Consider the following 144179-nt stretch of genomic DNA (forward strand, 5'->3'; position numbering starts at 1 on the left):
CGTTTCTAGCAGTGACTGAAACTGATCCCTCTCCCTTGTAAAAGGTGCACACCAGACACATACAAGTGGAATCGCCTCAGTGAAATTGATCTCGGCGTGAACTGAATGAGTGAAGTGTATCATAGCCCTTTGCCACCCGGAAGTCCATGTGTGTGTATGCAGACCTGAATGCAAGTGTGTGTGTTTGTGTCTTAGCATGTGTGCACACGTGCATGTGTACATGTGTGAGTGGCGACTGACATCTAACCCGTGGGCTAAAAAAATATGATGGCAAAGAGGGGCGTGAGGCGATACCTTCTATAACTTCTACCCCTCAAATTAGTAACACTTTTAACAAGCCTGCCCACACATGGTTAACAAAGTGCTCACGACGGCAGGCCTAATAATTAACTGTGGAGCTCCCCAGATGAGCTCCAGGAGAGAAAGGAGCCCCATATATCATCAAACTATAGAGTAAGTCCTCCCCCCACCCCTCAGAATGGAAACAATATCATAAAAGGCCTGTAGTGACATAAAGCAAAACCATTAGCTTTGACGTCGAGGGAGGAGAAGTTAGGAGAAGTTAGCTCATTTGGGGTTTAAAAAAGGAAAGCGTCTGGACTGATCCTGTTCTTTATGGCCTGCCTGTCTGTGTAAGTCCCCAGATTTATCTCGGTGTCTGCACAGCAGGGCATAAATCATCTCTGGTCCCTCTGCCTCTCTTTCTGCCCTTCTTTTTCTCTCTCCCTCTTTCACTCTCTCTTTCACTCTCTCTCTCTCTCTCTCTCTCTTCCTTCTCTCTCTCTTTCCCTCTCTCTCTCGCTCCCTCTCTGATGTCAGAGCTTGGGATGTGGCCGTCAGCGTCTGCAGCAGGAAAGGGTCCTTTTTTTCTCTCCTCCGGAAGAGTTAGGCCATGAGACATTACCACATTGTATTTTGCGGTGCAGTTTGGGGGAACACTCCTGGCGCTGGCCAGGCCTGTGTGCCTCTGGGGCCTCTTTCCCTCTCTCTCCCTTTAATTAGATTATAACCGGGTCCCCATTTTGCCATTCTGCTGCCTGGGCTCCATCCTCCAATCCGCCAACCCGCTACAGTACCTTTGCCGGCCACGGCACCATAATATCTGGCCTTAAGGGTAGGAAATGACTTAAATGTCGGTTAGACAGGATTCTGTTACACCCAATGGTGTGCTGACAAAACAGCCAGGGTAATGGAGATGTTAAAAGTGCGAGAGCAATTGAGATTTACGGCCCAGGTTCTATGAAAAGTGCACACCCGACCAGAAGCACCACAGGCTGCACTGCTGTGGCCGGGAAGACATTTGGGCCGCAGCTGAGAGAACCATCACCACCCGGGTCAACTCCAAAACAGCCAATTAGAAGCGCGGGGACTGTTGCAGATCAATAAATGTCACCCGAGCATGACGCTGCTACTCAGAGGCCCAGACTTCATTTGTAAAGAATAAGGGAAAGAGGAGGAATGAGGCTGTCGGTCTGGATGCGAGTCTCTGAAGTACAGCCACTGGAACTCTCGTCTTGCGCCAAGTTATGGAATTATCTGAAGTTGTCTGCTCAGCAAGGAAAACAACATGGTGGCATTATGGAATGATACATTGTATATAACAGTGGCCAAGCTCCTAGAACAAGCATGAGAAGTCATGGCTCTACAATATATAAAAACAATTGCGCAAATACATTATCCAAAAGCTAAATAGAAAATATAATAAATATCAATGGCTCATCAACTGCTTGAAGTTGATTCATTGGTAACTATTGTGGGTTTAAACGATACAAAACATTCACGCAGTGAGACACATGCACCAACAAGGCATACATTCAATCCCACCCCAGAGCTGTCTATCTAAATGGGACGTGACAGTAGAAGGAAAGTCAGAGCGACGTCTGGAGACTTCCCTCGGAGGAAGTGAACAGTACGACTGATTCAGAGTCGTAAATCATTTCGGGGAGACGCTGGGAGCTGCCAAAGGGAGAGCGTTTTCCATGTAGACCACTGAGAGAGGAGCTCTCCAAAGACGTTCCACTGCACAGCGGGGTGGCTAGATGGATGGCTGAAACTGTGTGCTATTAGTCATTTCTTCCCAAAACATAATGCAAGTCACAATGCTATGATATGATAACAAAGTGTGTCGCTTTAGGCTTGGGGGTTTCATCTGGGAAATGGTTACAGAGGTTACAATTTCACAGCACTGCAATCGGAATATGCTCAGGCCCTGGAGGCACATTCTTCTCTAATGTTCTCAGTTCTGTACCAATGGGAATTAAACGTGTGACTGGGAGTTTGCATAGGTGTGTGTGTGTGTTAACTTGACTCTCACTGAAGGTGTCCTTGGTTGAGAGGCATCCAAGGAGTTGAGGAGGAAAGAAACAAAGATGACTGCTTCCTCCTGGCGGAGGAGGAGGGAAGATTCCCTGAAATATGTTGATATTCCATCCTCTATATTGCATACAGATTTGCAACATGGCCGTCAGAGCAATGGAGCTCCTGCCGTGAAAGAAAGCTCACAGGTAAAACCAGTGCCAGGTGCACAGCTGCTTCCAACTAACAGCTCTCCCTTTCTCCCTCTCTCCGTCCCCGCTCTCCCTTTCTCTCTCTCTCCATCCCTGCTCTCTCTTTCTGTCTCCCCCCCCACACACACACAAATCATTGCACAGATCACACCGCACATCAAAATGGGATTCAGTAAAAAAAAAAATGTTTCTAAGTGATGTACTTTACCAGACATTCAGTCCATTTAGACCCTCCTACTACCCCATATATACGAATAGCAGTTACAGCAAGACCATTTGTAACTGAGTGGTTTAGTCTGGAGTCCATGACACACAGCACACATGAGTGAGATAACTGTAGAGCTCCATCCTAATCCCAGTCTATCCCCTAGACCTCTTCCCTCTGTTTGGTTTCTCAGCTGTTTAGTTTACATAAGAGGGATATCCCCATTTGTAAAGTTCATCGCCACATCCCCCTCCACACACGACTCACACTCTCCACCTACGACAGAGCACTTCTACCCTTCCAAATACAAATAATCAGCCATGATGAGCGATAGGGCCGGCCTGCAGAGGTAATGGTAATGACGGATAATCACCGAGCCCAATTTAGACCACTCCGTTCTAGTTAACCAAGCCCACCCTAGGATCTCTGCATGGGGCTGCTATGGCGGCTGGATTTGGACCTCGTTACTGCTGATGGAGTCTTTTGGATGTGCTTGGATCAGGTTTGTTTCCAAAACCTCTCCTCGAGTACTGTACACCAAGCTGGTTCCACATGTTTGATGTAATCCAGCAATAGCACACCTGATTCAGCTAATTATGGGCTTGATGGTTAGTTCACCATTTAAATCAGGTGTGCTATTGCTGGAATAAATCAAATAAGTGGAACTGCCTATGGGTACTCAAGGAGAAGTCTGGGATACACTGGTTTAGGCTGTAACTGGGGCCCAGAATCTTTCCTTGTCAGTTCACACCTGGCTTTACACACATGGCCATGTGAATTGAACACAGTGGGAGATGGGACATGCAGGGCAGGCACAGGAGGTTGGTGGCACGTGGTAATGGCTGGAGCCGAGTAGGTGTAATGGTAACAAATACATCAAACAAATGGTTTCCATGTGTTTGATGCTATTCCATTCACTCCATTCCAGCCATTATTATGAGCTGTCCACCCTTCAGCAGCCTCCACTGAGGACAGGCTATAACTAGGGCCAAGAATCTTTCCTGGTCATGTCATGTGGTCAGGTGAAACTCCTGGACCTACCCAAGGCCATGTGTGTTGAGCACAGTGGGGAATGGGACAGGCCAGGAATGGGACAGGCCAGGAATGGGACAGGCCAGGAATGGGGCTGATGTCAGACAATACTTTAACACCGTCTGCCTGAGTCTCTGTTTCCTCTAGTTTCATAGGAACCCATCAGAGAGCTGATACCCTGCTGATTCTCATCTATAAAGCTCACTGCATGTGTGGACCAGTGACAGCTCTGCGAGAGAGAATGTGGAACAAATTTATGTGGTGAAAAGCAGAGACCATATAGGACATAAGGGAGAGTGGGGGATGGAGGGAGTGAGGGAAGGAGGGAGTGAGGGATTGGAGGGAGTGAGTGAGGGAGAGGGTGAGTGAGGGAGTGTGGGATGGGGGGAGTGAGGGATGGAGGGAGTGAGGGCTGGAAGGAGTGAGGGAAGGAAAGAAAGAAAAGACAATGCTTTAAAAGGGACAGAAAAATCCCTGGAGAAAAATATTATTCAACATTTATTTAGAGAGCAACAGAGAGAGGGGTGAGACAAAGGAGTGTTACCAACAGAATTTGGAGAAGTGAGAAGTGGAAAGGAGCGTTTTGAGGAGGTATTGGAGGAAGGTGCAATATTTGTAGAGGGCTGAGAGAGCATGGCGAGCACACAGAATGTGTGTGTAGCTGTAAAACACATGGCTGTTTGTGAGTGTCTCCCTCACTCACACTCACGGCGAGATTCTCTGTATCTCTTCTTACATCTATGTTCAATATATTCTCTCGAGGTGCAAATGAGCATAAGACAAAAGTGGAGCATTTTACCCACTGTAAGTTGTGTTACTCTGTCTGCTCTTTGTGTTAACCATTTACATCATCAGTACTCAGTTTGTAGTCCTTCCCCACACTCATTTCACTTTCATCTCACCTCAATCATTTTCTCCTTCATCTGGTTGATTTTGATGAATGTGTTGTATACTGGCAAATGTAACCCTCCACGTCAGTCTTGTATACCCCAATATAGTTGATCCCATAACTGTGGTCATTGTGTGTATAAAACCGACCCTGAGACAACCATGCACTGGTGCTGAATGAAGACAGATACTGTTTGGATTGGTTGGCCCAAGTGCTGGTGATTGCTCTAATTATAACCAGTTCGGATAAACTACCTCAATCTCCTCGATTATAATTCACACTTCACTCCACTAGATGGCAGTATTGATGTATGCAAAAATGCTGAACCTGCTGAATTCTTGGTGTATTCTTGACCGTGCTCCCGATGGTTAAATTGGTCCGCTAATACAGACCTAGTACATTTTCTTAATATATATTTTAAATTCAGCTATGCTTTGTGCCTCTCATAATAGCTTGAGTGAGGATCTAGAATTGTAATGACATCATAAGAGGCACTCGACAGAACTGACCTGGGTTCAGCTCACTAAATAGCTCACCTCCGGACTGTCAATAACACTGTTGTACTTAGCACTATATCTCCTACACACTCTGACCTGGGTTCAGCTTGCTAAATACCTCCCCTCCTGACTGTAAATAACACTGTTGTACTTGGCACCACATCTCCTCCACACCCTGACCTGTGCATCCCGTCTGTATACGGTATCCTCTTCGCTTTGTCTGCTCTTTTGACCCTTGATATATTTGTTTTTCAGTATCCAGGAAGAACGGTTTTCTAGTCTGTGGGTGTATTCTCTGCTGCTTTGTGTTCTAAGGGACCCTTTGGCCCAGAGTTCCTAAACTAAGTGATCCAAGTAGTGATCCAAGTTTAGAGGAAACACTAACACGCACACACTCTTTCTCACACGCACACACACACGCGCGAGCACACGCCTCGGGGCCTCCTGGGAAGCACCAAGGCCATAATCAAACCTGTCTGGTGAGGGTGATGACTGACTGTCTGGGCCTGGCAGATCTACAGACCCCCATTTAGTTGGAACTGTGTTTGTTCTCCTATTCAGCTCTGTAAAACAGTGAATAACAGTGAAAAATCAGCCTAGCTCTGCGATGTGGTGGCATGGTCTCCATATCTGTCTAGAGTTAAACGAGGTCTGCTCAGACATAACAAATGTCTATGACAGTGATTTCAGTCAGACGCACTCTGGTAGACCATGAGCAGGGTTGCGTAGTTTACTTTCTAAATGTAATCCGTTACAGCTCCAAGTTACTTGTCCAAAATTGTAATCAGTAACGTAACTTTTGGATGACCCAAACTCAGTAGCATAATCTGATTACATTCTGTTACTTTTACTTTCCCCTTAAGAGGCATTAGAAGAAGGCAAAAATGTATGTTACCAATTGAAAGACATCTATTGCAAGATAAATCAATGTTAAAGTTTACATAACTGGCCATAATGGATGTTACATTTTCCTCTATGGGTTGGTTATGTAGGCTTCTTCTAACCTAACCTAACCTTTCTACTACATATAATAATACCACTAAATTATATCTTTACATTAAAAACCAAAGTCTATCAGAATTCCAGTCATTCCAATAAATGTTATTACCCCTGATCTACAAGAATATGACTTTGAAATAAGTATAGATTAGCCTAATTGTTTTACCAGAGCATGACACCAAATGTAAGGACTTATTAGCCAGCCCTACTCTGTTGTTTATGATTTTGTTGTCATGGGGGACTGATTGGGCTCATTGATTCGAGTTGAAAAATAAATGCTGCATTCATTGAATGGCATGCTTTGCCAAGTGTGCAAAGCTTTCATTAAGGCAAAGGGTGGTTACCTTGAAGAATCTAAAATATAACACTGTTTAACACTTTTTTGGTTACTACATGATTCCTTGTGTGTTATTTCATAGTTTGTCTTCACTATTATTCTACAATGTAGAAAACAGTAAAAAATAAAAACACTTGAATGAGTAGCTGTGTCCAAACTTTTGACTAGTACTGTATATATAATTTATAAGTCCAAAAATAGATGTAGCAACTACATATTGCCCCTTTAAGTCTATCAAAAGTGTACAGGTATGAACATGTGTCCATTAGGCCTATGGATTTCATTAGGCCTAATCCGTTACTCCCCAACCTTTGCCATGAGGCTGGAACAATGAGGCTAAAGGAGGAGAGGGTAAGCCAAGGTGTCTAGATCAGAAACACTGGTTACCAAATAACCTTTTTTTGAACAAACAAAAAAGATAAAGATCAGTGATCTCACTTCTTTTATAAAATAAAAAGATGTTTATTGCCTGAACAACTGTTTTACGCTAAATGTATTGTGACTCTTCGTATTATGGTGTGCTACAGCAGTGTTTTCCAACCCTGGTCCTCCAGTACCCCCAACAGTACACTTCTTTTTATTTAATTTTGAATACCCTTTTTCTCCCCACTTTTCCGATTACAAACTTGTATCATCAATGCAACTCCCCAATGGGCTCGGAAGAGGCGAATGTCGAGTCATGCGTCCTCCGAAACATGACCCACCAAGACGCGCTTCTTAACACCCGCTCGCTTAACCCGGAAGCCAGCTGCACCAATGTGTCGGATGAAACACCGTTCAACTGACAACCTAAGTCAGGCTGCAGGCGCCCGTCCCACCACAAGGTGGCACTAGAGCACGGTGAGAGCAGTACACATTTTTATTGTAATCCTGGACAAGCACACCTGATTCAACTTGTCAACTAATCATCAAGCCTCAATGAGTTAAATGAGGTGCGTTTGTCCAGGGCTACAATGAAAATGTGTTCTGTTGGGGTTGGGAAACGCTGTGATACAGCAAATATCACCATGGAAGTGAGCTCAATGAGTCCCTTGTGGAGAATGAACAAACTACAACTCTAAAGAGCTCCTGCTGTACCATGATTATCCACCAGGTGTCCCTATATTGTCAGAGATGAACGATAATGTAAATCCGAGTACACTAAGTTTTCTGATCTGTGTCTAGTCCTCAGAAAATCAACTGATGAACTGAAAGATGTGCAAATCACATGCAGAAAATGTTTGAACACCAAGACATGTCATCTCATATTTTTATAAAACCTTCCCTCTGAAAACTGAAACAAGGTAAACAAATGTTTTAAGACGTTCCCTCATGTCTGGAAGCATGCAGTGGAGTGATCCTGACTCTCCCTGAGGCAGCTTCCTTCAACAGTGGGAATTCCACTACATTTTGCAGGATGTAAAATGTTGGATATCGGATCCGCCCTGGAAGTGTAAATGACATATACAAAGAAACAACAAAATCAATCGCTCTCCACCTCGGTACGGTCTGCTGTGGAATGTTAAGGGATCAAGAGAAAAAAGTCCATTGATGTTGAGACTTTCTTCCACTCCTGTGAGAAAAACACTAACCTGAGGGAATCCTTGTTCTCTCTCTGGGATTCTCTCTCTTTCACAAACACACATGTAATCACAAGCACACACCTAATGTTGCCTACACGTTTGCGCACTTGCACTCACACACACACACACACACACAGGTGTGAGTGATGGCTGACAGGAGGGATAAACAATGTTACACTACTAACCTGGGTTCTGTATACCTTTGTACTATGCCTCGCTTAGAGACTTACAGTAGGATGATAGACTATTGCCTTGGGCTCCCTCTTACTGTGTATGATTAGTCCATGCAGCTCCAGGGACTTACTGTGAGGAAGCTGGAGATTCAATTGGACTAAGCTGCTTCATTATGGGCTCAACTGATGTGTGGGGTCTCAGACAAAGCAATTACACTCGTCCCTTTCATGTTCTGTATATTTATCAGAAACACTGATGTAAGGTCTGTGCTACTGTGTCCATTTGAATGGAATATATAACCGTAGGGGCTGTGTCATTATAATGCCATAGGGAAGATTCTCTACAAAATGGTCAATGCAGTAATGAAACCAAAGAGAGAGTGAGATGTCCGAGGTAGTCTGCAAACCCTTAATGGTGTGGACATAGTATAATCAAAACAAAGACAATTTATGTGATGGCTAAAATGAAAAGAAAAGTCATTTTAATGAAATCAAACATTTTATACCTCCACTCAAACATGGCAGTACAAAATCACACATGTATACAGTAGATGTCAACTCCTCTCCTCCATTCAGCAGCAACTTTATGCAGTGATCTAGAGACCAACCCACATTTAAAAAACTATAGTATACTATGGTATATATACTATAGTATAAAGTGTAGTGTTTTTGCAGACGGTGTTTACTATAGTAATCTGTAGCATTTACAGTTAACTATAGTATAAAGACCGTTGTAAAATAAAAAGCGTAGTATATACTATAGTAATTAATGCAAGTGTTTTTGAAGATTGTAGTATTTACTGTAGTGTTTTTGCAGACATTACTGTAGTATTTACTATAATGTTCTTGTTTTATTATCTTTAACATAGAGGTGGAGGCTTTTTTCCTTTAGTAAATCTATTGGGGAAACACTAAAAGAGCTCACTGGGGTCTGAACGGATATTTCAGAGCTTCTGCTCTTTTCTATAACCTGTAGGGACACACAATTATAGGTGGCACAAATTGGGATATGGGGAGGGTAATGGGCATGGTATATGCCAATTAAATATTGTAGTATTTAATATAGTGTTTTTGCTGACATTACTGTAGTATTTACTATAGTATTCTACTGCATACTACAGCATTCTATAGTAAGGACTACACATGATCGAAGGATACTACAGTGTGTAGTATATTATAGGGTTTACTACACAATTATATAGTAGGTACTGTAGTATTCTATAGTAAACTGTAGTATTTATTCATGTGAATGAAACACAGTACTGTTTGAATTCTCAGACCATAGGACTATAGACAGTCTCACACACTTGCATAGCAAACTGTCTCCATACACACCCCTGTCTCATGTTAAACTCTTCCCTATCCATCACACTGTTCCTTTTTCTAGTGCAGTTCACGACATACAGAGTTTGAAGGCTTGGAGTGTTTCTCAAACACACACCTTGTGGCCAATCCGTAGGTGGGTAGTGATAAAGGTGGTCCGAGGCGAGGCTGTACAAAGTGATCTGCTCTTCCGGGTTGGCTCACGCCTGGAGCAGCTGTCCTGTAAGGGCAGGGCTTCTGTCCCGGATCAGAGCACATGACATCTGGGCCACCTTCTCCACTGACCGCCCCCAAAGTGTAGCTTCCTGCAGCATCCACATACATACAGAGAGACACTGTGAGGATCCTGAGTGCAAAGACACAAAGAGATGGTGTTTGGATCATCTGCATAATCTGATCCACAGACAGACATACTGTGCTGCTGCATATCCTGATCTATCAAACCAATCACAGTGGGGAGAATCTCCTTCACACACGTTTGACTGTTCAAATACAATACACAGCCGTTTGAGCTTATTTAGAACAGACAAAAACAGTACAATCCACCAAGTATACCCATCGATATTCACACACACACACACACACACACACACCCTGCTGGGATCACACCAGAAGCCTTGTGATTGACAGATACGTCGACTTACACAGGACGTCCCATGTCGAGTCCATTGTCTCTTAGGAGGATTCCTCCCTGAAAAAGCAGCCCTTCTCACATTCTCCGGTGTTGTAATGCCTACCGCATGTCCATAACATTGGCCAAACAAACATTTTAATTCTCCTAAATCAAATTTTGTTAAGAATTCCCATTTGCAGGGTGGGTGGGGAAATGATCGTTGCCCACATGTGATTCGATAGCGAGTTCAATCAACAGACGGAAGCAATTTGAAAAAGAGAGCACTTCAAAATTAAACCTCTGTATGATTTTTTTCCAAAAGTGCTTTTCTGAATTACAGGTCCCGTTGCACTCGTAAGCCCAGGCGAGGGCATTCTTTACAGTTTACAGTGCATGATATTGGATAGATCTGCAGCAAACCACACATTCAACTACAGACAGAATGTGTGTGTCTGATCTAACCGACTAGGGTCCCACTGCTTTTAAAAGGCAGACTCTAATGTTGTGGTCATTTGCTTTCGTGATTCCTCTGTGCCTTGTGTTTTTTTTCAGGCTGCCTGCGAATGCCTTTCGTAATCGTCTTTCACTCCCTTCTCCATTCCGGACATCAGTGAGTGACTGCCGGTTTGGGTTAGTAGTTGCTTGATGAGGCCTCAACGTTGGGATAAGTCTGGTTTATGTCTTTCAGACCCAGCAGTGGTTTAGAGAACTATGGTGCTGCCGTCCTGTTCCACCACTGATCTGAGATCTGAGGGGGATCACTTGGCATGTACTCTACTCTATTCAGCCTGGTCAATTTCACATTAGACCTCGTGGGTTTGAATATCATCCTAGTCACAAAGCATTGGAAACTGTGATGAAATGAGATTTCATTAAAGACTTACTTTCTTCACGTTTTAATTTATTTGAATGATTTTTAGAGTGACTACTCATTTGTGAACCTATAGTGCTTAATCTATTGCTACGGTGTCCATATTAGGACAGACTCAGAGTCACAAGGAGTTAGTTTCTGCACTCATCTCCTAGTGGAATGATGTGTAATTGGAATGTTGTTTGATTTCATAGTGTAAAATTGTAATAAGAATCATTTCTAATTCAGCCCTTCCTGGGTATTATTCAGATGAAACGTTATCAGTGACCAGACCTAAAGGACGTGTAGGGGTGCAGGGGAATGTACGTGTTGAGGTATGAGAGTGCTCAGAGCGGTGAGCGTGGAATCAGGCCTGACCGTGGTTAATGTGACTGAGCACTGGGATCCAGAACTCCTGGAGTAACTCCCTAATCAGAACCAGTGTTGGGGAGTCAGATGACAAGCATTTTCCACACCAAAAGGGGATCCGAGGCTACAACTGCTGCTAGACGGATCAGCAATGATCTATTGATTAAAACATAATGGAGTCAAAATATGGTAGCTTTGAGCAGGTTCAAGGAGTATTTCATTTCAGCTTTTCCTGTGTTCACCTAATATGTTTTTCTATTTACATTTGGCCATGGTTTTAAGAAATCAGAAAAGCGCAGGGAATGAAAAAAAATGAGGCCCTCCTGCTTTTCTTTAAGATGTACCAAAGTCATTGCTATTTTATTTAAAGGAATACTTCGGGATTTTGCCAATTAAGCACTTTATCTACTTCCCCAGAGTCAGATTTTTACCTTTATTTAACTAGGCAAGTCAGTCAAGAACAAATTCTTATTTACAATGACATCCTAGGAACAGTGGGTTAACTGCCTTGTTCAGGGGCAGAATGACACATTTTTGGTGGATGTACTCATGGACACCATTTTTATGTCTCTGCATTCAGTATGAAGGAAGTTGGAGACAATTCCGTGAGAGAATGCTAACTAGCGTTAGCGCAATGACTGGGGGTCTATGGTATCTATTAGCTTGCTAGCAGTTTGCATCAAACTGCACACAGATATAAAAAAAATGGTATCCATGAGTTCATCTGACTCTGGGGAAGTAGATAAAGGGCTTCATTGCCAAAATCCTGATGTATCCCTTTAATTACTTGTACTTGGCAATGCAGCCTGGTTTCAAAGACTAGACGTAACATAGTAAACGTAATTCCGTTTGACTCAATTAGTAAGATATGTTTGGTTTGGTATGGCTACATAAGACAGATGGTTACTTAAAGTCAAAACTAAAGTAGGGTGGTTGGTCTGGGAGGATGGGGGTGATATAACGCGAACGTCTAGCAACCCAAAGGTCACGAGTTCGAATCTCACGGACAATTTTAGCTACTTAGCAACTAATTATGTTAGCTAACCCTTCCCCTAATCATTTTAGCAAATTCTTCCCCTAACCTTAACTCTTCCCCTTAACCCTAACCTATCTAAAGTTAGCCAGCTAAATACAGTAGCCACCTAGTTAGAATTCGTAACATATCATACATTTTGCAAATTCGTAACCTATTGTACGTTTAGCAAACTCGTAATATATCATACGAATTGTAATTCATAACATACGAAATGGATGATGGACATCCACCAATTAATACATATGAAACATAACATTCTAACTGGAGTGTCGTAGATTTACATACAGAATAATAAGAAATGCTCTGAGACCAGGTTGGGCAATGAGGATGGGGGCCAATACATCTGTGAGCAGTCAACAGAGTATGGTAGCAAATGTACTTTTTTACCCCAACGTTGACTGGATATTCCACCATAAGAGAAATACACGTTAGTTTGTCAGTGATTGGGAGCCAAAGCTTTGCGAGAAATCAAAGCATTCTAGGAAACCTGATTGCAACTCTTCCCCTTTATTTGCACCATAAGTAAATCACTAATACATTATTTTCTCTCTCGGTCTTCAATCTATTTCAGAAAAATAGCTTATTGATAAAGGCCATGGCTATCAGTTCATCACACGGAATCGATCCCAGAATGTTTGAGGCATTAGTGGACTATGAGTATGATAAATGCTAATTAGTCCATTATTTACCACCCAAGTGCATTGTCTAAGGGAAAGTCCGGGAAAGCATTAAGAGTATAGTGTCATGTCATGGGCTCATTTGAGACAGCTACAATCCCAGCCCTAACCACCAAGCTAATGATCACTCCCCTTAACAAGGTCTGTTTGGTTATAGGCGCAGCATGACAAGTCTAACTGCTGGAGAAAAAAAAAGAAAGGAATAAAAAAAGAGAGGAATCAAGAGAAAGCAACTGGAGATCACCAAGGAGGATTAACATTTAAAGCCCTGTCTAAACCTTTGTGTTCAATTTTTCCACTTGGGAAATACATGCCTTTAAAATATGAATTATACTTCATAACGACGCATTATTAAATCAACTAGTCGCTATCTGGTACATGAGCAAGAATTGAGTCCCTTTGAAGTCACTACAGCTTTGAACAGACACAACTGTCGCTGGCTGTTGCCAACTTGAGCAATTGGGGGAGAAAGGCCTGGTCAGGGAGGTGACTAAGTACCCGATGGTCACTCTGACAGAGATCCTCTGTGGAGATGGGAGAACCTTCCAGAAGGACAATCATCTCTGCAGCACTCCACCAATCTGGCCTATGGTAGAGTGGCCAGACAAAAGCCACTCCTCAGTAAAAGGCACGACAGCCCGCTTGGAGTCCTAACGGACTCTCAGATCATGGGAAAAAAGATTCTCTGGTCTGATGAAACCAAGATTGAACTCTTTGGCCTGAATGCCAAGCGTCACGTCTGGAGGAAACCTGGCACCATCTCTACGGTGAAGCATGGTGGTGGTAGCATCATGCTGTGGGGATGTTTTTCAGCAGTAGGGACTGGAAGACTAGTCAGGAACGAGTGAAAGATGAACAGAGCAAAGTAGGCAGAGATCCTTGATGCAAACCTGCTCCAGAGGACTCAGGACCTCAGACTGGCGTGAAGGTTCACCTTCCAACATGACAACAACCCTAAGCACACAGCCAAGACAATGCGTGAGCGTCTTCGGGACAAGTTTCTGAATGTCCTTGAGCGGCCAAGCAAGAGCCTGGACTTGAACCCGATCAAACATCTCTGAAGAGACCGGAAAATAGCTGTGCAGCGACGCTCCCCATCTAACCTGACAGAGCTTGAGAGGATCTATGAAGAAGAATGGGAGAAACTCCCCAAATACAGGTGTGTCAAGCTTCTAGCGACCCAAGACTCAAGGTTGAAATCACTGCCAAAAGTGCTTCAACAAAGTACTGAGTAAAGGGTTTGAATATCTATTTAAATGTGATCAGTTTTTTATTTGTAATACAATTTTATTTTTAACTGTTTTTGCTTTGTCCTTGTGGGGTATTCTGTGTAGATTGATGAGAAAAATCACCCAATTTAATCAATTTTAGAATAAGGCTGTAACGTTACAAAATGTGGAAAAAGTGAAGTGGTCTAAATACTTTCTGAATGCACCGCATAACTGGTTTCAGATTGAAATGTAGGCCTATCCGATGACAGAAAGAGGAAACCGAGTCATAAATAATGGCAGCTCACTCAAATGACTCTGAATGGGCTTGACAGACATGGCAGGTACCTCTGCTGACCCTAGCTCACCCACTACACTTTCCTGTCATTGGCAGAGTGTCTGTCTGTTCAGTGCTCCCCTCTTCGCTTCTTTCCACTGCTGGCACTCCAGGATGCATAAACTCCTCTCACTAATGAGGCCCTATCTGGCCCATTGTTACGAACACATGCACTCAAGTCACACACGCACACTCAACAGGTCCCTGTATATAGCCATGTTATTTTCCACTCCCTCTATATAGCCATGTTATTTTCCACTCCCGCTATATAGCCATGTTGTTTTCCACTCCCTGTATATAGCCATGTTATTTTCCACTCCCTCTATATAGCCATGTTATTTTCCACTCCCGGTATATAGCCATGTTATTTTCCATATATAGCCATGTTATTTTCCACTCCCTGTATATAGCCATGTTATTTTCCACTCCCTGTATATATATAGCCATGTTATTTTCCACTCCCTGTATATATATAGCCATGTTATTTTCCACTCCCTGTATATATATAGCCATGTTATTTTCCACTCCCTGTATATAGCCATGTTATTTTCCACTCCCTGTATATAGCCATGTTATTTTCCACTCCCTGTATATAGCCATGTTATTTTCCACTCCCTGTATATAGCCATGTTATTTTCCACTCCCTGTATATAGCCATGTTATTTTCCACTCCCTGTATATAGCCATGTTTTTTTCCACTCCCTGTATATAGCCATGTTATTTTCCACTCCCTGTATATAGCCATGTTATTTTCCACTCCCTGTATATAGCCATGTTATTTTCCACTCCCTGTATATATATATCCATGTTATTCTCCACTCCCTGTATATATATATATCCATGTTATTCTCCACTCCCTGTATATATATATATAGCCATGTTATTTTCCACTCCCTGTATATATATAGCCATGTTATTTTCCACTCCCTGTATATAGCCATGTTATTTTCCACTCCCTGTATATAGCCATGTTATTCTCCACTCCCTGTATATAGCCATGTTATTTTCCACTCCCTGTATATAGCCATGTTATTTTCCACTCCCTGTATATAGCCATGTTATTTTCCACTCCCTGTATATAGCCATGTTATTTTTTCCATTTTCCACTCCCTGTATATAGCCATGTTATTTTCCACTCCCTGTATATAGCCATGTTATTTTCCACTCCCTGTATATAGCCATGTTATTTTCCACTCCCTGTATATAGCCATGTTATTTTCCACTCCCTGTATATAGCCATGTTATTTTCCACTCCCTGTATATAGCCATGTTATTCTCCACTCCCTGTATATATATAGCCATGTTATTTTCCACTCCCTGTATATAGCCATGTTATTTTCCACTCCATGTATATAGCCATGTTATTTTCCACTCCCTGTATATAGCCATGTTATTTTCCACTCCCTGTATATAGCCATGTTATTCTCCACTCCCTGTATATATATAGCCATGTTATTTTCCACTCCCTGTATATAGCCATGTTATTTTCCACTCCCTGTATATAGCCATGTTATTTTCCACTCCCTCTATATAGCCATGTTACCTTTACTCGTAATTGTTATACACTGTGTATTTATTCCTCGTGTCTCTATTTCTATTTGGAAGGGCCTGTAAGTAAGCATTTCACTGTTAGTCTATACCTGTTGTTAACAAAGCATGTGACGAATAACATTTGATTTGATTTACTTGCTGAGAGAGAGGGAATCTGAAACGGGGGGGGGTCATTTCTCCATGTCTCTAGCACCATCTAGTCAGACCCAATAAAATGTCCTCCAGGGCTGAGGTGGTTTTCCATTGGCTCTCAGTCTCAACATGTCTTCCAGAGGTTTAATATGGATGGGGAAAACAGTTGGTTGGGGTGCAACACCACACACAAATGGGCCTCCAGTATCTCTGAGGCATAGAGAAGTGCTGAGACATGTGGAGAAGAAGTAAGTATTATAAAACAGGTAGTTTGGATTCTGGATGCTGATTGGCTGAAACAGTATACATGTAATGATTGCACTGTAATCGATGCTTGTCAAATGCCTGATCCAAATATGTGCACCAATAAATACGTATACACACTAGGTATAGTGCCCACCTGTGTTGTGGGATACAATGAAAAGTCCCAACACATGTATCTGAGACCTAGTGCTCTCACAACAAGGGTAGGTCCATTTTTTGGGACATTTCATATTAACCTAGGGAATACGAAATTAACCCAAATGAGCTTGACATATGCAACATTAGACTAAAACCACAGAGCACTTTGATAATGGAATATAAATACAATATATTTCACATGGGGTAACCTCACTTTCCACTTTATCATGACAGTCTGCCATGGACTTTCACATAGAAAATCTCCCTGATAAAAGTCCATCATTTGTACACATTAGTGGGAAAAGTGTCACAAGTTATACAGTATATGCCATATGTAACCCAAGAGCAGAGCATACAGTTACACTCATATAAAAGTTACTCCTCTACAGCAAATCATCCACACCTCATATTTTTTAATACCTGTTCCTTCTACATGGACATCTTCACTTAAAAGGGCATCGACAAATGTACTTAGAATAGGTATCAAAAGTTAGTGACATATTGGATAAACACAAATGCTCTCTCGCGAGCACGGACACACACACACACACACACACACGCTAGCCTTGTTATTCCAAACTGAAACCACACGTTTACAGAATGGAACTACAAATCATTACGGAATCTATTTTTACATGCTGTTTAAGAGGAGGATTTTGACAGGAGGAAGACTATACCTCTTTGAAAGAGGAGAAAACATCAGCAGACCACACAATAAGCAATCCTTTGAGTACTAGCTAACTTCACTTTTAAAATGCCACAGATGGGATCAACCTTTCCATCATGGAAGCAGAGCTGTGTATAGCAGTCCACCGCCACACATGAAGGGGCTCTTTGAAGCTTTGGGGTTTAGCAATTAGGAGTTTTAACAGTGACAATTTGCACGCCTCTGTCATTTTGAGATCTCAAGCCCCGAGGACTAGCTACCGAGGGCTCCCACTTCAGTTCCCTTCATGGATTGCCAGTGGAGCTGGAGTCCTCAGTAAAAACAGCTCAAGGAAACGCTTCCAGTAGCGCCGGGCCAAGTGTCCTGGAAAGAGTTGTTAGAATCACACTACCCAGCGAAGAAATGGTCCAAAACGTCCTGTTGAGACATACTGCATGACAAAATGTTTGGGGCTCATTGTAATGTTCTTCTATGCTTGTCGTACCGTTAGCCACAAGGGCAGTATCAGTTTCTGTGGGCAGTTTCGAACTCTTCCATGAGCAGATCCGCCTTGCTAAAAACGCTGAACATTTGCTTCTTGTTTATTATCGTCTAAAATAGTAGGCTAAAATAAGAAAAAGTTGTATAAGAAGCTCTCCCCAAATGACCTATGAGGTGAGTCCCGTTGGTACAATATGACTGGGGACGCACGCACAGACACACACACACACACACACACACACACACACACATTCCCTTTGGTTTAAAAGGATTGTGTTTCATCCTTCTGACAGCATGTCCTTTTCTTGGTATTGAGGAGCCACCACCCCCTCCCCTCTAATTCTATGGGGGTCTGGTTAATGTCTGGTTCAGAGACTTGATATGAACCCAAACCTAACACCCAAGATTTGGAGTAATTTCATCCAAAGTACAGCCTACAAGGCTACTGCTTGGGCCATGCTAAATTAGGAGGATCCAACTCAACAGTTAAACCATTGACTTGGGATTAGTGATTCAGGCCAAAGGGTCTGGAGGTCAGGAAATGTGGCCGCTGGTCAATGATTTTAGGGTGAGGCGTTGAATGTGGCAAGGTGCCAGAACGTCTGCTGCACTTTATTTGAAAACGACACGTACTGTATGAGAATTCTTAAGTGCGTCGATGTTTATCCTCCACCACTTGTGTGGAACTTTTGCGAGTCTCCTCAGACTTTCCAGACAAGGAAAACCACACTTGCATTGATACATAGCTGCTTCTTAGACCCCACTGACACAACAATTGCTGTTGCACAAGCTGCTCACAGTACAGCGAGAAAACTCACTTTGAAAAGGGGTTTCCAAAATATTCTGACAAATATGGTATGTATAGACTTCCCTTTGACTAACCAAACAACAAACCCAGTCAAAATGGGACATAGAGCATTTTAGCAAAGAAAAGAAAAAGGAAGTCTGTGTTTCCATAGGGTCATTTCAGAATGAATGCTGTGTTATTTCAACAAGCTCGAGTGAATGAGTGATGACTTGAATTTGGCCCAACGGCAGACATACCTATAAACAGTAACCAGGACAATGACTCTTATATGCACTGGGATAAACCAACCTCCACCCACACAAACAGCCACCCACCCACATACATACACAGACACACACACCTAATTTGGTTATGATAGTAGAAAGTCCCTATATTACAGATAAACATGACACGGTCTGCATCGTAGGACATCTTAGGTCAAATACAGGTACTGGTATTTTGCTAACTGACACCCCAGACATGACACACCCTGGACTTAAACCCAGTACATCCTGGTCACGGCTTAGCGTCCTCACTTCCACTCCAAACACGGAGGTAGAATGTAATCGCAGACATATCTCCCATAAGCCAGGCATACAAACACCGGTGCAACAATGTGTTTCTATACTTCTGTCAAAACAATGGCATCTCACAGACTAAACAACGAGGGGATGTGCAGGTCGTGCGGCCTACCAGATGATGAGTGTGAAACTGCGTGGGCAGGCAATGGGCCGTGAAATTGACATCAAAACACTTCACAAAAAAATAGGTGTTTAAGACAGACGCATCACTGATTTCAATCAAATCTAAACTTTTGGAATTGGACTCTATTCTCATCACCTTCAAAGATACAGTATATGTAGGTAAGGATGTTCTAACATTGTAATCACATCCAAGGTTTACTGTGAGGATTTTCCACAGCCCAAAACACACAATACCATATCACAGTGAGGTCCTGCCCCCAATGAAGACACAGGCACACATCTGAAAGGTGAACACTTCTCAAAAGAAGCCTTAAAAAGGAAAATGTAAAGCAAAAGTGTAATCCTTCCAGTGCCATCTCTCTCGCACAACATTATAGACGTGTTAACTCTATCCGCCAATACTGTGGGTGGTCAATACTGTGGGTGGTCAATACTGTGGGTGGTCACAGCGCACAAAGCTAGTGGTAAAGTAAATTCACATATGAATACACTTTGGCGTTCTTTGCCTGAGTATATGTTTACAAACTAATTTAGAGAGACATGGAATGTATTAATCCACTATAAAAGAACATATCCTTTTGTTTGTAATAGTTCCCGTAGTTGGAATGCCGTTTCCCCGATTGGGACATCTAAGTCAAGTCCTATCACTGAGAAAACCCATTGATGGTCTATTTAAAAATCGACCAAATCAAAGCTGAGTAAACAGTGCTTTTGGTATGTCTAAGTCCTCCCTAGCCAAACTCCTGCGGTTGAGTTTCACACATACCAACACACATCTGGCGCACTCTGGGCACAAAAGATCAAGCTTGATATCCTGCAAGTCTCCTGGGTCCACATCTTCCCAAGGCCCTATGGGCCCTGGTGCACTATATAGAGGAAAGAGTGCCATTTAGGACTCACCCAGGGGGGTTCTTATCTTGGTTTCCCCAAGGATGCACAATAACAGTTACAGACATCATTATGAGAAAACAAAAGAGAACAAATTAGGCTTATGACAGGGGAAAATACTGTGTGAATGAGTGGCTGCATATTGGAACATAAATCTGATGCTAGCCATTAGAAGATCTACAGAAGATTGGCCAAATCTGTCAGCGCTGTCGGATATGTTATTGGAGTGACGCAAAACAGCTTTCACATTGGGGTTGAGTTTTTGCAAGCACTTGATTCACTTTATCTACGGTTCATTCAGCCGTGCACTTTTCCTATGCAGTGCCTCAAATTATACAGTACACTTTTTCCAAACCCTGGTACAAGACACATTTCAAATCAACAGAGCGAACTAAATACATGTATTTGAATTACTGTTAAATTACAGTTTACCTCATTCCTTGCATTCTCACTGTGTCAGTGTAGGTCCTTCTCTAACAAAGATAAAATAGTGCTTACATTTGTCTTGTTTCACTGCATGTACAAGTAGGCAACCTGTACCAGTGTGAGGTTTGAAATGGGATATGCAAAAAACACATTTCCCAACTCCTCCTTCGACACCCTCGTAGACTGGGGTCACGGCCAGAGTTCAGCCATTATCCATGGCGACCCTGGAGCAATTAAGGTATTAAGCAATTAAGTGCCTTGCTCAAGGACAGATCGACAGATTTTTCACCTTATCGGATCGAGGACTCAAACAAGCAACCTTTTGGTTACTAGCCCAATTCTCCAACCGCTAGGCTACCTGCAGCCCATATGAAAGTACTCTTGAAGGGTGCTACTCAAGATCTATAACACATCTCAGTTACCACAAATACACGTGGCATCTTAGCCCAGGAGAATTGTTGAGCTGTGGTTGAGGGTAATTGGGAGCGTGCCCAAAACCACAGTGGCGGTGGTCGTCCCATGATACCCTGTGACCTCGGTGGGGGTGCATGTCCAGGTATGATTATGAGAAGGGTGTACAGTTTTGCCTGCCTGCCATGCGGACGGTGGACCTAAACAGGGAAGAGGATTGACCTATAAAGCCTTCCTTTTTTCTTTCTCTCGCTTTTCTCTTCTTTTCCAGGGGCTAATCTCGTCTCAGGTTTAAGGTATTCCTGGTCTGGGATCTTTGAGAAGGAAACGCGGGGCGGGTAAACATCAGGGCTCTCACTGCGTGGATTAGAGCGCCCATATATCACTGTGACAACCCTCTTTTCATGCAGTGACAGTTTTCCAAGACCCTGCGCTGGGGGGTATCCGGTGACACTTCCTATCGCCGCGGCAGCCATTGATAGGGGATACGATCAGTTTTCACACCGTCAGATCGGTTTACTGCACTAGAGCGTCTCCCAACTCTCACCACCGACAACTTCAGCCAACGGCTTAAAATGGTCTGAGTGTTCAGTGTTCACACATCATGTCACACATGTCAGGTGTGCATCTTTGGTCAGGTAGAATAACACCATCGCAACAGGTCTGTGGAGGGGCTTTGATCACAGATCTTTCCACAAAGGCAGCAGTTCATTGTCTGTGACTCCATTTGTTCAGCTTGGGAGAAATCTTTACCTTAGGTAAACATAGGAATGATTCTGCCACGCTGCGTTCCAGCTTTGGGTGTTGCCTTGAATAACATGAAACCACAGTCATGGCTCCTTTAAGTAGATCAACTTTGGGTCCAAAATACATTTTCTGAAGGCCAATGAGTTGGGGATGAAGAAATTCATAATTTTTATACACTTAAAAATGGCACTCATTTATTCATCTTTAAAGCTAAAATACTACTAAAATTGCCATTAATATGTGCAAAAGTGTACTGTGGCAATCCATTCTACAGTAGATAGATATAACTCAACCCCAGACATTCAGTTCTCCATTATCCTGTACTGACTTCTGGGGGTGTCTTGTATTCCCCCAGTATGATACATAATAGAAGCATTTCAATTATCTCCATTATTGTTCTTCTCTATCCCTACTTACTGTGGTTGAGAACAACCATTCATTTAACACCAAATGTGAAAACACTTAGGGAGGAACAAGAGCTGTATGCTGTTAAGCAGGTAATTTTGGGATCACATTACCTCAGACGTAGACTACATTATATTTCTCCTTCTCCTCCTCTCTAAGGACAATGTCAATACTGAGCAAAAACAGAGAATACAACCAAATCAGTAATAATCCTGAAACAACAAGAACATTTAGTTTTGGGGGATATATGAAGAAACGCAAGGGGCCAACAATAGATCCCTGCGGGTCCCCGCATGTAATATCAAAGACATAGTCTCCTAATGCAACAAAACATTGTATCCCAATAAGATATCAGTTAAAACACTCCATTACTGGTCCTGATAAATATACTACATGGCATTCAGGTTGCAGAGTATACAATGGAGCAATAGTGAAAATGTACTCCACCATCACCAGACACCATCAGGTAATTTCACTTGCAACTTCCTCTTGCTGCAGTAGGGGATCTACACTACCGGTCAAAAGTTTTAGAACAACCAACTCATTTAAGGGTTTTTCTTAATTTTTGTACTATTTTATACATTGTTGAATAATAGTGAAGGCATCAAATCTATGAAATAACACATGGAATCATGCAGTAAACAAATCAAAATATATTTCATATTTGAGATTCTTCTTTGCCTTGGTGACAGGTGTGCACACTCTTGGCATTCTTTCAACCAGCTTCATGAGTAGTCACCTGGAATGCATTTCAATTAACAGGTGTGCCTTCTTAAAAGCTAATCTGTGGAATTTCTTTCCTTCTTAATGCATTTCAGCCAATCAATTGTGTTGTGACAAGGTGGGGGGGGGGGTATACAGAAGATGGCCCTGTTTGGTAAAATACCAATTCCAGCGCAAATAAGCAAAGAGAAACGACAGTCCATCACTTTAAGATATGAAGGTCAGTCAAAACCTGAAAAAAACTTTGAAAGTTTTTCAAGTCACAAAAACCATCAAGTGCTATGATGAAACGGGCTCTCGTGAGGACTGCCACAGGAAAGAAAGATTCAGAGTTACATCTTCTGCAGAGAATAAGTTCATTAGAGTTACCAGCCTCAGAAATTGCAGCCCAAATAAAAATGCTTCACAGAGTTCAAGTAACAGACACATCTCAACATCAACTGTTCAGAGGAGACTGTGAATCGGGCCTTCGTGGCCGATTGCCGCAAAGAAACCATTAATAGAAGGACACTAATAATAAGAAGAGACTTGCTTGGGCCAAGAAGCACAAGCAATGGACATTAGATCAGTGGAAATTTGTTCTTTGGTCTAGAGTCCAAATTTGAGATTTTTGGTTCCAACCGCCGTGTCTTTGTGAGACGCTGTGTGGGTGAACGGATGATCTCCGCATGTGTATTACAAACCATAAAGTGTGGAGGAGGAGGTGAGATGGTGTGGGGCTACCACAGCATTTTGAAGCGATAGACCATCCCATCTTGTTAAGGCATAGTGGGACTATCATCTGTTTTTCAAAAGGACAATGACCCAACACACCTCCAGACTGTGTAAGGGCTATTTTACCAAGGAGAGTGATGGAGTGCTGCATCAGATGACCTGGCCTCCACAAATTCCCGACCTCAACCAAATTGGGATGTTTGGGATGAGTCGGACCGCAGAGTGAAGGACAAGCAGCCAACAAGTGCTCAGCATATGTGGGAACTCCTTGAAGACTGTTGGAAAAGTATTCCAGGTGAAGCTTGTTGAGAGAATGCCAAGAGTCTGCAAAGCTGTCATCAAGGCGAAGGGTGGTTATTTGAAGAATCTGTTTAAAACTTCTTTGGTTACTACATGATTCCATATGTGTTATTTCATAGTTTTAACGTCTTCACTATTATTCTACCATGTAGAAAATATTAAAAATAAAAACTCTTGAATGAGTAGGTGTTCTAAAACTTTTGACCGATAGTGTATATTATAAGCAAGATAATGTGTTTCATTCCAGTCAGTGAAGGTTTAAAATAACAAATCTTCTCACATTCGATTAGATTCTTGGGTGACATTTCCACCCGCGTTCTCCACAGTGGAATTATTGCAGCAGTCCCATAGACTGGCCAAATGTCTTGGCATATGAGGAAATTAAACATGACAAAATCTATACTTACAAATGTCAAAGGGGAAATCAGGCGAGTCTCCAACAATAAGAACAACTGTTTTCAATATGATATTTGAGACTGTATTTACCAGAGAGTAGGTTTACTGATCCTTATCGAGTTCTTACAACAAGAATCCCTCTACATGACTAACTAAAGAATTCCACCTCTAAACAGGGGAATTCGAGAACACCAAAAACAACATTGCTATTTAACATTTAGTTTAGAGAGAAAAACACACAACAAAACAGATAGATCAATACATTTCAATTTGTTTTCACACAATGGTAACCTAAGGTTTGCTCTATGTAATGTACAGTATAGGAACTCTACATGCAATCTTGGTTAGGTTTCCCAGTCACGGAGTTACAATGTCTGATTGAACAGGGCCTTAAGTACATTTGGGATATTGTATTAAATTAAAATTCATTAAATACTGTCCAGCCCTTTGGGTGATATGAAAATGAAATAACACAGAAGCAATGAGTTTAAGTTGTGGATGTGCATTAACATAGAAATATTTGTACATATCTGGAGGCCAGGTGGACTGAAATAGGGAGTATTGGCAACCCTTTTTTGACAAGTATGAATAAGCCCATCTGGGAAGAATTATCCTCAATATAACAGAAAACATATCACAGTGATTTATGCAAGGTCTTAGTCGGTGTTCCACTATCTGATAAGGATAAGCATTTTCTCATAAAACTGGAACAGGAATGACTAATTAAGAGCATCACTCTCCATAGGTCAGTGGAAGACTCTGGCAAACCGCAGACCAAAGACAGAAACAACTGATAGCGCAATCAAACTCACATGTGAAGTAGGTGCATCACACGCTTCCCCATAAAGAATGCAAAGCACCTTGTTTTAATAAGATGACACGTTGACGTCAAAGACCGACCACCGCATGTTGTCAACACTCCAAAAAGAAAATGGAAATCCATCTTCACTCCATTACTCAGGTTGAATTCCTCCAAGCGAATGCTGACACGGCTAGTGAGGTACTGCCATTGGTTTGTGATGTGTTATTGCTGCCAGGAAATTGATGCTGTAATATGTCCAAATAGCTCAATCTATAACAAACACGAAGCTCACTGGCATGTATATCAATTGTTGCACAAACAAGATTGCAACTATTATATAATTATTTGTATTGTTGTTGTTTTTTTTGGGAGGGGGGGCTATTCTATTGTGAGAACATCTGGCTTTTCTGTATCCTTTCCAGCTGTTGCGACCTACTGTTGTGGGTGAGCGCAACGTAGCCACAAGGCAGCAGTAATCCAATCGCTTCAGTAACACATATCCCGCCATCTCTAATCCCATGTTAGGAGTGTTTCACGTTCATATAATCATGTAAATTCCGACAGAAACACATTTCAGGTCAACCACATCAACCCTGACAACTCCAGTGAACTTTTGACAGGCCAATGGGGAACCTCAAACACCATCCAGAGCAGAGCCTTCCCATGAGACACAGCTGAGGTATGTATGCAGTCGGGCAAACACCTGAACCAATGTGTGTGTAAGTGTAGCATGGCTTTTTCACACTTGGAGGACATCTTTATCCCTTGCATGTTTCTTTTATTAAAAACAAAACAGAATATCTATCTGGATGGAAAGGTTTAAAGGTTATATTCCACACAAGTAAGTACAAGAACAAATACACACGTCCAACATCTAACACAGACAGAATAATTAGCCTCAAGTCCAAATGCATGAGGAGGCAAGACTCTGGAACAAGGACGTACACAGTTCTCATTGTGTTATGTTTGGCTTTTTTGAAACGAGCATTCCAGGGGGGCTCTAAATCCATTTGAGCAGGATGTAAGACCAGGCAAATTGAAAAACAAGAACAAAACAAGGGGGCATACCTTTGAGTGGTGAAGCTGGATGCCATAGACTAAAATATTTCCGAGCTTGGCTCCTGTGGCGAGCTCCATCATGGCCGCCGGCTCTCCTCCCATCGGCTCGCTGGCGGACAAACCGTCCTCCGACACGTTCAAATAAACCTACCAAAAGAAGCGCCGCCACACCCAGTGAGACATGCATCTCCTGCCAATAATGACACTCTCTTACAGAGACTTAGAGAATGATTAAACCTTAGGATCAATTAAAGCACATTGTTCAAAACACTCCTAAGAAAGACGTGCTGCGAATGAACAAGCATGTTTATTTAAGGTCCTAGTTTGGGAGGGATGTTGGAGGAGTGTGTTGTGGTATTCAGAGTAAACACACATCAGATAGGACTCTGGGAGGTAGTAATGCCCCTGGTTCAGGTGGAAAGGCCTCACGGTGTTTATGTAGATAGATGGGCCCATCTTAAGACAGCATTAACCAGCACAGATGAGTCACTTAGTGTGTCGTGCATGGGATGTGAAAGCATCTACACTGCTGCTGCAAAACTTAAGATTTCTAATTGGGCTGTTGACTGACAGCTTGACAGGGTGAATTCACTCTATTTATGTCTTCATATACAGGATGTGTGTTGTAAGCACAATGTCAAATGTGTTAATTCATCTGTTATAAACCTTCTATTATACATCAATATATGACTAAGTCAAGTATTTCTTGAATAAGTAAAGTAAGTCACTTGACATCTATCAACATCTGTTCCAATTCAACTAAGTGATATTATTGATTAGTTTTGCTGCAGAAGGTGCCAGTTTGGCTTAAGTCTAGACGAGATCATTACCAGGCACATACTAAATCAATTGCCACGCACTCTGTGAAACTCGATTAACTCGCACTCTGATTGCCAAGTCATTGTTTAATGCTACAGACTAAGCCAAGGTTTCCTAAACCTCGGTCCTCAGGGCCCCAAGAGGTGCACGTTTTGTTTTTTTGCCCTAGCACTACACAGCTGATTCAAATAATTAACTAATCATCAACTTTTGAATCAGCTTTTTATTGTTAGGGTATAAACAAAATATGCACCCCTTGGGATCTCGAGAACCGAGTTTGGAAAATGCTGGACTAAGCCCTCAAGAAAGAACAACATGTGCCATCGAACACCACCCAGATATCCCTCACTGTTGATTTTGCGTCCTCGCTTAAGACGGGGAAATTCTGAGATCGCTCGGTGAGCCAACTCTTGTTTTGAATTCAGCCTCCCACCTCGCTTACTCTGTTTGGAATTAAGCCTTCCCATGATGCTGATGTTTAATGTACTACATCCTTAAGCTGCCATGAAATCAACTTAGGCCGGGACAAAATGTATTTTTAATAAAGTGCTGGATGTGGGGGGGTCCTAGGGTTCTCTACCTGTGAAAAGGGCATCTGGTCCACAGTAAGAGCTGTGAGGAAAGCTCAGACACAGATGCATTTACTCTGGTGTGGTGGAGAGTGTTGCTCCCAGCCTAATGCAGCCTGGAAACTAGCTCCACACCACTGGATTGGAGCTGTGTGTGTGTGTGTGTGTGTGTGTGTGTGTGTGTGTGTGTGTGTGTGTGTGTGTGTGTGTGTGTGTGTGTGTGTGTGTGTGTGTGTGTGTACACTTGCGTGCACAGAGGTTCACTGAAGACCTAACAAGGCCTTGCAACACAAATCAAGGCAGGCGGTTTAATCAAGTTATCCTGTATGACATTTGCAATGATTAAAACCGAGTTGTTTTGAAGATGTAAAGACTCGCTTAGAGAAAATTCCAGAATGCAACTTCCCCAAGCCCAGTGCACCTTTTTCTCCTCACTTTGTTTTGGCAGTTGTGCTGTTGCTGGGGTGAAAAGGTAAAAATCACAAAAAGTAAACAGGACCTTCATAACGTAAATGTTTATTTTGGGTTCCAATTAGATCAATTTGCAGGGGGGGGGGGGGTTCTACTTGGGCTGTCAAGAGTTAATGTTGCTCTGTGGTTGATATTGACATCTGAAACGAGCCAAACGGTAAGTGAAAGGAGTGAAGTGCTCTCAAGGTGGGGGTATAGGGTTTCTAAACAGCAACATAGTTTTGTCGGAGGGACCAGAGGTAGACTGCAAAGTGAACATTTTACAAGCGGAAAAGGGTAGCCTGGCCATGTAGTACATGTACCTTGAGGAAACTAGAGCCTGCCTGGACCAGACGTGTGCTTTAGAAAACACCCAGTGCAAGTTCATTCACAGTGTGGGAAACCTGAATGAGACATGATAAACGTCCACTAAGTCCACTAAGCACAGACAACACCCATATACACAATGTTCTCTGTTAACACTACTAACTCACCTTGTTCTGAATGTGTGCGATTGCTACTGGGATACTCAAACATCAGAGCATTTCATGGCCTTCGCAAGCGTACAGTCCATCTTTAAAGCAACATGGCCAACTCACCATAAAGCAAAGTGATCAGTAAGGGGCAAAGAGCCCCAAGCATAGAGGACTGAAGACAGTCTAATTTCCAGTACCAGAACGAGTGTTGGTAAGGCAAATCAATTCATATGAGGCTCTATTTACACATGAACTCAACTCACCCAAATAATGACCACTGGATGCAGGAGTGCTCGGTCTGCCTCCTCCAATGCACTCAGCATTTTTCCAACTTCAGAAAAGCAAGAACTGTTGACCTATGGATAAAAAATGAAAAGCAAGTGTCAGAAAAGAGTGGAATATTGTTGAGTTGTCTATCTGAACAGAAAAAAATGTAACGTGCATAACCTTCCATTTCCAACGTGGTAATAACATAAACATAACAGGAATAACAAACGATATCCATCATTTTAAAACAGGCTTAGTTATATTATGTTTTCGTAAACTCCTGAAGTGTGAACTTACAGAAACTCGAATAAAGTTCCACTCTTTTGACAGAGATTTGGCATTGTCTCCCATCAAGTCTGAGATCACATTCACCTCCTTGAAGAAAGACAAAGAAACATTTTACAGAAATACTACATTAAAAAGTAAAATAAACCCAAATAATGATGTTAGTTAATGCTGTTAAATTCCATTGGAATGCAGGGGAGCTCAACTACAGTCCCGGAGGGATTTCCATGCTGGTATTCATTTCTCCCTGGTACTTAATCAATTAATTTCAGCCAGAAAGTCTCAGTCCACACACCTGGTTACCCAATAATAAATGAGTCCCTGATTAGAAAGCAAGGACAAAACCAGCATACATTACGTAGCTCCCGGACTAGAGTTGAACACCATTGATCTTAAGTTAAATTCTCTCCAAGGCTGGATGGCTCATTAGAACAAATGAAAGAGACAGGGAACCACTACTGGGATCTCGTTGTCTCTCTGAGCTGGCAGAATGATAAAGGGTACAGAGAGAAGCCTGGAGAGAGAATTGTGAATGAGCCAAGTTCAATTTCATTACACTGTAAATCAAATCAAAATTCAGTGCAGTCCAAAATAATAAAAACATTTTTTGTTCACTCTAATTGTGACCACATTTTAGCTGAGTATATTTCAACAAATGTAGCACTTGAATACAAATAGAATGAAGCTGTACAACATGTCAGTGTGTCCATTTCATGTCCATCTCTTCTGTTTTCCCAGTAATTCTTCCCTGGTCCTGTCTAACATTTCATACACAAGTGGAAATAAACACAGAAACAAACATCCACACTCTGTGTTTGTCACTGACTGGGACTTGTACAATTTTAACAGTTTAGAATAACAATGACAGTTGGGAATCTAAATGGTTACAGGAAACATGTGGAGGGTTATTTGGTCCAGAAAGATAAGTTGCCTGTGGGTTCTGAGGGAAAACCATCAGTCAGACATGTAGATTTGCAAGATACCATTTTCTGACATGATTTAAACAAGGTTAGTTGGGCATGAAATTCTGGAATGGGATGTTTGTTCAAGAGACAGGAGGTCAAGGACCAACTACAGGACACACCAGAGAGTCTGTGACCGAGGCAGAAATCAAGTTCCAAGCTGCCAGAGGAAAAAAAGAGAACTGCCCCAAACTATGAGTTTCAATTCAGAAAGTGGTAAGATGTTACCACATTGTTTCCTAGTAAAACCATATAAATAGCAAGTCCTATAAGGCTATAAAATAAAGTGTTACCTATTACTTTTTCAAACTATGAGCTGCTTGTTTGAAATGCTGAGAAACTCAGACAAAGAGAAAGGATAGACATGATTTGAATATAGTGCTCAAAGTGTAGTTCAGTGAGCTTTGTCCCGGTCTAGCCCGAGCTGTTCCTCTATCTGGCTGTGTCCATGACTAAATATCTACTAGGTCAAGGTTAATATTTTGGAAAAAAGGAGTGATATAATTCATGCTCTCCAAGATTGTATTTAATGAGTGAATATGAAATACTATCGTATACTAAAGCTCAAAATGTTAGAGATAAGGAGGGGATGGAGGTGTTCTCCCTTCATCAGATCCTCCCTTTCTATCATGACATTAATGTCTATTAGGTTGGGCTCCGACACAAATTGACTCCGAGCCTAATTTTTTAAAAAAGAGGCAGATGTTTCAGTTGCAGCTCTAATGCATTGTCAGAATTATGTTTTAGTGCTTAAATTCCAATTCCTTAGTCTCAAGAGACTGAAATAAATGTGACACTAATAGGTTTACTTATTAATCAAAATAATAATGAATGGCTATAAAAGCTTTTTGCTTGAATAATGTCTGAGAATGTCTTCTAAAGGACAAGTGATCTGGGGTTATTGAGGAAAATACTTTTATAAACCTAAAAAAACAAACATTTTATTTGACCAACATGTACAGAACAAGAATTAAAAGTGCTAACAAGAACATTGTTTATACAGTGCCTTGCGAAAGTATTCGGCCCCCTTGAACTTTGCGACCTTTTGCCACATTTCAGGCTTCAAAACATAAAGATATAAAACTGTATTTTTTGTGAAGAATCAACAACAAGTGGGACACAATCATGAAGTGGAACGACATTTATTGGATATTTCAAACTTTTTTAACAAATCAAAAACTGAAAAATTGGGCATGCAAAATTATTCAGCCCCCTTAAGTTAATACTTTGTAGCGCCACCTTTTGCTGCGATTACAGCTGTAAGTCGCTTGGGGTATGTCTATCAGTTTTGCACATCGAGAGACTGAAATTTTTTCCCATTCCTCCTTGCAAAACAGCTCGAGCTCAGTGAGGTTGGATGGAGAGCATTTGTGAACAGCAGTTTTCAGTTCTTTCCACAGATTCTCGATTGGATTCAGGTCGGGACTTTGACTTGGCCATTCTAACACCTGGATATGTTTAATTTTGAACCATTCCATTGTAGATTTTGCTTTATGTTTTGGATTATTGTCTTGTTGGAAGACAAATCTCCATCCCAGTCTCAGGTCTTTTGCAGACTCCATCAGGTTTTCTTACAGAATGGTCCTGTATTTGGCTCCATCCATCTTCCCATCAATTTTAACCATCTTCCCTGTCCCTGCTGAAGAAAAGCAGGCCCAAACCATGATGCTGCCACCACCATGTTTGACAGTGGGTATGGTGTGTTCAGGGTGATGAGCTGTGTTGCTTTTACGCCAAACATAACGTTTTGCATTGTTGCCAAAAAGTTCAATTTTGGTTTCATCTGACCAGAGCACCTTCTTCCACATGTTTGGTGTGTCTCCCAGGTGGTTTGTGGCAAACTTTAAACGACACTTTTTACGGATATCCATAAAGGCCAGATTTGTGCAATATACGACTGATTGTTGTCCTATGGACAGTGTCTCCCACCTCAGCTGTAGATCTCTGCAGTTCATCCAGAGTGATCATGGGCCTCTTGGCTGCATCTCTGATCAGTCTTCTCCTTGTATGAGCTAAAAGTTTAGAGGGACGGCCAGGTCTTGGTAGATTTGCAGTGGTCTGATACTCCTTCCATTTCAATATTATCGCTTGCACAGTGCTCCTTGGGATGTTTAAAGCTTGTGAAATCTTTTTGTATCCAAATCCGGCTTTAAACTTCTTCACAACAGTATCTCGGACCTGCCTGGTGTGTTCCTTGTTCTTCATGATGCTCTCTGCGCTTTTAACGGACCTCTGAGACTATCACAATGCAGGTGCATTTATACGGAGACTTGATTACACACAGGTGGATTGTATTTATCATCATTAGTCATTTAGGTCAACATTGGATCATTCAGAGATCCTCACTGAACTTCTGGAGAGAGTTTGCTGCACTGAAAGTAAAGGGTCTGAATAATTTTGCACGCCCAATTTTTCAGTTTTTGATTTGTTAAAAAAGTTTGAAATATCCAATAAATGTCGTTCCACTTCATGATTGTGTCCCACTTGTTGTTGATTCTTCACAAAAAAATACAGTTTTATATCTTTATGTTTGAAACCTGAAATGTGGCAAAGGGTCGCAAAGTTCAAGGGGGCCGAATACTTTCGCAAGGCACTGTAATATATTACATATTAATACAATTTAATGTATATTTTGTATCCATATTCATCATGCTAGGAGAATCCCCTAATCATATTCTCCCCACAATAACACACACGCTGCAAAATCCTCCACCTGCACACTGTCTGCTCACCTCCAAGCTCCAGGACAGTTCAGGCTCTACCTCCCTTATCCCCTGTATTAGATTCATTAACGGCATTGATCACAAAGCTAATTCCGCCTCCTCCATTTTCTCTCCTTTCAACTCCCTCAAACCCCTGGGAAGGATGTATCTGGTCCCAGACACGCGTGCACCACAACACGACCCTACCGGCCACCCGAGTGAAGGGAACAATGGTTCCAATCAAAGCCAAAGCCTTAGCTTCCTAGGATCCCATACAGTACATCTCAGGGGTCTGCCATGCACCACGACAGCTAGATCCGCTGCCTGTTTGACACGTACTGCCTGATGAAGAGCTTGGCACTGCTTCACAGGAGGATGAGCTGTCTGTGCTTTCCCTGTATCACCAAAACATTTCACCTGCCATGCATTTCCACCCTCTGTTATCAACTACTGAGGGAGGATGTATACACACTTTCCGATACACGTAGGAAGGAAGAGACTCTCGGCGGCAATGTGGGGACGGTACGGTGTGAGGCCGGGGGTGTCCGTTTTAAAACGTATGAGAATGGAGAAGTGCAATGAGATTTGTGGGGATGATATGGCAACCTGTGACCCCTTCACCATGACTGAAGATGAATGGGAGACATGTCATACAGGGACAGTATGGGGAAATAGGGAGCCAGTCAACATGACGGGCGAAGGGTGGCAGTGATGAGTCATCGCTGAACACTCAATTAATCAGATAATTCACATGGCATGAACTACATGACTGCCATCTGCTTTCTGTCATGCCGGGAGGTGGAGAGGCAGAGGGGGGATGGAGGGAGGAGGGTGTGGAAGCCTTCAGACAAGCTCCAATATAGGTCTAACAGCAGATGGCAAGTCTAACCAGGGCCCACCCAAGCGGAGCTCACATGGTCTGGGAGAGGGGGGTTGTCGGAGGGGTGGAAGAAACATCAATGTGATGATCGAATGTAAAAATCTCACAAACATTGTAATTGTAATCATAATCATCATCATCATCATCATCATCATCATAATCATCACCATACCATGTCCAAAGCGCTCATGCTCCTCTGCAGAGCGTTGGCCAGCTCTGTAGCCTGTGCAGAGCCACCTGTGACAACACAGGCCGACTGGGAGAGAGTCTCTGAAAAAGAAAGTGTACTTTGACCACTTTTGCTGCAAATCTCCGTTACTTAGCAATGATAATAATCTTTAAACATTGTGATAATTCATTTAAATCACCACCACTCGGGATCCAACTTGATTTACGCGGGGAAGTGATGTGCCAAAGACATACACACACGAAGATGTATTCTTGCATACGCTCCCAACACACACTAACAATGAATTCATTCACACACAAAGCTCTCTTGGTATAATTACTATGCTCAATGTGTCATAATCCAGTTGGATGGCCCAGGTGCATACAGAGGTAAAGAGTAGGACTCATGACTTTATGAATGTTTCCCTGACTGTGTAGAGACCACGATGGCTCTACCGTGCCCTGACTTGTATGGATGGTGTTCACATCACAGACTGCAAACACCCTCCCTTACTTTCTGACAAAGCTCAACAAGACTTCATAGAATATCTTCCTGGGAGAACAATAAAAGACTATTCTATTTCTCGTCGACATCACTCTATTCCATTCTAAACTGGCATTGTCTCACACAGGACAAAAAAAAAGTGAAAAAAAAACCCCCACCTCACTTTTGTTGTACAGAAAATAGTGCTAACGTACATTAGGTCTATAAAGTATGTGGTTTTTCTGACGGAGGCAAACAACGATCATGTAAATATTGCACTTAACAGTATAAGTTGTGTATGAAAATATATGCAGATACAGTCACATACCTTTGACAACGGACTCTGCTGCAGCCAGATCTCGTTTGTAGGTCACCTACAGGACAAATAAAACTTAGTTTAACAACATTTTAGCATCACACCTGTTCTAAAAAGCATTTTTCATTTTAGTGAAAATATATTTAGATTCATAGGCCTTACCCCATTACTGGCTTAGTTAAACGCTATCAAAATCATAAAAACCCTTTACTTTCAGTCATCATATCAAATAATATTACATACAATACACAATGTATGAATTCAAATCTGTACTTATCCCTGTATAACAAACTAGTAATAAGCATACAATTAGAGCTAAGACAACGGCCTAATTTAGGCTTAAAGGCATTGTCCCAAACTGAGTTAGTGTCCCAGGCTGGCTCACCTTCCACAGGGTTGGCGGGCCCTCGATGAGCTTGGCATTGGTGCCACAGTACTGCAGAGCCAGATGAAGGCACTCGGTGCCAAACTCAAAGTCTGACTCACTGCACTATGAGGACAGGACACAAGAGACATGGGATTGCTGACGATGCATAACAAATTGAGTTAGTTCCATTTCATAAACAGAGTTGAGCAAGTCTTCTGGGGACAAACAAAGCATAGGTCACAAACTCACATCGACCATAGTTACATCTAAACAGATATTTCACCTCGTTGGCTCGGGAATTCTAACCAGTGACGTTTCGGTTATTGGCCCAACGCTCTTAACCACCAGGCTACCTGCCACCCCAAATCAGAGGAGAGTTGATTTCATAACACTTTGGCCCAGTGCAGTGAGAACACATTGGAATCAGATTGCCGTTGCTGTAGATCGCATTGCATTGAACATTTGATATAAGCAATGAGCTCATGCCTTTTAAGATATTGTGGTGGACTACAAAGGCTAAATCAAAGTAACTCATGCTACCTGAGGTAATATGCGGGGAATATTTTAATCAGGACCCTGGAACTGAAGGAGAAATTACAGGAGAAATATGACTGTGTCCTGTGGTAATTGACCCTGTAGCATTTTCTCCTGGTACAAAGGTGTGCACTGGGGACAGGATAGAGTTTCTCCCCTTTGTCTTTTCAGCCCAGAGTTCTGCCAGGCTCAATGCATGTCAAAATACAAATGTGAGGCTCACGCAGATTTTGGGGGAAATATGTCCTACAGTGCTAATTTGACAGACACCTTACACTTTCCCAACTTTGATGGACACAAGTGGAGAGGGGGTGGGGCACTCCCCATCGCGCCAGAGTCTCTCATTTTCACAAATACACTTACATCACTACAAATTTGTCTTCATTTTCGGTGAAATGCTACTTGACTGGCCTTGACACACTGCTTCTCTTGCATAGTGAATGTGCTCTCATTTTCAGAGGGAGTTAAAGCCAAAACCAACAGGGCTCCCTGGAAATCTAAAATTCGAATGTGCCAGGAACCAAAATAACTGCAGACAAATGGGGCTCCAATTGGACCCATACTTCGGCTCCTAGTCAAGTCTTCCTACAAAACACTGGTATCTGCATCACCATCTAAATCGAGCCAAGGTTCAAATAGCAGAGCACTGAAGTATCTGGGCTGTTTGAAAAATAAATATGGTGAATTTTTAGAGTGATGGATTTGTGATAGACAGAAATTGTTACAACATAAAAGTTATAAGCCTATGTTTTAAGATAAGAATCCACACATTTATGGTTTTGGTCAAAGGGCTGATTCTTCACGAATCTAGAAGAAAAAAAATAATATTGGAAGGATTTTCAACATTTAATCCATAGAAGGGTTCTTTAGAGGAAGGGTTGTTGATCTTTCTATCTTAAAGCACAATTGAGAAATAATTAATTGAAGTTGGAACATTTTGGCCTTACCCAAGCATAATGTTTCCTCTGTAGGTGCTACAAAGAAAAATGTGTTTCATTTGAAGCTTTACCGCTGGTTCTGTAATATGAGTAATAATTTGATTTGAATAATGATTTTCTTACATTAATGTATGAATATTTAAAAATGGAAACATGAATATAGAGAATAGATCATTTTTGATTTGACAAATGTTTCAATATACTCTACAGGCATATCAAAGTGGGATCTCTGCTAGTTTTAATGTTATGGACAATTGTATACAGAGAAATTGTCATAGTAGGCAATGTAACCAATCACAACCATCCCTTTACTTGTATCATTGCACATCCTGCAAATCACCAGCAGAGGGCAACTGTTTTGAATCGATTTTCACATTCACTGTTTGTAATGCTTACAAATTGGATCATAACGCAAACAGTAGAAGAGATCCCACTCTGGAACTTTGAAATGCCTGTGGAGTATATTATGTTCAGAAATATGAAAAATGTAGCAAATAAAAAAATAAAATCTGTATTGGGGTAATGCGTTACTTGTATCAGTAATGGAGTAATATAACAAGTTACTGTGTTAAAATATTGTAATACTATATGTTACTTTTTCAAGGAACGCATCCAATACTGGCAAATTGGGCCACCTTGATTGGCAATGTGGGACACTTAATTATTTATTGTAAAGGAGGACAATTGAGAGAGTAAATAATATATACATGAGTAAAAAATATATATTCGTAACAAACATAAATTATTCATACAAATTAAATGTATTAAAACACTCTTTAGGTATTTTTGTGGAAAATTAATTATCTACACAAAATACTCTGCAATGTCAAAGTGGAAGAAATATTCTACCATTTGTAAAAGAAAAAAAAGAAAACACTAATATATCTTGATTAGATAAGTATTCTACACCCTGAGTCAACACATTAGAATCCCCTTTGGCATTGATTACAGCTGTGAGTCTTTCTGCCTAAGTCTCTAAGAGCTTTCAACACCTGGGTTGTTCAACATTTGCCCATTATTCTTATCAAAATTCTTCAAGCTCTGTCAAATTGGTTGATGATCATTGGCTAGACAACCATTTGCAAGTCTTGCCATATATTTTCAAGCAGATTTAAATCAAAACTGTAACTCGGCCACTCAAGAACATTTACTCTCTTCTTGGTAAGCAACTCCAGCGTAGATTTGGCCTTGTGTTTTAGGTTATTATCCTGCTGAAAGGTGAATTTATCTCCCAGTGTCTGCTGGAAAGCATACTGAACCAGGTTTTTCTCCAGGATTTTGCCTGTGCTGAGCTCCATTCCATTACTCTTTTTAACCTGAAAAACTCTGTCCTTACAGATTACAAGCATACCCATAACATGATGCAGCCACCACTACGCTTGAAAATATGGAAAAGTGGTACTCAGTAATGTGTTGTATTGGATTTGCCCCAAACATAACATGTTGTATTCCAGGATAAAGAGTGATTTGCTTTGGCACATTTTTGCAGTATTACTTTAGTGCCTTGTTGCAAACAGGATGCATGTTGTGGAGAGAAAAAAATGTATTTGGTAAAGGCTTCCTCGTTTTCACTCTGTCAATTAGGTTAATATTGTGGATTAACTACAATTATTATTAAATGTTTTATGTATTTAACTAGGCAAGTCAGTTAAGAACAAATTCTTATTTACGATGACGGCCTAACAAAAAGCAAAAGTCCTCCCGTGGGGACAGTGGCTGGGATAAAACAAAAATATATACATAGGACAAAACACACATCACGACAAGAGAGACACCACAGCACTACATACAGAGAGACCTAAGACAACATAGCATGGCAACAACACATGACAACACAGCATGGTAGCAACACCACATGACAACATGGTAGCAACAAAACATGGCAGTAGCACAAAACAGGGTACAAACATTATTGGGTACAGACAACAGCACAAAGGCAAGAGGGTAAAGACAACAATACATCATGCAAAGCAGCCACAACTGTCAGTAAGGAGTCTTTGAATAAAGAATGCTGTTGATCCATCCTCAGTTCTCCTATCACAGCCATTAAACTCTAACTGTTTTAAAGTCATCATTGGCCTCATGTTGAAATCCCAAAGTGGTTTCCTTCCTCTCCGGCAACTGAGCTAAAAGGATGCCTGTATCTGTGTAGTGACTGGGTGAATTGATACACCATCCAAGGTGTAATTAATAACTTCACCATGCTCAAAGAGATATTCAATGTCTGCTTTTTGTCCTTTAATAGGTGCCCTTCTTTGCAAGGCATTGATGAACATACTTTGGTGTGAAAAGTGCAAATCAATCCCAGAACATCAGCAAAGGACCTTGTGAAGATGGAGGAAACAGGAAACCTGGAGGAAACAGGTACAAAAGTATCTATATCCACAGTAAAATGAGTCCTATATCGACATAACCTGAAAGGCCGCTCAGCAAGGAGGAAGCCACTGCTCCAAAACCACCATAAAAAACAGACTACGGTTTGCAACTGCACATGGGGACAAAGACTGTACTTTTTAGAGAAATGTCCTCTGGTCTGATGAAAGAAAAATAGAACCGTTTGACCATAATGTCCATCGTTATGCTTGGAGGAAAAAGGGGGAGGCTTGCAAGCCGAAGAACACCATCACAACCGTGAAACATGGCGGTGGCAGCATCATGTTGTGGGGTTGCTTTGCTGCAGGAGGGACTGGTACCCTTCACAAAATAGATGGCATCATGAAGGAGGAAAATGATGTGGATATATTGAAGCAAGACATCAGTCAGGAAGTTAAAGCTTGGTCGCAAATGGGTCTTACAAATGAACAATGACCCCAAACATACTTCCAAAGTTGTGGCAAAATGGCTTAAGGACAACAAAGTCAAGGTATTGGAGTGGCCATCACAAAGCCCTGACCTCAATCCAATAGACAAATTGGGGGCAGAACTGAAGGCCTCCTTTGTAGGCAAGGAGGCCTATAAACCTGACTCAGTTACACCAGCTCTGTCAGGAAGAATTGTGGGAAGCTTGTGGGAAGCTTGTGGAAGGCTACCCGAAATGTTTGACCCAAGTTAAACAATTTAAAGGCAATGGTACCAAATACTAATTGAGTATATGTAAACTTCTGACCCACTGGGCCAATGTGATGAAGGAAATAAAAGCTGAAATAAATCATTCTCGCTACTATTATTCTGGCATTTCCCATTCATAAAATAAAGTGGTGATCCTAACTGACCAAAGACAGGGATTTCTTTACTAGGATTAAATGTCAGGAATTGTGAAAAACTGGGTTTAAATGTATTTGGCTAAGGTGTATGTAAACTTCCGACTTCAACTGTACTTCCTCACTAACACACAGGTATTGATTGTTGATTAGGATATCTATTAGAAAGCTTAAAAGTCACTTTTCTCTGTGTCCCATTTAACCATTACTCACCTTATATGGTATGGTTCCACTAAAAATGTGAAAGACATTTTACTCATTATGATAAAACATAAATATAAAACATAAATATTTAATATGTTCCAACACAATTTCCATATAAACAAGCAACATCTGACAAATGCAATTCAAAATAGAAAAGTGTATTTTATCACAACCAAATTATGTCTTGATAAATCTAACAGTACATAGCCTTTTTTAAATGTCTTTAATATGTAGGCTATGAAGTCACAACGAGGCCGACTTCAAATGCCGACCTCAAAGTTCCAATAACCCCGCATTAACTGATCGCAGCGCGAATGCAAACTATGTCAGGTCAATCCTGCACATAATAATGCATTGAAATTAAAAGGCATATAATCAAAGGGATTACTTATCAAGGACCTACAGTATTTAAGTCTAATGAAATCGACCAAACAACGGCAAAAAGTACCAAAGAAAAATCTACATCTTCGCTCATCTGATTGGCCGACAGTGGAGCTTCGTGCTGAATGGACAGCATAAAAAAGAAGCTGAGTAATAAGTAATTGATTGTTTTTCCAAGTAACGAATCCAAACACTGTTCATTTTTACATATTGATTAATCATTGTAAGAAAATTGTTATTGAAATCAAAATACTACTCATAGTGCAGAGCAAGCTGTAAAGCTTCATATAACACCAATGTTTTGTAGCACTTTCAGGTGAATCATATTGGAATCTTAAAGGAGGCCTGGGTAAGGCCACAACTCCAAATAATCCAACTTCAATTAATTATTTTTGAAATATGCTTGAAAATAAAAAAGTAAAATATATGTCAACAAACCTTCCTCCAAAGGAACCTATGATTAAATGTTGTGAAAAAAATATTGTTCTAGTTTTCGTGAGATATCACCAAAAGTTGAAATGATTTCCCTTATTATTTCGCAAGTATTCTGGGACGTTGAAATCATCTCACATGTTAATAAAAAAATTAAAAAATAAATAAAATCAGACTGTTAGACCTGTAGTAACCACGTTACTTCAATGTTATTTTTACGTTACCTTTACCAAAGCCAAGAGGTATTTTTCTTTTGTTCGACAGAGTGATATGCTGCACAGTGCCAGAGTATATTAATGTGTCATTTCTTTCCCAGACATATTCACGCCGCAGTGAAAATGATGGCACCCACACCACAAACTCTTCAGCTTGAAACCCTGCAGCTTCCAGCACATCTGGTGAACAATGGACGACAGTAAAGACTGAGTGTGATGTATGAGAATCATAAAGTCTTTTGTCATCTAGTCGCATTGCTGGGGTTAATTATTTCTCAAGCATAAATCTCTCTGCGACGGTCATTTTATGTGATTCGAGGGACCTTTTAAAGCAATTATTTGACATCGAGAGGTAACATTCAAAACCTGCAGGACATGACTAGTGATCGACATGGAAAAAGGTTTTGCAGACATCCAAGGTTCTCAATTTCCCTGACCAGAGGTGAAGAAACTTCACAAAAACATTATGTAAACATGAGAACTAAATACTGTACAAGGCTAGGTTTGGACTTTGTTTCAAGGTGCATCCTTGATGGCATATTTCTATTTAAGAAAATCATTCAATAGTGTGTTGTTTTATCAGTCACATCCCTAATTCAAATGTACACAGTAAACATAGTCATTTTTAACCAGGTCAAACAGACTGACCGGTGCACTCACGTTCTGTTTAATTGAAACAGAATGTGAGTTATCGCGAGATCAGGCTAGGTTCACGGGAGTATGTATTTGTTTACATAGCCCCAAAACCAGGCAATCAGTTTTTATTAACTAGACCTTGGGTCCTTGGGTAGACAACAAGTGATGTTTTGTGTACAAGAACTGCCTAGTGCCTAGAAGTACCTACCCTCTGATAAGCCTGGTAGATGACATCATAGATGAATCCCTGGGGCATCTCACTGGCTCTGTACATGGTTCTCTCCAGAGAATGGTCCAGGTAGCCCTCCAATGTGGTAGCAATCACTGTGGAAACCAGAGGTCGGATAGCCCCAGCAGCCTGCAAAATAATACACGGAGCGGAATATGTCTTTCTTCCTTATGGCAAATACACACCTCCATCCAAAATGTATCAAATGGTTCCAATCCTATCCTAGGCTTACCACACGTGTTCTAACCATGGCTGGATAACAACAATAAATCCCAGCTAAACAACAGCTTGTGCACACAATGCTTTTCCTGTACAATTGAAGATCTTCATAAGCAACATTCCTGAGATCGTATTTTCTTGTGACCATGACATGATTGAGGATGACAATCCCCATTGTGCCAAGAACAAGTATGGTCAATGAGATAAGGGGGGCAAAATGACTAATAAATAGAATGAAAGCAAACATGTGTTATGTGTGTTACACGTGTTAATAAAATCAAAATGAATCTCATGCTCTTCGGAGGAGACTGACATTTTATCATGATCGGGGATGCTGGCAAGTTAATGAAGACCAGACTGCTGGCTTTGAGAGTTACACACACACACACACACACACGTCAAAGAGCTCCTGCTCACACTTCTCACTTTTGTGACCAGCCTTCAACAATATCATGTCACAGCTACTAAAATATAAATCACCATCTAAACATATCAATGTCTTCCTTAGCCACTAATATCAGCCAATGTGGTTTTAATTTGTCATGGCTTATAGTAGGTATACATGGCTACAGTTGAGAGCAATGAATCGCTCCGTCTGAGCTCCACTGACTGTGTTGCGTTGGAAGAGATAGAGGACTTTGAATATGTACAAACCCCTTGTTCTTTGGCAGCCATTGTTATCTTGAGGAGGAAGTCCTCTTCCACAAAGGGCCGCACTGCATCATGGATGATGACCACCTTCGGTTTGACTCGGGCCGTACCACCCTCTCCCTCACTGAGGGCTCGGACCCCATTGAAGATAGATCTGTGGCGAGTAGATCCACCATGTACCACTAGGACATTTTTGTGGTGGAAGCGATGGATAATGTCCATCATCAAATCTAAGCTCTCCTTGGCAACCACCACAACAATGCTTTGGATCCATGGCACTCTGTCAAAGAAACAGTGTGTATCGTCATAAGTCAACAGCTTTCGCACTGTGGTTAGAACATGTAATACTTGTTGAGTATATTTGTTTCATTACTTGTTATTTACATTTACATTTAAGGCATTTGGCAGACGCTCTTATCCAGAGCGACTTACAAATTGGTGAATTCACCTTATGACATCCAGTGGAACAGCCACTTTACAATAGTGCATCTAAATCATTTAAGGGGGGTGAGAAGGATTACTTTATCCTATCCTAGGTATTCCTTAAAGAGGTGGGGTTTCAGGTGTCTCCGGAAGGTGGTGATTGACTCCGCTGTCCTGGCGTCGTGAGGGAGTTTGTTCCACCATTGGGGGGCCAGAGCAGCGAACAGTTTTGACTGGGCTGAGCGGGAACTGTACTTCCTCAGTGGTAGGGAGGCGAGCAGGCCAGAGGTGGATGAACGCAGTGTCCTTGTTTGGGTGTATAATATTACTAATAATACTAATAACGAATAATACTATATAATACTACTAATAATACTATATAATATTACTAATAATACTATATAATATTACTAATAATACTAATAACGAATAATACTATATAATACGACTAATAATATTATATAATATTACTAATAATACTAATAACTCTATATAATACTACTAATAATACTAATAACTAATAATACTATATAATACTAATAATAATGCTATATAATACTACTAATAACTAATAATACGACAATAATATGTTAAACAAAAATATAAAACACAACTTGTAACAATCTGTAAGATTTTTACTGAGTTACAGTTCATTATAAGGGAATCAGTCCATTGAAATAAGTGCATTAGGCCCTAATCTATGGACTTCACATGACTGGGAATACAGATACGCATCTGTTGGTCACAGATACCTTACACATAAAAGGTAGGGGCGTGGATCAGAAAACCAGTCAGTATCTGTTATATTACCATGCATAACACATTTGGGTGCAATTATTTGCATACATTATTTCAACAGAATTCCACAGTACGAAACAAAAATACCTGGCAGTATCAAGAACAAGTAGGGTATTTTGGACGTTGTTGGAATTTGTAGAAAGACTCAAAAGTGTAATGTGTGACCTGATGGATTCAGTAAAGATCTATTAAATGTAATGAGACATTACAAAACTATACATTTATTCAACGATAACATAAAAGAGCTTAAAACCCCAGTGAAATGGTTTGTTTACATGTGGCTACTCTCTTGCGCAGTGACAAGATTAAGGGGCAGGGCCAACTACAATATTCCAAACGTCCAAACGGGACATATGTTTTTGCATGCAAACATTCGACACGTCAAGTGTTACCTCTCGAAAGTTTGAATTGTGTAGCTTATCAGAGGTCTGTTGAGAAACGTGCAGAACTGTTTGGGTGTCAGTAGCCCGGTTCTTTCTCCGCTGCCACCGGCTGGAAGAACCACAGCTACAGGGAAATCCACGCTGCAACGTCCCGCAATGTGCTTGTCCGACCGGGCTTCGCATGCTGAGAAATGTCCTGGTTCAACAGGCCTGTCCATGTCGCCGGTATCCTTTTACGTGCTTCAGGGCAATTGAGTGATTTGAAGTTAAAACGGACTAACATCTGAGGTCACGAATACGTCCTATGGGTATCCCCATATACAGTTTCATTCATTCCTTTATGGGCGGAGTCGCGTAGACCAGTGATTGATTCGATTTGTATCCTGCTACATTGTAGCCACAGTGCTGCACATGCGCGCTGTCAAGGAAGCCCCATACCAGCTCTAAGTCACTGATGTTATCTGTGGGTTCTTTGCTGATGTCCCAAGATTTTAATATCCCCTATCATATCTATGCATTTGTGACAATTTTGCTAATCCTGCATGCTTTCATGCCTTATTAATTTTGACTGCTTGATGCAATTTTGCATACTTTTAGGTCATTTAGCAGATGCTCTTATCCAGAGCAATTAGGGTTAAGTGTCTTCCTAAAAAAAAAAATCTAAAAATCTAATTTTATTTGTCACATACACATGGTTAGCAGATGTTAATGCGAGTGTAGCGAAATGCTTGTGCTTCTAGTTCCGACAATGCAGTAATAACCAACAAGTAATCTAACAATTCCTAATCTACTGTCTTATACACAAGGGATAAAGGGGATAAAGAATATGTACATAAGGATATATGAATGAGTGATGGTACAGAGCAGCATAGGCAAGATACAGTAGATGGTATCGAGTACAGTATATACATGTGAGATGAGTATGTAAACAAAGTGGCATAGTTAAAGTGGCTAGTGATACATGTATTACATAAGGATGCAGTCGGTGATATAGAGTACAGTATATACGTATGCATATGAGATGAATAATGTAGGGTAAGTAACATTATATAAGGTAGCATTGTTTAAAGTGGCTAGTGAGGGCCCAGTGACAGATTTTTCCCCAAGTCGGCTAAGGGTTTCGAACCAGCAACATTTCAGTTACTGGCCCAACGCTCTTCACCGCCAGGCTACCTGCTATGTTAATTTATTCAAGCTTGCTTGATCTGGTGCAGAAGTATAACTAGTGTGAGATAATTGTATGTGTAGGTTTATATTATATGGGATGACTTGCCCTACATGCTTCAACACTGAAATACCATCTAATGGTCCATAGAACAATTTGGGGGTAGGCCTACATAGTTATAGGTGGTCAATATGCACTGCCACCCAAGTTATGATTAAAACTAAATTACTATGTGTAAGTAGCCTACCACAGAACATGGATTTACACCAATGAAATAAGAACTTGAAAACGGCCCTTAGGACATAAAATAATTGCAGGGGGAAAAAAGCAGCAAATTAGATCTCTAATGTAAGAATCAACATACAATAAGGTGAAATTTGTTTTAACATTTATTTATTTTTTCAAATGAAAATATGAGCAATGACAGCTTCTTGCTAAATGTGTGTGATGCATGTTAAAAAGGTTTATCAAATGAATAGCAGTACAACATATATATATTACATCATATACATCTTATAGAAAACGTTTATACATATGTTACCATACTTCAGAGGACATGTGATATACTATATATGTACACATATTTACATTGTGTATTTGTGGTGCTTTTGTGATGGGAAACCCCTTTTCATGCAGAGCTTACTTTTTTACATTATATTGGCTGTAAAACTGTTTGTATAATGGAGTGAAGAGTAGGTTTACATTGTCAAACAAGAACTTGAATGATGCGAATTATCTTAAAGTTCCAGACAGTTCTATTGGTCATGATGACCCCATTTAGGTTCATTTCATCTTATCAGCTAATGATTCAATGGTGCCCATTGGTCCTCAGATGTAGCAAGCAACCAATGCCATTTGCTTTTAAAAAGTCACTTTCAGTGGTCCTCCTCACAACAAGCCAGTCCCAATAAAAGATAATCCAAGACCACAGTCACTGAGGCATTCTGCAGTCCTGCCTTAGGGCTCTGCTTCATGCCAATTCTCGTTTAGCTTGATCTTCCCTAGCCTCCTTTTGGCTTTGGCTTTGTGCTTGTGGAGATGCGGGGGCTGAGGCAAGGCAGGCTCCTCAAACTTGATATGACGCGACTCGTTGTGTTGCCGGGAGTACCTCTTACACTTGCATGAGGTGACCACGGTGATTTTGTACGTTCTTGTGCTGCTGTCCTGGCACTGCAGCTGGATGCGTTGGGTGCGCGTCTTGTCGTTGACGCAGCGCCAGTCCTGACTGTTCCTCCGGCTCCAGAACTTTCTGCCGTAGCCGCCGCCGATCCAGTTGGGAAGCATCTGAGCGGGGAGACACTCGCCAGCACATACTAGCTCCTTTATGGGGTTGATGCTTGTGCATTGGCCATCAGAGATGTACTTGGTGGACCTCAGCTCTCTACAGCCAACTTGGCTTCTCTGATCTGTTAGAGAGAGAAACAGAAAAACTTTGAACATCTAGTGAAGATTAAAATGTCCTTTTGTGGCCCCAAACTATTTGGTTTCACTTTAAATTCTACTGCAGCAAACATAAAGGGTTTTCGATCAGAAAACTTTACAAACACAGCCGTCTATTTGGTTAATTTGGAGGTTTTTGGCACAGACTATAAGCCTATACCGATTACTGGCTTGTAGAGAGGAAATGGTGCATTGCTCTTGCATGAGAGGAAGGGCTTTAGTGTTCTGAGCTATGTCAATGGACCTGGCTTTCCTATAGGATTATCAGCGGGCAACCAACACTGTTCTGCTCCAGGCTACAGCTCCTCACTCACCCTGTAATCCAAGCCAGGGCACCATTCACAGACTGCCATACACCTCTGTGACAATGTGCCCCCTTCTCTATGACAGAGTTTGATGAATGAAGAGAGGAGAGGCTCCCTTTCTCTCCTTCATACTTGGGGTCCTTAGAGAGCTCAAGTCAAAGAGCGCCAGAATCACAGACTTCCTGTGTAAAGGAACACACCTCCATTCAGTGGCGCAGACACACGATCACTCCCCAAACACTAGCCTGGCTGCCCTGGGTGACTCATCTCTACTGCCCTGCTTGGACGCCTGCCAGGAGTGTGTGTGTGTGTGTGTGTGTGTATTGAAGATTATAGTGACAAGCTTTGCCTGGTCTCACTCAGTCGGGGCATCTGATACTGTCAATACTTAGCTGCTGATCATATCCATGCCTATTGTAATTATATATATTGAAGTTGAAGTTTTAGCAGTTATATTTTTTACATTAAGACTGTAGTATATTATAATTTATCATTTAGAGAACCCAATCTCAACAACCTAATTGTAGAAGCCTCTATAAACCTGCTGGTGCTGGAATAAATATGTCTATGCACTTGTCTTGAAGTTAAAACTTTTACAAAGTTAAAAACCAAGGAAAATAGTAAAAAACCTTAACGCACAACTTCGCATTGTTTTGAGAAAGAAAACTGAACAATACTCACCAACTCTATCATTCCCAGCAGTATTTCCCGCGCCTCTCCCGCCGTTTCTTGCCCGATTTAAAGAGACATTGCTCGGGGTATCTTGCACAGGAGTATCCACGTGCGAGTATAGGATCTCCGTAGCATCATTCTTGAACGCCTGGCAACTCCGCACAAGAATACAAAACAAGAATAGCAGGTGGCACGACTTGCATGCGCTCAAGTGCATATTGCTTCTGGGGACGTAGGGAATAAGCAGATCCCGTGTCATGTAAATTGATTCTGTGCCTCTGATGTCTGCGGCAAAGATACTACGTTCTGAGCTTGTTTTTATATAGGCCTGTCCGAGTCTTGTTTTGGCAACCGCTCAGGTGCACATCATGGGGTCTCTTGACTGAAGGCTGGGCGTAACTGGATAACCACGCCCTGCGCTACAGAGCCAGTGCCTGTACAACATCTGGAGTGATCCTGTTCCTGTCTCTCCAATTGATGGGATTTAGAGCTATTGCGTCATTTGTGCTTCTTCAGATCGCAATCTATTCATCACATTTAATCCATTCAAAATATTAGAAGAGCCTCCACTTTTGGTCTCTGCAATAATGTGTTCTTCTGTTAAATGTTATTTTTATATTCCCTCATTTAATCATCGTCCATGTTCTGACATGCAGTCTCATCCACTCTCTTAATTCAAAAATGAAAGCAGATATGGTCTGTGTAATTTGCTTTCGGTCTCTGTCGTTCTCTTCCTCTTGATCTCTCAATCCCCTGTCATTTTTACACCTAATGATTGGAGTGCCTAGACGAACTGGAGTCTTTGTGTGTGTGCCACTCATGGCATGAGAGATATAATTACTTCTGTGGGAGCATTCACTTCAACCTTGTCTTCCAGATTTGAAAATTGTTGCTCATGTGAAGGAAATCTGATACACTTTCGTTCAGTGTCATTATCATATGAACCTTAAATGTAGGGGCCTCCTTCCTCCTGTGTAGAATAGCACAAAGCATTGAAAGCAAAACAGATGTACTGTATCTTGTGATATAATATCTGCCTGAATACATGTAAAGGTGAAGCCATAATATATTTTATACTATTGTTGGTTTTGTAATTGATGGCCTTGTCTCTTTTTACTTACATACAAGGCATATTTCACTAAATAGGTATTTCACCTACCTCACTTCCGACCACAAAATAAAGACAATACCACCATTTTATCCCAGGAGACTAGTAATACATGGATGGCTTTCCCATCTACAGTCCTTTAGGTGATGGGGTGAATGATGCAGAAGTTCGTACGATATGCCACTGTCATGTTTCTCCCATCTAAAGGAGCAGAAAGCTGAGACAGCACCGTCTGTATGTGTCCAGACCATGGAGACGGTGACATAGGAGTAGATCAGGTGACAGAATCCTGTGGGAAGTAAAGGGACAGGCACACAATCCCACACACAATCCTGCATGCACAAAAAACACACACACACACACACACACACACACACACACACACACACACACACACACACAGTGAGTTATTAACATGTCAGGAGTGTGTGTATTAGCAGGAAGGACCCTCATGTGGTAATAGGAGGGGGACGGGGGGACTAGAGAGGGACAAAATTAATGCATAACATGGGAACAAAGCCAAGAAATAAAAGTTCATGGGTGCGTAGAATTCTATGAATCCCCAAGGAAGCCCAGTCTATAAATGCAGACAATGGATTTGTGTCTTATTCTAGACAGAGCTGTTCTCGGGTTGCCTTCAGCCACCAGATTCAAAGTACTGATTTCATTTTCCCAATCGTGTATTATAATTGATATGAATTATGTCAAAATTGTGAAATATCCCAATGAACTGTGAAGAATAGAATTGTGAACTTGAGCCACATTTCAATAACAGGCCCACGATAATGTAATGAAATAAATGCATGTGATATAGGGAAAACCTATGTCATTCTGAACCTTTGTCACCCTACAGTCAATACACTGGGTAGAGATAGTATGCCATCTACTGACCAGTTGTTGCCATTGTTGAAGGAATTGAATTGCAGCGTGATTAATAATGTCATATCATGAATGTTATCATTTAGCCTCACATAACAAAAAAAATATATTATTGCTTCCTCTACCCCCCCCCCCCCAAAAAAAAAAAAAATAGCATGGGAATAAATACATTTCTGAAACCTGTGCAATCTGAGTATGAACAAGAGAACAGCTTTCTTTGATTGTTATGATTCAAAATGAAAACAGGGGTTTCCTGGTTGCAGGAAGACCTACTGTAGTAGGGCGGTTGGTCAGGTTTCATTTGTCCTTCATAGGGTGATAGACATGGAGGTGTGTCTGAATTACTATACTTCATTTATCTTACCTAAAAGATTGCTCAAATATTTTGAAGATGTAATGATATTTAGAATTGTACTGCATATTCTTACAGGACATTGATGATGCTCTCCAGACCTATGCAATCAGGAGGGGCATTGATGTCTGTCAACTTTACCTTGCCAAATAGTAGTCTTATCATAACTTGAGAATGTCAAATGAGGCCCTATTCATTGCAAGGCTGTGGAAGTGACCTGTCAATTATAATTTGTTGGAAAATATCAATCATGTCAATATATGCCAGTAATATGTTACATAAAATGTTTTTTTTTTGCAAATTAACTAAATCATATTATACTTGTAAATATTCCAGACTTGTCAAGGTTCTCCATGCTGAGATACTTATGGCTGAATAACAACAAGATACTGTAGCCAACATCACAAACAGATAATGATACTGTATACAGTTGTATTAAATGTGGGAATGTGTGACACTCAAACACTAGGCATATCATGTCAGTATAGCCAAGAAAGGAAAAATATAATTTCCCCATATCCTCTTCATAATGCTCTGTAAATGTTTCAAATTAACAAACTCTTCTACCATTCCCTCAACTGTGGCATGACAGAACTTTATCTCCAAAACAATAAAATATCTATTTCAGGTAAATATTACAATGTTTATTTTCCTAAGCATATGCTATAACATTGCATGTTCTCTGTGTAAGCTTGTCTTGTTGTGGATCTATGTTTTCCATCCCCAAGAACAATATACCTATCCTGTCTTTATAACCTGTTCCCAGATCTGTTTGTGCTCTTGCGAAGTCCATTGCTGTCATTGTCAAGCCATGTTCGGCATGACAATTTCACATGGAGTTGTTAAGAGAGCAGAAACAGGCTGGCACTCAGGCTACTGTCTTCCATCGTTTGGCGCCCTTTGACACCTAACCTGTCATTGGGTTCTTCTTCTGCACAAACACCAGATGAAGAGGCTGGAGGACTACGTGGCTGAGCTGATGAACTTGCAGCATCTCCACACTGTCAGTGAGTGAATAGGGATTCCACTGATACTGTACAGTCCAAGGCCCTCACATTTGACATGGTTATGTGAGGAAGAAACAGATCGGACCAGTGGAGGCTGGTGGGTGGAGGTATAAGAAGACGGGCAAATTTTAATGGTTGGAATGGAACAAATGGAAGAGTCAAATGTGGTTTCCATCTGTTTGATAGCATTCCATTAATTCCATTCCAGCCATTACAATGAGCCCATCCTCTTTTATCTCCCCCCCACCAGCCTCCTTTGGATATGATATAGTATTGTAGATTAAAGCTTTTGCAGCTTTTTTCCTGAATCGCTACTCACAACAGACCGGATATTGTCAATATGTGGTCCATAACTTGCCGCCAGTGCAGTTATTGGATAGAAGAGGTATGTCAACAAATATTGAAATCATATTCCAAAAATTGGAAAAAAAGCAAATTACTAGAGAAACTGTTACAACACATTGCTGTGTCAAGTCTGGGATCCTTGTTGAACCTAAAGTGATGCCCGGTTGACAGAGGTGAAGCAGGAGAGGAACAGTTCATTACAGCCGTTTAGCATAGAACGCCATTGTGTCCCCCAGTCACTGGCATTTGGCAGGTGGGCAGAGACTTCTGCCAGTAGAGACTGGCATCTATGGGGAGGGATGACACCTTGCCCAAGGTAAAACATAGTACTGTACCAAAGGAGACGAGCATTCAACTTATATTGCAATTCACCAGGTTTTTGAATATATTGACTTGAAAATTGAGAAAAATGATCAAATTGACTGCATATTTCATCTGACTTACAGGTCACTATGGCTCAAGACAACATTTAAAGTAAGTCACAAATAAGGGATATGGGTGACTCTCTCATGATACAGATTCTACAATGTTACAATTGAATAATGACTCCTAAAGTATTGAATATTTTCAATGTCTATTTATATGTGCTTCTCTATGATGCTCATCTCTGCCGAGGAGCCCATTGGATGAGACAGCAGATCCCAGTGTGCGCAGGGCCATGCAGAGATCCATCATGCAGTTCTCCACTGTGGACTAGAAGACCATTTCCACCACCAAACAGAGAAAGCTAGGGGAATGGAACCAGCCAGGGGCCAACATCCTCACTGTCATGTTCAGCTAACTGCTCCAGCAACACGAGGGGTGAATCTCAATTGTATTTAACAGATTCTTCATGTCCTCTCCTCTAATGCTTTTTGAGAAGAAGCCAAAGAGAGAATATCCCAGGGGAGGAACCTCAGATCTTCTGCTCCACTATGCTTTGAGAAGAGGAGGAGGACGTGAGGAAATACAATTGATATTCTCACCTGAAGGTCATTACAACTGTGGTGTGATGCTGTATGAGCCTGTAGAAGGAGCTCTAGCTGAATTAAACCTGTCAAATGGACAGTTTCCTCATTAATACCACACTACAAACAGACACCCCAGTTCAATGTTACACAGTACAGGATGAACTTAAGGAAGAACTCTGGGAGTCAGAATCCTCACTGGTCTACGTTAGCACCTTTCCCATGTGAGTGGAGTCTTAGCCTGATCACAGATCTGTTTGTGCTATCATGTCAACGCAGTGTCATACGATGACAGTGTTTGGCATGTCAAGGAGTGGCAAGAGATTGGCATGACCACTGATACAAACAGACTGATACCCAGGCGAGTCTACTCTGTCATACGATCAAAAGCACATAGAGACAGTACTGTGGTGTTTATTCTGTTGTATTACAATCAGACATTTGACATCTTTGAAACATCAGTATTCAACAAAGCAGCAACATTGTTAGAGGGATTTGCCATGTTGCTTTTTCAGGAGGTTATAGCCACTTCAAAATAATGTTGTTCTTGGCCAATTCAAGCCACTTTCCTGTATGTTTGGAAACAATGTCCTTTAACTATTAACTAGGGAAATGACTAGACACAGAATTATTCGTTTTAGTTAAAGGACATGAACAAATAGAATAGCAATTAAATCTACTACTACTTCTTTACATCACACTCCCTGAAGCCCTTTCCATTATTCTTGAACAAAAACCATTGACATAATTATATTCGTCTACATAGACATTTAACATTGAATGATGATTAAAAAAAATTAAAAAGCATAGACTCTCGTGACCCGAACCCTTCTTCCATCGTGTGCAATAATGTTGCGTTGCTTTGATGGAAAACAATGTCAGATCATCAATAAATAAGGGATCCTTTCCCATGGGTTCAGGCCTTAAGCTTGTGTGAAGCTCCTGCGTACTTCATCCCCAGGTTAACTGTTGGGCCTTACACAGCAGGCCTCCCTTAGACCTTCTAGGACAACAGTGTAGACCTGGAGTAGGGGAGACAGCAGGGTGTATAGGCATTGTGCACCTGTGTGGGATGTCACTTACAGGCCCCCCTTCAGTTCTCTGTGTCTGGAGTGGTGGAGACAGGGCTGGGGGGAGGGGGGTCTGCTTGGTTGTCAGAGGGGGACGGGGAAGACGGAGAGTCTTCATTGGGTCCCACTGAGAGGTCCTGCATGGAGCCCGTCGCCGACTCTACCACCTGGCTCTGCTCTGAGAAACACATAAGGAGCCGACTGTTAGCATGATGCCTTGTAACACAACGCAATGGAAAGACTATTCAAGCTAACTACCACGTTTGAAGCGGAGGCGTCCTATTCAAAACCAAGAATCCTTTCGTAACCAATGTACAGTAGGTGTTTAATGTCATCCCTGGTCACTTAAAATTACAATGAGACATATACACATTAATAAACAAGAGGTGACATAAAAATGTACAGCCCAAGAATATTTCTCCAATACCTTTCCTCTGTCGCTCCATCAGCTTGGCTGACACTGCCTCGTGCTTTTCTCTCTGCTCCTGAAGCTGCTTGCAGACCTTCTTATGGGTGAACCAGTGCATTTTCTGGCAGGCTGGGGCACAGTATATCACCTATTGGAACACAAAAGCATTGGACGTGTTGGTGGAAGAATAGAGGCCCATGCGTCGGATGCAAGGATACATAATGACAGATTGACCATTGATATTGCAGGTTTATGAATGAGGACAGTGGATATATGAATATAGCATTTGATTGTATTGATATAAGATACCGTAGAAATGCGCATTGTGCCTACCATTTTACAGATGGAGCATCTCTTCTCTGCTCCCTTCTCCCCACAGGTGGTACAGAACTCTGCGTCCATGAAGCCCACCTGTCCTGTTATAGCCTGGGTCAAAACTGAGATGGCTGTCGGATCGTTACCCTGACCAGGACAGAAAGGGGAAATGGGAGAGAAAATTCTAAATATATGTAACGGATGTGAAACGGCTAGCTTAGTTAGCAGTGGTGCGCGCTAAATAGCGTTTCAATCGGTGACGTCACTTGCTCTGAGACCTTGAAGTAGTGGTTCCCCTTGCTCTGAAAGGGCCGCGGCTTTTGTGGAGCGATGGGTAACGATGCTTTGTGGGTGACTGTTGTTGATGTGTGCAGAGGGTCCCTGGTTCGCGCCCGGGTATGGGCGAGGGGACGGTCTATAGTTATACTGTTACATTTACATTTAAGTCATTTGGCAGACGCTCTTATCCAGAGCGACTTACAAATTGGTGAATTCACCTTATGACATCCAGTGGAACAGCCACTTTACAATAGTGCATCTAAATCATTTAAGGGGGGGGGGGTGAGAAGGATTACTTTATCCTATCCTAGGTATTCCTTAAAGAGGTGGGGTTTCAGGTGTCTCCGGAAGGTGGTGATTGACTCCGCTGTCCTGGCGTCGTGAGGGAGTTTGTTCCACCATTGGGGGGCCAGAGCAGCGAACAGTTTTGACTGGGCTGAGCGGGAACTGTACTTCCTCAGTGGTAGGGAGGCGAGCAGGCCAGAGGTGGATGAACGCAGTGCCCTTGTTTGGGTGTAGGGCCTGATCAGAGCCTGGAGGTACTGCGGTGCCGTTCCCCTCACAGCTCCGTAGGCAAGCACCATGGTCTTGTAGCGGATGCGAGCTTCAACTGGAAGCCAGTGGAGAGAGCGGAGGAGCGGGGTGACGTGAGAGAACTTGGGAAGGTTGAACACCAGAAGGGCTGCGGCGTTCTGGATGAGTTGTAGGGGTTTAATGGCACAGGCAGGGAGCCCAGCCAACAGCGAGTTGCAGTAATCCAGACTGGAGATGACAAGTGCCTGGATTAGGACATGCGCCGCTTCCTGTGTGAGGCAGGGTCGTACTCTGCGGATGTTGTAGAGCATGAACCTACAGGAACGGGCCACCGCCTTGATGTTAGTTGAGAACGACAGGGTGTTGTCCAGGATCACGCCAAGGTTCTTAGCGCTCTGGGAGGAGGACACAATGGAGTTGTCAACCGTGATGGCGAGATCATGGAACGGGCAGTCCTTCCCCGGGAGGAAGAGCAGCTCCGTCTTGCCGAGGTTCAGCTTGAGGTGGTGATCCGTCATCCACACTGATATGTCTGCCAGACATGCAGAGATGCGATTCGCCACCTGGTCATCAGAAGGGGGAAAGGAGAAGATTAATTGTGTGTCGTCTGCATAGCAATGATAGGAGAGACCATGTGAGGTTATGACAGAGCCAAGTGACTTGGTGTATAGCGAGAATAGGAGAGGGCCTAGAACAGAGCCCTGGGGGACACCAGTGGTGAGAGCGCGTGGTGAGGAGACAGATTCTCGCCACGCCACCTGGTAGGAGCGACCTGTCAGGTAGGACGCAATCCAAGCGTGGACCGCGCCGGAGATGCCCAACTCGGAGAGGGTGGAGAGGAGGATCTGATGGTTCACAGTATCGAAGGCAGCCGATAGGTCTAGAAGGATGAGAGCAGAGGAGAGAGAGTTAGCTTTAGCAGTGCGGAGCGCCTCCGTGATACAGAGAAGAGCAGTCTCAGTTGAATGACTAGTCTTGAAACCTGACTGATTTGGATCAAGAAGGTCATTCTGAGAGAGATAGCGGGAGAGCTGGCCAAGGACGGCACGTTCAAGAGTTTTGGAGAGAAAAGAAAGAAGGGATACTGGTCTGTAGTTGTTGACATCGGAGGGATCGAGTGTAGGTTTTTTCAGAAGGGGTGCAACTCTCGCTCTCTTGAAGACGGAAGGGACGTAGCCAGCGGTCAGGGATGAGTTGATGAGCGAGGTGAGGTAAGGGAGAAGGTCTCCGGAAATGGTCTGGAGAAGAGAGGAGGGGATAGGGTCAAGCGGGCAGGTTGTTGGGCGGCCGGCCGTCACAAGAAGCGAGAGTTCATCTGGAGAGAGAGGGGAGAAAGAGGTCAGAGCACAGGGTAGGGCAGTGTGAGCAGAACCAGCGGTGTCGTTTGACTTAGCAAACGAGGATCGGATGTCGTCGACCTTCTTTTCAAAATGGTTGACGAAGTCATCTGCAGAGAGGGAGGAGGGGGGAGGGGGAGGAGGATTCAGGGGGAGGAGAAGGTAGCAAAGAGCTTCCTAGGGTTAGAGGCAGATGCTTGGAATTTAGAGTGGTAGAAAGTGGCTTTAGCAGCAGAGACAGAGGAGGAAAATGTAGAGAGGAGGGAGTGAAAGGATGCCAGGTCCGCAGGGAGGCGAGTTTTCCTCCATTTCCGCTCGGCTGCCCGGAGCTCTGTTCTGTGAGCTCGCAATGAGTCATCGAGCCACGGAGCGGGAGGGGAGGACCGAGCCGGCCTGGAGGATAGGGGACATAGAGAGTCAAAGGATGCAGAAAGGGAAGAGAGGAGGGTTGAGGAGGCAGAATCAGGAGATAGGTTGGAGAAGGTATGAGCAGAGGAAGAGATGATAGGATGGAAGAGGAGAGAGTAGCGGGGGAGAGAGAGCGAAGGTTGGGACGGCGCGATACCATCCGAGTAGGGGCAGTGTGGGAAGTGTTGGATGAGAGCGAGAGGGAAAAGGATACAAGGTAGTGGTCGGAGACTTGGAGGAGTTGCAATGAGGTTAGTGGAAGAACAGCATCTAGTAAAGATGAGGTCGAGCGTATTGCCTGCCTTGTGAGTAGGGGGAAGGTGAGAGGGTGAGGTCAAAGAGGAGAGGAGTGGAAAGAAGGAGGCAGAGAGGAATGAGTCAAAGGTAGACGTGGGGGAGGTTAAAGTCGCCCAGGACTGTGAGAGGTGAGCCGTCCTCAGGAAAGGAGCTTATCAAGGCATCAAGCTCATTGATGAACTCTCCGAGGGAACCTGGAGGGCGATAAATGATAAGGATGTAAAGCTTGAAAGGGCTGGTAACTGTGACAGCATGGAATTCAAAGGAGGCGATAGACAGATGGGTAAGGGGAGAAAGAGAGAATGACCACTTGGGAGAGATGAGGATCCTGGTGCCACCACCCCGCTGACCAGAAGCTCTCGGGGTGTGCGAGAACACGTGGGCGGACGAAGAGAGAGCAGTAGGAGTAGCAGTGTTTTCTGTGGTGATCCATGTTTCCGTCAGTGCCAAGAAGTCGAGGGACTGGAGGGAGGCATAGGCTGAGATGAACTCTGCCTTGTTGGCCGCAGATCGGCAGTTCCAGAGGCTACCGGAGACCTGGAACTCCACGTGGGTCGTGCGCGCTGGGACCACCAGATTAGGGTGGCCGCGGCCATACGGTGTGGAGCGTTTGTATGGTCTGTGCAGAGTGGAGAGAACAGGGATAGATAGACACATAGTTGACAGGCCACATAGTTGACAGGCTACGCTAATGCAAAGGAGATTGGAATGACAAGTGGACTACACGTCTCGAATGTTCAGAAAGTTAAGCTTACGTAGCAAGAATCTTATTGACTAAAATGATTGAAATGATACAGTACTGCTGGAGTAGGCTAGCTGGCAGTGGCTGCGTTGTTGACTTTGTAGGCTAGCTGGCAGTGGCTGCGTTGTTGACACTACACTAATCAAGTCGTTCCGTTGAGTGTAATAGTTTCTACAGTGCTGCTATTTGGGGGCTAGCTGGCTAGCTAGCAGTGTTGATTACGTTACGTTACGTTAAAAGAACGACAATAGCTGGCTAGCTAACCTAGAAAATCGCTCTAGACTACACAATTGTCTTAGATACAAAGACGGCTATGTAGCTAGCTAGCTACGATCAAACAAATCAAACCGTTGTACTGTAATGAAGTGAAATGAAAATGTGATACTACCTGTGGAGCGAAGCGGAATGTTGACCGGGTTGTTGAAGTTCTATTCGGTAGACGTTGGCTAGCTGTTGGCTAGCTAGCTAGCAGTATCTCCTACGTTAAGGACGACAAATAGCTGGCTAGCTAACCTCGGTAAATTAAGATAATCACTCTAAGTCTACACACTCTAAACTACACAATTATCTTGGATACGAAGACAGCAAAGACAACTATGTAGCTAGCTAACACTACACTAATCAAGTCGTTCAGTTGAGTGTAATAGTTTCTACAGTGCTGGTATTCGGTAGATGGTGGACGTTAGCTAGCTGCTGGGCAGATAGCAGTGTAGACTACGTTAGGACGAGGAAATACGATAATTACGCAATTATCTTTGATACAAAGACGGCTATGTAGCTAGCTAAGAAGAAATTGCTAAGATTAGACAAATCAAACCGTTGTACTATAATGAAATGTAATGTAATGCTTCTGTCTGATAATGGCCTTTGGGGAAAGGTTAGCCCGCGACACACTGACATCCGCTCCTCAGTTATCGTCACTTCTTTTGAGCGATGTCTCTGTCTCTCCTCACCCTCTTTTTTTACACAGTACAAACAATTGAAAATGACAATAAGGGTCAAAGATTAAGCCTAGTCATAAACTAAAAAAGCTATTTTAAAATGAGAATTACTCATTGAGCATGCTTTTTAGTCCATGACTAAGCTTAATCATTGTCCGGGAAACCGGGCCTAACAGTATAAAAGCTTAAAAAGGTTATTAAGCCCACAACAGGAAACTATTACGAGTGGCGCTTCACTCAAACTGACGTTGCAAAATGAGTCATTACTAAATACACAGACATCACACAAGAGAGAGAGAATGTAAAAGCCTTTTGTGACAACTACTAATGGAAAAGGGGCTTCATAAATCAATTTGATTGATGACTGATGAACTCACAATCTCCACGGGAGCGATACTTCGGACCAGCTGCTGCAGCAGTGTGGTGTCGCGGTAGGGGAACTTGCGGATGCACTCTCTGATGAACTTCTCCTGGAACAGCGGGAAGCCGTCACTGTCCCGGCCCTTCAACAAGCTGCATGGGGACAGCAATGACGTCTGGGGTTATATACATTGCAATACAGTATATATAACAATCAAAAAGATTTAGTATGTCAGAGTGTTTCTACACATCATCAGTGCAGCCAGATATGCATTTCATAACAATTTCTTCCTCATCTTTCCAACTTGTTCCATTGACATCCTCTGTCCGTCCAGTTTAATAAAATAATAAATAGTAATAACAGTGTCCAGGAAACCGGCCTAATATGTATTTACATGTTCATATGTGTATACTCTATGCATGTCCGGGAAACCAGCCCATACAGTCCAAAACCCTCGCCCACCTCTTGATGAGTCCTTCCAGCTTGTCGTCATGCTCCTTGAGGAAGGAGGCACACTTCTGCAGCACACAGCTAATGTAGTGCATCTTCATGGCCAGCACCTCGTTCATGTCCTGCTGCTTCACACACTTCTCACAGATCAGCTCCATCACCCGCCGGCACTTCTCCAGGGCCCCTGCCTCAGCCAGCACCGGGTTCTCCTTCACCAGAAGCACCATCTGGGAGAGACAAAGAGAGAAGGGGGGGTGGTGTCTCATACACTATAAAAAGGATGACATAACAGCTCCCTATGTAGGATGCATTGCCAACTGCCACATAAACCACTATTCCCCAAAAAGATATGCTTTATAAAAGGTGACATAACACCCAGATAGGGTTATATTGGTGGTCTTTGTGTTTTATATTTTACAGTTCTCCCACAGAAAAGGTCTGCTTTCTTTTTTTTGCCTGATATCCTTGCTGGTCTTGAGTGGTCCGGTGTACACATTGCTTTGATCAAATATGCGTCGCTTAATATCTCACTCCAAAACCACTATTCCATAATGTGGCCCAGAGACAGTATTTTACCTTGACGGGGTTGAGGTTGGTGCTCATGATGATCTTGTGGAGGGGCCCTGCCAGTTTGGGGGGCAGCTTGGGCTCCTTCTCCAGCCCCTGGCGTTTGGTGTAATACTCCAGCTTAGCCCGTGAGAAGAAGTTGTTGATCACCGTCACACAGTCGTGCTGCCCTGGGGAGAGGGAGAGGAGATACACCTGGGTGAGAAACAAGTACCGAAGTCTCACTGTGACAGAGGTTGCATTCATAAGGCTCCAAACAGAATGTGCCCTAATGAACACAATCAGAACAAAGGGGGGCAATGCCAATACAGAGTCATTCTAGTTTATTCTACATCAAACACATTTCCATCGGTGTCCGAATGTGGCAGGGTCTAAAGTCAATCACAGATTACAAAAAGAAAACCAGCCCCGTCTCGGACACCGACGTCTTGCTCCCAGACAAACTAAACGACTTCTTTGCTCGCTTTGAGGACAATACAGTGCCACGACACACAACCAAAACCTGCGGGCTCTCCTTCACCGCAGCCAACGTGAGGAAAACATTTGAACTTGTTAACCCTTGCAAGGCTGCCGGCCCAGACGGCATCCCTAGCCGCGTCCTCAGAGCATGCGCAGACCAGCTGGCTGGTGTGTTTACAGACATATTCAATCAATCTCTATCCCAGTCTGCTGTTCCCACATGCTTCAACAGGGCCACCATTGTTCCTGTTCCCAAGAAAGATGGGGTAACTGAGCTAAACAACTATTGCCCCGTAGCACTCACTTCCGTCATCATGAAGTGTTTTGAGAGACTAGTCAAGGATCATATCCCTTCCACCCTACCTGACACCCTAGACCCACTCCAATTTGCTTACCGCCCCATTAGGTCCACAGACAACGCAATCACACTGCTCTAACCCATCTGGACAAGAGGAATACCTATGTAAGAATGCTTTTCATCGATTACAGCTCAGCTCAGCATTTAACAACATAATACCATAGTACCCTGGGTCTCGACCCCGCCCTGTGCAACTGGGTCCTGGACTTTCTGACGGGCCGCCCCCCGCTGATCCTCAACACTGGGGCCCCACAAGGGTGCGTTCTCAGCCCTCTCCTGTACTCCCTGTTCACCCATAACTGCGTGGCCATGCATGCCTCCAACTCAATCAACAAGTTTGCAGATGATACTACAGTGGTAGGCTTGATTACTAACAATGACAAGACGGCCTATAGGGAGGAGGTGAGTGAGACACCTCGGAATGTGGTGTCAGGAAAATAACCTCACACTCAAAGTCAACAAAACAAAGGAGATGATCGTGGACTTCAGGAAACAGCAGAGGGAGCACCCCCCTATCCACATCGACAGGACAGTAGTGGAGAAGGTGGAAAGTTTGTATGCCTTATGGCTAACGAGGCATGGTGCGATGAAAGAAACATACAGGAACTCAAATCCTTCTGTTCACCTGATTTAGAATTCCTCACAATCAAATGTAGACCGCATTATCTACCAAGAGAATTCTCTTCGATTATAATCACAGCCGTATATATCCCCCCCAAGCAGACACATCGATGGCTCTGAACGAACTTTATTTAACTCTTTGCAAACTGGAAACCATTTATCCGGAGGCTGCATTCATTGTTGCTGGGGATTTTAACAAGGCTAATCTGAAAACAAGACTCCCTAAATTTTATCAGCATATCGATTGCGCAACCAGGGGCGGAAAAACCTTGGATCACTGTTACTCTAACTTCCGCGACGCATATAAGGCCCTGCCCCGCCCCCTTTCGGAAAAGCTGACCACGACTCCATTTTGCTGATACCTGCCTACAGACAAAAACTAAAAAAGAAGCTCCCACGCTGAGGTCTGTCCAACGCTGGTCCGACCAAGCTGACTCCACACTCCAAGACTGCTTCCATCACGTGGACTGGGACATGTTTCGTATTGCGTCAGATAACAACATTGACGAATACGCTGATTCGGTGCGCGAGTTCATTAGAACGTGCGTTGAAGATGTCGTTCCCATAGCAACGATTAAAACATTCCCTAACCAGAAACCGTGGATTGATGGCAACATTCGCGTGAAACTGAAAGCGCGAACCACTGCTTTCAATCAGGGCAAGGTGTCTGGTAACATGACCGAATACAAACAGTGCAGCTATTCCCTCCGTAAGGCTATCAAACAAGCTAAGCGTCAGTACAGAGACAAAGTAGAATCTCAATTCAACGGCTCAGACACAAGAGGCATGTGGCAGGGTCTACAGTCAATCACGGACTACAGGAAGAAATCCAGCCCAGTCACGGACCAGGATGTCTTGCTCCCAGGCAGACTAAATAACTTTTTTGCCCGCTTTGAGGACAATACAGTGCCACTGACACGGCCTGCAACGGAAACATGCGGTCTCTCCTTCACTGCAGCCGAGGTGAGTAAAACATTTAAACGTGTTAACCCTCGCAAGGCTGCAGGCCCAGACGGCATCCCCAGCCGCGCCCTCAGAGCATGCGCAGACCAGCTGGCTGGTGTGTTTACGGACATATTCAATCAATCCCTATACCAGTCTGCTGTTCCCACATGCTTCAAGAGGGCCACCATTGTTCCTGTTCCCAAGAAAGCTAAGGTAACTGAGCTAAACGACTACCGCCCCGTAGCACTCACTTCCGTCATCATGAAGTGCTTTGAGAGACTAGTCAAGGACCATATCACCTCCACCCTACCTGACACCCTAGACCCACTCCAATTTGCTTACCGCCCAAATAGGTCCACAGACGATGCAATCTCAACCACACTGCACACTGCCCTAACCCATCTGGACAAGAGGAATACCTATGTGAGAATGCTGTCCATCGACTACAGCTCGGCATTCAACACCATAGTACCCTCCAAGCTCGTCATCAAGCTCGAGACCCTGGGTCTCGACCCCGCCCTGTGCAACTGGGTACTGGACTTCCTGACGGGCCGCCCCCAGGTGGTGAGGGTAGGTAACAACATCTCCTCCTCGCTGATCCTCAACACTGGGGACCCACAAGGGTGCGTTCTGAGCCCTCTCCTGTACTCCCTGTTCACCCACGACTGTGTGGCCACGCACGCCTCCAACTCAATCATCAAGTTTGCGGACGACACAACAGTGGTAGGCTTGATTACCAACAACGACGAGACGGCCTACAGGGAGGAGGTGAGGGCCCTCGGAGTGTGGTGTCAGGAAAATAACCTCACACTCAACATCAACAAAACTAAGGAGATGATTGTGGACTTCAGGAAACAGCAGAGGGAACACCCCCCCTATCCACATCGATGGAACAGTAGTGGAGAGAGTAGCAAGTTTTAAGTTCCTCAGCATACACATCACAGACAAACTGAATTGGTCCACTCACACAGACAGCATCGTGAAGAACGCGCAGCAGCGCCTCTTCAACCTCAGGAGGCTGAAGAAATTTGGCTAGTCACCAAAAGCACTCACAAACTTCTACAGATGCACAATCGAGAGCATCCTGGCGGGCTGTATCACCGCCTGGTACGGCAACTGCTCCGCCCTCAACCGTAAGGCTCTACAGAGGGTAGTGAGGTCTGCACAACGCATCACCGGGGGCAAACTACCTGCCCTCCAGGACACCTACACCACCCGATGTTACAGGAAGGCCATAAAGATCATCAAGGACATCAACCACCCGAGCCACTGCCCTCAACCGTAAGGCTCTCCAGAGGGTAGTGAGGTCTGCACAACGCATCACCGGGGGCAAACTACCTGCCCCCCAGGACATCTACACCACCCGATGTTACAGGAAGGCCATAAAGATCATCAAGGACATCAACCACCCGAGCCACTGCCTGTTCACCCCGCTATCACCCAGAAGGCGAGGTCAGTACAGGTGCATCAAAGCTGGGACCGAGAGACTGAAAAACAGCTTCTATCCCAAGGCCATCAGACTGTTAAACAGCCACCACTAACATTGAGTGGCTGCTGCCAACACACTGACACTGACTCAACTCCAGCCACTTTAATAATGGGAATTGATGGGAAATGATGTAAATATATCACTAGCCACTTTAAACAATGCTACCTTATATAATGTTACTTACCCTACATTATTCTTCTCATATGCATATGTATATACTGTACTCTATCATCTACTGCATCCTTATGTAATACATGTATCACTAGCCACTTTAACTATGCCACTTTGTTTACATACTCATCTCATATGTATATACTGTACTCGATACCGTCTACTGTATCTTGCCTATGCTGCTCTGTACCATCACTCATTCATATATCCTTATGTACATATTCTTTATCCCCTTACACTGTGTATAAGACAGTAGTTTAGGAATTGTTAGTTAGATTACTTGTTGGTTATTACTGCATTGTCGGAACTAGAAGCACAAGCATTTCGCTACACTCGCATTAACATCTGCTAACCATGTGTATGTGACAAATAAAATTTGATTTGAAGTTCTAAGTTCCTCGGCGTAGACATCACGGACAAACTGAAATGGTCCATCCACACAGACACCGTGGTGAAGAATGTGCAACAGTGCTTCTTCAACCTCAGGAGGATGAAGAAATTTGACTTGTCACCAAAAACACTCACAAACCTTTACAGATGCATAATCGAGAGCATCACCGCCTGGTATGACAATTGCTCCGCCCACAACCGTAAGGCTCTCCAGAGGGTAGTGAGGTTTGCACAACGCATTGCCGAGGGCAAACTACCTGCCCTCCAGCACACCTACACCACCCGATGTCACAGGAAGGCCATAAAGATCATCAAGGACAACAACCACCCGAGCCACTGCCTGTTCACCCCGCTATCATCCAGAAGGCGAGGTCAGTACAGGTGCATCAAAGCTAGGACCGAGAGACTGAAAAACAGCTTCTATCTCAAGGCCATCAGACTGTTAAACAGCCATCACTAACATTGAGTGGCTGCTGCCAACATACTGACTCAAATCTCTAGCTACTTTAATAATAAAAAAAATTGGATGTAATAAATGTATCACTAGTCACTTTAAACAATTCCACTTCATATCATGTTTACATACATATGAGATGAGTAATGTAGGGTATCTACAGTACTCTATGCCATCTACGGCAGGGTGGCCTAGTGGTTAGAGCGTTGGACTAGTAACCGAAAGGTTGCAAGTTCGAATCCCCGAGCTGACAATGTACAAATCTGTCGTTCTGCCCCTGAACAGGCAGTTAACCCACTGTTCCTAGGCCGCCATTGAAAATAAGAATTTGTTCTTAACTGACTTGCCTGGTTAAATAAAGTAAAAAAAATAAAAAAATAAATCTACTGCATCTTGCCTATGCCGCACGGCCATCACTCATCCATATATTTACATATACATATTCATTCCTTTACACTTGTGTGTATAAGGTAGTTGTTGTGAAATTGTTAAGACTACTTGTTAGATATTACTGCACGGTCGGAACTAGAAGCACAAGCATTTCGCTACACTCGCATTAACATCTGCTAACCATGTGTATGTGACCAATAAAATGTAATTTGATTTTTTATTATGTGTGAAATCCTTACTGTACATACCGACAAACGCAGCCATCTGAGATGCTGTTCGCCCGACGGAGTTGACCACATCGGTCTCCGCTCCTGCATCTAACATCATCCAGGTGATATCAGTCTTACCTATATGGCAAGAAGAGAGTTAACGCACACAGTCAAATCAACCATGGTGCACCCTGATCTACACTGGGATATCCTTTCTCAGCGATACAAACTTTGAGAAAATATGTCTACCTGATAGCCCAGCGAACATCAGTGCCGTGTAGCCATGCTCGTGTTCATTACAGTTCACATCTGCCCCGTGTTGCAGTAGCAGCTTGCACATGTCCGCCTTGCCCTTGTATGCAGCGTGCATGAGGGGAGTCATCCCATTCTGAGGAGGAGAAACAGAACTGTCAGTAGTGTATGTTGTAAATATAGGCATCATTTAAGTAGCGTATTACAGACAATTCATGCTGAATTAAATCTACGCAGAGATATTTTCCATTGTACAACATTGCAGAATGCACAATACAGGACAATGAGATAACAGAAAATAGCCTTTGCTAAACCGTGGAGTGCCTGTACTGCACTGCCTGCCTCTTGAGGAGAAGACATAGGCAATGTTATCAAACAAAAAGAGACATGCTGCCTGTCATTTCCTTACTGTCCAGTTTGCTGACAAATTATGAAGAGCATAAATCAATAACTTAAAAACTAATGTTATAATAGAATATCGTTGAAAACAAAAAAATCGAACCCATTTCTGCCCTTACCTCATCCAAACAGTTGACTCTGACATCCTTGCAACCCAATAATCTTGAGGCTTCTTGAACATTTCCTGAGAAAAAGCATCAATGCATTGAAAGCCATGAACACTGCCTCAATCTAACCAAGGCTTGAAACAACCAACAGTTGTCTTGTCTAGAAAACTGGTTCAGCAATTTCATGAACTGGCTAGCTAGCTAACATAACCTCTAGTACAGTACTAACGTTATCAGTTATAACTATCTGTAGTATTAGCTTGGCTAGCTAGCTACAGTAGTTAGCAAGTTTCCTTCCAATGCAACTTGCTGGATTGAGCTATCAAGTTAGCCATATAGCCACCATCATTAGAAACATAATTTAACCCTTTACATTACGTACTAGCTAAATGAAAAATGGTACAGCAATCTCAGATATATTATCTAGACTACAGTAGCAAGCGTATTGTCTAGCTAGCTAGCATTAGCATTAAAGTAAAGAAGCTTTACCTGCAGCAATAACTACGAATAATTCCCTCTCGGTGGAAGATAGATCTCCCTTCTTCGGAGCTGACATCTTGGCTAGACTTGTGTGTAAAAAAAAATCCCCCCCAAAAAATCAGTGAATGAAATAAGACAAATGTGGATAATTGTGAGTGACACTAAATTATAGACTATCACGACGTTTAGTTTTCATTCTGAAGCTTGCGAGTCTTGCTAGCTGGCTCGGGTTAAACTAGTGGTCAGACTGTACCACGTTCTACAGTACAGGGGTGGGCATTGAAATTCATATTAACTCATTCAAATGTTTCTCTTCCGTTGAAGACATTAACACAGAAAGTAAATCATATGCACAGATATTATTGCAGTATACAAAATTGCAACACCTTAATTGTGTAGCATAATACGAACTGCTTTCAAAACCCATTCTCCCCCCTTTTTTCAACATTTGTTAGCAATTCCACAGAAGTTTAGAAAGTTAATTATTGATATGTTGAAGCGTTTAGACTGTACACATTTGATACATTGTTGCTCTAGACGTCGGTGTTCTTCAATATGTTTTAGTGGGGTATAATTAATCACATTTGTCCATAAGCACTAGCACACTTTCATAACTTGAATAATAAATATTGTGTTTTATTGAAAAGCAATAGTGTTGTTTTTCAATGTCCAATTTAAAAGATAAAGGTTAGAGATACATTAGTGTCATAACCAGTCATTATATGCTCCCATTGTTTCAAAAGTCATTTTCCTCATCACTGTAGGTTAAACCCCTACAAAAAAGATTGCAGTTTTGAAACTGCAGTAAAAGTGCAGTAACTGCAGTCCACCGTGGTATTTTGAAGCCGTAATTGCAGAATAACTAGTTGAACTGCAGTTATACTGCACTCTAACTGCAGTTACACTGCAAAACTATTGCAGTAAAGTTTTTGGATGCAGTATTTGCAGCATACTGCACTCTATTTTTCGTTCGGGAATATTTTATGTGAAATATCTTACAGTGCAGTCTTGTCCAAGTTAACCTCCCTAGTGGCGCAGCCGTCTAAGGCACTCAGTGCTAGAGACGTCAATACAGAGTCCCATTGGGCGGCGCACAATTGCCCCAGCGTCGTCCGGGTTAGGGTTTGACCCGAGGAGACCGTCATTGTAAATAATAATTTGTTTTTAGCTGACTTGTCTAGTTAAATAAATAATAAATACATAAACATACACAGTATCAGGGGATTAAAATAGCACCTTGGTAATCACTTGGCTCAGACGTCATGCAATTGTTTTTGCAATATTTGCATATGTGAAGTCTTTCATTTCAAGACGACCAATCAGGTAAGTTGAAAAGCTATTTCCCTGGACTGGGCCCTCCTTGCAATCCTACCCACCTGTAAAACGCCACAGGCAATGTTTGTCATTCTATGATAAGACTTAATTACTTTTCAACTCGGAGACGTTTGAGTCTGAAATTTGCTTTGTTCGAGAGGATAAAAAACGAATATCGACAATGGTTTGCGGAGGATTTGTTTGCACGAAGAATTCCCTATGCGCTTTGAACATACTTTATGTTGTAAGTACCACGCATAGATGTTTCCATATGCGACCGTATTGTTTTTGATGATAGGATTTTAATGAGTGTAAATAATAATAATAAGTGTAAAAGCCAACATGATTATTGCCAAGAATAATATAGGCAGGGCAAGAAGGCTGTCGTGCAAATTAAGTCGTTGTGACACCAATCAAAATGATAGTGGGCTACATTCCAAACAGTTGCACAAATGTCTCTCAGTTAATGCAAAGTCGACAGTGTTGGTTCCCAACCAGGGGTACTTGGCCGATCCACTGGGGGTACTTAAGAAGCCTCATGACACCATAAACCTACTAGGAAAATGTATTTATGGGATTACTTCAGGGTTACACGGGGCAGAACAACATTTTGTTGGTGGTACAGTAACCGAAAAAGGTTGGGAACCACTTGTCTAAACCGTATCTGTAAAGTGTGATACATTATCGTCATACAATTCTTACAATTTAATATATACTCAATGTGATACTTTGTAAATGTCTTGTATTCTATGTATTTATTTCATATAAACATCTGTCTAAACAGACTTTAATCAGCCTGAAGGTGGTAGCCTGAATATGAGATGGTGTTGACTTTGCCCACATCAAAGAACTCAGCATGAAGTGTCCTTTTTGAGTGCTTTTGTTCCTAGTGGATTATGTCATGACGTTGTATTGTGCTTGGTCTTCAGATGGTGAGCTTGTTGCTGATTGGAGTAGCTGCTTGGGGGAAATGGTTTGGCCTGGTCTCCAGTTTTCGGGTGGTGGCTGGAATCATTGGTGTGGGCATCTTCCTGTTATTTGTGGCCTTCGTGGGCCTCTGTGGTGCCCTGAAGCACCACCAGGTCCTGCTGTTCTTTGTATCCTTCAATCAGGAGTAGGATGAAGTTGCCCCTAGACACAGAACTTGGGTCATGTGTTTTTTTGCATTTTTCCAACTAATGGTTAGGATTGGGGGAAGGGATGCTGATCCTAGATCCTTTCATCACCATGATGTGATATGATTGCACAGGGTTGGGTGTAATTGTAATGTGTTTTATTCATGCCACATATCATTACATAGTCAAGTGAATACAAACTACTACAACACAAGACATATTGATAACAAACACAGAGGACTGTTGTATACTAGAGGATCTTAGTCGCAATGTGTTTTTAACTGCTCTATCCAGACTACACAACTGCTATTTTCTCACTTTGGTTGTCACATGTGAGCTTCCTTAGTTGGCCTCAGTACATGATTATCCTGTTCCTGGTGTTCATGGTTCAGCTGTCAGTGTCTGCCGCATGTCTGGCTATCAATAAAGAGCAGCAGGTACGTGACAATGTATGATGTGACTCATGACCACTTAATCTGTAGAACACCTTAAATAAATACTGGAAATCATTCATACTTTCCTTCTATGTCCTGTGTTAGCTAGTTGACAAATGCCTAATGCACAACATAAATGGAAAGTGTGAAAGATTTCCAGTTGATCTCAAAGAAGCACTCTGGTTGATGACATGCTGATTGAATTCTGTGACCAGAGCCTCATCTCCCTGCACTGCTTCATCCATTTCCCCCACTGTAGAAAGAACTCCTAGAGGTGGGCTGGAACAAGTCCGAGGCCACTCAGAAGGATGTGGAGAAAACTCTGAACTGCTGTGGCTTCTTCCATCCGAACTATAATGGCACCTGTGACGCGGTAAAGACGCTGGCTTGTTGGCAGTAACAACCAGCAACGTGTTTTGTCAGTATCTTGAGTGATGGACACATTACTTAAATTTTGTCCTGTCTACTTGCTTCCTCACACTACAGGACTGTTTCTCCAACCCATTATCCTGCAACCCTTGCGGTCCAATCATCCAAAGTCATGCTGAGGAGGTTTTACGCTTTGTGGGTGGGATTGGATGCTTCTTCAGCTTCACAGAGGTTAGTAACCTGCTGTAGCCTCATAGCAATGCACTGGCAATGGGTGGATTTTGCTGTGTAACATAGGAATCCCACAGCCTTTTACTATGTAAATTGGAACTGAAAACAGAACACTTTGTAGTGGGGACCTTTACTGTCTGCATTTTTATATTGTGTCATCAACACACTCTACATTTTAGACTTTTGATGTTGACTTCAGGAATGAATTCAACAATTCCAAATCTATTGATCTCAACTGAGTGTACAAAACATAAGGAACACCTGCTCTTTCCATGAGATTCACCAGGTGAAAGCAATTATGCCTTATTGATGTCACTTGTTAAATCCACTTCAATCAGTGTAGATGACAGGGAGGAGCCAGGTTAAAGGAGGATATTCAAGTCTTGATACATGAATTGTGTATGTGCGCCATTCAGAGGGAGAATGGGCAAGACAAGATTTCAACGGGGTATGGTAGTAGGTGCCAGGCTCACCAGTTTGAGTGTGTCAAGAACTGCAATGCTGCTGGTGTTTTCCTGCTCAACACTTTCCCATGGGTATCAAGAATGGTCCACCAGGACATCCAGTCAACTTGACACATTGTCGTCAACATGGGCCAGCATCCCTGTGGAACACGTCACACCTTGTAAAGTCCATTCCCCAACAAATTGTGGCATTTGAGGGCAAAAGGAAATGCAACACAGATACTAGGAAGGTGTTCTAATGTTTTGTACACAGTGCATATTGTGATTTAGTATTAATTGAATCACATATTCAGCTATTTTTTTCTCCATCTAATTTCAGATCCTGGGAGTGTGGCTAACGCACAGATACAGAAATCAGAAGGATTCCCGTCCAAACTCTGGTGCATTTCTATAACTAGCCTGTTTCATAAACTCAACTTTGCACTGTCATGCATTTGTATTTAGATCATGTGTGACTTTTATCTTACGATTATTATGTTTCCTATTTGGATATTTTCATTGCTGTGATAATATAACTATTCGTTGATATCTAATACTATTGGCTGTTTTTTGACAAAGTTTGTGAAACAATTCCAATCAATTTGAATCTTGAGTGATGGGCACTGAAATTGAGAGCAGTTACTTTAAGGTTTAATCAGACTGAGGTCACTGATTGGAGTCGTGAGCAAATGTCATACACCTTATGCAAACAGAGCACAGACATATGGGGTAAAGGCAGAGAGCAATGTTTCATGGTAAGCTGTCTGTGGATTCCCAGTTTCAAACCTGGCTTTCTTTGGGTACCTACACAGTGCTGTCTTTGTTGCAGTGTATGGGATGGGGGGTATTAGATGTCACACGGATGCCAACAGATTCAGCCTTTTTTTCCAGATTCAGGCCTACTAAAGTTTTAAATAGTCGATCACTACACAGGATGTACTAATCCAGACATTAAGCTTTTTTTTGTCTTAATTTCTAAACAGTTAAGCTATATTGTCCTATTCATCTGAAAGCATTACACAAACTGATTTGGTATCAGTTCATATTACAACCCATTTCTAAACATCTGGTGTAGGCTATCACTCAATGTCACAACCAAAAATACAATTCTCAAAATTTAGATTCAGGAAGAAAGTTTACGGCTGTGATTTCTTCACTGGCACTGGTGTAGTGTGACTTAATTTCTTCCTCCAAATCACAGTTTAACTGTTCTCCAGCGAACAATAGGGTTTGCTTAGAAACTTGCCTTTCCTAATTTGGCCAACCCCCCCCCCCCCCCAGATCTACATTAGATACAGAGCACAGTGAGTTGCAATGCAGTCTTATGACCAAGTAAAAATATGTAACTCGGTGCTGTGTTAGTTACGCCTAAGGCTACAGTCCTGCCTTCCAAACAGGATAGGAACAAGGGCCCAACTGTGTATTCCCTTTCGTTCTTCTATAGGCTGCCCAACCGGTTCATGAAGGCATCACCATACCTAAATCAGTCTTAACACAATGTTAAAGTTAAACAAACTGGCTTTTTATATTTGAATGATCAACTTAGCACATGTGGAACAAATGTGAGCTGTTCTGTGATGGTAATGTGTTGCTAGTGTATAGTGCCACAAGCTGTCAGTGGTAACCTGTTTCACCATGCAAATGACCGTTGGTCACCAACCTGTCGATCTCCAAGGCATTCATAGTTGATCATCAAACATTTTTGTAGAAAAGCCAACTATAAAAGCTGTGATAATGGCTTGTGTGCCTTTTAGGTTTTTTTTGTGTTGCGATGTTGGCGGTATGTGCACTTTTTCAGAAGCCCTGCGCACCGGGAGGCAAAGTGTTCCCATTTCGAACCGTTTTCATTTGTCTGAAAAAGAGAAACTCCACCTGAACGGGAGATCTGGGGCCAGCTGGCCAATCGGATAGCTCAAATCACGGCGTTTATAGCGCTTCAACGACAGTTTAATACTAGCCGACGTAAGATTTAACATTTTAAGACCATGACTACAGAGACTGTCAAAGAATACAGCAAACATCTGCTGTTTTATGACTGAATTAATGTGACATTTTTGATTCGGCAATGTCAACAATCTTCAACACTTGCAAAACGAAACGCGCTTCTCAATGCTTCCACTCCCGCTGTGATGAATGAGTAGCCAAGTGGATCGACAGCCCTGCGTTTTTATTATTAGCAGGTCGTCTATTTTTAATATTTATGAATATTTAACTTTCTCCGGTCATAGGAACAACATGAATTTGTGAACGAGATACATGTGGTGGGACTCGAGTTTCGCCATCAGGTGGAAGACGGTGTCCCCTCGGGTCAGTCTCACCGGAAGAAAAGGAGAGCGCAGGGACAGTGAGAGGAGCACCGTCTGCTACGCTCTCCCTCAGCTGAGATGAATGCCGTGTTCAAAACTCCTCAATGTCCGACTTCAGTGCGTCCAAGACCATTGGGAACTCGGGGGAAAAATAGATCCGACTGTGAAAGATCGTTTTGAACGGCCATCCAACTCTGAATCCCAATTCAGAAACTGACATCTTTCTACACCTCCGATCTGAAGATCACTGGCGTCATGATTTGACTTCGTTTTTTCCCAAGTTCCCATGTCTCTTGAAAGCACCATGACCATCAGTCCAGTACAATAAAAATAAATTACTTGCAAATTATTTCAATTTATGCTCAGCGGTGCCTTCCAAATGCTACACCAATCTATGGGTGATCTATTTTGTATTCAAAGCTTAAATTAAATATCTGTTCGAAGTACAATATTGTCAGGGCAGGCATATAGGGGAGGGACATCTGGGTTGGGGGAGGGTTTGGCTGGGATAGGCTGTCACTGTAAAATAAGAATTTGTTCTTAACTCACGCCTAGTTAAAATAAGGGTTCAATATAGCCAATATGCTGTGATAATGTATTAGGCCCATTGCACAAACTTAATTCTTACAGAACTGTTTTATTAGGGTAATGTAAAAATAAAACATGTTGATAACTGCCCTAGACAACTGAAAGGCCAGTACTTATTGTTTCTCCACAAGCACCATTAAACAACATTGTGTACTAAGTTATTTATTCAGCACACTTACATTCATGTACCAAAACAGCATTTACTTTCATCCCATGAAAGCATACTCTTGAAATAAGCCATTTTTATTTTCAGGGAAGCTAATGAAAAACACAACAGGTTAGATGTATAGGCACGATAATATTGACATGGTAACACTAAACAAAACGGAGCATTGCAGATGTTACGGTAAAATGTAAAGGTCATCCATAAAATAAAGTCCAAACAAACTTGTCAAATCAGGTGTGTTCCATCATGGGGAGGGTGGGGAAAAAAACAGGCGCTGGAAAAATAAAATCTGTAAATTAGTCAAAAGGAGATGCAAGGTGTCTATGGTACAACAAAAAAATTGGTAGGTTTAACTGCATTCAGTTGTGATACTGAGCAATCCAAAAGTAAAACTGAAGGATGGTGATGATGTATGTTTGTTGGTTATGTTTAAATTGAATCGGTTTGCAAAACAAGATGTGTTTGGGTTATGAGTCGGATGAAAAAGCTCTGTGTGTGTTGGGGAACTGCTGAGAGCTGAAGTCCGGGTCCTCTCTCACTCGCTTCTTTATGTCTTTCTTCACCTGATACAGAGGACAAAGGTGGCAATTACAAAAAAGGTTGTTCAATATATAAAATGCATCAGCTATTATCGTTCAATATTCAAAACACTTCAATATAAATAGTAAAGCAAACTACTTCACTACATTCCTAAAGAAAACAATGTACTTTTTACTCCATACAATTTTCCTGACACCAAAAAGTACTCATTAGATTTTGAATGCTTAGCAGCACAGAAATTGTCCAATTCGCACCCTTATCAAGAGAACATCTCTGGTCAACTCTGTGGACTCACTAAACACATGCTTTGTTTGTAAATTATGTCTGGGTGTTGGAGAGTGCCACTGGCTATCCGCAAATGAAAAACAAACACATAGTGCCGTCTGGTTTGCCAAATATATAAGGAATTTATATTTAAAAACAGACTTTTACTGAAGTATTTTACTGGGTGACATTCACTTGAGTCATTTTCTATTAAGTTATCTTGACTAGAAAATGGTACCTTTTCCACCACTGCATTTAACTGTTATGTGTCAAAGTCAATGTGTGACATCTGTAATATTAATAAGAGAAGCCATGGAATGAAACAGCTTGTTTTTCTGTCAGTGAGTGTTAGTGGAGGACTGTACCTGCTCTGCATAGGCCTCTTGGAGCTCAGGGCTGTCAAGCTCCTCCTGCAGGTTGTCTGGGGAAGTGACTGGCCTGACTCCGGCTGTCCTTGCCGCTCTGCTAACGGCGTCGGAGAGGGAGAGAAGAGCGCCGTCCCCTTGTCCGGTCTGAAAACACACACCCTGGTCATAGGCTAATCTAACTTTTAGTGCAACAATAAGCCCTTGCACTCAATGTTGAACATAGCATGCTGGTACTACAATGATCAGAGTTTATGTTAGCCCTGATATAGCAAATCTCCCATGTTTTAGCCATGGAGGGTCAACTACAAATACGGCCTGGAAGCATTCTGCCAACAAAGCTTGCAGGATGCCTCTTATAACGGAAGACCTGTGAGATCAGGGCTCGTCTTTTGCACATAAGTTAGTTTCATTCACAGGGAATCTAGTTACCTTCCTGCGTTTGGCAGGCATCCCATGTAAATAGGCGTCAGACATGGGAGGCTGGGCCTTCATCTTCCTCTGGGTGATCAGGTCATGTCTGATGATGGGTACCCACTCCTATCACACAGTAACAGACATGATCAGAATAACAGACAGACAATTAAACTCACTCGAGAGCCATATAACTGCACAACGGATTTTAAGACTTGAATGGGTTTGGATGCAGATCTGATTAGGCGAAACACTTCCATTGCTGGATAATTTCCTTTCTCCAAGAATCCAAACTACAAGTCAATGACAGTTTTGCAAAAATTCAGTATAAATTCAACTAGAAGTCTATGTAAAAAAAATAAAACTAATGTTTAAAAGAGTAAACAGCATGTGGACAGAGTGGAAGACAGAGAATGTCAAAGAAACTAAAGTGGACGAGAGAAGGATTGGACAAGTAGTGGGAGAGAGCTGAACAGTGTTCTTACAGCAGGGACGGCAGCAGTCCAGGCCTCAGTCTCTCTACCAGGCTCCTCCCTCCCGCTGGCTTCAGCTGCTGCCATGGCGCCACCCAATGGCGCAGCCCCTCCGGTGGCTCCAGTTTCCCTGGGTTCTGCCCTAGACTCCTGTGACGACGCCATGGCTTCCTCAGCTGTGGTGGCCGGGGCTGGGGAGTGGGTGGCCTCCATCTAAGGTTGGATGGCAATAGAGAAAAGAGAGTTATGGTAAGAAACAACACACCAAGGTATATCGAAGACAATATAATTCATTTTACAAATACATTTTAAAACCTTACCTCCATGATCTGGGCACGTTGAGGCTCCTGTGCATTAGAAGCCTCCCCCTTGAAAAGAAACTATTTAACATATATTGCTTGAATGGAATGTGGTAATGGAATCTATGACAGCTATCATAACTGACAGTTGATTAGGAAATGATGGTATCCACGTGCATTGTTAGATAGTAGTCCAGTAAATGAGCCTTCAAGAACACTAACTGTGTGCTTAATTTTTTTTTTTTTTTAACACTATGACCTGTTTGCGAGATGGTGTGTGTGTGTTAATTACCTGCTGTGTGTGGACGACATAATGCAGTATCTGGTCCTCTGTGACGGGGATGTGCTCCAGGATGACCTGGAGCCTCATGGTCAGCATACTGGTCAGCCAGTTCACCAGGCTGGGATTCATGTCAGCTGACAACGTCCTCTGTAACAGGAGATGTGTCAATACACCTATTTCACCTCCATTTAGCTCTTTTTTTTTCAAATCTATAGAAGGAGTATTATAAATCATCTGACAGACAGAGAGATAACCTGGATGGAAGGAGGAGAGACATGGAGTGGGAGGTTGTATATCATATCATAAGGAACATTGTGTGTGTGCGTGCATGTACTGACTATGCGGTGGTTGATGACAGAAGTGAGGGCACTCTGCTCTCCTCTCAGACAGTACAGGTTAAGGGCCAGACACTCAAACAGCCCCTGGTTGCACATCTGCAGCAGCTGCGGCCCAAACGTGTTGTCTGCAGGAGGTGAAAAACCCCAGCAATAAGTGACAAAAGCACGGACATTCATAGGCCAGGTCAGATGAATTGCGTCAAATAAAATAATTTGGCACAATGAAGACAGAATGTTACCTGTGCAGCGGAGTATGTGTGTGGCGATACGCGTTAACTGCTGTCTGAAGAAGGACAGGTTGGTCTGAGTGACGTTGACACCCTCCAACACTGCCACTGAAGACTGAAGGACCAAGACAAAGAGAGAAATGTGAGCGACTGATTCACCTCTGACCAACTGGCCACGGGGAGAATTTAAAAGTGACTGGAACTATTGAGCAATTTGAAGACCACGGACTATAAAAGGGGGCAGCGTAAGTGAACTACGGTACTTACAAAGCTCTCGGTAATGTACTCCTCAAGTTCATTGATGAGACCATCAGCAGCAGCCTAGGATCACAGTGAAAATAACAAAAAAAAGAACCAAAGGGGGAGAGAGAATGAGACTCATCAAGTAGCTTGTCTAGCCCCATGTGCAGTGACACTAATGACAGGTGACAGTAATTGACGCGTGACAGTAATTGACGCGTGACTGTAACATCGCAGACAGAGGCGGTTATATAGACGGTGGCGCACTCACAGCAATGTTGTGGTCGGTGGGCTCGCTCCCGTTGAGGTAGTGCTGGGTGAAGAACTGAGACAGCTGGGTCTGGATGCGACCCAGGGGCTGGTTCTGGCCGTGGAGCAGCAAGACCAGGTCCACCATGGAGAAGTTCTGACACACCAGGGTCAGTAGGTCTCCAAAGAAACCTGAGGGAGAGAGACAACTGTGTGGACATGGAACAAAAACATTTGAGGAAGAGAGAGAGCATGGGAGAAAAAGAGGGAACGCAGGAGAAAGAGACTATACTTCATAGACAGAAACAGGAAGAGAGAGCAAGGTTCAAGAAAAAGGGACGGAGAGAAAAAAGAAAGCACACAAGACAGAAACTCTCACCCATGGCGTCCCCTGTGCCGGGTGTGAAGATGTTGCTGGTCTCAGAGAGCCTCTGGATGAACTGGGCGATGCTCTCAGTGTTGCTCTGGGGAGAGCCCAGGGAGCCCATCATGGTGGACAGGACCCCCTGTACAATCCCAGTGAACAACTCCGGATTCAGGGCCTCTCCCTGGGCCCCGGCACCGTCCCCCGTGGGAGGGTTAGGGGTGGTCCCGGGTGGAGGGGAGGGGGTGCCAGAGGCAGGGGGCTGTGGGGCACCGTTGGGGGGTGGTGGGAAGACTGGTCCGGAGGCCTGAGATGGAGAGTGAGATGATGGATGATGGACAGGGAGAAAATAAAAATGTATCATATGAAAGATATGTTGTTAAGATGCCATTAAGGTATTCTTACAACTAACACGTCAGTTAACTGGGGGATGATGTAATCTTGGTTTCAACCATTCTGTTGTAACAGGCTCTACTGCTCTATATGTCCTAATCCACAGAATACCCTTGGAACAAACTCCGATCCAGACACTGACCTGCATGAAGTCAGACACTCCTTGGACGAAGGCAGGCACTCCAGGCATAGTCACAGTGATGGAGGGTCCCATGGCCCCAGGAACTGCCCCTGCGGTCCCCAGGAGAGAGCCCAGGAGCTGGGCCAGGTCAGGGGGAGCTCCCTGGTGCATGGTGGGGATGGCTCCGGGCTGGCCTGGGGGAACAGTGGTGCCAGGGGCAGGAGCAGGAGTGGGGATAGGGCCCGAGGAGGATGAGGAGGAAGAAGAAGAGTTGGAGGAGGATGAGGAGAAGGTATGAGAAGCAGAGGAGAAGGTATGAGAGGCAGAGGAGGTGGCTGTTTGACCAGCTGGGGGGAAAAGGAAGAAAGGAACAAAATTTGAGTCGGCTAACAGTACACTTAACACTTCAAACAGAGGATTCACTTTTAGTGCGATTGGTAACTATGCAACCCCCCCCCCCCCCCAAAAAAAATACAAATAAGATGTTTGAAAGGCGGGGTGTATACCCATCTGTCCAGGTATCAGGAGTTGTCCCACCAGTCCACTGATCATCTGATTGAGGGCAGCAGGAGGGAAGGGCTGTGGGGGAGAGGTCATAGGTCAACTGTTAACGTTAGCATATAATGCAAACATGGCGATGTCATTAAGATTTCAGAGCACTAGAGCTTAAGACAATTGGTACTGTCGATGGAAATGCCCACAACGACTAGCAAACACGAATGCCTCCTACTGAAATTCCAAGTCTGACAACTTCTTGTCAAAACTTGACTGAAATCTACAAGACATTAATCTCAGTCCTGCACTAAACCCATAGGGCACCAAACCCCCTATAACAAACATGCTCACCTGTCCTGGTTGCTGACCCATCATAGGCGGCACGCTAGTTCTCAGGTTGATGGTGGCCCCCGGGTGCCAAAGACGGGTGGAGGGATCCTGGGGGCAAAGGTGGGCCGGGTGAACACCACCCTGGCCTGGGGGGCCCCGGGAGAAGGCGGAGGGGGGGCTGTGGGGGTGGTGGTGGGGGTGTTAGGGCCGGTGGTGGTTGTGGAAGAGGTAGCAGTGGAGCCTGGGGGGGTAGGCTGGGGGGGTTGGCCAGGGATGGCGCCCCCGGTGGCAGCAGCTACAGCCTCGGTGTACTGGGCGATCTGCTGCACGATGGACTGCATGAAGTCTGGATTCATCTGAACACCGGGAGGCATCTGGAAGCCTGGGGAGAGAGTATAAGAAAAGGTTTCTTTGTGCCTTGAATATTGGATTCAGGATCTCTGGTTTACGGGGCTTTACTCCAGTCCGCAGTTATTCGGAGATACAACCAGAGGTACAAAAACATCATCATGAAGTGTTACCAACACTCACCTGGCTGACCCATTCCTGCAACATTTGGCTGTCCAGCTGCCTGAGGAACACCAGAGTCTGTAAACACACACAGACAATATTTGAACTGTAAACCGTATGTAAAAACAAATGGACGCTATGGTTTAACAAGCACTTAAAAAATAACACCCAAAATTGAACGAGACCTATCGATTTGAGCAGTACAGGGACCTGACTTTCAGTCAAAGAAAGAAAACTTTCTCTCAGAAAACACCATTTGGCAATAGGGAATAAATGCAATGGTAGAGCTATTCACTTCCAATGGGCCATTTGTGGATGAGAAATGGATGGACAAGTTGTGGTAAAGCATTCAATCAGTGGCGGGTACGGGACAACACACCGTCCGTGTTCATCTGCATCATGACCACCGGCATTGTCTGGTGGCTGATCCTGATGACCCGGGGGCCGGGCTGTCCCTGTCCAGCCTGCTGATTGGACGGGGGAGGCTGTGAGGGGGAAGTCTGTCCCTGACCTGGCTGGTCCGACTGGCCGGGGGTCTGACTGGGCTGGGCCTGTCCATCTGTAGCTGGTCTGCCATTGGACGCCATTGTGACCGTGGCTCCCAGGTTCATCTGAAGATGAGTTTCAAAATGTCATTGAAGTGCTGTGTTCCATTGGCAAACTATATCAAATGAAGTTAAAACTAACCAAAGTTTACATACACCTTAGCCAAATACATTTAAACTCAGTCTTTCACAATTCCTGACATTTAATCCTAGTAAAAATTCCCTGTCTTAGGTCAGTTAGGATCACCACTTCATTTTAAGAATGTGAAATGTCAGAATAATAGTAGAGTTATGATTTATTTGAGCTTTTATTTCTTTCATCACATTCCCAGTGGGTCAGAAGTTCACATACTCAATTAGTATTTGGTACCATTGCCTTTAAATTGTTTAACTTGGGTCAAATGTTTGGGTAGCCTTCCACAATAAGTTGGGTGAATTTTGGCCCATTCCCCTGACAGAGCTGGTGTAACTGAGTCAGGTTTGTAGGCCTCCTTGCTCGCACACACTTTTTTAGTTCTGTCCAGGGCTTTGTGAAGGCCACTCCAATACCTTGACTTTGTTGTCCTTCAGCCATTTTTCCACAACTTTGGAAGTATGCTTGGGGTCATTGTTCATTTGGAAGACCCATTTGCGACCAAGCTTTTAACTTCCTGACTGATGTCTTTAGATTTTGCTTCAATATATTCACATCATTTTCCTCCCTCATGATGCCATCTATTTTGTGAAGTGCACCAGTCCCTCCTGCAGCAAAGCAACCCCACAACATGATGCCGTCACCTCCGCGCTTCACGGTTGGGATGGTGTTCTTCGGCTTGCAAGCCTCCCCCTTTTTCCTCCAAATATAACGATGGTCATTATGGCCAAACAGTTCTATTTTTGTTTCATCAGACCAGTGGACATTTCTCAAAAAAGTACAATCTTTGTCCCCATGTGCAGTTGCAGTGGCTTTTTTTTGGCGGTTTTGGAGCAGTGGCTTCTTCCTTGCTGAACGGCCTTTCAGGTTATGTCGATATAGAACTAGTTTTTCTGTAGATATAGATACTTTTGTATCAGTTTCCTCCAGCATCTTCACCGTTGCTGTTGTTCTGGGATTGATTTGCACTTTTCGCACCAAAGTACGTTCATCTCTAGGAGACAGAACGCGTCTCCTTCCTGAGCGGTATGACTCCTGCGCGGTCGCATGTTTCGACTTGCGTACTATTGTTTGTACAGATGAACGTGGTACCTTCAGGCGTTTGGAAATTGCTCCCAAGGATGAACCAGTCTTGTGGCGGTTTACAAATGTTTATTTTCTGAGGTCTTGGCTGATTTCCCCATGATGTCAAGCAAAGAGGCACTGAGTTTGAAGGTAGGCCTTGAAATACATCCACAGGTATACCTCCAATTGACTCAAATGATGTCAATTAGCCTATCAGAAGCTTCTAAAGCCATGATATTTTCTGGAATTGTCCAAGTTGTTTTAAAGGCACACTCAACTTAGTATATGTAAACTTCTGACCCACTGGAATTGTGATAGAGTGAATTATAAGTGAAATAATCTGTCTGTAAACAATTGTTGGAAAAATTACTTGTGTCATGCACAAAGTAGATGTCCTAACCGACTTGCCAAAACTATAGTTTGTTAACAAGAATTTGGTGGAGTGGTTGAAAAACGAGTTAATGACTCCAACCTAAGTGTATGTAAACCTCCAACTGTAACTAAATACACTACCGGTCAGAAGATTTAGAACACCTACTCATTTAAGGGTCTTTATTTGTACAATTTTCGACATTGTAGAATAATAGTGAAGACATCAAAACTACGAAATAACACATGGAATCATGTAGTAACCAAAAGAAGTGTTAAACAAATCAAAATACATTTAATATTTGGGTTTCTTCAAAGATTCCACCCTTTGCCTTGATGACAGCTTTGCACATACGCTTGGCATTCTCCCAACCAGCTTCATGAGGTAGTCACCTGGAATGCATTTCAATTAACAGGTGTGCCTTGTTAAAAGTTCATTTGTGGGATTTCCTGCCTTCTGAATGCATTTGAGCCAATCAGTTGTGTGTTGACAAGGTAGGGGTGGTATATAGAAGATGGTCTTTTACCACCAAATAAGGCTAAGTTCATGTTATGGAAAGAACAGCTCAAATAAGCAAAGAAAAACGACCGTCCATCATTACTTTAAGACATGACGGTCAGTCAATATGGAAAATGTCAAGAACTTTTAAAGTTTCTTCAAGTGCAGTCGCAAAAACCATCAAACACTATGATGAAACTGGCTCTCATGAGGACCGCCACACGAAAGGAAGACCCAGAGTTACCTCTGCAGAGAATAAGTTCATTAGATTTACCAGCTTTAGAAATTGCAGCCCAAATAAATGCTTCAGAGTTCAAGTAACAGACACATCTCAACATCAACTGTTCAGAGGAGGCCTGCAAAGAAACCACTACTAAAGGACACCAATAATAAGAAGAGACTTGCTTGGGCCAAGAAACAAAAGCGATGGACATTAACTTGTTGGAAATGTGTCCTTTGTTCTGGAGTCCAAATTTGAGATTTTTGGTTCCATACGCTGTGTCTTTGTAAGATGCGATGTGGGTGAACGGATGATCTCCGCATGTGTATTTCCCAATGTAAAGAATGGAGGAGGTGGTGTTATGGTGTGGGGGTGCTTTGCTGGTGACACTGTCTGATTTATTTAGAATTCAAGGCAGACTTAACCAGCATGGCTACCACAGCATTCTGCAGCAATACACCATCCCATCTGGTTTGGGCTAAGTGGATTTATAATTTGTTTTTCAACAGGACAATGACCCAACACACCTCCAGGCTGTGTAAAGGTTACTTTACCAAGAGGGAGAGGGATGGAGTGCTGTATCAGATGACCTGGCCTCCACAATCCCGACCTCAACCAAATAGAGATGGTTTGAGATGAGTCGGGCTGCAGAGTTTTTTTATTTTACCTTTATTTAACTAGGCAAGCCAGTTAAGAACAAATTCTTATTTTCAATGACGGCCTAACTTCCTGTTCAGGGGCAGAACGACAGATTTGAACCTTGTCAGCTCGGTGATTTGAACTTGCAATCTTTCGGTTACTAGTCCAACACTAACCACTAGGCTACCCTGCCGCCCCAAAATGAAAGAGTGAAGGATGTTTGGTTACCACATGATTCCATGTGTGTTATTTCAGAGTTTTGATGTCTTCACTATTATTCTACAATGTACAAATAAAGAAAATCCCTTGAATGAGTAGGCGTTCTAAAACATTTGACAGGTAATGTACATAAGACAGAAATAATGTAATAGGTGTAAGTGTCTGCCAGGTCACAACAAAAAAAGTCTGACAATGGGATACAACGCCAACTAACATGTAGCGGGATGTGATGGTGCACGGCTCCAGGCATGGACACTGGGGAGGTGTAGTGAGACATTGGCCGGATCACATGTAAGTGGCGTGGGGCGGGACTCAACAGGTTGCAGCGCAGGTCACTAAGGGCAACCAGGGCATTGCCCAGGAGACGGAGGGCCTCCCCCACCAGGTTGAGAATCCGCTGATCCTCCTCTCTTTCCTGTGTGTGACAAGAAAAGGTCTTAAGCCATTTTCTGAGTGTGTGTTTTGATATTTTATTCAGGTAGTCATGTGGGGAAAGTGACAAGTATTGTAAGAGTCCAACTACAATACAAGACAAAACAGCAAACGCTCATGGCTTTCTATGTCTGATCAGTGCATGTGAATTGTACCTAACCACAAAGCACTAAATTATGAGGAATGCAGTGCTGAAAAGCTTACGGTGTTGGCGTATTCTGCAGTGGTAGCAGACTCTAGGATAGAGTGTGTTCTCTGGACGAATGGCTGAAGCCTCTCCTCCACCCTCCTCAGCTCTGACAGCATCTCTACCAGCTCTGCTGGGCTGGGGTGACTGTCAAGGGGAGAGGGGATGAGTTATCCTTACATGCATCACAGGTCTTCTAATAACAACCACGATGTCTGAAGTCAAGTCTCATGTGCTGATGTCAATGGGAGATTCTGTGTGAAAGTGAAAATTTTGCATGCAGGTCTCAAGTTCTGGATTAAGCCTTATTCTTATTAATTCACATTAAAATGCCCAGTTTGATAAGTTTTGAATTAATCCAGCATCCTTTTTATTCAGTATAGCGCAACAAAAAAGCAAAAAACATGCAGGACAGCGATAGTTAACAATAATGTCTTACTTGGGTCCAGCTTGGGCAGCTCCCTCTGTTTGAGTGGAGGAAGAGAAGGATGGAGGGGGAGTAGATGAAGGTGGAGATGTGTCCATGGGCTGGGTGGAGGGAGAGGGAGTGGAGGAGGAGGAAGAGGGAGGAGGTGCAGCAGCAGAATCCGGTTGGGTTGAGGTGCCGCTTGGTTGATCCTGAGATTGAGCGACAAGGTAGCAGGCAAGGGGAGGACGTTGCTCAGTCATCTTAATTGAATTACTTCGAACTCAAATAGACCTGCTTCCTGAGACTGCCTAGAAGATCTTCAAGTAACATTTTGTCCAAATACTTATGTTTCACGTTTCACCTCACCTCCATCCTCTCGATGAGAGCAGTGGTGTCCCTCAGCAGGTTCTCAGCCAATAGCAGTCTCAGCCTGGGCTCACTCTGCACCGATTGGTCCATATCAATGTGCACATTCATGGAACCATTGCTCTGTGACAGCAAGAGTATTAGTTGACAGCTACTCAACATGTTTATTCAAAGCATTTTGTGTATATATAGAAATTGATAGTATACATCCTCATTTATGGATTTGATCTATGTTATAAATCATATATTTGATTTCTTACCCCGGTGCTGGTGCTGACTCTGGCATTCCTAGCATTCTCACCCAAACCTGACATCATTTGCTGGACTGACATCTAGTAAGAGTGTAGTAGACAGTACAGGCTAGATATCAGTGCTGATCCACACCAGGATATGATTATAAACCATAGAATCAAGACAAATTTGATCCAAAAAGGGGTAACACACACACACACAAAAAACGCTGTACCTGGATTTGCTGAGGGTCCATGACGTTAACGGGGAGGTTGAAGGTCCCCAGCATGACATAGCTGTTGGCGTTGCGGTCGTGTGGGGGCACTTGGGACGTTCCCTGGGAGGTGGTAGAGGAGGGCGGCGCTCCGGCCTCCGCTCCCCCTGACCCCGAGCCTGGCTGGGAGGGCTGAGGGGGGGCCCGCTCCACCAGGTGGATGACTTTTCCATCGACGTCTGAGACAGAGAGCAATGAATATCATCTCTAGTCATGTTAGAGGACACTGGTGCTTCATCAATCTATCAGGTGATGTGCAAAGCAGTCAAACGGCTTACAGCAATTACATGATGGATACTCAAGTTCTGATGGTGTGCAGTTGTATAATAGGCTTACATCTGTGCATTACTGGCCTTGAAAATCATGGAATAAGACTTATTCTATAGATCACATATAGACAAAGATATGACTGTTAGCTGCGTTTCTGTTCTGTGTTGACAGATGCGTCACTGCAGCTGTGTGCTGCTCCAGATAAAATTGCCTGGACTAATTTCATGTTTATTAGCATATGGCCGTTTTCTATTGATTCCAGGAAACTCCACAGACACACAGCATTACTCACTGTACTCTGTCAGGGTCCTCTCATCCTGCAGGACTCGGCCCTGGTAGATCAGCCTCTGTTTGTCCACAGGAATCCCAACTGAAGTGGCAATGTGCTCCTTGAACTCTTTCACTGTCAACTGAGAAAAAGACACCGGTGTGAGGATTAGGCCTATATCCAGTTATTGTAAGGCTACTGTAAAAGCACTCGGTTGGATATGAGAACGTACCTGTCCGCCTACAGTGTAACTTCGGCTCTGGGAGTCCAAAGTTTTGACAGTCACCTCTATATCAGCACCTGGTTCCTCCATGGTTACGTTTACCCTGTGTGTCAAGTAACAGAGGCAATAGAATAAAGTATCATATCAATGCTGTCATGAATAGCATTATGTAAGGGTTAATCAATGAGGGGCTCATTGAAAGCAAGTGTATGCAGTAAATCTGTTCTCAGTATGCTATTTCTATGCTTCCGTTCTTAAGTTTTGTTTTTGCATCTTTTACTCTCGGTTTAGTACACCAGCTTCAAACAGCTGAAAATACAATATGCTTGGTTTTGGAAAATATATTTCACAGCAGTTTAGATGAGAGAATGATTCTCAACGGTTTCATCATTAAACTTAAATTAGGCAAACTATTAGAATTTTAGCAAACAGGAAATGGCACAGTGATTTCTGCATAGTGCACCTTTAACACATTTGCCGCTAGAAATTTGTTAATTTGCAGGTAGAAATGTGTTCCACATCCACTGAAGTAGCAAGCAAATGTACTATAGTAGTTGCCTTGGTAACCAAACCAACAGAGTTACTAGTTAAACTAACCAAGCCATCAGTCCTAAATTGCTATTATGAAAATCGAATTAAATGTTTTCAATTCGACTTTTGCTATCAAAAATCAGCTCAAAACGTAGAAAATGTAAGAATGAACTATAGCCATTGAATTCTACCATGCTGATGTACCGTGCGTTATAGGGAATACTGTACGGCCTAGAATGCTCTTGAAGCCAATCAGAAACGAGTATTCAACAATATCCATGGTATAATGTGGCTAAAATAATTTCAATTGGGTAATTACATAGCTAACTTTAACGTTAGCTAGCTACTGCCTAAACAAAGATACTGTGTGGTCTAACGTTAACGCTCATTGGAAGCTGCCATAGTTATCTAGCTAAAATGGCTAGCTAGCTGAATGGCTAACATCCTTGCCTTGAAGCAAACACGGTCAAACAAAACATTTACGTCCGCGTTCTCTTGATATTAACTGTAGATGGAACTTATACAAATGTGATGGTCCAATCAATTTCTCACGAATATTGACAAAAAACGACAGTGAAACGTGTAGCTAGGTATCTCACATCTACGTTAGCTTTTAGCCAGCAGTTAGCGAGCTAGCCTTGAGCTAACGTTACCATTAGCAGTATGAAATCAGCTAACGTTAGCTAGCTACCTACCACCTAGCTAGCTAGTTATTTACTTACTTGATAGCTCCTATCTGTGAAGTTAAATATTCCGATTTCAACTGAATGTTTGACAATTCTTCACCGATTATTCAGTGTGGCATGTAAAGCTAACTAGTTCCTCCTATGATGATAACAACTGCGGTTCAAGTAACGTGACATATGATTAGCTACCAGAACAGCTGTGACGTTTCAAACATACAGTAGCAAATGGGACGTGCTCATCAAGTCAGTTCAACATGTTTAGCTTATATCTGCTAAATGGATCTGCTAGCCAGCTAGATAATATCCCCAGTACAGTTACAGTAGTAGATGAAGGTAAAGTGGGGATGTTTTTGTTAAACCATGCCTGTAGGAAATTAGGGGAAACCAAGAGGTCCAAGACCTCATTAACAAAGTGAGACATGATTTCCTCTTTCTTTACAAGGCATCCCATCAAAGTGAACAGGGTTTCCAGTTCCAACGAAGGCCTGAGACCGCTGGGATTATCAATTCAGTTATGTCGTGATTGAGAGAGGAAGAGCCCGACATGGGATTGAACCAGTAATCCTATGTTCATATTACTGGAAGTTGACAGTATAATAAAAGGGAAACAAAGTGCTCCTTTTTACCTTTGTTTGAGTCTCGTTTGTTGTTTAATAAATGCAAGATAAGTAGGGGTTGAAAAGTGGAAAAATGTGCCTGTCCTATACAAAAAAATATATATACTATGCAAACGAAAATAGAATCTGCTGATAAATAAATGCTGTCTGAGTTTGCATGTTTTGGCTAAAGCCAAAATAGGCATGGTACACTTCTGGGAGAAGAGCCTGTTGCTGTGTGCATGTTAATAATACTGGCTTCTTCTCTATCTCCTAATTGAACAGAAACTATAATCAAGAGACTAACCACTAGAGCATGTTCTAGTATGTAATATGGTGGATGACTACCAGGAACTAGTTTAGAAAACTGAAATTTGGACTTGAACAGTGGCTCCTTCAGCACAGGTGAGCATCTAATAGACACTGCCACAAAAGCCAGCTCTGTGCAGAACCATACATTTAAAAATATCCTTGTGCATCCAGAGATCAGAGCTGCAATTGGGCGTGCCACAAAAAGCCTGGGCCTCTGGGCAGAGGCAGTACAACATACACAGGGGTCAAAACCTGGGGTGTATTCATTAAACATGTTCTGTTTCAAAACGTTATACAACAGAACGTTTATTCGAAACGAAAAACGAGAGTTTCTATTGGACAAATTCTGGTATGTCCCACCCCGTTTCGTTTGCTTCCGTTGGGTTCTTAAACGGTAAACCGCTCCCGTTGCAAGACGTAATGAATACACCCCTGCTGCTCAGGGCAATCGGAAAAGACATGAATGAAGTCACTTTGGAGTTGGACTGAAATGCACCCTTCCATTCCGTTTGTTTTCCTCTGGATTTGGAGAGTAGCCTAGCCAGGAGCCCAGCCTGATGTAACGGTTAATGGATTCCAGTATCCTTGGAGAGTGAACTGATCAGAACATAGATATAGCCTGAACATAAGGTGGATAGACTATGGTAAACTACCTTGGTGGGTCTGTGACTGGAACCCGCTCCTCCCGTCTTTCTTCCTCGGACTCGTCAGTGTCGTAATGTCTTCTCCTCCTCCTCAGTGGCTGATTTAGGCATGGGCGCCCTGATTCTAGTTTATGAGCTAGGTAGGCTACTGCTTGGGAAGGTGTTCCACTCAGAAGTACAAAATGGGTTGGGGGCGGGGGTAGGTTGACCTCAGTTCTCCCCACTGGATGCCCGAGATAGGGGGAGCAGATGGAATCTATAAAATAGCGCACCTCTAACTTTGTACAGTACTAATGCAATTTGTAATACAATTAGTTGTGCAATTTAGTTTGTGCGTTTCTTGTTTGAAGTGCAATAGTGTAAAAACCAGGTAATCTTCTTTATAGGTGTGTTTGTGTATTTGTGTGATAGGATTTGTGCAATTTAGTTTTATTTGTATGTTTTTTGTTAGCAATAGGGTAATAGTGTAATAATTTGATTATCTTTTCGATTTGTCTTTGTTACTTCTTTTTTATATTTATTGTCTTATTTTTGTATATATATTTATAGTTTTAAATGTTATGATTATTTATTTGTGTTGTTCCAAATGCCTGAATTAAAACTAGTTAGTGCAGAATGGTGCTATTTATGTTGGGGGGAGGTTCGCCCAGGGAGCCATACAAGCCAGAACTGCCACTGTTCTGTGGAGATTTATCTCTGACCATTGGATCGAACATGTATAGCTGGATGGCCCATTACGCAGGTAATCTGCAAATTCTTCCCAGGATGACTAATCTCCAGCATTTGTGTAGCTGCCAGTGTCTGTTAAATCTTCATCCGCCGAGACATCGGCGTTTACTAAATTGCGGTCCTTGTCTGCCATGTTTCCACGTGCGAATACTGCTAGCCAGCTAACTTTATGATGATTTGAATTTAAGTGGAAACTGGCCAGCTAGATATCTAGCTTTACATAGGAAGAAAGCCACCTCTTCAGACTCATAAACCAGTTTACATTTACAAATAATTTGATGTTATTCAGAAAAGCAGGGGGGAAAACACTTGAAAAGGAGTGCAGTGCATCTACTCAAAATGTTTCAGGTCTTCCTCGGCTTGTAATCCTTTCACCTGCACTAAAGTGGCTGGTGTGAGGTTCTGTGTTATATACTATAGCCCTTACCCTATCATATGTGATGGAATATTATTTGATGTTTGCTTGTGTGTGTGTATGTATCTGTGTTATGCAACATAGCTGACTTGAGACATTGTCAACAGTTTCAGGGCCATGGGCCTTTCTCATGATGGAAAAAATACAGAATAACATGAAGACAGGAACTGCAATGAGTTGTGGGGGCACATTCAGAACGTATTGTTGCGAGAACAAACGGTCTTTTGTTAGATAACAGGAGCCAGGTGTGAGAACTGTATTGAGTGTGTGAGCGCATAGATATTCTACAGTTTTTGCCTACTCCCTTTGTTATAATAAATATCAGAGCGCTACCATCTGCCTCCTGTGTCAGCATTTGGGTCTCGCTTGTGCCCTTATACATACCTTGAGTGATGGGAGAAGTCATTGAGTGGGAACAGACTGGAATGGTGACAAAGAATGACATGTAGCTACAACGTGATAAGGATAGCTAGCTAATATTTTTCTAGCTAGCTACAGTAACTAACATTCTTTAGGTGATACTAACTATATTAGCTAGTTCAGAATGAAACTCTGAAAATCAGGGTCTAAACAGCTCTCCAAATTATAATTAAAGCATGCTTTTATAAGAACTATACTTGCCAATGCCATAATGAAGTTGTAGAATAACTTTCCTTGTCTGTAATTACACGGTACACTCACGATCAAAAAAGGACAATTACCCACGAACCCCAGGACTTTGACACTAATAACTCACGGGAAAGCTTTTGTGGTTGGCTTCTATGGTGAACATGCTCACTCAGTCTCTGTTAAAATCACCATTGAAACGGTCGCGCACAGTAGGTGTGGTACTGAATCACTATTCAAAGGTAACACATACACCAAATGAATGGTGTGATTGGTAAGATTTTTTATACATTTTAATGGGGTGATTGGTGGCTAATTGGTTGCACCCTCCCCTGACAATTTTTTGGTGTTGTCAAACAGCCACTTTGGTGCAGGTGAAAGGATACAAACCGAGGAAGACCTGAAATCCTTTTCAAGTGTTTCCCCCCTGCTTTTCTGAATAACATCAAATTATTTGTAAATGTAAACTGGTTTATGAGTCTGAAAAGGTGGCTTTCTGCAAAATGTGTCTTTAGTTAATTAACTTCCTAACTATTTAAAGCTAGATGACTAGCTGGTCAGTTTCCACTTAAATTCAAATCATAAAGTTAGCTGGCTAGCTGAATTCGCTCGTGGAAACATGGCAGACAAGGACCGCAATTTAGTAAACTCCGATGTCTCGGCGGATGAAGATTTAACAGACACTGTCAGCTACACAAATGGAGATTCGTCATCCTGGGAAGAATTTGCAGATTACCTGCGTAGTGTGCCAATCCAGCCATACATTTACGTGTATTTACAATATGTGGATAACTACAAATACCTAGGTGTCTGGCTAGACTGTAAACTCCCCTTCCAGACTCACATTAAGCATCTCCAATCAAAAATGTTGTCTAGAATCGGCTTCCTATTTCACAACAAAGCTTCCTTCACTCATGCTGCAAAACATACCCTCGTAAAACTGACCATCCTACCGATCCTTGACTTCGGCAATGTCATCTATAAAATAGCCTCCAACACTCTACTCAGCAAACTGGATGTAGTCAATCACAGTGCCATCCGTTTTGTCACCAAAGCCCCATATATTACCCACCACTGCGACTTGTACGCTCTCGTTGGTTGGCCCTCACTTCATACTCGTCGCCAAAACCACTGGCTACAGGTTATCTACAAGTCTGCTCGGTAAAACCCCACTCTATCTCAGCTGGCTGGTCACCATAGCAGCACCCACTGGTAGCACAGGCTCCAGCAGGTATATCTCACTGGTCACCCCCAAAGCCAATTCCTCCTTTGGTCACCTTTCCTTCCAGTTCTCTGCTGCCACTGACTGGAATGAACTGCAAAAATCACTGAAGCTGGAGATTCCCATCTCCCTCACTAGCTTTAAGAACCAGCTGTCAGAGCAGCTCACAGATCACTGCACCTGTTCTTAGCCCATCAATCTACCTCATTCCCATACTATATTTATTTTGCACCACAGTATCTCTACTTGCACATCCATCTTTTGCACATCTACTATTCCAGTGTATAATTGCCATGTTGTAATTACTTCGCCACCACTGTATAGACTTTGCTTTCTTTTTTTCTACTGTATTATTGACCTGCATGTTTTTTTCATTCCATGTGTAACTGTGTTGTTGTATGTGTGGAACCGCTATGCTTTATCTTGACCAGGTCCCAGTTGCAAATGAGAACCTGTTCTCAACTAGCTTATGTAATGGATGTGAAACGGCTAGCAGTTAGCGGTGGTGCGCGCTAAATAACGTTTCAATCGGTGACGTCACTTGCTCTAAGACCTTGAAGTAGTGGTTCCCCTTGCTCTACAAGGGCCGCGGCTTTTGTGGAGCGTTGGGTAACGATGCTTCGTGGGTTCCTGTTGATGTGTGCAGAGTGTCTCTAGTTCGCGCCCGGGTATGGGCGAGGGGACGGTACAAAGTTATACTGTTACACTTACCTGGTTAAATAAAAAATATTTGATCCAATGGTCGGAGATGCCCCCCAACAACAACAAAAATAGCACCATTCTGCACTAACTGTAGTTTTTATTCAGACATTTGTAACAAAACATAATCATAACATTTAAAACGATAAATATGTAGATGCACTATTGTAAAGTGGCTGTTCCACTGGATGTCATAAGGTGAATTCACCAATTTGTAAGTCGCTCTGGATAAGAGCGTCTGCCAAATGACTTAAATGTAAATGTAAATATATACAAAAATAAGACTCATCAAAAAGTGACAAATATAAATAAAATAAATACGAATAAAAAATAATTGGATTATTACACTATTACCCTATTGCTAACAAAAAAGCACGCAGTAGCCTGGGTAGATCACAAACTAGAATCAGGTCTCCTACTCCGACAAGGTTAATTGACCAACAATCCCACACCGAAGAGTTCGAGGAAGAAAGACAGGAGGAGCGGGTTCCAGTCACAGACCCACCAAGGTAGTTTACCATATTCCATCCACCTTATGTTTAGGCTATATCTATGTTCTGATCAGTTCACTCTCCAAGTAGACTGGAATCCATTAACGTTACATCAGGTTGGGCTCCTGGCTAGGCTACTCTCCAAATCCAGAGGAAAACAAACAGAACGGAAGGGTGCATTTCAGTCCAAGTCCAAAGTGACTTCATTCATGTCTTTTCCGATTTCCCTGAGCAGTAGGGGTGTATTCATTACGTCTTGCAACGGAAACGGTTTACCGTTTAAGAACCTAACGGAAGCAAACGAAACGGGGTGGGACATACCCGAATCTGTCCAATAGAAACGCTCGTTTTCCGTTTCAAATAAACGTTTTATTTTGTAAAACGTTTTGAAACAGAATATGCTTAATGAATACTCCCCAGGTTTTGACCCCCTGTGTATGTTGTATCCACCATATTACAGATTCTGTTTTTGTTTGCATAGTATATATTTTTTTGTATAGGACAGGCACATCTTTCTGCTTTTCAACCCCATACGTATCTTGCATTTATCAAACAACAAACAAAGGTAAAAAAAGGAGCACCTTGTTTCCTTTTTATTATACTGTCACCTTCCAGTAATATGAACATAGGATTGCTGGTTCACGCCCCACTCGGGCTCTTCTTCCTCTGTTTCCCTTTAATTATACTGTCAACTTACAGTAATATGAATATATAATTGCTGTTCCAAGCCCCACTCAGACTCTTCTTCCTCTCTCAATCACTACATAGCTGTGAATTGATAATCCCAGCGGTATCAGGCCTTCGTTGGAACTGGAAACCCTGGTCACTTTGATGGGATGCCTTGTAAAGAAAGAGGAAATCATGTCTCACTTTGTTAATGAGGTCTTGGACCTCTTGGTTTCCCCTAATTTCCTACAGGCATGGTTTAACAAAAGCATCCCCATTTTACCTTCTACTACTGTAACTGTACTGGGGATATTATCTAGCTGGCTAGCAGATCCATTTAGCAGATATAAGCTAAACATGTTGAACTGACTTGATGAGCACGTCCCATTTGCTACTGTATGTTTGAAACTTCACAGCTGTTCTGGTAGCTAATCATATGTCACGTTACTTGAACCGCAGTTGCTATCATCATAGGAGGAACTAGTTAGCTTTACATGCCACACTGAATAATCGGTAAACACTGGTGAAATCGGAAAATTTAACTTCACAGATAGGAGCGTTAAAGTAATTCATTAAGTAAGTAACTAGCTAGGTGGTCGGTAGATAGCTCACTAACTTCATACAGCTGATGGTAACGTTAGCTGTGAGATACCTAGCTACAAGTTTCACTGTCGTATTTTGTCAATATTCGTGTGAAATTGATTGGACCATCACTTTTGTATAAGTTCCATCTACAATTAAAATTGATTTCTATCAAGAGAACGCTGACATGAAAAGTTTTTGTTAGACCGTGTTTGCTTCAAGGCAAGGATGTTAGCCATTCAGCTAGCTAGCTATTTTCGCTAGATAGCTGTGGCAGCTTCCATGAACGTTAACGTTAGACCACATTGTATCTTTGTTTAGGCAGTAGCTAGCTAACTGCCCAATGAAAGTTATATTAGCCATGTTATAACAAGGATATTGTTTTATATTCGTTTATGATTGGCTTCAAGAGCATTTTATGCCGTACATTATTTCCTATAACGCACGGTACATCAGCATGGTAGAATTCAATGGCTTATAGTTCACTCTTACATTTTCTACGTTTGAGCTGATTTTTGATAGCAAATGTCGAATTGAAAACATTGAATTCGATTTTTCATAATAGCAATTTAGGACTGATGGCTTGGTTAGCTTAACTAGTAACTCTGTTGGTTTGATAATAGCAATTTAGGACTGATGGCTTGGTTAGCTTAACTAGTAACTGTTGGTTTGGTTACCAAGGCAACTACTACAGCAATATAGTACATTTGCTTGCTACTTCAGTGGATGTGGAACACATTTCTTTCTTCCTGCAAATTAACACATTTCTAGCGGCAAATGTGTTAAAGGTGCACTATGCAGAAATAACTGTGCCATTTCCTGTTTGCTAAAATTCTAATAGTTTGTCTAATTTAAGTTTAATGACAAAACAGTTTCGAGAATCATTGTATCATCTAAACTGCTGTGAAGTATATTTTCCATAACCAAACATATTGTATTTTCAGCTGTTTGAAGCTGGTGTACTAAACGGAGAGTAAAAGATGCAAAAACCAAACTTAAGAGCGGAAGCATAGAAATAGCGCACATAGAACAGATTTACCACATACACTTGCTTTCAATGAGAACAACAGATCTATAACTCACATTTCTATGCGAATTTGGTCAGTTCATAGCTCAGGGCTCTATGCCCAACTCTGTGGAAGATTAGTTCTGCTAGCGCTTAGCCCCTCATTGATTAACCCTTACATAATGCTATTCATGACAGCATTGATATGATACTCTATTCTATTGCCTCTGTTACTTGACACACAGGGTAAACGTAACCATGGAGGAACCAGGTGCTGATATAGAGGTGACTGTCAAAACTTTGGGCTCCCAGAGTCGAAGTTACACTGTAGGCGGACAGGTACGTTCTCATATCCAACGGAGCGCTTTTACAGTAGCCTTACATATACTGGATATAGGCCTAATCCTCACACCGGTGTCTTTTTCTCAGTTGACAGTGAAAGAGTTCAAGGAGCACATTGCCACTTCAGTGGACAAACAGGCTGATCTACCAGGGCCGAGTTCTGCAGGATGAGAGGACCCTGACAGAGTACAGTGAGTAATGCTGTGTGTCTGGAGTTTCCTGGAATCAGTACAAAACGGCCACATGCTAATAAACATGAAATTAGTCCAGACAGTTATATCTGGAGCAGCACACAGCTGCAGCGAAGCATCTGTCAACACAGAAGAGAAACGCAGCAAACAGTCATATCTTTGTCTATATGTGATATATAGAATAACTCTCCTATTCCCTTATTCCATGACTTTCAAGGCCAGTAATGCACAGATGTAAGCCTATTATACAACTGCACACCATCAGAACTTGAGTATCCATCATGTAATTGCTGTAAGCCGTTTGGCTGCTTTGCACATCACCTGATAGATTGATGAAGCACCAGTGTCCTCCAAATACACCGTAATCAATGAGCAACAGAATATAATATATGGTTCACCGGCGGCCCTTGTCACCTTAATTGGGGTGGACGTGCTCATAGTAATGGTTGGAATGGAATCAATGGAATGGTATCAACACATCAAACACATGTTTTCCATGTGTTTGATGCCATTCCATTCACTACATTCCAGCCATTATTATGAGCATTCCTCCCATCAGCAGCCTCCAGTGATATTGTTGTATAATTTTACAAGATGTCATTTCCCTCTTCTAACATGGAAAAAGATGACCTCACTGCTTTCAGTGAATACTTTTGTATGATTTTGTCATTGTATGATGGTATGGACATCATTATTTAAGCATTTAGCCTACCCACTGGGCACACCACGTGGTATAGCCAGCAGCATACCACCCTGCATACCACTGCTGGCTTGCTTCTGAAGCTAAGCAGGGTTGGTCCTAGTCAGTCCCTGGATGGGAGACCACATGCTGCTGGTGTTGGGAGGCCAGTAGGAGGCACTCTCTAAAACATATCCCAACCCTGTGTTGGATGCTGTCTTTTGGATGGGATGTTAAATGGGTGTCCTGGCTCTCTGAGGTCATTAAAGATCCCATGGCACTTATCGTAAGATTAGGGATGTTAACCCCGGTGTCCTGGCTAAATTCCCAATCTGACCCTCAAACCATCACGGGCACCTAATAATCCCCAGTTTACAATTGGCTCATTCATCCCCCTCCTCTCCCCTGTAACTATTCCCCAGGTCATTGATGTAAATGAGAACGTGTTCTCAGTCAATTTACCTAGTAAAATAACGGAAAAATAAAATAAAATTCAACTTGGGTAATATTTGGTTGAGATGTTGATCAATGAGATTATGACCTATATTCACTCACTCGAAAAGACAGCCAAAAGTTAGTTGAATTTCCAGTATGTTAACACTATGCTTTCAACCATTTGAAGAGCACAGCCTAATTCCATTTTGAAAACAATGTCATATTATTGGTTTAGTTGTCACCCATGACTTAATCCCCAAAAGTAATTATTCATCATGACTGGGCCATAAACAATAACTAGTAATACTGTATAATCCAAAAAAGGTTCAAATTCCACCTTTCTGGTAAAAAAAAATATTATAAGTTGTTGAGGTGTCGTCACTTTTGAGAGCACAAGCTCAAGTACACAGTACAAATATGATAAAAAATAAAATATTTTTTGATGTAATTTCTTACTCAGCAAAACTGCATGAATATAGCTTGAAATGACTTATATGCTTTATAAATATAGCATAATCAAATTATAATATGACTAAGATTTCACCTTCCTTTTAACTGTGAAATGCATATTTGTATGTTTAGTGTTAGAGAAAATGGGCATGTTTTCTGAAGGTCTCTCTTAATCAAAACTGTGAACGTCTCACAGAGCTTTAGCTTGGCTTCCTGAACTCGTTAGGAACTTACCTTTCATAACATATTAATATTCTCCATCTATGACAGAAAATTGTTTTTTTTGTTTAAAGCCTTTGAATTATTTTACATCAATGGCTATAAATCGATCTCTGAATGCGTTACTGTGATGAAATAATTTTCTCCTGCTGCGCTAGGATGTTGGTTGCATGTAATGATTGCAGGCATGTGCTTTGTCAGTGGCTCATTTGCTGTGATGTGGTGTTCAGCCAGGAGTTGATGAACAGTCCGAAAAGCGATGTCACACAGGCTCAGTAATACTAATGTGTTGGTGTGAACCAGGGCTGTCGCTCAGTGGAAGCCATTTTCGATCTACGGTATCCACAGATCAATTTATAAGCTAAAATGTCAGTCGGTACCAGAACCATGCAGGACCCCTAACCATCTTGCAGCAGCACAGCAAAGTTCAAATGGGAATACAATGTCAGAAATGTTGTTTATTTATACAACAGATTGTGTTATCACTGTGCTTCATCTAATAGCAGAACCAAATGACCTGGGATTGCAGTTTAGATTACATTAAAAAAGACATGGGGCAAGTGATCAATTCCGTTTGAGATGTTACGCTGATTATTACTGCAATTGTGAATGCTATTTTATGCATGCTATTGTGAACATAAACACCTATTATGATTAACCTACATAAGATATTTAAAGTTACAGTAACCTCAATGTGGACAGGAATGTTACTAATTTTAAGGTTGAATGTTAAGTTAGTTTGTAAGCGCCTTAACTTTAGGCTATTTACTGTTACAAAAGCAGTATTGAATTGTTTTTGGTTGACAATACAACCAAATATCAACATCCTAAAGAATATTTATCTACAGCTTGGATTGTTCCATTTGAGCCACTGGCTGAATCCTGTTCTTTAACTTTTATTTGGAGATGTGAATCTAACATACAGTGCATTCAGAAAGTATTCAGAACCCTTGACCTTTCCACATTTTGTTATGTTACAGCCTTATTCTTAAATTGATGAAAAAGCCAGAAAGCCAATCTACACACAATACCCCATAATGACAAAGCAAAAACAGATTTTTAGACGTGTTAGCAAATGTATTAAAATAAAACTGAAATATCACATTTACATAAGTATTCAGACCCTTTGTTGAAGCACTTTGGTAGCGATTACAGCTTTGACTCTTCTTGGGTCTGACGCTACAAGCTTGGCACACCTGTATTTGGGGAGTTTCTCCCATTTTTCTCTGCAGATCCTCTCAAGCTCTGTCAGGTTGGATGTGGACCGTTGCTGCACAGCTATTTTCAGGTCTCTCCAGAGATGTTCGATCGGGTTCAAGTCGGGCTCTGGCTGGGCCACTCAAGGACATTCAGAGACTTATCCCGAAACCACTCATGCGTTGTCTTGGCTGTGTTGTCCCTGTTAGACTGGGGCGAATGTTCACCTTCGAAGGTCCTGAGGACTCTAGAGAAGGTTTTCATTAAGGATCTCTCTGTACTTTGCTTGGTTCATCTTTCCCTCGATCCTGACTATATGACAAAGCCTACCATAGTCAATGCAGACGCCAGTAGTTATGGGTTAGGATGGTCCTACTACAGAAACACAGTGGACAGTTAAAGCCAGTAGCTTATTGCTCCAGGACTCTCACAGATGCAAATAAGCGCCATGCACAGATCAAACTTCTTATTCCACTAATAAACTGTGAAAACCTTGACTTAGTGCCTGTCAGAGACGGTTCATGAGCATGATGTGTTATAACCCTACAGCCAAGTATGTGCCAGGGAAACGGCTTGTTATAGCATACACCCTTTCCAGACATCCCCAGTCAGCCGTTACACAAGATATCGCAGGGCTGACCAGTGAAATCGAGGCCTATAAGGATGCAGTTCATACAGTAATGGCCTATCTCAACCAACAAGCTGTACGTCGTCAAGAAGCAGACACAACAAGATGCAGAGCTGCAGATGGTGAAACACTATGTGACAACAGGATGGCCTAAGTATGCAGCCAAAGTGCCAGACAAGGTGCAAGCCTATTACACCCCCCGACAGAACCTCTCAATGACACAAGGACTAATGTTGTATGGAGATAGAATAGTAATACCACAAAATATGAGAACTGAAATGTTAAAGCGCATACTCAACAGCCATCAGGGCGTTGTGAAGGGCCGGGAGCGAGCCAGAGGTAGTGTGTGGTGGCCTTGAATAAGTAAAAACAGGAAATGGTCAGGAAGTAGTCAGTACATGCAAAGACTGCCACGAGTCCGAACCTACTCAGAGGAGGGAGCGTCTGATCACCACTCCACTCCCCAGTCGCCCATGGGAAAGAGTAGCAGCTGACATATGTGAGCTCAACAAGCAAAACTACTTGGTAGTTGTGGAGTATTTTTCTAGACGTATATAGAAATATCTTACCTCAAAGACGTGTCAGGAGAAACTACAAGAGCTAAACTGAAGAACATCTTCGCCTGTGTAGGATGCCAAAATATTCTAATTACAGACAATGCTCCACAGTTCTCAGCTAAAGCTTTCACGCAATTCTCTAAGGACTATGATTTCAGACACATTACCACCAACCCTCCCTACGCCCAAGCAAATGGTGAAGCAGAGAGAGCAGTGCAGACAGCCAAAGGGATCCTGAAACAGGCTGACACATTCCTAGCGCTCATGACCTACAGAGCAACACCACAGCCCAGCACAGCTCCGCACCACAGTCCCCACCCTGGAGGTTAACCTACAACCAGCGTGGCCAGACCTCCAGCAGGTGAGACGTGTCGACCTATAGAGCAAAGCAGAGCTTCATGCGTGTCTACAACAACAGGTATAAAGTCAGAACTCCTTCCAGAACTCCAGCACTGTCACACCCTGATCTGTTTCACCTGTCTTTGTGCTTGTCTCCACTCCCCCTCCAGGTGTCGCCCATCTTCCCCATTATCCCCTGTATATTTATACCTGTGTTCTCTGTTTGTCTTGTTTGTCAAGTCAATCAGTGTGTTTGTTGTCAGCTCCTGCTTTTCCCAGTCTCTTTTTCTCGCCATCCTGTTTTTGACCCTTGCCTGTCTTGACTCTGAGCCCACCTGTCTGACCACTCTGCCTGTCCCTGAGCCTGCCTGCCAACCTGTACCTTTGTTACACCTCTGCATTGTTGACCTCTGCCTACCCTGTGCCTGCCTGCTGTCCGGTACCATTGCCCCACCTCTGGTTTACTGGCCCCTGCCTACCTTGACCTGTCTTTTGCCTGCCCCTGTTGGAATATTAAACCATTGTCAATTCGACTGCTTCAGTGCTTCCAACAGTGTGACACACCCAGGTCATGCATGGTTCCAACAGATACGGGAGTGCTGTGCAGGAATCCACGCCACCTGAAACTACTCCGCATTGCTTCAGAGACTTGTCAAAAGGGTGGAGAGGAACACCCAGAGTGTGACACGGAGTTGCACTTACCTATTCCAGATGCCCACCTGTCACAGAACCAAAGACTCCAGTACACAGGACTTCTTGTGGTACAGTTGTCAAACCACCAGACAGATACGGAGAGCATAACGCACAGCCTGCATAATGTGACAGTAGAACCTCACTGCAGCTATGAATGTGACTGGCAGTCCACCCAGCTCACCTTAGGGTAATATATAGTTAGTGTTGAAGAAACAACAACTGTTTTTATGGAATGTTAAAGACAGAAAATTAGTTGATGTTTCATGAGTTGTTGAACGTTAAAGACAGCAAAGTTTGTTTATGAATTCATATGTTGAGGCAAGTTAATTACAGAGTGATGAACTATAAACATTGTGTTGTGTTGACATTTTGGAAACATATGTCTTGAAAGGGTGATGTGTTGTATTGGAACTATTTTATTATAGGGCATGGCACAGGTATGTTCATGACGTCATATTAAAGGTGATTGGGCAAGTCGGTCCGCGTGCATCCGTCGTAACATTGAAGACAGTCTCCTGTGTTACGTTACTTATTATTTTGTTAAAGTCAACCAAAGTGATATTCACCTCAAGATTCTTCTCATAAAGCATAACACTACAGTGACCATGATGACATCATCCGGTGGTTGAAATTTCACCCTCAAAACAACCGTTTAAGGTTGAATACTTTTTTCATATCTAATGTATTTTCCACATAGGTTCCACGTCACGATTACATTGACAAGTTATGTTGAAACAATGTTGATTCAATCAGTTTGTGCCTAATGATCAGATATGCTTTTCAGCATTACATTTGGAACTTTATCGGTGTGATGTTGCTGGTATGTATAGAGAGAGAGAATTAAATAATGTCAGGCATATTCCATTAAGAGACAAAGAACCCCTGAAAAGTTGATCCGACTACACCAATTGGAAGCAGTGTTCTCTTTGTTCTCCTCAAAACGTTAACACGAGTCAAATGAATATGCACAATATTGTTATTCACAAATCAGAAAACAAGAACATCCTATGAAGGTCTACCTATGAAACACTCAAAAAGTTGAGTTTGCGTGTGGTATTGTGCCAGGGGTTTTTCCTGTTCAGGCTCACATATTCAGGAAAACTCTTAGCCCTAATGATTACAACAAGGATAATTCATTACATTGACACTGCTTGGTAGTTACTCTAGCGCTGTGATACTGTCTTACAAAACAAGAACCTGTGGGATGTGCATAACCAGTGTAGACTGCAGAAATGACAGTCATATTGAAACCCATCCACCAACATGGGGGCTGATGGAGGGTGAGGAGAATAGGTGTAGAAGCAGGCCTATTTCCTAAAATTGGGTAAAAGCTTAAACACTTCTTACTTTAAAGGCCACCCACCCAAAAAGACTTATAGGTAATAATATTGACATTTTTTTGGTCCCGCTTCATAAACCATGGTACAAAACTGTTTTGGTATGTGGGCCTTTGGACTATGTGGGATGGTGGAAAGTTGTGCTAACAAAAAAGTGGTTAATGATTACCACAATCCTAAAATGTTTAAAACACAGAAAGATCAAGCCTAGAAAAATCACTCAATTACCAGGTTTCTTTTAGGCCACAAGTTGATTTGAAGTAGTTCAGGTATGTTAGAGGCCAAGGAAGTGTATTCATTCTTGCTCTTTGTGAATGGGTGGTTGGGTCAGCTCTTCACTCCCTGCTCCCAACCAGTCTTCCTATCTACAAGCAGTCTCAATACCCGACAGGTAAGAGAGAGATGCAGATGCGATATCTGTTTTTAGTACTATTGACCTATTAATTAGGTTACTATGCACAAGCGATGATATATCAAAACCTCATGAGCCCTTCATGATGATTCTCAAATGATTATTTTGGTCTTTAATTTATTTACAAAAAATATGTGACCCATAATTAAGTTTTATTATATTTAACCTTAATTTTTAAAGGGAGTCGTTGGGTTACACACACATACAGTGGGGCAAAAAAGTATTTAGTCAGCCACCAATTGTGCAAATTCTCCCACTTAACAAGATGAGAGAGGCCTGTAATTTTCATCATAGGTACACTTCAACTATGACAGACAAAATGAGAGAAAAAATCCAGAAAATCACATTTGTAGGATTTTTAATGAATTTATTTGTAAATTATGGTGGAAAATAAGTATTTGGTCACCTACAAACAATGAAGATTTCTGGCTCTCACAGACCTGTAACTTTTTCTTTAAGAGGCTCCTCTGTCTTCCACTCGTTACCTGTATTAATGGAACCTGTTTGAATTTGTTATCAGTATAAAAGACACCTGTCCACAACCTCAAACAGTCACACTTCAAACTCCACTATGGCCAAGACCAAAGAGCTATCAAAGGACACCAGAAACAAAATTGTAGACCTGCACCAGGCTGGGAAGACTGAATCTGCAATAGGTAAGCAGCTTGGTTTGAAGAAATCAACTGTGGGAGCAATTATTAGGAAATGGAAGACATACAAGACCACTGATAATCTCACTGGATCTGGGGCTCCACGTAAGATCTCAACCAGTGCGGTGAAAATGATCAGAAGAACGGTGAGCAAAACTCCCAGAACCACATGGGGGGACCTAGTGAATGACCTGCAGAGAGCTGGGACCAAAGTAACAAAGCCTACCATCAGTAACGCACTACGCCACCAGGGACTCAAATCCTGCAGTGCCAGACGTGTCCCCCTGCTTAAGCCAGTACATGTCCAGGCATGTCTGAAGTTTGCAAGAGAGCATTAGGATGATCCAGAAGAAGATTGGGAGAATGTCATATGGTCAGATGAAACCAAAATATAACTTTTTGGTTAAAACTCAACTCGTCGTGTTTGGAGGACAAAGAATGCTGAGTTGCATCCAAAAAACACCATACCTACTGTGAAGCATGGGGGTGGAAACAACATGCTTTGGGGCTGTTTTTCTGATAAGGGACCAGGACGACTGATCTGTGTAAAGGAAAGAATGAATGGGGCCATGTATCGTGAGATTTTGAGTGAAAACCTCCTTCCATCAGCAAGGGCATTGAAGATGAAACTTGGCTGGGTCTTTCAGCATGACAATGATCCCAAACACACCGCCCGGGCAACGAAGGAGTGGCTTCGTAAGAAGCATTTCAAGGTCCTGGAGTGGCCTAGCCAGTCTCCAGATCTCAACCCCATAGAAAATCTTTGGAGGGAGTTGAAAGTCCGTGTTGCCCAGCAACAGCCCAAAAACATCACTGCTCTAGAGGAGATCTGCATGGAGGAATGTGCCAAAAAACCAACAACAGTGTGTGAAAACTTTGTGAAGACTTACAGAAAACGTTTGACCTCTGTCATTGCCAACAAAGGGTATATAACAAAGTTTTGAGATAAACTTTTGTTATTGACCAAATACTTATTTTCCACCATAATTTGCAAATAAATGTGATTTTCAGGATTTTTTTTCTTCTCATTTTGTCTGTCATAGTTGATGTGTACCTATGATGAAAATTACAAGACTCTCATCTTTTTAAGTGGGAGAACTTGCACAATTGGTGGCTGACTAAATACTTTTTTTGCCCCACTGTACAAGGAGTCAACTTTGAGTAAAAACATATACAAGTGAGCCATGCAATCATACAAAATGCAGTTTGCTGTACAGACTTCTCACCATATGTGGTTTGACTTGAAAGAATGTTGTAATTGGAGTCTTACAAGCATACAGTATATGGTTTCCAGAAAATCCACATGATTTCACAATTCATTTCTTTTTTCTGTAATGGCTGGATATGGACAGCACCTCAACAAATGGTTTCTCAGTTTCAGATGTAGTTTTTGACTTATTTCACATTTTTCACCTTGGCCTTTCCCTTGTCATCTTACACTTTCCCCACCCACTGTTTTCTCACCCTGCTGGTCATTTTTTGTCAGTAATGTCTTAAAATAGATGTTTTCTTTCCTATAATTCTGCCCCTCTCTGTTTTCTTCCTCCCTTCCTTTCTCGCTTTCTCTCTCTTTCTCGCTCTCTCACTCACAGTATCTTGGCAAATGGTACTTCATTGCAGCGGCTAGTGTGAAGGAGTCGGATGTGCAGATGTTCAGACAGATGGACAGCACTGTGTTTCACCTGAACGAGACCTCTGAAAAGGCACTACTGTTGACCGGAGCCATGCGCATGTAAGAGACCAGGGGTAGCTGACCCACAATCATACTGGCAGAGAAGCCCACTTGGGGAATGTCCCAATAATCTCTCCTTCCTGAAGTGTGCACTTGTTCACTACTCCCCCAGGAATATAAAAGCATTGGATTTGGATATGCATGGGCTAAAGGGAGTTTCTTTTAACAGTAATGAGAAACGGAAGAAGAGAGGGATTATTTGGAACACGTCCTTGGTCTGTTTCTGACCCAGATTTGACCCAGTTGTTTTGACCCAGTTGTACACAGTTCAACAGGCTTAATTAAACCCTATATGGCGTTGCAATGCTTGTGGACTATTCTACTCTGACTAACATTTTCAAAGCATAGGAGAACGTCAGTGTTGTTTACAAAATTACAGTAGAAGCTGTCCGTGTGATAATGCACATATCTTTCCATTTTAGGGGTGGTCATTGCGTTATGAAAAACTGGACCTATACTATTCAGTCTGTAAAAGATTATTTTACATCACAAGGTAACTCACAACCACTCCCACTAACTTAGGTGCAACTTTTAATTCGAGTTTTCTTTTGTTACAGCACATTTTGTACATTGTTCCCCCATTTTAGGGGACCTAAAGTATTGGGACAAATTCACTTATGTGTATTAAAGTAGTGCAAAAGTTTAGTATTTGGTCCCAAAGTTAGAGTCACGCAAATATCATACCCCCAAAACATGAAAACCTCTCACCATTACAATGTCAGGAGAGGTTAGCATTTTTGGGGGGGTATGATAGAGGCTTAACTAACTTTCTCACTCACTCAAAAAGTGCTCTACTTTCTAAACGGTTAACCCGATATGGATCAAAATACCCTCAAATTAAAGCTGGCAGTCTGCACTTCATACAGAGCCAAAACAACAACAAATGTGCCACTGTCCCAATACTTTTGGAGCTCACTGTATGTGTGAACAAAGCTTGAGCAAAATTATGTTAGCCCATTGAATAATGAATTCCCTGTTGGTTTGACACAGGCAGGCCTGAGCTGCAAACTAGTGTGGAGTGGAGAGTGGCTGAACTGCAACCAGTGTATCCTGCTGCAGGAGATGGAGCGTCACTTGGATCCACTAGAGACACACGACACCCTCAACAGATACATGCTTTACGGTCAGCAAAGGAGTCATCAATGATTCCATACTGTGATGGAATACCAAAGCTGAGAATCTAAGAATTGAGATACATACTATTATTAATGATCACAGTACTGTTGAATTAATTATTGCATGCATACAATGTACATATTACATTTGGTGTGTTTTTAATTGTATAACAAGGACATGGTATAGCTGCCTAAAGGGTTAATGTGCTTAGAGATGCAAATAATATTTGCATATTTGCACTGTAAGTGGTCCTCAATGAAAATAGTGTATTTTTCTTTTTACCAGCTCGTGACAGTGCCTTATTGGATAAAAAAGTGGGGAAGGCGTTTCAGACCCAAACAGCTTGTAAAAATATGGATAGATTTGTCCATCTCCCTCAAGAGAAAGGTTTGTGGTTTTGGTACATAATCTAGCCTCACTACAGAACAAATGGACTTGGACCACCAGAGAAAATATATATTTTCTAATATCTAAAATAGCATATGTCTCATTGAACTGTTTTATTTATGTATATATATATATATATTATATATGTGTATGTTTCTTTCAGAGCTTTGTAATTTAAACAAGGCGTAGCACTGAGGTAAGAATCTAAATTATTCATTAACTTTTATGTTAATGCACTTATCACTACTGCTCTTCCATTTTGTGGTTATTAGATTACATTTGCTCATCCATCGCCACAATCTATTACAGGCTGCCTGCTATGTGTTGGAGTCTTCCATCAAGGTCATGCTATGCATCGAAATAGGTTTCCTTTTGAGAGTTTATTATTAGCTTATTGCCCACTCTAACTCAGAAACGTGGAACTAGTTCAAATGAAGATCTCTCCTCTCATTTCCCATGTGTAATAGTAAAACAAATGAACAGAAAAAAGAACAGCTACTCCAAGTCTATTCCAAAGTCTCAGAATGTTTAGAATAGCACTAATGACCCAGGTGTAGACTTCTCAGCATTTTCCATCGCTCATTTAAACTTGCAGTGACATGGCACACAGTTATCAAGTTTTCGAAGAAGGGCCTATCTCCAGGCAAATATTTCACTTTCACGCATTTCTCTTTTTGTGAGAGATGACTTAACTGTCATGGTTCACTGAACTGCATTGTTCCACTCTTTTGGCCTACCTCCATCAATGGAGGCTACTGAGTGGAGGACTGCTCATAATAATGTCTGGAATGGAGTCAATGGAATGGTATCAAACACCATCGACTCCATTCCAGCCATTATTATGAGCAGTCCTCCCCTCAGCAGCCTCCGCTGACCTCTATCTAAATACCATTCATCAATTTAGAAAAGAATCCAGGGCTAGTTTACCGGGGGAGTAGCCTCCCACGCAGTTACACTTATAGTGCAGGGGAAATTCCCATGATGCTGCAGACAGAGCAGAGGCTCAGAGCACACTGTCGTTCACAACTAGAGTGGTCATCCACAGTTCTCTTCTTCATTTGCTGTAATGTAATAATACACAGGGTGACTGAAAGCAGAAACGGTGAAATTTGCTTTCACCTGTCCTTTTATTTCTTGTAAGGTTATTTCTTTGACCTGCAGTTCGAAATCAAGAAAATATGGATATATGAAGGGGTAGACTAGGGATTTGGGGTGCATTGGATACATTGTACATGTCATTTCTATGGCTTAAATACTATAACATTTGAGACCAGACTCCCATGTCTGGTCCTATAAAAACACTACATTGGCAATAAACCTTTTCCTATACAAAAGGGCATTGAAATAGAGAATTCTTTGAGTTAATAGTTTCTCAAAATTTGTCAAAGCCATTGATTGATGTAAAATAGCGAGACTTTCATCTGCACTGTCATCAGTAACAAAGCACAATGTCCAGTCAATATATTTGACATCAGGTGATGTGAGTTTTTACTTGTAGCCTCAAGGAAAGGTCAAACAACAGTGGTGTCCTTTTGCTTATGTAACCATTTGACTCCTATGCTGTAGCTCTGGACTCGTATTCATAAAGCAGAGCAGGAGTGCTGATCTAGGATCAGTTTTGCCTTTCAGATAATGAATAAGATTACATAGAGAAGGAACCTGATCCTATCAGCACTTCTACTCTGAGAAGCTTTATGAATAAGGGCCCTGGTTAGAAATGATTGACATACCAGGGGTTGCTACCAGTGACGGGAGACAATCGATGGCTGAGTTAGACAAAGTCAACATGTAGCTAACAATGTCACCATTCAAGTACCTCTGTGTTTCCACTATGCCCGGGGCTAATATGAATGTCAGAAAATATCCTGAAATCATGATGAAATCCTTGTCTCTCTCCCTCCCCCTCTCCACTTATCTCTCTGAATTACGCACTTTCAAAGACTTGTGACGCACCAACATGAAGACACTTGACTTCCCAGATGCACTTTGGCATGAAACAACTTGTTGACCGACAGAAAGTACAGAGTACAGTATAAGAATTTACTTCCTGTCTCTGTCAGAATGACTTTAGATTCTTACCTTTCTCTCACCTGTACGATGTCCATAATAGGACAGCCTCAATCTCAGCAGGACATCATTCAGTCTCAGTAGGACTTGTTTCAATAAGTTAATATAGTTACAGTACGGCTGAGATTCTATTCCCAGTGTGTTCCTCTTCATTTCAGTATAGTTTCTCAAATATCAATGCCATTTACAGTATATGAAAACATATCTTGTTAAGCCCAAGAATAGGCTGTCAAACTCCCCCGCATAATATTTCATTACTGTCAAACAATGGTTCTTCCAGCCCACCTCTAACACAGCTGATTGTTGTTGAGCAGTTCGCTAGTTATATTGATGAGCAGTTCACTAGTGAAACACTAATCAGATGGTAGTGCTGGGCAGAAACACCCTTTAGTTCTCCCTGACCAGGAATGGTGACCGCTGGTGTATATACAATATTGAGCCGAACACATTCTACGATGCTGTACAGATTGAAATCAATGATCCAAAACTGGACAGAAACTGATCAATGATCTAAAACAGAACAGAAACAGAATAGAAACTGAACAGAACATGATTAGATTGATACCAGAAGGTTTCTGGTTTCAACAACAACAGTGCCTGAACTTCTGCATTTCAGGAAGATGGGGAAAAGACTTAAATGCTAACATGATTGAAGGCCTTGTCTGAGAACTTTGCCTGCATTGGGTAAGCACCTAAACCGTCTGTGGCATGTCAAGAAAAGCACAGGTTGATTGGGGATGCCCCATGGAACAAGAAACCTAGAATAGGAAAGTTACATAGAAATCTACCAACAAACGCTCTCTCCTTCTCTTGCTCTCACTTTCGCTCTCTCCACTTTCTAAAAGTTACTTTCAGTCCTGTTTATGAAATCAAAAGTGTTCAGCTTCACACATCTGCATTTCCATACCCTATGTCTATTTCCATACCCTATGTATCAGGAATCAAGGTAAGGCCCAAGTGCAGACTCTGTGAAGTAACCATGTTTAATGACAGGTCAAGGCAGGCACGGGTCGATAATCCAGAGTGGGGGCCAAGGTACAGGAGGGCAGGCAGGCTCAGGGTAAGGGGCAGGGCAGACAGGCTCAGAGTCAGGACAAGCAATGGTCAAAATCAGGAGGGTGAGAAAGAGACTGGGGAAAAGCAGGAGCTGAGAAACTAAACGCTGGTTGACTTGACAAACAAGACGACCTGGCAACAGACAAACAGAGAACACAGGTATAAGTACCCAGGGGATAATGGGGAAGATGGGTGACACCTGGAAGGGGTGGAGACCAGCACAAGGACCGGTGAAACAGATCAGGGTATGACACTGGCTATTTCCATGCCCTATGTATGTAAAGTCAGATTGAGTCACTGTGGCTGCCAGCTGGTTTATGAAACCATGAAGAAAACTCCCTGTCATGGTTTTTGTACCTGTGGAACCCACTGACACTGACCTATAAATATGTGTGGGAAATCACATGCCGCCCACATCTGTCAATGTTGTGCCTGACTCATCTGTAGCCTTACTAGCCTATTGTTCCTCGCCACAGGGATGATAGTGGTTCTGTCACCTTCTCTTTACCTGTACTGTCATACTTGAGTAAAATAAAAAATACCTTAATAGAAAATGACTCAAGTAAATGTGAAAGAGAAATGCATTTAGAATCAGTTTTCAAATTCAGTTAACACGTTGAATATGTGAAGCTATGGTAAATTTGATAGTTTGCAAACTTGATACGCAGACAATGAATGCAATATCCACCACATTGAAACAGAATATATAAATATTGAATTTGAATATTCAATTAAGTTTTAATATAATTTTACATCTGAATGCAATATTCATTCAATTAATTTTTCAAATCATGAAAATACAAGTTAAATGGATTAATTCTATGATTCAATTTGTGCATTACAAATGTAAAAATATTGCATTTGAATTCAGTATCTTAATGCAAATAAAAAAAATGTTGAATTCAAATATAGTTTCTGTTGTCATTGAAATTGCTCTGTAATTGCTCCAATCGTTCCTTTCCTGTTCCGCATCCAAAATGTACTTTTGGGTGTCAGGGAAAATGTATGGGAGTAAAAAGTACATCTTTTCTTTAGGACTGTAGTGGAGTAAAAGTGTTAAAAACATTTTGAAATGGTAAAGTGATCAACATTATAAAAATAAAAAAAACAGCTGAAAACCTGATGTTTCCATGTCAAATGGTTTTGTTATTTTTCAGTCTTCTGTGATGTTTATAAAGTGTAATATTGGGATGCAAACTCAAAATTAATACATTTAACCAAGATCTGACATGGTGCAGGTGTCTGCTTTTTTTTAAAGACCATAACCAATGTGTGAGGTGTATGCTTTGGTTTCAAAGTAGATTTGTTTAAGACTACCACTCTGTGACCCTGATTTAGCCCACTGCAGTAAAAAGTAGTGCTTCAAAGTATTTTTCTTAGGGTAAGTCCATTTGAATTCAGTCGCTTTTTGACAGCATCCCTTTTGATTTAAACAAAAAATGTCATACATGTATGCCACCATACCATGAAACATCCATGTCTTCATCACCGGAAATTATAGATGATGTAAAATAGGGTCTAAGCTACAATTTCTGGGGGGAAAAATCTGAGTTTATGCATTCAAAATCAAACATTTGAGGTCCATGTGTTGTGCTCGCCATCCGTTGAGACACAACATACTCTTGAATACAGGGTGGGTGTCATTTCAATCATATAAATATTATTCATGGAATGGACATATCCCTTCAGACCACTGCAATTTAGCTGGTACACCATTGACATTTTAATTGAATTGACATTTTTACTTCTAATTACTACTACAAAGATAGTCACCGGTCCACCTACTGTTGAATGTAAACTTACATATTTATTCTATTATCTATAGTTCTATGATTTCAATAGGTTTCCTATGGAAGATTGACAGTATCATTTAAAAAACATATTCCCATTCAAGACAAAGGAGATGATTGTGGACTACAAGAAAAAGGAGAACCAAGCATGCCACCATTCTCATTGATGGAGCTGTAGTGGAGCAGGTTGAGAGCTTCAAGTTCCTTGGTGTCCACATCACCAACAAACTAACATGGTCCAAGCACAACAATACAGTCATGAAGAGGGCACGACAAAACCTATTCCCCCCAGGAGTCTGAAAAGATTTGGCATGGATCCCCAGATCCTCAAAAGATTCTAAAGCTGCACCATCAAGAGCATCCTGACTGGTTGCATCACTGCCTGGTCTGGCAACTGCTCGGCCTCCGACTGTAAGGCACCACAGAGGGTAGTGTGTACGGCCCAATACATCACTGGGGAAAAGCTTCCTGCCATACAGGACCTCTATACCAGGCAGTGTCAGAGGAAGGCCCTAAAATTGTCAAAGACTCCAGCCACCCGAGTCATAGACTATTCTCTCTGCTACCGCAGGGCAAGCGGTATCGGAGTGCCAAATCTAAGTCCAAGAGGCTTCTGAACAGCTTCTACCCCCAACCCAAAAAGACTCCTGAACATCTAATCAAATGGTTGCATTGCCCCCCCCCTTTTACACTGCTGCTACTCTCTGTTACTATCTACTTTAATAACTCTACCTACATGTACATATTACCTCGACTAACCAGTTCTCCCGCACATTGACTCTGTACCGGTACCCCCTGTATATAGCCTCTCTATTGTTATTTTACTGCTGCTCTTTAATTATTTGTTACTTTTATAAAAACATTTTTAGGTATTTTTCTTAACTGCATTGTTGGTTAAGGGCTTGTAAATAAGCATTTCACTGTAAGTTCTACACCAGTTGTATTCGGCGCATGTGACAAATACAATTTTAATTCTCTGATGTGTGGACTTTCGACTATCTTTTTGCACCATTTGAAAGTTGTAAATGTAATTTTATTCCCATTTTAGTACATTTATCAGCCAAAACATGACACCCACCCTGTATTCAAGAGCATGTTGTGTCTCAACCGAGGGTGGGCACGACACAAACACCTCAGGTTGTAGTTTAAACCCTATCATCTATCTGAATATGAAAAAAAATCTGAGTTTACACGTTTTTAGATAATTGGCATACTGTATATGGTTAGAAAATGACAAGAAATGATTGAATAGGTTGACACTCCTGTTTGTAAAGCTTTTAAATGATATCAATCTCAACCATTTGTCATTTCCAGTGATGAAGACATGGATGCCTCATGGTATGGTGGGGTATAAAAAAACATGTCAACTTTTATCTATTTAATAAATTCACCTTTTAATATTGGCCAATATGGATGACAGGTTTTGTTGCTATCAAAAAGGGTGCTGTCAGAAAGTTACTTTACAACACTATCTACAGTATTACATAAAATAATGGATAAAATACCTGCTTTTATTGATTGTTTAAATTCATTTTCTTGTTGACATAAAAAAAAAACATGTTCTCAACACAGTGGGGAAATCAAATAAATCATAGCCTTTGTGACAATCTGTTACTGCTCTTTGGCAACTTCTGCCTGGCTTGACAATTGAGTAGGCATAACCATAAACAGATCTTGGACCAGGCTAAAACTTCTGCCTGGCTTGACAATGGAGTAGGCATAACCATAAACAGATCTTGGACCAGGCTAAAATACATTTTCATAGAAGAATATGACATCATCAGTTGCTAATTCAATGTGACCACAGTCAACCTAGACTTTGAGGTGGTTGTTTTAGTCCATGATGCTTTGCTTTCACTCCCTCCTTTCTTTCCAACCACAACTCACAGTGAATAAAAAAAGTCCATTGCATCAAACCTCAACTCCAGTGGAAGGGGGGAAACCCTGTCTAAAGAACATGTCTCTGAAATGCAGTATGGTATGCAGCAGACAGATTTGTTTGTACAAGGACAATACAAGACACACTAGGTGAGTTGAGATCCTGGTCAATGTGTTTCATTTTATTTATATCAAAGCTACTTATTTATTAACGATGTATACGTAAATTGTGGCAACACAGAATTGTGGACAGTGGACCATTGTATTTGCAATAATTTCTCATCATGTGAAATTCCTAATCTTAGACTTAATTATAGGATGTTTGGATGAGGAAAATGTGACCAAATGTAAAATCACTTGGTGATGACAGTAGTGTCCGATTTTATCATCACACAGTAATAGTCTAATGGCTCCACAGTCATATTTGGTCCAAAAACGGTAAATTCCTAATCTTAGACTTAATTATAGGATGTTTGGATGAGGAAAATGTGACCAAATGTAAAATCACTTGGTGATGACAGTAGTGTCCGATTTTATCATCACACAGTAATAGTCTAATGGCTCCACAGTCATATTTGGTCCAAAAACGGTGGTTGTTGTATGACTATTTAGTGGCATTTTCAATAATGAGACTGTGATAGGCAATATGATGGACCCAGTCTCATGTCCTATACCATATGACAGGTAAGGCGGTCACATTGATCATTGTCAGATCATTCTCTCACTCACTATGCATACCTTCACAATTACTTGTATCTTGTACAAGTGTGTAACAGGACAAATATAAGCACCCCCCCAAAAATTATTATTATTATCTTGACTATTCTTAGTCACTGTGACTGATGCATTCATGTCCAACTGAACATACCAGAGTCTTGTCACAGTCACACAGTACATACCACTCTGCATGTTTACTACAAACTAATTTAGTGTATTTCTCTGGTAGTGAGTTCACTTATCACATGTTATTGTTTGAGCCAATATAATAGCAAACCACACTGCACATATGGTTCAAGAGGGGAATAATCTATGTAGGTGAAATCCCAGAGTGGGGTATAATCTAAACTAAATATTATTCAGAAGGGAGCCTAATGTTGAGGTGCTCGGACTCAAGCAGTAGCCTATGGTGGAAGATCTACAACCCGCCTGCCTATATCTATTCTAGACCCTTCAGATCTGCGAACGTTGGATTAGATAAGGATTAGGGCCGATGGGAAGTGGTAGGGAGTGAATTGGGACGGCTCTCAGTGTTTTGTGGTACGTGTGTGTTTCCCAGAGGATGAAGAGCCAACAGCACACCTCCAAATACCTGCTGCTACATGTGTGGTGCGGATTTCTCACAGTCGCTATGGGGATTATGGTCGCAGTTCTCACAACAGTGCAAATAAACTCATCTGACAAGGTATGTCCAATTATCATCAGTGATAGCTAGACTCTGATATGGTGATGATGATGATACATAAGGGTAGACAGATGATGATTTCAAGGTGTCACTATGTAATTTCTCTCTCCAAGAGTCATTTACCTGAATCAAAGGAGGAAAACCAGCCCCCGACAAGTAAGTTGTACTGGGTTACACGTACTGACGTTAATAGATTTTATTCTGTTCTGTAAGTCATAATATTGACCAAGGCACTGTAATATCATTCCTATCCCATATTAGACATTTGACCACAGTATATTTATTTTCATTTAACCTTTATTTAAATAGGCAAGTCAGTTAAGAAGAAATTCTTATTTACAATGACGGCCTACCAAAGTCAAAAAGCCTCCGGTGGGGACAAGGGCTGGGATAAAAAATAAAATAAATATAGATATATATATATATAGGACAATGACTTTAAATATTATTTATCTTTTGCAGATGGCAGTTTTTTGGCTCAATTGAATTCATCAAAGGGTAAGTAAAGCATTGCTATTTCCATTTCTGATTATCACTGAATGTCTAGTGTTTAAACAATGCACTGCGTGCAATATAACTCAGGTCATTGATGCATTTTCTGGAGAAAGATGACATTATACGTTTGCACAAGCAGAGAGTAACACGTAAATGTTACTAGATGGATCAAAACAGGAAAATGAATGGGCTTTTTTTTTGCTTTCCAGCTCCCCGTCCGTCCTATATCCAGCTGACCATGGGTAAGCTAAACACTTCCTTTCCTAGTTTATAGGTAAGGACTTTTGGGCCTAACATTCCATGCTTGTTGCAGTTTCCTTTTTGCATCCTAAATTCATGGAACACATGAGTTAACATTGGATCTTCTGGTGCCTGTCTGAACTTGTCAGTTACACTAAACAAGACTAGGGCCCTGTACACACTCAGGTTGTACAACTGATCTAACACATTTGACACAATGGTTGTGATATACCCAATATTTCTATACACTCAATGGTCAGTTTATTAGGTACACCATGTAGTACCGTATCGGATCCCCCTTTGCCTCCAGAACAGCCTGACTTATTCGGGGCATTCTACAAAGTGTCAGAAACGTTCCACAGATATGTTGGTCCATGCTGACGCAATGGTGTCACACAGTGGCTGCAGATTGGATGGTGGTACATTCATGCTGCCAACAGCCCGTTCCATCTCATCACGGAGATCACGGCTCTATTGGGTTGAGGTCTGGGGAATGCGCAGGCCACTCAATTAAACTGAACTCGCTGTCACGTTCCAGAAAATGTTTTTCCACTCCTCATTGTCAAGTGGTGATGGCGTGCCCACTGGAGCAACTTCTCCTTGTTTTTAGCTAACAGGAGTGGAATCCGGTGTTGTCGTTTGCTGCAATAGCCCATCTGTGACAAGGATTGACGAGTTGTGCGTGCCGAGATGTCGTTCTGCATATCACTGTTGTACTGCGCCATTATTTGTCTGTATGGAGGATAATTATTTAAGATACTGTTTGAAGAGGTAGGGTTTCAGATGTTTTCAGAAGATGGGCAGGATGTCCTAGCTTCAGGGGGGAGCTGGGTCCACCATTGGGGTGCCAGGACAGAGAAGAGCTTGGACTGGGCTGAGCTCCCGCAGTGCTGGCAGGGCCAATATATATAACATGCTTACTAACCATGAGCAGAACATATTACGACACAGTCCAACGTAATTGTATGTCTCTTATCAACAAGATGTTATGCATCTTTATTCATCCGAAAATTATATTTATGTATTGAAAACATTCTGAAAATATTCAATCTATTCATTAAACATTGAGCTATTGTGAGGGTATGTGTATTAACCCCCCCGTCTGCTCCTTTGTGAAGTGGTGTTTAAGACCCGCAATCAACCCATCTACTGTAACTGCTTAGATGCGGGCAACGCACTAAGCCCAAGACAATGCTACAATTACTGTCTGTGAAAATACATTATAATTTTGCAGCGTACAGTGCCTTCGGAAAGTATTTAGACCCCTTGATTTTTTCCACATTTTATTATGTTACAGCCTTACTCAAAAATGTATTCAATTGTCTTATTCCCTCATCAATCAACACACAATACTCCATAATGACAAAGCAAAAATAGTTTTTTTTTAGAAATAATAATAATATCACATTTAGATAAGTATTCAGACCCTTTACTCAGTACTTTGTTGAAGCACCTTTGGCAGTGATTACAGCATCAAGTCTTCTTGGGTATGACGCTATAAGCTTGGCACACCTGTATTTGGGGAGTTTTTCCCATTCTTCTCTGCAGTTCCTCTCAAGCTCTGTCAGGTTGGATGGGGAGCATTGCTGCAGAGCTATTTTCAGGTCTCTCCTTAGAGATGTTTGATCGGGTTTAAGTCCAGGCTCTGGCTGGACATTCAGAGACTTGTCCCGAAGCCACTCCTGCGTTGTCTTGGCTGTGTGCTTAGGGTCGTTGTCCTTTTGGAAGGTGAACCTTCACCCCAGTCTGAAGTCCTGAGCACTCTGGAGCAGGTTTTCATCAAGGATCTCTATGTACTCCAAGCGGGCTGTCATGTGGTGGAGTGCTGCAGAGATGGTTGTCCTTCTGGAAGGTTCTCCCATCTCCACAGAGGAACTCTAGAGCTCTGTCAGAGTGACCAATGGGTTCTTGGTCACCTCCCTGATCAAGGCCCTTCTCCTCCGATTGCTCAGTTTGGCTGGGCGACCAGCTCTCGGAAGAGTCTTGGTGGTTCCAAACTTCTTCCATTTAAGTATGATGGAAGCCACTGTGTTCTTTTGGACCTTCAATGCTGCAGAAATTCTTTGGTACCCTTCACCAGATATGTGCCTCAACACAATCCTGTCTCGGAGCTCTATGGACAATTCGTTTGACCTCATGGCTTGGTTTTTGCTCTGACATGCACCTTCAACTGTGGGACCTTATATAGACAGATGTGTGCCTTTCCAAATCATGTCCATTCAATTGAATTTACCACAGGTGGACTCCAATCAAGTTGTAGAAACATCTCAAGGATGATCAATGGATCAGGATGCACCTGAGCTCAATTTCGATTCTCATAGCAAAGGGTCTGAATACTTATGTAAATAAGGTATCTGTTTGTAGATATCTGTTTTTGCTTTGTCATTATGGGGTATTGTGTGTATCTTGCTGGGGGGGGGAAATATATATTTTAGAATAAGGCTGTAACATAACAAAGTGTGGAAAAGTGAAGGGGTCTGAGTACTTCCCGCAGGCACTGTATACAGCGTTTTTAAAGGGGTATTGAAAGTGTAGTTATTCAATATTTTGCCACCTGTCTGTTCAAATATATGCACAGACATACAATACATATACAAAAGTATATGGACACCCCTTAAAATGAATGGATTCGGCTATTTCAGCCACACCGTTGCTGACAGGTGTATAAAATAGAGCACACAGCCATGCAATTCCCATAGTCAAACATTGACAGTAGAATGGTCTTACTGAAGAGCTTAGTGTCTTTCAACATGGCACCGTCATAGGATGCCACCTTTTCAACAAGTCAGTTCCATTTCTGCCCTGCTAGAGCTGCCTCAATCAACTGTAAGTGCTGTTATTGTGAAGTGGAAACGTCTAGGAGCAACAACGGTTCAGCCGCGAAGTGGTAGGCCACACAAGCTCACAGAACGGGACGACTGAGTGCTGAAGCGTGTAGCGCGTAAAAATTGTCTGTCCTTGGTTGCAACACTCACTTCCAAGTTCCAAACTGCCTGTTTCAGTGTGACAATGCCCACGTACACAAAGCGAAGTCCATACAGAAATGGTTTGTCGAGATTGGTGTGGAAGAACTTGATTGGCATGCACAGAGTCCTGACCTCAACACCTTTGGGATGAATAGAAACGCACAGAGCCCTGACCTCAACACCTTTGGAATGAATTGAAACGCCGATTGCAAGCCAGGTCTAATCGCCAAACATCAGTGCCCGACCTCACTAATGCTCTTGTGGCTGACTGGAAGCAAGTCCCCGCAGTAATGTTCCAACATCTAGTGGAAAGCCTTCCCAGAAGAGTGGAGGCTGTTATAGCAGCAAAGGGGGGGGGGGGGGGATCAACTCCATATTAATGCCCATGATTTTGGAATGAGATGTTCAATGAGCAGGCGTCCTCATACGTTTGGTCAAGTAGTGTATATTAACCCATTGATCTGATGTAAAGTGTTTTAATATTTGATTTTATTCTCTTTTATTTTCATTCCTTCTGTCTCATGTGTAGGAACATTATCTTGGGAGAATGACCAAGATGCCCCCGTCTGTGGCTCTTGCTCCCTCGTCCTCCGCGACAACTCTGTCTACATCACATCTGAAGGCTTCTACTACATCTATGTCCAGGTCACCTTCACTAGGCACACCGGGGGAGAGGAGAAGAGGAAGGTGACTCTGTTCAAAAATGGCATTCAGAATAAGACCCAGCAAAGGAGACTGAGTGAAGCCGTGTATCACGGAGAGAAAGAGGGCACTGTATTCATGTCCAGGATGGTTAAGCTCCAACAAGGTAACAGTCTCAGCCTTGAGATAACATCCAAGAATAATAGTTTTAGGTATGGGGTAGAGAATACTCACTGGGGGGCATTTCAGCTCCCCCCATATTGAGCCAACAGACATTTGTATTGAGACTTAGTTCAAGATTGAACCAAAAACAGCTGTTAAAACATTGTTTTTTTTTAAAGTGTGTGGTAGTTACTAAACTGAATTTATTTTGTGGAAACTGTAACTGTTATGCATATGCATTGTATGTTTTGCTGAACAGATTTGATTACACAATGAGATAACATAATACTTTGTCAAACTATCTATTTGTGTGTGTGTGTGTGTGTGTGTGTGTGTGTGTGTGTGTGTGTGTGTGTGTGTGTGTGTGTGTGTGTGTGTGTGTGTGTGTGTGTGTGTGTGTGTGTGTGTGTGTGTGTGTGTGTGTGTGTGTGTGTGTGTGTGTGTGTGTGTGTGTGTGTGTGATTTCTTGTGATATGAATGGTATCTATCATGATGTGAATTAGTTGATGCTAGATATTATAGATGGTAAATAGATTTGATATGGAGACAGTGGTCATGTCTGAATACCCATACAACTGTACTAAATAATATGCAAAAATAAATAAAAAATAATTCTAAAATAGTACTCCGAATGCGTCATCTAATGGGCGACTTGCTTTGACTCCCACCGTTTATTCATTTTGGTACATGTTAGAAGAATTCTAAATTCTTATATGTTTTGTAGCCAAAACCAAAATCACACTCTATCTATTTCATAATAAGTTGTAAGTTTTTATTGCATGAAATAGATCAAGACCAGTCTTAAAAACAAGGCTCAGCATTTATTCTCGAAGAGTACTGACCCAAAATACAAAGAACATTACATTTTAAGGAGAGAACATAAAATGAAGTCATCAGTTTCTCACACTCTCTCCGATCCACACAATAGCGCAGTGTCTTCAGGTCTGGAGACCGTCTTCTACTCCCCTCATAAAACAAACATTCCAATCTGTCTAAAAGATATCATTTATTCTCCACTAATGGAACATTCTTATCTGTCTGGAAGGATATATGCCCTCCTTCTCCCTTTTGCAAGGTACAGTCAATTAATTAGTTTTACCTACATTTTCGGTCCTAGTTTAACCAAGAACCCACACATTTCATACCATAACATAATAGTATTAAAACTTAATGGTTCTAAAAGAAATGTATACATAATTAATCATTTCAACTATAATTTCCTCCAACAGTACAGCGCATCAATTTATATAATTATCAGCTGTTGTCAAACACGAGAGTTGGAAAGATGAGTGAATTCTACTAGATCAAATGCCAAAATTACTTACAGTTTAAGTATGCCACAATTCACATCCATTGTTTACATTGATGTAATTTAGCATTCAAGAGCGACTCCCATTCTCCTCCACTGGTTCCCCGTGGGAATTGAACCCACAACCCAGGTATTGCAAGCGCCATGCTCTACCAACTGAGCCAAACGGGAGGTAGCACTTACCACATGGTGGCGCTACCGCACTACAGAGAAAAGGCAGATGTCCTTCTCTGTCACTCTTGTGGTGGATTCTGCTACTATCACAGACTACGCTTATTCAGAGACATGCAAACTAGGTCTGAAAATTACCTGTACCTATTAGCATTAGAAAACTGATGTAACAGAAACACACGTCAGTACTGAGTTATCACTGGCCAAAAGCTAACCAACTGGGCATAAACATGGTTGAATCAATGTGATGATGTTTAATCAAAGTACAAAACTGATTGGATTTGGAGAAAGAAAAATCACCCAACTTTTAACCTAAATAAAATGACATGGTGAAATGTTTTGTTGATTTCACATTGAATTCAGGATAGTTGACAACTCAACCAAATGTAAATAAAAACTAAACATTGAACTGAAGTCTGTGCCCAGTGGGAATGCACTGACACTTTAGATGCTCATTGTACAAAGAGAATCAAACAGGAACTAGCAATTGAAAACCCTCAAAACAGGAAGCCACAAAGTTGTCAGTTTCAGATTAGTCATAGTTCCTATTCTTCTAGTCGTCTCTCCACAGAAGTCTGCAATTGTACACACTTATTCACACATCCGCTACTGTATTCAACCTCCTTTAACCCTGCCTGGGCTGGGCGTCTCAGGCTCTGCACACTATAGGATTGCATAATACCTGGCAGGCTGCTCCTACAGAGTGACGTGGAGAGGATCTGTCAATATGTAGCTATGGGGAGAGTGACACTGTTTCGTCAGCATGAAAGAGAGAAGGATACCATTGGCGTTTCTCTACAAGTAGGGTGTCAACATGTTTTTTCTACTTGCACAAACACAAGGCCTCAGGGCCAGACAGATTACCATTATGTGTACTGCCAGCATGCGCTGACCAACTGGCAAGTGTCTTCACTGATATTTTCAACCTCTCCCTGTCCGAGTCTATAATACCAACATGATTTAAGTAGACAACCATAGTGCCTGTGCCCAAGAACACTAAGGTAACCTGCCTAAATGACTACCGGCCCGTAGCACTCACATCTGTAGCCAAGTGCTTTTTATATATTTTTTATTTTACCTTTATTTAACTAGGCAAGTCAGTTAAGAACAAATTCTTATTTTTTCAATGATGGCCGAGGAACAGTGGGTTAACTGCCTGTTCAGGGGCAGAATGACAGATTTGTACCTTGTCAGCTCGGGGGTTTGCAACCTTCCGGTTACTAGTCCAACGCTCTAACCACTAGGCTACCCTGCTTTGAAATGCTGGTTATGGCTCACATCAACACCATTATCCGAGAAACCCTAGACCTACTCCAATTTGCATACCGCCCGAACAGATCCACAGATGATGCAATCTCTATTGCACTCCACACTGCCCTTTACCACCTGGACAAAAGGAACACCTATGTGATAATGCTATTCATTGACGACAGCTCAGCGTTCAACACCATAGTGCCCTCAAAGCTCATCAATAAGCGAAGGCCCTTGGGACTAAACACCTCCCTCTGCAACTGGATTCTGGACTTCCTGATGGGCCTCCCCCAGGTGGTAAGGGTAGGTAACAACACATCCGCCATGCTGATCCTCAACACAGGGGCCCCTCAGGTGTGCGTGCTCAGCCCCCTCCTGTACTCCCTGTTCACTCATGACTGCACGGCCAGGCACGACTCCAACACCATCATTAAGTTTGCCGATGACACAACAGTGGTAGGCCTCATCACAGACAACGACGAGACAGCCTATAGGGAGGAGGTCACCTTGCCGTGTGGTGCCAGGACAACAACCTCTCCCTCAACGTGATCAAGACAAAGGAGATGATTGCGGACTACAGGAAAAAGAGGACCGAGCACCCCCATTCTCATCGATGGGGCTGTAGTGAAGCAGGTTGAGAGCTTCATGTTCCTTGGTGTCCACATCACCAACAAACTAACATGGACAAAGCACACCAAGACAGTTGTGAAGAGGGCATGACAAAACATATTCCCCCTCAGAAGATTGAAAAGATTTGGCATGGGCCCTTAGATCCTCAAAAGGTTTGACAGCTGCACCATCGAGAGCATCCTTACTGGTTGCATCAATGCCTGGTATGGCAACTGCTCGGCCTCCGAGGCCCTTAGATCCTCAAAAGTTTCGACAGCTGCACCATCGAGAGCATCCTTACTGGTTGCATCAATGCCTGGTATGGCAACTGCTCGGCCTCCGACCGCAAGGCACTACAGAGTGCGAAAGACCCAGTACATCACTGGGGCCAAGCTCCCTGCCATCCAGGACCTCTACACCAGGTGGTGTTAGAGGAAGGCCCTAAAAATTGGCGAAGACTCCAGCCACCCTAGTCATAGACTGTTCTTTTTGCTACCGCATGGCAAGCAGTACCGGCGCGCCAAGTCTAGGTCCAAGAGGCTTCTAAACAGCTTCTACCCCCAAGCCATTAGACTCCTGAACACCTAATCAAACGGCTACCCTGATTATTTGCATTGCCCCGCTCTTTTACACCACTGCTACTCTCTGTTGTTACCATCACTTTAATAACTCTACCTACAGTTGAAGTCGGAAGTTTACATACACCTTAGCCAAATACATTTAAACTCAGTTTTTCACAATTCCTGACATTTAATCCTAGTAAAAAATTCCCTGTCTTAGGTCAATTAGAATCACCACTTTATTTTAAGAATGTGAAATGTCAGAATAATAGTAGAGTGAATGATTTATTTCAGCTTTTATTTCACTCAATTAATATTTGGTAGCATTGCCTTTAAATTGTTTAACTTGGGTCAAATGTTTCGGGCAGCCTTCCACAAGCTTCCCATAATAAGTTGGGTGAATTTTGGCCCATTCCTCCTGACAAAGCTGGTGTAACTGAGTCAGGTTTGTAGGCCTCCTTGCTCGCACGCGCTTTATTAATTCTGCCCACAAATGTTCTATGGGATTGAGGTCAGGTTTTGTGATGGTCACTCCAATACCTTTACTTTATTGTCCTTAAGCCATTTTGCCATAACTTTGGAAGTATGCTTGGGGTCGTTGTTCATTTGGAAGACCCATTTGCGACTAAGTGTTATGGGTGTGTACTGGAGGTGAAGTCAGGAGCAAAGTGTAGTTAACAGGCACACTTTTTATTCCGGTCCAAAAGAAAGCACATAAGTACCTAAAACATGCCAAAAACACAGAACAAACAAATGTCTGGCGCGTAAAAATACCCACATAACATCAAAACAATTTCACACAAAGATGTGGAGGGGAACAGAGGACTAAATACATTCAGTGTGATTAGGGAATGAAAACAAATGGGAATATGAAAAATGGAGCGGCGATGGCTAGAAAGCCTGTGACGTCGATCGCCGAACGCCGCCCGAACAAGGAGAGGAGCCGACTTCGGCGGAAGTCGGGACACCAAGCTTTAACTTCCTGACTGATGTCTTGAGATGTTGCTTCAATATATCCACATCATTTTCTGTCGCCATGATGTCATCTATTTTGTGAAGTGCACCAGTCCCTCCTCAGCAAAGCACCCCAACATGATGCTACCACCCCCATACTTCACGGTTGGGATGGTGTTCGTCGGCTTGCAAGCCTCCCCCTTTTCCCTCCAAACATAACGATGGTCATTATGGCCAAACAGTTCTATTTTTGTTTCATCAGACCAGAGGACATTTCTCCAAAAAGTACGATCTTTGTCCCTATGTGCAGTTGCAAACCGTAGTCTGGCTTTTTTATGGTGTTTTTTTAGCAGGGGCTTTTTCCTTGCTGAGCGGCCTTTCAGGTTATGTCGATATAGGACTCGTTTTTACTGTGGATATAGATTATTTTGTACCTGTTTCCTCCAGCATCTTCACAAGGTCCTTTGCTCTTGTTCTGGGATTGATTTGCAATTTTCGCACCAAAGTACATTCATCTCTAGGAGACAGAAAGCGTCTCCTTCCTGAGTAGTATGACGGCTGCGTTGTCTCATGGTGTTTATACTTGCGTACTATTGTTTGTACAGATGAACGTGGTACCTTCAGGAATTTGGAAATTGCTCCCAAGGATGAACCAGACTTGTGGAGGTCTACAATTTCTTTCTTGGCTGATTTCTTTTGATTTTCCCAAGCAAAGAGGCACTGAGTTTGAAGGTAGGTCTTGAAATACATCCACAGGTAATCATCCAATTGACTCAAATTATGTGAATTAGCCTATCAGAAGCTTCTAAAACCATGACATAATTTTCTGGAATTTTCCAAGCTGTTTAAAGTCACAGTCAATTTAGTGTATGTAAACTTCTGACCCACTGGAATTGTGATACAGTGAATTGTAAGTGAAATAATCTGTCTGTAAACAATTGCTGGAAAAATGACTTGTGTCATGCACAAAGGAGATGTCCTAACCGACTTGCCAAACTATTGTTTGTTAACAAGAAATTGGGTGAGTGGTTGAAAAATGAGTTTTAATGACTCCAACCTAAGTGTATCTAAACTTCTGACTTCAACTATATATGTACATATTACCTCAACTAACCGGTGCCACTGCACATTGATCCTGTACCGGTACCCCCCCTGTATATAGTCTCGCTATTGTTATTTTACTGCTGCTCTTTAATTACTTCTTACTTTTTTTTCTTATTCTTATTCTTATCCGTATTTTTTTTTAACTGCATTGTTGGTTAGGGGCTCGTAAGTAAGCATTTCACTGTAAGGTCTACTCATACACTTAGGTTGGAGTCATTAAAACTCGTTTTTCAACCACTCCACAAATGTCTTGTTAATTAACATTTGGCAAGTCGGTTAGGACATCAGACCATGGACAGCCACATGCTTTCTGGACTTCACCAGACAGAGGTTGTTCTCCGGTTTTGTGATTAAAACAAAGGTGAGGTTGAATTTATTCTGCCACTGTTTCTTCTTATTTTCTTGTCCTTAGGCCTATATAGTGTATTCGGAAGGTAGTCAGACCCCTTCCGTATTTCCACATTAGTCTAAAATGTATTAAGTTAATTGCTTTCCTCATCAATCTATGGATAACACCCCAGAATGACAAAGCGAAAACAGGCTTTTGGACATTTTTGCATATTTATAAAAATAAAAACCGATACCTTATTTACATAAGTATTCAGACCCTTTGCTATTGAGATCAGGTGCATCCTGTTTCCATTGATCATCCTTGAGATGTTTCTACAACTTGATTGGAGTCCACCTGTGGTAAATTTAATTGATTGAACATGATTTGGAAAGGCACACACCTGTCTATATAAGGTCCCACAGTTGACATGAGGTTGAAGGAATTGTCTGTAGAGCTCAGAGACAGGATTGTGTCGAGGCACAGGGGAGGGTACCAAAAAATGTCTGCAGCATTGAACGTCCCCAAGAGCACAGTGTCCTCATCATTCTTAAATGGAAGAAGTTTGGAACCACCAAGATTCTTCCTATAGCTGGTCGCCCGGCCAATCTGAGCAATCGGGAGAAAAGCCTTTGGTCACCCTGACAGAGCTCCAGAGTTGCTTTTTGGAGATGTGAGAACCTTCAGAAGGACAACCATTTCTGCAGCACTCCACCAATCAGGCCTTGTGTGGCCAGATGGAAGCCACTCCTCAGTATAAGGCACATGGAGTTTGGAGTTGCCAAAAGGCACTCAAAGGACTCTCACACCATGAGAAATAAGATTCTCTGGTCTGATGAAACCAGGATTTAACTATCTCGTACCATCCCTACAGTGAACTATGATGTTGGCAGCATCATGCTGTGGGGATGTTTTTCAGCGGCAGGGACTGGGAGACTAGTCAGGATCAAGAGTAAGATGAACGGAGCCAAGTACAGAGAGATCCTTGAAGAAAACCTGCTCCAGTGCGCTCAGGACCTCAGACTGGGGTGAAGGTTCACCTTCCAACAGGACAATGACCCTAAGCACACAGCCAAGACAACGCAGGAGTGGCTTCGGGACAAGTCTCTGAATGTCCTTGAGTGGCCCAGCCAGAGCCGGGGCTTGAACCCGATCGAACATCTCTGGAGAGACCTGAAAATAGCTGTGCAGCGACCCTCCCCATCGAACCTGACAGAGCTTGAGAGGATCTGCAGAGAAGATTGGGAGAAACTCCCCAAATACAGGTGTGTCAAGCTTGCAGCGTTATACCCAAGAAGACTCGAGGCAGTTATCTCTGCCTAAGGTGCTTCAACAAAGTACTGAGTATACGTTCTGAATACTTATGTAAATGTTATATATACGTTTTTTATTTGTAATAAATTAGAAACATTTTCGAAAAACCTGTTTTTGATTTGTCATTATGGGGTATTGTGTGTAGATTGATGACGGGGGAGGGGGGGAATGATTTAATCCATTTTAGATTAAGGTTGAAACATGGAAAAAGTCAAGGTGTCTGAATATTTTCGGAGTGCACTGTATATCACGGTCCCAAGGTATATGTACTAACAGGTTACAGAGCAAACAACACAATTATCACAACACGTAGGTTGTAGTATGTTAATTTTTTCTGGCTTGGCTTTCCCAGTGATTTTACCCACGCACTGTACTGTCTCCTATCATTGCTATGCAGATGACACTCAACTATTTTTCTTCCACTTCTGACAACCAAGTGTAGAGACACATCTCTGCGTGCCTGGCAGATATCTCAGCCTGGATGTCGGCCCACCACCTCAAGCTCAACCTCATCAAGACGGAGTTGCTCTTCCTCCCGGGGAAGGTCTGGCCGCTACAGGGCCTCTCCATCACGGTTGACTTCACGGTCTCTCCCTCAGAGTGCAAAGAACCTTGGCGTGACCCTGGACAACACCCTATCGTTCTCTGCAAACATGAAAGCAGTGACTTGCTCCTGCAAGTTCATTCTCTACAACATCCATAGAGTATGACGCTACCTCACACAGGAAGTGGAGCAGGAACTAATCCAGGCACTTGCCATTGGCTGGGCTCTTCACTTGTGCCATCACACTACTGCAACTTATCCAGAATTCCACAGCCCGACTGGTGTTCAACCTTCCCAAGTTCTCCCATGTCAGCCCATTCCTCCGCACACTTCACTGGCTTCCAGTCGAAGCTCACGTCCACTTCAAGACCATGATACATGCCTACGGAGCAGCAAGTGGAACTGCCCCTCCCTACTTTCAGGCTGTGCTCAAACCCTACACCCCAACCTGAGTACTCCATTCTGTCACCTCTGGTCTCTTGGCCTACGGGAGGGTCAGTCAGTCAAACTCTTCTCTGTCTTTGCACCCCAATTGTGGAACCAGTTTCCCCCTGAAGCTAGGACAGCAGAATCCCTGCCCATCTTCCAAAAACCACTGAAACCCTACATCTTCAAAGAGTCTCTTAAATAATCCCCCCCTTCCCCCAGAACTAAAGTAACACTTCCACTTGACTTTTTCCTGCCTACTATCAATGACTTTGCTGAATGATACTTCACTGAGGAAAAATGTACTTACTATGACTGAGATATGTGGTTCTTCCACTAGTTACTGTATTTGAAGATGAATACACTAACTGTAAATCGCTCTGGATAAGAGCGTCTGCTAAATTACTAAAATGGCAAATGTACATGTATAGAGTGATTTGGCATTTGTACAGTTTATGCTACTGCATGCCACTTAGAAACGGTGTAGATTTTAATCCTGTCCTGGACTATACGGTAACCCCAGGTAACATGGGACGTCCTGAGGACATTCACAGAGTCCCTCTCTCAGAGTGCAAAGAATCTTGGCGTGACCCTGGACAACCCTGCCGTTCTCTGCAAACATCAAAGCAGTGACTCGCTCCTGCAAGTTCATTCTCTACAACATCTGTAGAGTATGACCCTACCTCACGCAGGAAGCGGCGCAGGTCCTAATCCAGGCACTTGCCATCTCCCGTCTGGACTACTGCCACTACACTGGTCTTTAAGTCCCTTACTGGTCTTTATGCAAACATTTTCTACAGGACGTTCTGGCAACATTTAAAATGTTCCCTTTAGGAAAGCTCTCATTTCATCCATGTCCTAAAGCGCAGGAGGATGCTCACCATCGTCTGAAATGAAGTAAATCTACCTCCATCCCTCCTGTTTGATGAAATCCTTTCAATCAGCTTTGGTGATGAAATAAAGGGATGTCCTTGCTGATCTGCAATACAGGGATGTTTGCTTCTTCTGTCGTAAGAATCAAAGCAATAGTTGATTATCACTTCCTTACTGTTGTGGTTTCCCTCCTGAGCATTTTTAATTTCATCTCCTGTTTTCAGGACCTACTTCCTGCTTTTCTCAGCCATCCTTAAGTACAGTTACATTCCGAGTAGTTAACATTCATTTATCTACAGACAGATCCTATGAATGAACTACGTGACAAATACAGATGTTGAGCCTTCAATCATGTGAGGACCATGAGACACAGTATAGTGGCGTGCGGTGAGGTCAGTGGCTGGGTAGGCACGGGCTATTATCAAAGCCACATTTACTCACAAATAAACCTTTATTAAGGCCAAGTCCACCAAACAAAAGATGGCTCCAACAACCAGAGTGACATAGTCTATTGTACCCCATGAGTGGCCCAGCGTCGTCCGGGTTAAGGGAGGGTTTGGCCGGCTGGGATGTCCTTGTCCCGTCACGCTCTAGCTACTCCTTGTGGTGGGCTGGGTGCATGCCCGCTGACTATGGTCGCCAGCTGTACGGCGTTTCCTCCGACACATTTGGTGCGGCTGGCTTCCGGGTGTCAAGAAGTGCGGCTTGGCAAGATCGTGTTTCAGAGGACGCACGGCTCTCGACCTTCGCCTCTCCCGAGCCCATACAGGAGTTGCAGCGATGGGACAAGACTGGAACTATCAATTGGATATCACGAAATTGGGGAGCAAAAGGGGTGAAAAAAAAACCCAGCGAGGCCTATGCTGACCCTGTCCATCAACAGTGACTGGAGTCAAGAACGGCCGCGCTCATCAACGATTTGAATGGAATTCAATGGATGGGAAGGAAGGCATGCACAATCTAGTGTCTTTCCTGATGTTTTTATGTAGTTGTAGCACATTTTGAGATTTCGAGCATAACAACCACCCGAATCATTGAGAAAAAACATTAGATATATTTTTGTGTTGTTGATATCATTGTATTTTTTGGGGTGCTTTTCATAGCAGCTTTTTTTCATTAGATTATCACAGAGAAAGAACTGCCAACCCTGCCTACCCTACCTACCCTATCTACCTTGATTGCAAGTCACTGACACTATCATCCACTACAACTACTTAATGTACTGTGCTAACTGCTAGCCAGGGTGCTTGACTGTTTGTGTATACAACAAGGTCACATTTTACAGTATGTTGGAATATTTGAGTGTGTGGGTCACAATTTATTTTCTTTCTCTTTACCTCATGAGATGATCTGCATTTGACTACAAAAATGTTTTCAGAATTAGGTTTTTTTTTTTTTTTAAATTGCTTTATCAGGAAGGTGGACGCAGGTGGCAAAGAGTGTAGGAACTGGGAGAGAGATCACACAAATAGAACTTCAGGTTCAATTTACGGAAGCAGATCTCAAATTAAGATCAGAAGTGAAATATATATTTTCAGTCAGCAATACTCTATTTCCAGTATATGAATCCATGTCAAGTTACAAATGCACAAGAAATGGTGATGTCCATGAGACAAACAGTAACATAAGCAATTTATCAAATTTACAGACCTCTTGATCACTGGACAGGAAAACCTCGATATGCCTGGAGTGGACACTATCCTGTGGGCGGCAGCAAGGAGACATTAACTAGGTAAAAGGTCATGTACAGCCTCAGGTCATGTACAGGTAATACCAACAATGACCCAATTGCTCTTTCAGACAATGGGAGAATGAATCACCCACCTTACACCTCTAAGGGTGTGTCGATACCTTCTTAGAACATAAACAGGTACCTGGTTCAAAAACCTAGAAAAAGCCTGCTGCTCTGTTTTTAGAAGTAATCCCTGAGGTAACTTGGCTGGACATGAAATATCCCGTTGGTTCTGTGAATAGGGTCAACAGGAGGATGAGCCCTGATGAGACCTAAACTTGCCTGAGACTTGAACCCTGTGACCCCAAGCCAATGCCTAGACTAGTAAGGCTAATGCACTGTTCTGGTGGGAGACCCAGCTTTGAACCCTATCAGTTACAGATAGGTGAATCCAATATAGGGCCAGATGTATCATTACTTAAAGGGTGATGGAAGGCTTTTAACATTTCAGTCATGCTTATTCAGAGCAATTGGGGTTCAATTTCATGCTCAAGGGCACATCAGAAAGAAGGGCATTGAGATATGAAGTCTCAGGTAGATGTTTCCTCCCTTTATCACAATACTTAAGTTCCTCACAATGAAAAGGTCTTTCTTTCCTCAATAGTGTGTTATATTTCAGCTCACCACTGAAGTTTTACCTATTGCTTCCCTGCTCTTTCCAAGATCTTGCGGTTGGCGTGTATTTTGCAGGTAGTAATAGTCTTGGAAACATTGCTATACACTAACGTAGGAATAAATCAATCAATCTGAGAGATTTATCAGTATAACGACTGAATGACTATACATAAAACATTGTGAAATACTCCATACTTCCCTGACGGTCATACCTATATTGCTTGTATTTGCACATAAGAATACATAAGGAAACAGTGACACGGTGCATGTGAAACAGTGTTACGGGACAATACTCCAAGCTACCTTTACCAGCGGTGATACATTGCCCTGATACACTAGATTGAAACTGCAGTCTACGGCTCGGTCTGGTCACCCCAGCTACTTGTTTTGGTAGACAGCCAAGAACTGGGACTGGCGAAATGTAAATCATCAAATCACAGTTTATGCATTCAACAAAAGCCTCAATACCCCTTACAACAACAACAAAACATGAATAAAGAAGAAAGTAAGAAACAACAGAGAATTCAAACTTAAGTATAACCACTCTCACATTCATAGACAGAGCTAAGGATGCAAATACGATCAAAATGATCGTTTTAACCATGTTTGGAAGCTATACAGTGCTTGTTTCATCACTAATTGATAACTGATTTAACAGAAACAGAAATTAGATGAAACAATATGCAAACAAAACTCAGATCAGGTAGTGTATGGGTGATGGAAATCCCACAAATAAACCGCGTTCTGCTCCGAACTCGCTCAACCAGTCAGGGAGGGCAGCGAAATAAGGAAGCCAGATTGGGTCAATAAAGAGAAGTCAAAAACCTGTTTAGGGTTTTGGAAAGGTTTATGTACGAAACCAGTTCCGAAACAAAAAGAGGGATATTTACAAGTTTTCCATGAGTCTTTTTTGTATCTCCTGAGCCTGTCCTTGTATACCCTCAAATGTATTGTGATTGTGTAGCTGTAGAAGAATTTCATTTACATCCAGTTATTAACAACTTCAGTGCAACAAGTTCTATGTAATCAATAAATATCATCATTGTTTACTATTTGAAATGTATGACAATTACTAGATATATAGTATTACAAACAGCTGGTGAATGAGACTGAATAGAAATCACAAACTAAAGTTCAAGTCAAGATACTGTAAGTGGCTTTGCTACACTTTACATTAAGTAGCAAAGATACCATGGAGTTTATTCAAACGCATTGTGTAATTACATAATTATACGGGTGACTTATTGAGAATTCCTTGTTTTATGTAAATGCAGTTTCAGTATATAGCTGAGAAGTTGCCGTACATTCTGGTTACCAACTAGAAAAAACTACACTGTTGCACAAGTAATTCACGTTCAAGTTGCACGTCCTGTTTTGCCTTAACCCCATCCTGCAACCACACCTACCCATTGGAATCCCAGTTTGGTGGAGCTGGTCTGTGGATTTTATTTTCCTTTTAACCATAACCATCTCTCCACAGCCAGTTTGCTGCTGCTACTCTGCTATGTCTCCACTCACTGGGTGACATCACTGGAGTTTCCCCTTTTGTGCTAGTAGCAGGCCGAGCATAAAAACGACAGGGCTTCTGGCAGAAGTCCATTCTAACAAACGAGCAAAACACAGGACACCTATCAAGCTACAACTCTGTCAAAACAAAAAAAAGATATTTAGGAGATATTTGGGCAAATATTCAGTAAACTTTTTCAAGAGCCAAGAGTTTGAACCTCGTTCAACAGCAGTATGGAGGGGTATGCGACGACACCTGAAGACATGGAGAGGGGCCCTGTGTACAACACAACGGTGACAGCTGTTGCTGAGGGAAAAGCCTCCAGAGGTTGGCTATGGAGGCTGTGTGGAGTCCTCTTAATAGCAGTTCTATGTGCGGCAGCAGCCCTACTCTTTGCATGGTGTCAGCATGGAAGACTGGCAACGGTAAGGCACTCTAATGGGGCCAACATTTACCACATTTCTGAAGTAGAGGACCGTGCAACCAACTAACATCCTCTTGGTTGATTTCACAGATGCAGGACGAAATGGAGCCTCAACTGGAGATACTCATTGGTGCAAAAGGTGATTATTTGATTGACAGATGCCCCTTTTCATTGAATTGCTTCTCACTATAATTGCTTTAATCAAAGATTACGGTTGTAGGCGACGTCATGGCTTTTGCTTGTGTTATTTACGGCTAATATGTTTCTCCCCCTCAGATACCCACCATACATTGAAGCAGATTGCCGGCAATGCAAAAGCAGCCATCCATTTAGAGGGTGAGTGACCTATAGCCTTTTGCAGCCAGCCTTGACTGTGTCTGTTGAAGGTTAGCAAATGTCTCGTGGGCTAGTATGTCTTAGTGTCTTTCCATTGTAGAAGCTAGGGGATTATTTTTAAACATCCCCATTCAAAAATAAGGTTTAAAGTTTGAAACGGTGTCTCGTGGGCTAGTAAGTGTTTCTATTGGAGAAGCCCCGGGATTTTTTTCCAAACATTCCCATTTACAAAAACAAAACCATAACACAAGGAAGCAAATAAGTTGCTTAATCATTAGCTTGTCTCTTGTTGCTACCAGAGCAAATTGATAAGAGCTTTGTAAGAAGAAATAGCTACCAGTTGGATCCTGGGGCCTCAAAGTTGTAACAATGAAACTTTCTTCCCTCTACTGCCAGGTGAATACAATCCTAATCTTACCGCTGACACCGTGCAGTGGAGAAAGGATGACGGCCAGGCTTTTTCCCAGGGCGGGTTCGAGCTTCAGGGGAACCAAATCCTCATCCCACACACTGGGCTCTTCTTCGTTTACAGCCAGGCTTCGTTTAGGGTCAAGTGCAATGGCCCGGGCGAGCATACCACTCCTCTGAGTCACATTATTTGGCGCTATTCGGACTCCATCGGGGTTAATGCTAATCTTCTTAGCGGGGTAAGGTCAGTTTGTCAACGAAACTACGGTGATGCTGAGTCCAAAATTGGCGAAGGCTGGTACAATGCAGTTTACCTTGGTGCAGTGTTTCAGCTGAATGAAGGGGACAAACTGTGGACTGAGACCAATCGACTGACCGACGTGGAGCCTGAGCAGGGCAAGAACTTCTTTGGTGTGTTTGCACTGTGATGAGAGAGAGGCAGGCCAGAGATGAATATTTGTTAAAACAGTTTTATGTTAAAACTCTTGTTTTAGTGTTGCAATTTTATGGTAACTGAGCCATCTCAAAGGAGATTGGTCTAATCTTAATGGTTATTTTTGTAAACTGCAACAGTTTGAGAACTGATTATTGTTTGTCCACACATGATTGTCCATTCTCTCTATTGTAGACTTTTCACCAAATAATATTATGACTTCTGGTTATTTATATTAACTTAAAAAAAGGATATTTACTATTTATATGAAAATACAATAGGCTACTGTGGAGTACTGTAGTATAAGTTATCTTGATTCACATAAGTCTAGCAGTAGCCTATACTAGGCCTATCAGAATACAGTACTACAATATTAAGTTATTTTATTTAATGTACTGATGTACTAATGTTTATTTAAATGTGATTGTGTTGTATTTTATTTGTCACCTATTCAGAGTGCTTGAATCAATTAATAAATTCCATATCTTCTCAAAGTTTGATTATATTTAATTGTACAGTTTGGAGGGGACGGGGGGAGACGGGGGACGGGGGGGGGCAGAGGGGACAGGGCGGGTTCTGGACATATCTAACTGTCTTATGTGGTTGAGGGTAAATAGGTTTTGAATTTAGCAGTAAATGAACACAAAGGGCTCTATACTTTCTATACATTTAAAGCGTTACGGACTCCGCGATAGACATGTAAAGGTCATTTCAGATTGACCCGACATCTGCAGCGTTTACAGTGAATGCAGTCTCCGCTAAAGCGGGAACATTGCCTTTAAATTTCAATCACTCTGTAACGCTGAACTTCTGCAATGCAGATTGAATTAAAGTCCTACATCTGTTCTTGAGCAGCTTTGCACCAGAAACTGTGAAACAAAGTGCCTCCCCAATAACTTCAGACCAAAACAAGGGAAATTCCCTTTTGTGTTTTCTTCTCCTGCAGTGTCAGGTGAGATGGCCCACATATGTCATGCCTGGGGATTCCCCTACTGACTTTCTTCCTCCTCCTCGAAAGCATCATAGGTTTTCAGTCAGTCAGGTGTGTGGGTGGATGGGGCTGTAAACATCTGAGCTGAAATACTGTATGTGCATGAGAAAATGTGTTTGTCCCACAAACATCCTGTCTGTATCACATTCAAAATCAAATCAAATCAAATTTATTTATAAAGCCCTTCTTACATCAGGTGATATCTCAAAGTGCTGTACAGAAACACAGCCTAAAACCCCAAACAGCAAGCAATGCAGGTGTAGAAGCACGGTAGCTAGGAAAAACTCCCTAGAATGGCCAGAACCAAGGAAGAAACCTAGAGAGGAACCAGGCAACGAGGGGTGGCCAGTTCTCTTCTGGCTGTGCCGGGTGGAGATTATAACAGAACATGGCCAAGATGTTCAAATGTTCATAGATGACCAGCAGGGTCAAATAATAATAATCACAGTGGTTGTCGAGGGTGCAACAGGTCAGCACCTCAGGAGTAAAAGTCAGTTGGCTTTACATAGCCAATCATTCAAAGTTTCTCAACCACTCCTGCTGTCTCTAGAGAGTTGAAAACAGCAGGTCTGGGACAGGTAGCACGTCCGGTGAACAGGACAGGGTTCCATAGCTTTAGGCAGAACAGCTGAAACTGGAGCAGCAGCACGACCAGGTGGACTGGGGACAGCAAGGAGTCATCAAGCCAGGTAGTCCTGAGGCATGGTCCTAGGGCTCAGGTCCTCCTCCGAGAGAGAGAACGAAAGAAAGATGTGGATTGGGAGTCCCATTGGGCAGCGCACAATTGGCCCAGCGTCGTCCGGGTTTGGCCGGGGTAGGGCCTCATTGTAAATAATAATTTGTTCTTAACTTAACTGCCTAGTTAAATAAAGGTACAACAATTTTTTATAATAAAACTATTGTCCCAAGATGGGATTGCCATTTCCCATGACCCTTTGCAGCTGGCTGTTGTGTAACATGTGTGTCTGCCTTTCACTTTCAGCTCATATTGCAATCTCAATCTTTGAGTTCGTATTGCCTTTTGATAAGAAATGACACCAATACCCATTGGTTAATAGGTCAATAAATTATGAAGTGGAAGCATATTATATGATTGACACAGAGGCTCTTTGTAATGGGACTGAAATTACTTTTAACTTTAGATTACAATTTTTCTCAATCGCTTTGGCTCAATTCTCAAACGAGAATGATTTTTTCCAAAACATTAAATTCAAATCTCTGAACAGTTTGTTTCTTGTTTACACCAGATTTGAATTTCTTATTCATTTAAGCAAATTGCATGTGTTTTGGCACACGTGTGCAAAAGAGTAAGTACAATTGTCTACAATTTGCACAATAACTACTTGCACATGGCTTGCTGATCAATCCTCATGAGTTGATTCTCAGTGAAATTGTCATACTCTTCACAACTTTGAAACATTCTTTCATCATGTGAGCCGTCACATGTAAAATGATCCATTCAATTACCAAAATCTGTCAGACATACATCTATATTCCATAAATATCTATGCCATGGAATGTTTGTGATGTCTGATAAATTGACAAATTACCTGCCAGGTGGGTGACACAGTAATGAAATCGGAATCACAATCTTACCAATCAACCGATCAAGTTTGGAAGCATATATATGGAGCTTGCCCACAGCACAATCACTACCATTTTTGAACATGGAGAAACATCACAACCCTGAACAGCAGCTACATGCTCGGGGAAGAGAAATAAGAAGATGTGTAAGAATGCGTGGTGGTGGTGTTAGGGGAAGACATAATAGAGAAAGAGGTAGAAGGCAAAGAATAAAAGTCCCTGATGAAATCAGAGCCACATTGTGGACCATGTCATAAACCACGGTCTTACAATGGAAGAGGTTGGTCGGAGACTACAGCCTAATGTAAACAGGTCCATAGTGTTATAAACCATGGTGTTACAATGGAAGAGGCTGGACGGAGACTACAGCCTAATGTAAACAGGTCCACAGTGTTATAAACCATGGTCCTACAATGGAAGAGGTTGGTCGGAGACTACAGCCTAATGTAAACAGGTCCATAGTGTTATAAACCATGGTCTTACAATGGAAGAGGCTGGTCGGAGAGTACAGCCTAATGTAAACAGGTCCACAGTGTCATAAACCATGGTGTTACAATGGAAGAGGTTGGTCGGAGACTACAGCCTAATGTAAACAGGTCCACAGTGTGTCTTACAATATAAACCATGTGGTCCACAGTGTCATACGGCCTTACAATGGAAGAGGTTGGTCGGAGACTACAGCCTAATGTAAACAGGTCCACAGTGTTATAAACCATGGTGTTACAATGGAGGAGGTTGGTCGGAGACTACAGCCTAATGTAAACAGGTCCACAGTGTTATAAACCATGGTGTTACAATGGAAGAGGCTGGTCGGAGAGTACAGCCTAATGTAAACAGGTTCACAGTGTCATAAACCATGGTGTTACAATGGAAGAGGCTGGTCAGAGAGTACAGCCTAATGTAAACAGGTCCACAGTGTCATAAACCATGGTGTTACAATGGAAGAGGCTGGACGGAGACTACAGCCTAATGTAAACAGGTCCACAGTGTTATAAACCACGGTCTTACAATGGAAGAGGCTGGACGGAGACTACAGACTAATGTAAACAGGTCCACAGAGTCATAAACCATGGTGTTACAATGGAAGAGGCTGGACGGAGACTCGGGCCTAATGTAAACAGGTCCACAGTGTCATAAACCATGGTGTTACAATGGAAGAGGCACGGAGACTACAGCCTAATGTAAAAGGTCCACAGTGTTATAAACCATGGTGTTACAATGGAAGAGGCTGGACGGAGACTACAGCCTAATGTAAACAGGTCCACAGTGTCATAAACCATGGTGTTACAATGGAAGAGGCTGGTCGGAGAGTACAGCCTAATGTAAACAGGTCCACAGTGTCATAAACCATGGTGTTACAATGGAAGAGGCTGGACGGAGACTACAGCCTAATGTAAACAGGTCCACAGTGTTATAAACCACGGTCTTACAATGGAAGAGGCTGGACGGAGACTACAGACTAATGTAAACAGGTCCACAGAGTCATAAACCATGGTGTTACAATGGAAGAGGCTGGACGGAGACTCGGGCCTAATGTAAACAGGTCCACAGTGTCATAAACCATGGTGTTACAATGGAAGAGGCTGGACGGAGACTACAGCCTAATGTAAACAGGTCCACAGTGTTATAAACCATGGTGTTACAATGGAAGAGGCTGGACGGAGACAACAGCCTAATGTAAACAGGTCCACAGTGTTATAAACCATGGTGTTACAATGGAAGAGGCTGGACGGAGACAACAGCCTAATGTAAAAAGGTCCACAGTGTTATAAACCATGGTGTTACAATGGAAGAGCCTGGACGGAGACAACAGCCTAATGTAAACAGGTCCACAGAGTCATAAACCATGGTGTTACAATGGAAGAGGCTGGACGGAGACTCGGGCCTAATGTAAACAGGTCCACAGTGTCATAAACCATGGTGTTACAATGGAAGAGGCTGGACGGAGACTACAGCCTAATGTAAACAGGTCCACAGTGTTATAAACCATGGTGTTACAATGGAAGAGGCTGGACGGAGACAACAGCCTAATGTAAACAGGTCCACAGTGTTATAAACCATGGTGTTACAATGGAAGAGGCTGGACGGAGACAACAGCCTAATGTAAACAGGTCCACAGTGTTATAAACCATGGTGTTACAATGGAAGAGCCTGGACGGAGACAACAGCCTAATGTAAACAGGTCCACAGAGTCATCTATTGTACAAACATTCCATAGGGAAAACAGGTAAATATGTACTCCTTTACTCTTGTTACAGCATTTCATTCACAACAATACAGCAACTGTTGTAAAAGTAAATGCAAGTCTGAAAATCACAATGTATCATAAGATAAGTATGAGGAATACACAGTAATACAGTAATACAGCACAATTTGAATACAATGTACTATCTGTAACATGATATATTTGTGAATTCTACATGTCATATTTCGGACTGCACAATGGCCTCATGCGGGTGGCAGAGCAGCAGTATTCAGCAAGAACAAGACATTTGCAACATGGTCATAGCCAACAATTCCATCAGGCTAAGAGAGATCCAAAGTGCAATCATAAATGACAACAACATCTTTGCAAATATCAATTCTGTCAGCAATTCCATTATAGACAGAGGTTTGGAGAGAAAAAAAAATCAAATGACTATGAAACAACTTTACAAGGTGCCATTTGAGAGGATTGTCAGGTTCTGCTTTCCTTTTCTTAGTCAACCTTGTGTTCTTTTTCTTTGTGTTCTGGAACGCAGCCCTTTCTTTCATTTTTGTTCATTGATTTCACCTCTGTTCGTTTCTCACCTGGTCTCATCAGCTCCCTATTCAGTTCAGTTCTTTCTGTTTGTATGGTTGAGGTATTGTTTGTTTTTTGACTGCCTACCCGTGTTTGACCATTGCCTGCATGTGACCACGATTCCTGCCTTCTGCAACGGCTTAATAAACATCTACCGCGCTCTGCGTGTGAATCTACACCTTTTTCTCCCTGAGTATTCATTACAACTATGTCCAGGTAAACCATTGGTGTGCACAGGGTATATTGTTCAGGGAGGTTTACTGTACTTTAATGATGCCTGTATATACTTCTTGAAGTTGTAGGTACTCATAAGAACAGAAAACATTTATACTTTACTAAACTGTCTGATTCTAGAATAGTTTGACATAGCATAAGTTTATATTTTGTTTTACTATGTAGAGAATAATGGAGCTGGAAGGACATGAAATGACCCACATTCTTGTTTTTGTGGCCGAGGTTGGGTTCAATCTGGCAAAGGGCAGGAGACGTGGCTGCAATCTCATTGGGCACCGAGCTAGAATTGGCACACCAGGCCAACGTGGGGGCACTATTACGTGTGATGCCATTTCTGAGAATGAGCACACATTCCACACATTCCACACAAGGAAAACATCAGATGTGATGTTGACGATTCTCTGGCCAGACCAACAAGAGCGACAGGCTGTCCACCAAGAAGATGGGAACTTGTATTGGTACGTACTATGAGGAGGTACAATTTATTGTTGTTTTTTTACAATGTTGCGGGTTTTTACTTTTTTTTTGTTGCATGGATGTCATTTTGTGGCAAATTTTATGTTCACTATATATGACTTTACATGTCAAAATGGACATGCAAATGTGAATTTCTATTTACATGTAACACATTGCTACAAAAATAAGTGTACTGTATACATATGTTACGGCTTTCGTCTGTAGAAGGAGGAGCAGACCAAAATGCAGCGTGGTTGTTATTCATTTTATTTTAATAGAGAGACTATACACGAAATAAACTAACAAAATAACAAACGTGCGAAAACCTAAAACAGCCCTATCTGGTGCAAAACACAGAGACAGGAACAATCACCCACAAACACATAGTGAAACCCAGGCTACCTAAATATGGTTCCCAATCAGAGACAATGACTAACACCTGCCTCTAGACAAACAAGACATCCAACATAGAATGCCCACTCTGTTCACACCCTGACCAACCAAAACATAGAAACATACAAAGTAAACTATGGTCAGGGTGTGACAGTACCCCCCCCCCCCCAAGGTGCGGACTCCGGCCGCAAAACCTGAACCTATCGGGGAGGGTCTGGGTGGGAATCTGTCCGCGGTGGCGGCTCTGGTGCTGGACGTGGCCCCCACTTCACCTTAGTCTTCCCCCACCTTGTCCGCTTCCGTGACCTCCTAGCCACGGCAACCCTACTTAATAACACCGGACAGAGGGGCAGCTTGGGACAGAGGGGCAGCTCGGGACAGAGGGGCTCTTCAGACTCCGGCAGCAGAGGAGAGGAGGAAGGCTCTGGCAGATCCTGGCTGACTGGCGGCTCTGGCTGCTCCATGCTGACTGGTAGCTCTGGCGGCTTCTTGCAGACTGGCAGCTCTGGCTGCTCCATGCAGACTGGTACTCTGGCAGCTCCTTGCAGACTGGCAGCTCCTTGCAGACTGACAGCTCCTTGCAGACTGACAGCTCCTTGCAGACTGACAGCTCCTTGCAGACTGACAGCTCCTTGCAGACTGACAGCTCCTTGCAGACTGACAGTTCCTTGCAGACTGACAGTTCCTTGCAGACTGACAGTTCCTTGCAGACTGACAGCTCCTTGCAGACTGGTAGCTCCTTGCAGACTGACAGTTCCTTGCAGACTGACAGTTCCTTGCAGACTGACAGCTCCTTGCAGACTGGTAGCTCCTTGCAGACTGGTAGCTCTGGCTGCTCCATGCAGACTGACAGCTCTGGCTGTTCCATGCAGACTGACAGCTCTGGCTGTTCCATGCAGACTGACATGTCTGGCTGCTCCATGCAGACTGGCAGCTTCATGCAGACTGACAGCTCTGGCTGATCCATGCAGACTGACAGCTCTGGCTGCTCCATGCAGACTGACAGGTCTGGCTGCTCCATGCAGACTGGCAGCTCTGGCTGCGCTAAACGGGCAGGAGACTCCGGCAACGCTGTAGAGGCGGAAGGCTCTGGCAGCGCTAAACAGGCGGGAGACTCCAGCAGCGCAGGAGAGGAGGAAGGCTCTGGCAGCGCTGAACAGGCGGGAGACTCCGACAGCGCAGGAGAGGAGGAAGGCTCCGGCAGCGCTGAACAGGCGGGAGACTCCGACAGCGCAGGAGAGGAGGAAGGCTCTGGCAGCGCTGAACAGGCGGGAGACTCCGGCAGCGCAGGAGAGGAGGAAGGCTCCGGCAGCGCTGGAGAGGCGAGGCGCACTGTAGGCCTGATGCGTGGTGCTGGCACTTGTGGTACTGGGCCGAGGACACGCACAGGAAGCCTGGTGCGGGGAGCTGCCACCGGAGGGCTGGTGTGTGGAGGTGGTACTGGGTAGACCGGACCGTGCAGGCGCACTGGAGCTCTTGAGCACCGAGCCTGCCCAACCTCACCTGGTTGAATACTCCCGGTCGCTCTGCCAGTGCGGCATGGTGGAATAGCCCGCACTGGGCTATGCAGGCAAACCGGGGACAGCATGCGTAAGGCTGGTGCCATGTAAGCTGGCCCAAGGAGACGCAGTGGGGACCAGATGCGTAGAGCCGGCTTCATGGCATTTGGCTCGACGCTCAATCTAGCCCGGCCGATACGCGGAGCTGGAATATACCGCACCGGGCTATGCACCCACACTGGAGACACCGTGCGCACCACCGCATAACACGGTGCCTACCCGGTCTCTCTAGCCCCCCGGTAACCACAGGAAGTTGGCGTAGGTCTCCTACCTAGCGTCGCCATACTCCCTGTGAGCCCCCCCCAATAACTGTTTGGGGCTGACTCTCAGGCTTCCATCCTCGTCGCCGCGCTGCCTCCTCATACCAGCGCCTCTCAGCTCTCGTCGCCTCCAGTTCTTCCTTGGGGCGGCGATATTCTCCAGGCTGATCCCAGGGTCCTTCACCGAATAATTCGTCCTCCCATGTCCATTCCTCCTTTTGTTGCTCCTTGGGGTGGCTACACTCCTCTGGTTTAGCCCAGGGTCCTCTCCCGTCGAGGATTTCCTCCCAAGTCCAAAAGTCCTTTTTACGCTGCTCCTGCTGCTGTCTTTGCTGTTGCCCGTTACCACGACGCTTGGTCCTGTTGTGGTGGGTGATTCTGTCACGGCTTTCGTCTGTAGAAGGAGGAGCGGACCAAAATGCAGCGTGGTTGTTATTCATTTTATTTTAATAGAGAGTCTATACACGAAATAAACTAACAAAATAACAAACATGCGAAAACCTAAAACAGCCCTATCTGGTGCAAAAAACACAGAGACAGGAACAATCACCCACAAACACACAAACACACAGTGAAACCCAGGCTACCTTAATATGGTTCCCAATCAGAGACAATGACTAACACCTGCCTCTGATTGAGAACCATACCAGGCCAGACATAGAAATAGACAAACAAGACATCCAACATAGAATGCCCACTCAGATCACACCCTGACCAACCAAAACATAGAAACATACAAAGTAAACTATGGTCAGGGTGTGACAACATACATATGTGCATATCTTTTTTCTGTGTACTACAGTATTGACTTTCCCCAGTAAACTTTGACCTACTGTTGAAATCGGTCTCTAAAAAGCTCAGTGTGATACACGATAGCATTCTGCTAGACAAAACGGACATTCTTGTATAGTACAGTAAGCAATCAGTGTCAGCAAAAAAAAGTTGAACAAAACTGCCATTTGTATTTAACAAACATTTCCAGGGTTGATTGCCATGGTGAAAAAACATCTAAACATTTTGACCAATAGGGCTCACACGATGAACAAAACATTTTGGTGGCATTGGCCAATTTACTGACACAATAACTAGGTTTTGAAGCATTAATTAAATGTTTTGGGTGAGTTACTACATTTTGCAGGCATGCAATAGAGGTGTGATGTTCCATAAAACTGTCGTGACAATTGCACTTACAGTTTAGAGAATGTTAAGACTGTTTCAAAAAATTAGCCGAAGCGATTGAGAAACTGTGATAACAGAATCACTTCGGTGTCATTAACTGATGGTGACATCTAGTGGTTAAAACAGCTGTGTGTGACATGCGTGTCCCTTTGGACATGGTTATGATACCACATATTGTCTGTCATAAAATACCCATTCAAAGTATCATGAAGTATTTTGTCGTATTTCAGGGTATATGAGGGTGTTTACATGAAATTATGTTCATTATTAGTCCAATTGAACACAACATGATACACAAATTCAGTGAAAAACAATGGGTTTATTTTACTATGATATACATATATTTGAATACATATAATCTGAAATATATCAACATTTAAAATTGTAAATATAGTGTATACAAATATCTTAAAATCCAGTTGTATAGACTGAGTGTACAAAACATTAAGAATACCTGCTTTTTCCATGACATAGACTGAACAAGTGAATCCAGGTGAAAGCTATGATCCCTTATTGACGTCACCTG

The 144179-nt window shown here is 42.5% G+C and overlaps 8 protein-coding genes and 1 pseudogene across 12 annotated transcripts; 5 read left to right on the forward strand and 4 right to left on the reverse strand.

Moving 5' to 3' along the window:
* Nucleotides 1-8681: 8681 nt before the first annotated feature.
* On the reverse strand, nt 8682-44836 carry crppa (CDP-L-ribitol pyrophosphorylase A). Its single transcript, XM_064948461.1, has 10 exons — nt 44206-44836; nt 42596-42872; nt 41702-41851; nt 34972-35076; nt 34599-34644; nt 33791-33888; nt 29087-29164; nt 28786-28878; nt 26218-26355; nt 8682-9829 (listed from the first exon to the last, which is right to left on the reverse strand). The coding sequence occupies exons 1-10, from the start codon at nt 44412-44414 to the stop codon at nt 9725-9727; spliced, it is 1299 nt and encodes a 432-aa protein (XP_064804533.1). The 5' UTR covers nt 44415-44836; the 3' UTR covers nt 8682-9724.
* Nucleotides 44837-45737: 901 nt separating this feature from the next.
* Nucleotides 45738-48225, reverse strand: LOC135523116 (sclerostin domain-containing protein 1-like). 2 transcript variants are annotated; one of them, XM_064949843.1, is made up of 2 exons: nt 47788-48225; nt 45738-46767 (listed from the first exon to the last, which is right to left on the reverse strand). In XM_064949843.1, exons 1-2 carry the CDS (start codon nt 48035-48037, stop codon nt 46319-46321), a joined length of 699 nt encoding a protein of 232 aa, XP_064805915.1. In that variant the 5' UTR covers nt 48038-48225; the 3' UTR covers nt 45738-46318. The 2 variants fall into 2 exon arrangements, with proteins under 2 accessions (XP_064805915.1, XP_064805916.1); XM_064949844.1 differs by lacking the exon at nt 47788-48225 and adding an exon at nt 47116-47327.
* A 1864-nt stretch (nt 48226-50089) lies between these two features.
* Nucleotides 50090-52815, forward strand: LOC135521610 (leucine-rich repeat-containing protein 72-like; annotated as a pseudogene).
* LOC135522321 (ankyrin repeat and MYND domain-containing protein 2-like) lies at nt 52815-67868 on the reverse strand. The gene is made up of 11 exons (XM_064948462.1): nt 67850-67868; nt 66860-66936; nt 66383-66447; nt 65862-66000; nt 65652-65750; nt 60136-60296; nt 59572-59786; nt 59126-59261; nt 54229-54357; nt 53914-54043; nt 52815-53664 (listed from the first exon to the last, which is right to left on the reverse strand). The coding sequence occupies exons 2-11, from the start codon at nt 66924-66926 to the stop codon at nt 53510-53512; spliced, it is 1296 nt and encodes a 431-aa protein (XP_064804534.1). The 5' UTR covers nt 66927-66936; nt 67850-67868; the 3' UTR covers nt 52815-53509.
* A 344-nt stretch (nt 67869-68212) lies between these two features.
* LOC135522323 (tetraspanin-13-like) lies at nt 68213-71310 on the forward strand. The gene is made up of 6 exons (XM_064948465.1): nt 68213-68408; nt 69094-69261; nt 69636-69716; nt 69973-70086; nt 70200-70313; nt 71097-71310. Exons 1-6 carry the CDS (start codon nt 68346-68348, stop codon nt 71169-71171), a joined length of 615 nt encoding a protein of 204 aa, XP_064804537.1. The 5' UTR covers nt 68213-68345; the 3' UTR covers nt 71172-71310.
* Nucleotides 71311-73796: 2486 nt separating this feature from the next.
* LOC135522322 (large proline-rich protein BAG6-like) lies at nt 73797-87511 on the reverse strand. Its single transcript, XM_064948464.1, is given in 26 exon segments — nt 73797-74379; nt 74986-75132; nt 75418-75525; nt 75885-76085; nt 76193-76240; nt 76464-76601; nt 76793-76917; nt 77032-77134; nt 77287-77340; nt 77531-77700; nt 77888-78179; nt 78408-78733; nt 78893-78965; nt 79233-79288; nt 79291-79593; nt 79743-79799; nt 80101-80332; nt 83625-83825; nt 84047-84176; nt 84469-84647; nt 84805-84927; nt 85065-85136; nt 85271-85488; nt 85872-85989; nt 86080-86173; nt 87324-87511. Coding segments are annotated over 25 exon segments (3651 nt in total). The 5' UTR covers nt 86161-86173; nt 87324-87511; the 3' UTR covers nt 73797-74283.
* Nucleotides 87512-94089: 6578 nt separating this feature from the next.
* On the forward strand, nt 94090-110872 carry LOC135522324 (apolipoprotein M-like). Of its 4 annotated transcripts, XR_010452671.1 has the most exons (9): nt 94090-94243; nt 95501-95594; nt 95685-102713; nt 104977-105116; nt 105539-105609; nt 106107-106239; nt 106518-106619; nt 106783-106815; nt 108560-110870. XR_010452671.1 is itself a non-coding variant. In XM_064948467.1 (8 exons), the coding sequence occupies exons 4-8, from the start codon at nt 102594-102596 to the stop codon at nt 106522-106524; spliced, it is 471 nt and encodes a 156-aa protein (XP_064804539.1). In that variant the 5' UTR covers nt 94090-94243; nt 95501-95594; nt 95685-100371; nt 100881-102593; the 3' UTR covers nt 106525-110872. The 4 variants fall into 4 exon arrangements, 2 of the variants coding, with proteins under 2 accessions (XP_064804539.1, XP_064804538.1); XR_010452670.1 differs by having other exon boundaries at nt 106518-106815; XM_064948467.1 differs by having other exon boundaries at nt 95685-100371; nt 100881-102713; nt 106518-110872.
* A 2600-nt stretch (nt 110873-113472) lies between these two features.
* Nucleotides 113473-119454, forward strand: LOC135523117 (uncharacterized). Its single transcript, XM_064949845.1, has 6 exons — nt 113473-113560; nt 114687-114812; nt 114926-114968; nt 115275-115310; nt 115517-115549; nt 119043-119454. The coding sequence occupies exons 2-6, from the start codon at nt 114690-114692 to the stop codon at nt 119417-119419; spliced, it is 612 nt and encodes a 203-aa protein (XP_064805917.1). The 5' UTR covers nt 113473-113560; nt 114687-114689; the 3' UTR covers nt 119420-119454.
* A 13077-nt stretch (nt 119455-132531) lies between these two features.
* Nucleotides 132532-134669, forward strand: LOC135523118 (tumor necrosis factor-like). The gene is made up of 4 exons (XM_064949846.1): nt 132532-133039; nt 133129-133177; nt 133315-133374; nt 133771-134669. Exons 1-4 carry the CDS (start codon nt 132848-132850, stop codon nt 134208-134210), a joined length of 741 nt encoding a protein of 246 aa, XP_064805918.1. The 5' UTR covers nt 132532-132847; the 3' UTR covers nt 134211-134669.
* Nucleotides 134670-144179: the final 9510 nt, after the last annotated feature.

The sequence above is a fragment of the Oncorhynchus masou genome, chromosome 30, assembly GCF_036934945.1.
Source record: "Oncorhynchus masou masou isolate Uvic2021 chromosome 30, UVic_Omas_1.1, whole genome shotgun sequence".
In the NCBI taxonomy this organism is placed as follows: Eukaryota; Metazoa; Chordata; class Actinopteri; order Salmoniformes; family Salmonidae; genus Oncorhynchus; species Oncorhynchus masou.

Bases quoted from the DNA above. Each gene is read 5' to 3' on its own strand.
- crppa (XM_064948461.1), bottom strand. From the start codon at position 44,414: ATGGACAGGCCTGTTGAACCAGGACATTTCTCAGCATGCGAAGCCCGG. The intron at 33,889-34,598 runs GTATGTGACTGT...TTTCTTTTTCAG, and splicing joins AGCAGAGTCCGTTGTCAAAG to AGACTCTCTCCCAGTCGGCC. The intron at 26,356-28,785 runs GTGAGTTGAGTT...TTCTTTTGGTAG, and splicing joins ATCCAGTGGTCATTATTTGG to GTTTATTTGAACGTGTCGGA.
- LOC135523116 (XM_064949843.1), bottom strand. From the start codon at position 48,037: ATGACACGGGATCTGCTTATTCCCTACGTCCCCAGAAGCAATATGCAC. The intron at 46,768-47,787 runs GTGAGTATTGTT...TCTCTCTAACAG, and splicing joins TGCTGGGAATGATAGAGTTG to ATCAGAGAAGCCAAGTTGGC.
- LOC135522321 (XM_064948462.1), bottom strand. From the start codon at position 66,926: ATGTCAGCTCCGAAGAAGGGAGATCTATCTTCCACCGAGAGGGAATTA. The intron at 65,751-65,861 runs GTAGACATATTT...CTTGCCATATAG, and splicing joins GATGTTCGCTGGGCTATCAG to GTAAGACTGATATCACCTGG. The intron at 54,044-54,228 runs GTAGGCACAATG...GTGTTCCAATAG, and splicing joins GATGCTCCATCTGTAAAATG to GTGATATACTGTGCCCCAGC.
- LOC135522323 (XM_064948465.1), top strand. From the start codon at position 68,346: ATGGTTTGCGGAGGATTTGTTTGCACGAAGAATTCCCTATGCGCTTTG. The intron at 68,409-69,093 runs GTAAGTACCACG...CTTGGTCTTCAG, and splicing joins CTTTGAACATACTTTATGTT to ATGGTGAGCTTGTTGCTGAT. The intron at 70,087-70,199 runs GTAAAGACGCTG...CTCACACTACAG, and splicing joins ATAATGGCACCTGTGACGCG to GACTGTTTCTCCAACCCATT.
- LOC135522324 (XM_064948466.1), top strand. From the start codon at position 102,594: ATGTTAGAGGCCAAGGAAGTGTATTCATTCTTGCTCTTTGTGAATGGG. The intron at 105,117-105,538 runs GTAAGAGACCAG...TTTCCATTTTAG, and splicing joins TTGACCGGAGCCATGCGCAT to GGGTGGTCATTGCGTTATGA. The intron at 105,610-106,106 runs GTAACTCACAAC...GGTTTGACACAG, and splicing joins AGATTATTTTACATCACAAG to GCAGGCCTGAGCTGCAAACT.
- LOC135523117 (XM_064949845.1), top strand. From the start codon at position 114,690: ATGAAGAGCCAACAGCACACCTCCAAATACCTGCTGCTACATGTGTGG. The intron at 114,969-115,274 runs GTAAGTTGTACT...TATCTTTTGCAG, and splicing joins GGAAAACCAGCCCCCGACAA to ATGGCAGTTTTTTGGCTCAA. The intron at 115,311-115,516 runs GTAAGTAAAGCA...TTTGCTTTCCAG, and splicing joins TCAATTGAATTCATCAAAGG to CTCCCCGTCCGTCCTATATC.
- LOC135523118 (XM_064949846.1), top strand. From the start codon at position 132,848: ATGGAGGGGTATGCGACGACACCTGAAGACATGGAGAGGGGCCCTGTG. The intron at 133,040-133,128 runs GTAAGGCACTCT...TTGATTTCACAG, and splicing joins AGCATGGAAGACTGGCAACG to ATGCAGGACGAAATGGAGCC. The intron at 133,375-133,770 runs GTGAGTGACCTA...CTCTACTGCCAG, and splicing joins AGCAGCCATCCATTTAGAGG to GTGAATACAATCCTAATCTT.